The sequence below is a fragment of the Gymnoscopelus microlampas genome (genome assembly GCF_963454915.1).
Source record: "Gymnoscopelus microlampas genome assembly, chromosome: 10".
NCBI lineage: Eukaryota > Metazoa > Chordata > Actinopteri > Myctophiformes > Myctophidae > Gymnoscopelus > Gymnoscopelus microlampas.
In genome coordinates this window covers 44,794,128-44,930,584 of record NC_139947.1, presented here as the reverse complement: position 1 = coordinate 44,930,584, position 136,457 = coordinate 44,794,128, and the positions used below count along the sequence as shown (strand labels likewise).

Sequence of the window (136,457 nt, the reverse complement as noted above, 5' to 3'; positions counted from 1 at the left end):
TTTTCATGCCAAGGACCCCTAAATTGATATACATTTGGCCGCGGACCCCCATTTGAAAATGTTTTGTGCCAGGGACCCCCAGAAGCAAAGATATCAGTCAATTTTTGCTAAAAAAAATTACAAATATTCAAAGATATGCACACTTTTTCAAAGGTTTTTCAAAAATATCAGATCTACAAGCTCATAGCGCGGAGCTTTGTATATCTGATATTTTTGAATAGCCAAAGCTAAGTGGTTAAAAATGTCTGTGACGCTATTAACTCATTTTGCTGGGGACCCCCTGGTACTCCCTCAAGGACCACTGGTTGAAAACCACTGCTTTACATCACCCCATGGAGCCTTGAATTATGGACCGGTAGGCAGCGGTTCCGGTAGGGGACACAAAGGAGACTCTTTGTGTCTCCTACCGGAAACCGCTGCCGGTCATCAAATTATTGGTTTAGGAATGAGACGAAAACAAAAACATATCCATGAATTCAAGTTTCCATAGGAAAAGTGTCTTAAACTATCCCTTTAAGACAGGGATCTTCAACGTTTTCAGGCCAAGGACCCCCTAGCTGAGAGAGAGATGAAGCAGGGACCCCCTCTATACTGTATAAAATTGTGTTTGAGATAAACTTTTGCTGCTCTTTTTTCCCTCTACACCTATAACTCTTTGCTAAAAAAATAGCCGATCTACAAGCTCACAGCTCACAACGCCTCGTGCTGCGAGGCGTTGTGAGCTTGTAGATCTGCTATTTTTTCTCCTCAGCAAAGGGATGCTAGGGTTCAAGTGGTTAATGTAAAAAAAGATTTGGCGGACCCCCTGTAGTAACTCTGGGTCCCAGACCCCCTGTTGAAGACCCCTGCTTTAAGAACATTTTCGCAAATTCTTCATTTGCTTTACATTTTGGGAGAAAAATTGCCAGAAGAGGTGCCGTCTATTCCTGTATCAAACACCATGTTCAAGTAAAGTCTACAATGCTTATCATTTCATCAAGTTTCAGAAACAACTAAAGACAGTGGCTCTCAAACGTTTTCATATCAAGGACCCCCAAATGAATATTCATTTGGCCAAGGATTGGGCCTCTTCCTTACTTCCTTCACGTTACCACGTTACCAATGATACTAATGAAGGCTCTGTTCTATTTAGTGTAGCACAGTGGTTCTCAAAGGACAGCCATAACTCTGAGAGTACAAATGGAACCAAATGGACCTGTAATTTGTTTCCATCTGTACACTCAAGAGTTACACACCCGTAAGGGTCCGTTTGGAACAGAGCCTTCATTAGCATCATCGTAACACCTGTGAAGGGAAGTGAGGAAGAGGCCTGATTTATTTCCAATATGGCCGCTGATTCCAAAACTCCAGTTTGTGCCTCCTACCTCCAGCATGGTGGTGTTGTGTTACAGTGAAATTGGTGACCTTCAGAAAACATGCGACCATCTCGTGGACTTCACAAACACTATCACCATGTCCAAATGTAAATAACAATTTGTTTATGAACAGAGCAACTCCGTTCATAAACTAACAGCAGTGATTTACTTTGGATGTTTGACATGTGATGGACACATCTTTTGACAGGTCACCAATTTCTCCATAACACTGGAGGAGGCAGAATGTTGAGGGTTGGGATTCGTCTTGAAAATAAAACCACAGACGTCTTGGTTCAGCTCTCAGCCGCTAGACCAGTGGCTCTCATAGCAGTCATCAGTTATCATGAGTATAAACCCTAGGATTTATACTAGACCAGTGGCTCTCAAAGTGATGTCTGATATCAGCCATCAGTTACCATGAGTATAAACCCTAGGGCAGTGGTTCTCAAACTTTTTCATGTCAAGGACCCCCAAATTAACACTTATTAGCCCGCGGACCCCCATTTGAAAAGATAAGCCAGGGACCCCCATAAGAGAAGATTTTTACAGCCCTATAGCAGTGATTCTCACCATTTTAATTTCAAGGACCCCCAGTTTGACATGCATTAAGGCTACGGACCCCCATTTAATGGCATTTCTATCTCTGGGACCCCAATTTATTTTGTAAAATCAATGTTAATTTATAACTCAGAGTGTACAAATTTGTACACTCTCAGAGTTACAGACCCATAAGGGTCCATTTGGTTCCTATCCATCATTTAGCTGGGGACCCCCTGGAACCCCCTCAAGTACCCCTGGGGGTCCCCGGACCCCACTTTGAGAACCAATGCCCTAGGGTTTATACTAGACCTGTCACAATTATTACGTAATAGCCTAATTGCAATTATTTGAATTTGCAATTGTGTTTTGCATAATCGTCATAATCATTACCATGTTAAAAATGTTCATATATTTTCAAACATTTTGTGGAAATAGCAGATCTACCAGCTCAAAACATGTTGCGATGCGACACGTTTTGAGCTTGTAGATTGGCTATTTCCACTCTGCTAATCCCACTATGAATGTATTTTTTGTAATTAAATGATGTATATTATTTGTCATATCTACCTTGTGCAACTTTTGTTTACGAAGCCCTAAAAGCCAAAAATAAATTACATTTGTATTCATAATGTTCCCATGCTCAACGTCAAACACAATTAAATCTTTGATCACAATCAATCATGTGACAATGCATCGTCAACTTCCATTTTGTAATGGTGACACAGCCCTAGTTTATAATGGCCAGCAGTGGTGGAAGAAAATACTGATTTGTTTTTACTTAAGTAAAAGTATCACTACTGCAATGTAGAAATACTCTGTTACAAGTCCAGAATTAAAAATTCACTTGAGTAAAAGTACAAAGGTACTGGTATCAAAATGTATTTGAAGTACCAAAAATAAAAAGTACTCATTATGTAGAATATCCCGTTTCTCAAGTTTTCAAAATATATTAAAATCTTTTGAAAATAGCCGATCTACAAGCTCACAATGTGTCGCATCGCATTGTGAGCTTGTAGATCGGCTAATTTCAAATGGCCAAAATGTATAGGGCTGAAGTGGTTAATACATGTTTTGTAATTAGTCAAAATCTACAAAGTAACTAAAATAAAGTTTTCAAATAAATGTAGTGAAGTAAAAAGTACAATATTTGGATCCGAAATGTAGTGGAGTAAAAGTATTGAAATTTGGAAATACTCAAGTAAAGACAAATCCCTTGAAATTGTACTTTATACAGTACTCAAGTAAATGCACCTAGCTACTTTCCACCACTGCTGGCTAGGTGTGATCCAGGTTACAGGTACGTACCGTGTGGGGTCTCCCGCCGCTCGGTTGAAGATAGCTGGTATTAATAGAGCCGCGTAGGTTGTATGGCACCACGTCCCGAGCACCGTACGCCTTGTATCTCCAACGGAGAGCGTTCGTTGGCACCGTTATACGTTTCAGCTCTCAGGGCTCGTTGCTGCGTCGAAGTTCCATCTTCCTGCCCCTTGTCCTGAGTTACAGACACTCTATTACCAGCTATCTCCTGATGACTCCATCCATCCTTTGAACCTTCCATGAAGCATTCATACAGCGAGTCAAACGCTGAGTCATAGCTAGAAGCCATGACTCAGCGTTTTTAACTCACTGTATGAAGTAGATTTAGTCCACTCTGCAGAAGGTCACCACATGATTAACCTGCAAGACACAGATATACACCAATATTACATTTAATATATTGTAGAATAGAATATTAAGATTGTAAAACAAAAAATACATATATTCCTAGGGTAAGGTAGGGTAAGTTATATGTTTTGGTATTTTTTTAAAAGGTTAAAGTATTATATTCTGATATAATCATTGCTACAGAGTGTTTGTTCGGTCACAGGGGTCTCTCCAGCTCTTTAACCCTTGAAGCCCTGAAGAAGCATCTGTGTCACTTTTTGATTTGAGCTAAAAAGCATTATTTTACACTTTGGCTATTCAAAAATAGCAGATCTACAAGCTCATAGCGCGGCACCGAGAGCTTGTAGATCTGCTATTTTAGAAATATCGTTATTTTTTTGCAAATCTTGAGATTTGAGTTTCAAAGCGAACATTTGTAACTCAAATCTTTGCTTCTGGGGGATTTAACAGTTTTTTGAAAAAACTTATGTCGCCAAAATATCAGTGGTTCTTTTTTCCATGTCAAGTACCCATAAAAATGACATGTATTTAGCCACGGACCCCCATCTAAAAATATATGTTTCAGGGACCCCCGGAAGCAAAGATTCGAGTTAAAATGTTTCGCTTTAAAACAATATATATGTGTATATATATATATATATATATATATATATGTGTATATGTGTGTATATGTGTATATATATATACATATACACACATACACACATACATACACACATACAAAGATTTGCACACATTTTCATGATTTTTCAAAAATAGCAGATCTACAAGCTCGTAGCGCGGCACTCGGTGCCGCGCTATGAGCTTGTAGATCTGCTATTTTTGAATAGCCAAAGTGTAAAATAATGCTTGTTAGCTCAAATCAAAAAGTGACACAGATGCTTCTTCAGGGCTTCAAGGGTTAATAAACACAATATAGTACATGTTCAGGTAGGTGACACAATGTAAGCCAATCAGGAGAGGGCACTGAAAATGCATGTTCTGTTTTAATAAAGAGCTGGAGAGACATGGGAGACTCCTTTTACTGAACAAACACTCTATAGCAATGAGTACTATCACAATTTAACACTTATTTTAGGCTAGTGTTAAGCATACGTTCGAAACTGTCGGGCAAAAATCTCTCATCCTACTTGATCTATGCTACAGCGTCGCATAAAGCATCAACAGTAGCAGATCTACAAGTTCGAAACGTGTCGCTTCGCGCCACGTTTCGAACTTGTAGATCTGCTACTTTTGCCATTTTTTAATCCTGAAAAGGTTTTGGACATAATGAGGTTTCCTCCCAATGGAGACGAGATTATAGTTTCACCTTGGCCTTGGATCAAGACTCATCATTACTGTTATCGATTTTGATATCGATATTTTAGATTAATCTAAATTTAAATAGTAAATAGAGTTTTTAATCTCCTGTTACAATGTAGCGCCGTTATCTCTCCTATCTTAGGCTTTAACATTTGTTTTGTTCTAGATATTTTATGAAAAGTATGAAATGTGAAGGTGCTGTACAAATAAGGTTTTATTATTATGATCAGTCGGTTAGTTCTCTCTAACGCTCTGCCAGGCGCTCTGCTCTGCTTATAGACAAGGAATTCCACTGCCCTGCGAGGGCTCCAACTGTAGCCTGGGCATTATTCCTTTTCGGGTATATGATCCGGTCGGAAAAAAAAAGAAAAGCGACCGGATCGCGACAAACCGGAAAGACGTCTCACCCCAAAATAGGTCCGTCCCCAAAATCCTTGATACGGCGTAGTTTAGCTTATTTTTTAAATATAAATGTGAGTGTACTTTCCAGAGACTATTTAGCGTCTGTATTATCCATATTATCCCACGGGGAAATTCTATTCCATTTAAATAGGGATTGGGGAACCAAAACAAAGCGGCACCGCAAAACCGGATCGCGACAAAACCGGAAAGAGGATGCTTTTTTTTTTTTTTTTTTCAGTAGGCGTGGTCTAGACCGGATCATATGGGCCTTCAGTAACGAATACCAGGCTTTCCTCCGAGGTGGAAAGACTGGTGATGCGAGGTTACTCCAACTGTAGTACAAATAAACAGAACCACTTCGCTACTCACTAAAACAAAGGTTATTTTGTGTTGTTGAAAGTCTATTCTCCAGGGTGGGAAGCCTCTCAGCACCCCACCTTCTCTGTAAAATACACTTTTTGGCCAGAAAAGAAAATATTTCTCCGGAAGAAAAAAAAACGTTTTTGGTTGCTCTACTGCGCCCTCTACAGATCTGGTCAATGGCATTTTTCTATTGACCAGATTTTTGCATTCCGGTGAAATATTTTCTTTTCTGATCAAAAAGTGTATTTTACAGAGAAGGTGGGGTGCTGAGAGGCTTCCCACCTCCGAGAATAGACTTTCAACACGTTTTTGGAGTGTTCTTGAACACTCCAAAAAATAGTGTTTGTATAGTTCCATGTTAAAGTCTCAAACATCTTGATAAATGTATATTACTCTAAATATAAAGTGTTTGTCCCAAAGCTACAGATGTTATCCCACCATATGGACCCTTTGTGTTCAGCAATATTCCGTATTATTCAATTAATAAATGCTTTAATCTGGTCTGTCAGAACATCACTGTATATCATTCAATGGGTGTAAGTAGCGCTGATGCAGCAGGTGAACGCCGGTATTACACCCCATGTAATCCAGGAAATACAATGATGTTCATCCACAGACGGGATTAAAACACTTCTTTATTAAACTATACTGAATATCAAGAGAACACCAAGACCCCGTATGTACGGATAACATCTGTGGCTTTAAGATAATAACTATATTTACAATGAATACAGACATGTAGACGCACGAGCCTTAAACACAGAAAACCACACTTTTTGGGAAAGTGGCGCAGCAGGTGACCGCAGGTATTACACTCCAAGTGAATGTGGAAATAGAACGGCGTTCAGACACACGCGTGATTAAAACACGTCTGTATTCAACGTTAAGTAATATTACGGAACAAACCTGACCCGTATGGATGGGTAACGTCCGTGTCTTTGGGTTTAAACGCTTTATGTGTTGGATTGGGCTCATTTATGGGGATTTACGAGCCGTTTAAAACTACCAACAAACATCAGACTCGATCACCATAAATAAAATCCCTGACCAGTCTGGATCCAAGGCCTAAATAGATTATAAACCCACATGAATGTAATGTTTGTATGGTGGGGTTAAATCTACAAACCCCCACACAGTGAGTGTGGTTTAAGCCAGGTTTAAACTTTAGGTGACATTTAGTTGTGATCATTTGGAACAAATGTTTGTCCTTGAATCAAGACTATTATAGTTGTATTTTCTCAATTTTGATTATTTGCATATCAATGAGGTTAAAATCTGACTGATCAAAATGACTAGTTTGATGCATTTTCTCCCTCGGTTATAAAACACAATATTTCATATATATGTCCATTTTGGTGTCATAATAATTCACAGTCCTAGCACACCTCGAATGCCTAAATAATAATGGTGTTAAATATTGGTGGATAAAAACGTGTCATGTTGATATAAATCAAACATCAGTTTTACCTTCGACAGAGCAGCACTACGTTACAAACAAAACTGTGAGAACCAGCCGCGGTGCACCTGGGTCCAATTTAAACCCGTATTCACATCCGGTCTAGAGCCCCGCCTACTGGATCCGGTATGTTGAACGCGTACGTGGACACATCATTTCCGTTTCCGTTTTCCAACCGGATCTTCTTCCTGCAGAGTGAATTTATCCCCAGACTGCTTTCAAGTAATCAACGCTAAATCATCTACTGCTGTGTGGAGGATGCACTGCAGTGGTGTAAAGTAACTAAGTAAATTTACTCAAGTACTGTACTTAAGTACAATTTTGAGGTGTTTGTGCTTTACTTGAGTATTTCCAATTTCAAATACTTTTACTATTACTCCACTACATCTCAGAGTCAAATATTGTACTTTTACTCCACTACAATTATTTGAAAACATTAGTTATAGTTACTTTGTAAATTTTTATTATTATTACAAAACATACATTAACCACTGCAGCCCTATGAAAATAGCAGATCTACAAGCTCACAACGAGTAGCAAAGCGATGCGTTGTGAGCTTGTAGATCTGCTATTTTCAAAGCATTCATACATTTTTGAAACTTGTGAAATGGAACATTCTGCAAAATGTAAATACTTAATTACTTTAAGTACTTAAGTATATTTTAATACTAATACTTTTGTACTGTACTACTGGTAAATGTTGAATTCCGCACTTACAGAGTATTTCTACATTGCAGTATTGATACTTAATAAGTAAAAAATGTGAGTACTTTTTCAACCACTGCTGGTATGGAGTCAAAAAGCCACAAACGCGCACACACGCACGCACGCATGCATGCACAAACGCAAACAGGCACACCCACACAAGTCACACGCACACGCACACGCACACGCACACACACACACACACACACACACACACACACACACACACTTTATCCATATTAAATATCAGATATACAAGCTCACAGCGCGCCACTGATATTTTAGAAATGTTTTGAAGAATCTGGAAAATGTGTGGGAAACGTTTAAAAATGTTTAATTTCTTAACATAAATCTTCTCTTATGGGGGTCCCTGGGGGGTCCCTGGCACAACATAATTTCAGATGGGGGTCCGTGGCCAAATGCACACATTAATTTGGGGGTCCTTGACATGAAAAGGTGTGAGAGGTGGTTTATAGCAGCCAGTCAGACACATGTAGTGTCTGATGATGGACACTAGATGGCGTCTGAACAGCAGTTTTGCCAAGTGCTGCTGGAAAAGGCATCTTATCTCCATTAAGATGGTCAACGTAGGAAAAAAAACTACATTTAGATTCACATGTATGAAATATTACCCAAACTATTCTCTGACAGTGGTGGAAGAAGTACTCAGATATTTTACTTAAAAGTGGCAATACCACAATATAAAAATGCTCTGTTATAAGTAAAAGGCCTGTGTTCAAAATGTTACTTGAGTAAAAGTACAAAGGTGTTGGCATCAAAATGTACATAAAGTACCAAAAGTAAAAGTACTAAAATGTTTGAAAATAGCAGATCTACAAGCTCACAACATGTTGCATCGCGACGCGTTGTGAGCTTGTAGATCTGCTATTTTCAAATAGCCTAGGTATAAAATAGGGCTGACGTGGTTAATGTATATGTTTTACAATGCAATATATTTATATCTGCAAAGTAACTAGTAACTAATGTTTTCAAATAATTGTAGTGGAGTAAAAGTACAATATTTGCCTCTGAGATGTAGTGGAGTAGAAGTAAAAGTACTGAAAATGGGAAATAGGCTACTCCAGCAAAGTAAAAAAATCCTCAAAAGTGTACTTAAGTACAGTACTTGAGTAAATGTACTTAGTTACTTTACACCACTGCCCAAACTATTATCTGACTATGGCGACGACGAAGATGATGATGATGATGATGATGATTTAATGCCAGGGACCCCCATACAAGGATGTGTGTTTTATTTTTTATTGCAAACTTTTTCCAATTTTCCAATTTTTCCAAACAGAGGTCAGGGTGTTGATATTGTGCATGTTGGCTCACTGGAAACACTCTGCTACACTACAAATCCACCGTGCACTAACATATATGACCTGCTGCACCAAGTGGCTCTAAGATGTGGGTCCAGGGACCCTCATGGTTCCTTTAGGGGTTTCCAAATGGCCCCTTACGAGTGTGTAACTCTGAGAGTGTACAAATGTTCCATTTGTACACTCTCAGAGTTATGGGGGTCGTGGAAATTGAAAAATCTGAGAACCACTGTGCTACACTAAATGGAACAGAGCCTTAGTATCTTTGGTAACACCTGTGAATGTATTCACAATATGGCTGCTGTCCATAGAGCCTATTCCCCCCAGAGTATAGAAAATACTCTTTAGTCTAGCGGTTAAGATGTTGGCTTCCCACGTGGGAGACCGAGGTTCAAATCCCGGCTACAACATATTTAGGATAAAAGTAGTCAAGTTGATCTTGACGCTGAAATAACTCATTTAGATGGGGACCCCCTGGAACCCCCTCAAGGACCCCTGGGGGTCCCCGGACACCACTTTGAGAACCATGATTTAGACAATTTAGCATCAACATACACACTCACGCACTTGCACATGCGCACACACGCACGCACACGCACGCATACATACACACACACAGAGACAGTAAAAAGTCCAGCCTTTCAACCCTTGTAAGTGGTTGTAGCAAGATTTTTATTTTTCATATAACTTACAGTACAATCAATTAAATGAAATCTACCATTCGTTTTTGGATACGATGTGGCGAAAAGGGTAAACAGCGGACCCTTTGCGACCGTTCAACCGATTCTGTGAGACCTCGGCATGGGACCTCATCTCGGAGCTGTATAGCGGAGTGAGCATTATATTATACTTCTATGGGAGTGAAAGGTTCTTAATGTGACCCAATACAACAGCACTACAACACACCACTGGTTTAACAGTCTTGTCTGCACTTAATTTCACCAATACAACAGAACGGACGCACAACAAATTATTTCATTGCACAATTTGTCTGTTGTTTAAATAGCTGAAATCTCCAACACATCATAGAATCTCTCCTAGACGGCTATACATGGAGATACCTAGCTCTGACATGAGAGAACCCTTCCTGGAACTCCATATATGGAGATAACCGAAACGTCCAGGACCAACATCATAGTCCTAATGGAGTTCATCAGGACTGACATCATGGCTAAGGGAGTTCATCAGTGAGCCCGAGCGACATTAACTCTTAGATAAGTATCAGACAACTCATCAGCTTAGTTTGTTTTCACAGCCTAAGCCTTACATGTCGGTTTTACTTACTTCTCATAGCGGCTCTCGGATCTGGTCAAAGAATCAGCCGATTATCAATTCAACAGAAAGGATTTTTTTTCTTCAATATTTAAAATTGTATATATTTGTTTTTATTAACGCGAGAACAATGGTTTCCATTATAGCGTGCTAACAGGAATAGAAAGCCTGTAGTTTTCTATTATCTTGGATTCCCCATCAATGATGTCACTGGTAGACAGGTTTCTGAACTGTCCACAGCCCTCCTCTGAGACAGATTGAGTTGACAAAAATGGTGCCATACTATCATGAGCATTATTGAGGAACAATTATATGAAGACATAGCTTTGTAATCAAATGGTTTGCCTATTCAACAAATAGCCTTTTCTTTAACCAGCTGTCTATACATTTAACTGTAATTCATAATATTAAAACAAATTTTAGATCAGAATTTCAGAGCCTTGTTAATTCTGGTCCGTTTCATGCTCTCGATTGCCATCTGCTGGTAAAACAAGATGTTAATGGCAGTGGTGGAAAGTACTACCAAGTACATTTGATTTACTCAAATACTGTACTTAAGTAAAAGTTTGAGTTACTTCAACTTTAATTTATTACATATATATTGTATGGTCACCACCTTGACCGTCAGCCCTCGTTTGGGGTTTATTTTGGTTATGCCATTATTTGGCTTGAAACCCCCGGTCACCTACATAAAAACGGCACAACATATCCACGTCAACCATAACAATTGCTTGTGTCATTAACTAATCCTGTGCAATATATTATGCTTTACTGTGTACAACATGGTTCTGTGCGAATATACTTTGCCAATAAAGAACATCTAAGGAAATAATGGAGACTACAGAGAGGACCTCTGTAACAAGGTCTACAAAAAACAATTAATTTTATTAAAGGTCCACTCATGAATTTTAAACAAAGGCTGAATAATATCTAGCCTGGAAAGTGTGAACATTTTAACCTGGTAGTCCTCGCATAACATTGTGTCTAACTTGTCTAACGAAATACAGTACAAGATCAGTGAGATTACAAAGTTCCAATGCATACAACCCACCCATCTCTCATACACACAGTACATTTAGCAAAAACAGAATCTCTTACTGTATGAGACAGTGTCACAGTGACATATTAACCATCTTAATGAAATATATTTAGGAGCAATCCTATACCCTTATCTGGGCCACTGTAAAAAAAATATATACAAAAAATAAGGCATGGCTTCGCTCTTTTCTCCTCTACCACCTAAAACCAATAATCTGTAATGGAGCGCCCCTCTCAAACGAAAGAGATTATCTCTGACCACTGGTGCTGGCTTGGGTGTTGCTGGTGGCCTCTCTGTATGGCTGACTCCAGCACTTAGGATCCTGGTCATGGATCTAAAAAGTAATCGCACATTTTTGGTTAGGCACAATAAATGAAATTATTTGTTTCAATGACATTCTCTGGCATTTTCTCCATTTGCAGTAGACAGAGTCCTTAATGATGGCTTTTAGACCATGTAGCAGCAGCACTTGAAATTAGTTACTTGGGCAGTCAGCTCTTGTAGACACTGTGGTGGGGCCACCTTGACTATTTAAGGACAGAAATACACCGTAGTAGTACAATAATAGAAGGTTTCAGCAGCCCAAGGAATTCCCTGGCAAACATCTGTAGTATACGCAGATGTTGGCTCACCTAGTAATACACGAGCAGACAGTATAGATTCTATATTGTTTGCTTGCACAGTACTAGGAGAGGAGAGGAGTTTTTGGAGGTGCATCTGTGTGTACACAACATGGCACAAACCTTTATACACAGCTTACCTGACCCATGAACTCCAGGATTTTGATTTTTGACACTTCCAATTCTGCACGTTGACCCCAGTGGAACTCATGCTCAATTGGCTCCGTGTGAGGAATTCGTACATATTCCAGGTACCTTGATGTGCACAAAAATACACAAATGCATAAATAATGCTGAATAATAAGTGTACCGGTATGCTTCATTGAACATGCCTGTGAAAATTAAAAGGATAACAAGAGATCTCACGAGATGCACAAACACTATGAAATATACTGTATATAGTACATAGCACTGGGATGTTTTTGTCTTTCTTGAAATGTTTACTTTTTGCAGGTATATTTTGTGATAATACTAAAACATTAAATACAACGGACAATAGTAATAGTGTATGGAAGGTAAGTGTCGGTCCAGCAGCCACTGTGCAGGTACTGGCCTGGCATTCTTCCTGCTTCTCTGTGGTGTGGTATAAACCAGAGACTATGATCTGTAGAAACTGGCTCTGAACACACCAGTACAATACATTGCACACCCTCATATGCTCTAGAAACGTATTGTTGCCGTTGGGCAAGGTTGTAATTGTTGCCGTTGGGCAGAAACCTTTTTGTTTTTTGTAAACTAATGTCCTACTTCAGCATACAAGAGTGTCACACAAAAGTCATTGAAATAGCTCAGTTGTGAGCTTGTAGATTATCTATTTTTGCTCCGTCTATTTTTGCTCTTTTCTTTAAAAAAAAATCCCACCCTGTGTGAAGAGAGTGGTGCCTTTGATGAGCCCCGTATTGATGTTGTCATCAATGTTTGTTTATTGGACATACATACACCCGGACGCACAGACAAAGTCAGATATAGGAGTGGTTGGCACCACTCAAAAAGAAGGAACGGTTTTGCACATGCAAGATTTCCATCGACAGCGACAATATTCAACAAATGAGTCCACTAAGCTATCAAGTTGACTGTGTTACCGACATGAAATAACCTAAATGTTTTGGTTTTTTTTGCTATCATGTCCTTTATGCAAATGTTCAATATGCTATGTTAACATTTTTACCCCTCCTCTCTCCGTTTATCCTATAAGTGCTACAGAAGCTTTTTTGAACAGGTAAAAGGAGATCAACAGTTCATTTTGTATCAGCCTATATAATATCAAGTGTATTGTTTAGTGAAATTTAGCCAGAGAAAACAATTGAGCCAGATTCTCACCTTTGACGAACAAATTCATCTGTGACCACCTTCTTGACATCACCAAACTCTTCATGCTTCTCTCTGGAGAGCATCACAACAAAAACATTATATATATGTTGAATAATGTAACACTAACTTTCAGATGTATGTAAATTACCTTATATTCTCTACTTATCAAAATAAATAAAAGGTAAAAATAAAAACTAGAAAATGCATTATTCCCAGGCCCAGTTAAAAAACGTTTCCATTCATGGTTGAGAACAAACCAAGAGAACACACACAAACAAGAAACAAGAAAGAATCCTTGTCTTACCCCTGGTCAACACGCAATTTCCTCAGTGTGTTCCAGATCAGAGCTGAAACACACGCACACCATGACCAGAGATGTTATTTCTAGTGTAGCATGATGTACCACCGCTTAACATGTGCTAATTAGCTGAAGCCTGTTATCAGAACAACTTTGTGAAGAAACGTAATGACTTGGACAAATGAACGGACAGTGAGAATCCAGAAAGCTAGCACATACATTCTTTGACTGCTCCTCCTTTCATGAAAATAACGCTTAGGATCACAAAGAGCAGACCCATCTTTGGGCTTGTAGGCCTTCAATAAAGAGGGAAAATAAGATTAGTTCAAATACCAACATAAATGCACACAGGTTTACTCCAGCTGACATGTAAATAATGGCCATTGATAGAAAATGATGTGAATAATCTATGTTGATATATTAGCTTTGATATCCCTGTTGCAGAGAATGAACTACATCGAATGGGATTATTCATACAAAACAAGACACTCACGTGTCTAGTGACGGTCCCTCAGCCGTCTCGAGCTTATTAATCAGCATGTAGATGTGATTTTTGGGATCGATTTCAACCAGTTTAAGACCAAAGACCTGCAAGGTAGAGGATAGACAGATGTAATCCAGAGGTCATGTCGGTATGCTTGTATTCAAAGCATGTGAGGTGGAAGTTCAAAACATGTACAGCCCCAGTCTGGCTGTGAGAGAAAAATCAAACTCATTGACCTTGAGCAGCATGCGGGAGTTATTCTGTTATACTAGTTGTTCTGTCCTGTCTTTTTAGACAGAATCTGCCAAGACGGATTCATGTCTTGTGCAGTCTTTCTTCATGATAATCATTCATTTTAGACGTTGGTTGATATTAAGATTGTGAGTTGTGTGTTTCTGGTTTGTTATCACATCCTTACACTGAAACCAACGGGCAAAAAAAGCAGGGGAGCCCAGAAACCTGTAGCTCAGTACACACCTGCTCAAAGGTATGCGATGCTCTCTTCAAGATCTCAGGGTAGACGTTTCTGTACTCCTTCACCACCACATGTTTCACAAGGTCTAGAAGAGAAAGAGAAAAAGAAGAGGAATGGTGCATCAGATTAAGACTTAAATAAATTCAACCTGAGGGGTTTGTGTGAGAGAGATACCTGATCGACGTATGGGAAGCTTTTTCTGATCCTTCACCAGGAAGTACTGCACCACCTCTGCAGCCTAATGGAAAGAAAGACCATGTGTGTGATAAAAAATAAAAGGTATGTGTACTTTTTTTCCCCACGGACACCATGTGTGCATTACCTTTTGGTCAACCTGGGCCGGTGTGAGCTTCTCCAGTCCTCTCAGGACCTGTGATGTGCTCGGCTGAGTGAATGACATCTCATCATCCTCTCCTTCACCCACCAAGGTTTCTGGGGCTGCACTCTAAAACACATCACACAAAACCCAGGGATCAGCAATAACAACTGCCTGATCGGCCAACAGGGTCGATGACAAGTAGAAGAATGAATGATGTTTGCTGAGCTCATTTGGGGCTCTGCTTGCCTTTGACCCAATGCAAGAGAGCAGTAATGCCTTGGCAGAGAATAAGAACGATAAAGGAGGGGTGGGTATTGTTGAGACTTGTCACTTCATTGGCAACGTGCCATATTTACCAAGTTAGCTTAAGTGTAAGTACAGTAACAACATTATCTTGACTTACCCGTTTTCCTCTTCCTCTGCCCTGACTCTGAGGCTGGCTCTGTCCCCTCGACCTCCTCTGTGACATGGTGGCCCCCTTTAATCTGATGACAAAATAATTGTAAAAGTAATTCAGATTGTTAAATCGTTAAGCAATAAGTAATTTCCCTCAAACTTAGCGTTGGGAGGCTGGATGGATGACAGGAGGGAGGAGATGCTTTATCAATGAACTCGTTTGCGCGCGTGAGACCGTCTTAAACACATAATACATTAACAGGGATGTGATGTGTATCTAGTGTCATCCCACTGAAATTCACAAGTTCACAACCGGACTACACAACAGCTATGGGCCTCATTTAAAGAAGTAAATAGACTAAACACTCACTTGTCACTTGCTCACTGGTTTGGAGAACACAATAACATTTCCTCTTCCGCAAAACAAACTCCCTCTTTTTTTATTCTTCTTTCAGTTTATTTACAGTTGGCAAACCAGCTTTGAGTGGTGCGTTACCGCCACCACCTGGACAGGAGTCAGAAGTGTGGAACAGGACATTATGCTGAAAATATACAAACTAAATAAAAACAATAACCTAGATTATTGGATGGTGGCAACAAAGTCCCATACTGGACTACTGTACTATAAAGCAGAGCCGAACAAGTGGGGTTTGACTTAGACTTGTATGTGTAGTGTGTTTGAACGACGAGTTTGAGGATCCAATGGAGTTGGGAGGTTTAGTCAGAGGCGCTTTTTAATACAGTTCACCTGTTCTTAAAACATCTTCCATGTTCATTATTTTGTGAGTCACTTTCAACATAAGTGGCCCAGTGGGTCACAATTTCTACATAAAGAGCCAGTGTTATAAAAGTAGTGCGTGCACCACCATGACCAGTGTCCCCTCTTAAAAATCTTTCCTCCAGGATTTGTCTCTAAAAAGCCTCAGTGGGGTTCACCATCAAAACCTTAAGTTGCTATAACATGATGTGTTCTTGTAACTCTTCATTTTTTGCCTTTCAAACTTTATGGAATAGATAAAGACAAATGGGACTTGATCAAGCAATATGAGACATGTTATGAGGTCAGTGGATCACTCTAGCTGTTGTCATTTTTAGGGGACTTTTTTCAGTATTTGGTCTGCTTGTCATAATTGAGAGGGCGACAAAAAACTCTTATCACTATAAATAGACCAATTATTTGTTTACCAACATAGAGACTGGACGCACAGGTGATTGTTTCATGCAATCAATTCTCAACCTGTTGTTTCGGGGTGCCCAACCTCCTCTTGTGTGTTGGCTAGTGCTGCGCGCCCTAGCGGACCTGACAGAATGGGTTTCATTTGCAACCAGTATGACGCTTGCAACCAGTGTGACGTCGTCTGTTAAGGGGTCTATTAGACATGGTCTATAAAGTGGTCAATAGGGGGAAGTGGGGCACTATTATATAACACTTAAATCTGCATGTTCGCTGCCTGTTTGCCCTCCTCTGTAAACCCCTCGTTAATGCAGAACATATGTCCTAGACTTGGACTGTCTGGGGAATGTGAGGAATTCTGACTTTGGTCTGACTGTACAATCTAGGACCACCTCAACGCCATTCAACATAAAAAGGTTGTTTAAACATCTGTGAGGCATGAAGGATTTATTTGGGACTGTTAAGTTGTCAGACTCATACATCTCTGACTAGTTTGTGCATCATAGGCTACTGCAATGGAAACTACTGTGCCATGTTTATTAAGTCATAATGAACATGATTAGGCATACACTAGGCTTTGATTTGAACACGATTAAAAACATACAATTAAGAATTAACAACATAAGACTTGAATAGATAATAACTTACAATACCTCGCCTATAAAGCTGTGAGGTCCAAACAACAAAAAAGGCTATGGACCAGATATGGACAAAATTAAGAGACCACTGAAAAATTATTAGTTTCTCTAATTGACCTATTTATAGGTAGCGTTTGAGTAAAATGAAAATGTTTCTGTTATACTATAAACTACTGACATTACAAATACAAATATTGTCACTTAGAACATTTACTTGCAGAAAATGTCAACTGGTAAAAATAACAAAATAAAAAGTGGTCTCAAATCTTGAATAAAGTCAAGTTCATATTCATTTTTAAACAACACACTACTAATGTTTTAACTTGAGAAGAGCTCAGAAATCAATATATGGTGGAATAACCATGATTTATTTAACTACTATAGCACTGTTTTTGCTATCCAGCTGGTTCCAATGCAAGATGATAGTGATGACCACAGTGTTTTGGTTGAAGTGATCACAGTACCTCAGGGTAGGGAAACAAGACAAGGGACATCATCAGATATTTACATACAGTTACTTTTTAATCATATGGAAATGTCTTAAAATGAGAAAGGTTTTCCATAACTATTGAAAAAGCGTCTGGGTATGAACATATCATGACATGAGTGGAGGAAGTTGCTAGCTGTACATTGAGTATTGACTGTGCTTGGTAGCCTACTATAGGCCTAATATATTGGCCTATCTATCTATATCTATATCTATATACATTTCTAAACCCAAAACCCCCCCAAAAAAACTGCCACTGTGTGGGACTAAACACAAAAACAACATATCAATGTCACTAACAAGACACGCCACAACGTGCAGAATTACTACGCGCAGTCTGTAGGCCACTTCATACTGCTCAGCACACATCTGCCCCCTCGCAGCATAATTAATTGCGGCCAACACAAACTCACAACATTACAGTCGGCCATGTTGTTCCTTAGCGTCATCGCCGACCACCGCCCAACGAGACCCAAGTGAGGTCAGACAACACACTCCATATTTGGGCATAGCTCCATTGGGAACATCTCCTATTATGGCTTTATATAACCGCCCAACGAGACCCAAGTGAGGTCAGACAACACACTCCATATTTGGGCATAGCTCCATTGGGAACATCTCCTATTATGGCTTTATATATTATAGAGACCAACAAACACAAAGCACCGCGCAGCGCCCCGACCCTCTAGTAAATGTACATTGTAAATGTCTAGCCTTAAATATCAGCTACATTTGCAATGCTATGGAACTATTTCTACTGTTAAATATGAAATTAAATATATTAGGCCGATACTAGGCCTGTTGGGAACATATGAGCCTCTGGTTATGCAATACCTGTTGTATCTCTAGAGTACCCGTTGTCAGAGTACCGAGTGCAGTTCCCGTTATCATAGTATTTGGAAGCCAGTGTATGATGTTGTCATATTGATGGCATCCCTTTTTATACCCATATGGGTATAAAAAGGGACACAGACAGACATACAGAGATCTCCATATTTGGGCAGAAAAGGGACTCGGACAGAAAGACAGATAACTATGTACATAGATCTTTGGATCTTCAGTTCTGGACAACCGTTGGTCCGACCAACTTCCCACTCGGCACATCACACCCTCGGGTCCTCTGCGATACACAAGTGATAGGTCAGATGTTCACGAGATATGCGTGGGACAGATTTCACATTTATAGAGAGATGATATAACTATCATTGTATCATTTGTTTATACTGACTTTGAGTGAGATTACCAGGGTGGACTTCTTCCAGACCTAACATCACAAATCTACTCAACTGTATGATTTCTGAACGTTGAGGATGGTTCATTTGTTTGAATAGATTTAGCTGTTCAAACAAATGCCAAGAAAATGCCAAGTTATAACACAGGTTTTTCACATTATTTGAATATTGGAGTTACAGTATTTGTTGCCCTGGCCTATATCTTTAAATCACAGAATGACGGCCAGCAAGCCTGTCCATACAACGGACGAATTGCAATGGCACATGAGCAAATCTGTGTTTTTATTTATACATGGCTCCGGTTTGTGTTGTGAGTGACGTCAGACAAAAGCTCTGGTCAGCCTATGTAAGGTGGTGATGTTATGACTCTACCATATTGAAGACAAGTATGCGCCTCATATTTAAATGCATATTGGTATCAGGCTCAGCAGAGCAGTGTTCCGACTGAGTGTGGTTGCTCAGGTTACCAAGGCAACGATGGCTGAAATCCACAGAAGTTCTGTCTCCACCTCTTTCTCCCGGGTCAAGGGCGGAGCCACCACGGCAGCCATCCTCATCATCGGAGACGAGATTCTAAAGGGTCACACAGTAGACAACAACAGTGTGTTTCTTTGTCATGCACTGAGAAAGCTGGGTGTGCGCGTTGAGCGCATTACGGTAATCCCTGATGTGCCAGAGGTGATTGCCAAGGAGGTGGCACTCCTCTCCCCCAAGTACACCCACCTCCTCACCTCGGGAGGCATTGGCCCCACCCATGACGACGTCACCTTTGAGAGCGTTGCCATGGCATTCCAGGAGGAGCTACACCCCCACCCGGAGCTGTCCCGGCTGGTAGAGGAGTCTTTCGGGGCGGTGGAGAAAGACAGCGCTGCTATGAAACTAGCCATGGTACCGCGCTCCGCTAAACTCAACTTCAGCAAGGACCCCCAGACTGGACAACCCCTACGATACCCCCTAGTAAGTGTCCGTAATGTGTACATATTTCCTGGCATTCCCTCCCAGTTGCAGAGAGTCTTCAACAGTGTGGAACATCTGTTCGCTGGTTCAGGAACCACATTTCACACCAGAGAGGTATTTGTGGATGCAGATGAGGTAGACATCGCCCCAGCTCTGACGCAGTTCCAGGCAAGCTTGGGGAAGAGGGTATGCCTGGGGTCATACCCAGACTGGCTGAGCAACTACTGCCGTGTCAAGCTGGTCCTGGATTCTGACAGCCCAGAGGAGGTGGAGCGCGCCCGAGTAGAGCTGCTGGAACAGCTGCCTAAAGGCAGTGTGGTTCCTCTGGTCACTGACCCGGTGTCCATCGCTCCAGCAGAGGTCGACAGATTGGCTAACAGCGGTTGTCCGCTGGGAGACAAAGTGTCTTCAGCTCTGAGGACAATAGAGGAGGCGTTGGACCTTTACCCCTCTGAGGATGTGTGTGTTGGATTCAATGGAGGAAAGGACTGTACTGCTCTGCTACACCTCTACTACGCTGCTCTGAAACGGAGGTGTCCTGATTGTAAAGACAAGCTGAAAGCTCTCTACATTCGTACTGTCTCTGCGTTTCCAGAAATGGAACACTTTATCCAGGACAGCATCAAGAGATACGACCTGGAGCTGATCTCAATGGAGGGCAGTATTCGTCAGGCTCTCTGTGAAGTTAAGGAGAGGAGACCAGAACTCAGAGCAGTGCTGATGGGAACCAGGAGAGCTGACCCTTACTCACACACACTCACACGCATGTGTCCTACTGACCCTGGCTGGCCCGATTACATGAGAGTCAACCCTCTACTGGACTGGACTTATCATGACATCTGGTCTTTCCTCAGGACACTCTATGTCCCCTACTGTGTCCTCTATGATAAAGGGTACACCTCGGTGGGCAGTATGGACAACACCTGCCGAAACCCTGCCCTACAGACAGTGGATTGGAGGGGCGTGACCCGCTACAGGCCTGCCCACCAGCTGGAGAACGAGGAAGATGAACGCAACTCTCGTACCTAATGATGAGGATGATGTCATGACCACCAACACAAAATCATATGCTGCCAATTGGTTGCAATGTTCCCACAGCAATGGGAAACAAACTAGCAAGAAACTAGTCTCGCGTAGCCAGACCCCACAGAAAATGAAAAACAGCGACCTCTGTTTTCTGATATTGTCTGTGGGGTCTGGCGGGAGGAAAATGGAAGACCAGTGCGCAGGGAAACTCCGGTTTCATGTCTGCCTTCAGCGCATCACTTCCGGTTGGTGCGACTACGTTTTCATTCCCACTAACAATATTTCTACACGGAACACTAACACCACTTCTCCCAGAGAACATGGATGGTTTTGGTTATAAGCCCACTTGTTTCTATGATGAAAGAGTAAGTTAAAATGTGAATATCTTTCCGTGGTTTTGTCCGCTCCGAGGACGCTATTGTTAAATTAGTTTCGGCTAGTTTCGAGGGAGGAACGGTGGATGGACACGTGAATCCCGCCCACTACATTTGATTGGGTAAAGCGCGGCCCGCTTCCTGATCTGAAGGCACGCCCACTTGTAGCCAATGCGCACTCGTTATGACGAACCCCTCCGACAGATTCCACCGCAGGGCAGAATCTGTTCTTGAGAGATTAGCAAGAAACACATACAGCCTTCATAACTTAATGCCATTCTGTCATCCAATATTGTTGCAAATAACGAAAACAAAATGAAAAAAATGAAATGAGTTTCAGTTTCTCCACTAAGCTATGTTATAATTGTATTGTGTCATGTGCGAAAATTATATATCAAATGTAACAGTCACTTCTTCCTTATTTATTTGCCTGCTAATCTTCTGTCTGTCTGGTTAAGGAACTAAATGTAGTTCCCGAACTCTGCAGTTGAACAGGTGCAGTGTAGTTTGACCTTTCAAAATTGCTCAAGGTCAAATGAGGCCAGACCATATGACTCCTATTTATTGATAATATTAAACATACTTTACATAAAAATACTCAATTTTCACTGATGACCTTGACCCAAAAACGTTTAACCCTATCGATCTCATAGAATTATAGTTCAGACACACAAAGAGCATACTGTTCTTAGTTTGTAAATATCAATATTTGAAGTTATGGTGGTAATACTAACTTTTTGTGACCTATGACCTTGACCCAAATCTAGATAGATTGTTAACCATTGCCCACTTTTTCACGTCAATCTTTGCAAAAATGTTGCTGCACAATTGCTGACAGAAAGCAACTGGATGATAACAGAAACAAACGAGACAAATTTGTGAAACGTGTGGCATATGTTGTTGTATTGTTATATTGTTGAACCATGCAATGAGTGTGAGAGTACACACTCCTATTCAAAGTAATGTTCTCAATTAACAACAATAATGTGCTATGTATTTATTTCAGTTGTCCGCACTGAAGTAACAGTCCGACCAAAATACCAATTTCTCCCAGAGAATTGTTAATGTCGAGCCTAGCCCTATGCTATTTCATTGTGACTTCCTTGGAGATAGAAATGTCTTTGGGGTTTAATGGAAAGGCAGCAGCAACTAATAAAAGCAAGAGTTCTTGAGGTGGGTTGTCCCTTTTCATTAAGCCCACCTTTTTAGTCAGTCAACGCCAGCTGTACAGATTCCTCTGCTGTGTGTGTTCACTTCAAAACCCCTCAATTGAACTGATCAAAGAGGCCAAAATGTAATTTGGTGTGTGCATATTCTCACATTGTCAGATCTCACATGAGAGGTTGGGAGCCCAATAGTTTTAGCTTGACCTGTGGTCAGTCAATTTCAAGCCAATTGGCATACAGTTGAGCAGGAGGACAGGCGTGGGGCAGCATCATTTTCCTACCTTATCAAGGATGTTGTGCAAATGAGGAGGCGAATCATTGGCACCCTGTCTGAGAATTTACATTTTTCTGAGGAGATCAACCCTGTCTGGTGTGACCCATGTTGATGTTGACAAATGGTCGGCTTTACCTATTTTGTCTTGAAGTATGATCAACATGTTTTATGGAGGTGGCAGACACAATTAATGGTACAATATACAACCTACCCTATAATGCTATACCATCAATACTTGATATTTCTGTGCTGGTGTATTGTTCACTGGTTGGCTGCTCCACTGATAAAAGTGTTCGCAGTGAGCACAACTCTGCTTAACTTGTAGAAGTGTCCCAATGACTGTTCTCTGAATTATGCAGCTTCTGGAGCAAACTGGACATCTTTTGAAGAGTTCCATTATACTGTCTTCATAGACGATGTACGTGGTCATTGAATGAGCCAGCACTTCATTTGTAGTACTGTGAAGAAAAGAAAAGAAAGACGGTACAGTATTGACATGTGTCCCTATAAGAGAAAATCTGATCCTCCTATTACCAGGAATCCAGCTGAAAGTAATACAATTAACTGTGTCCAAAGAAAGAGTTTTTGATTACAATCTATACTGGATGAGAAAACACAACATTTCTGTCCCATTCTGAACAGGCAGCTTTGCTGTCTGCAATACGAATAATTCACTGCCAACTAAGGCTTGGTTCTGTAGCAGTTCTCAAGCCATTGTCGATATTAGCCAAATAAAATGTAGAGGTTTATTCTCTTGGAAAACCCTAAAGCCCTAATTTTTCATTAAGTTTAATTTAATCTAATTTCAGGCACTAGACAAGAACTGAAGCATGAATGGAAAATGTATTTAATTAGCTGTTGCTATCAAATCCTATATAATGTCAGTACTATTGATAGGCAAGTATGGCTTTGAAAAGTACAGCACTGTTACTGTAGACATATCATTAAAAGTCTATGAGGTATAACATGTCAAAATTGAATATACAGTACATATACTTGTAAAAGTCGACTTGCCATGAATCACAAGTACTGTCCTGATAAAAGGCCTTGAATCGTTAATCACACATAATGTCCTGTTGAAGCCCTTGAATCATGAATCACATAAACTGTCCTGTTAAAGCCCTTGAATCATTCATCCCACATACTTTCCTATTAAATCGGCCTTACTGAATAGATATGACTAACAGTTGAGTGCAGCAGAGCAAGATGCAAAATTGAATGAAGCAACAGTACACAGCAACTAACATGATCTGAAACTGTAAACCACAACATAATAGACAAGGGACATAACACAAAAGAGGAGTAATATATTGTGAACTACATAATTTACCTTGTACCGTTCATGGTGCTCTCTGTAACATCAGACCGGCAGCTAGAGTCATCTGCTGACACCTCGCATCTTGTCCTTTTGACTGGGACAAAGCTTGTCCTTGGAACCTCAGCCTTTTCCAGAACCTCAGGATTGGCCACTAAAGAATCCGTGTCACAGTAAACACTCCTGTTTGGAGCTCGGGCTTGTATAGCTGTGCATGAAGAAAGGGGTCAACTTTTACATTTCTTTCGAATAATGATAATGCTTTTGTAGAGTAATAAGAAATGATCAGAGGGATAACTAACCCGGATTTGTGTAACAGCTCCGCCAGTTTTGTGTATAGTGTGGTCACTGTCAGGTCACTGAGCCTGTGCTTTTGTGTGACGTGGTCTCCTGACTCAACGTTAACGGATGCCTATCATGCTGTTAAGAAACGGGTAAAGAATGGTTGTATATCATGTAAAAAGAAACGTTATATAATTACATGTTACTCATGTTTTGATTTAAGTATTGCAAGAGGGCACAGCCTTGATGACTCTACTGTGTTACAAGTGAATAGAGCCAACCCCCATTATAATGCAGTGCCCTATTGCATGTGTGTAATACATTGTCATTGTGGTTGAAAGGGGTCCCCTACTCTATACTAGGTCAGCTCTTTTTAGCCTCATCTCTTCACCAAAAACAGACAATCTATTAATATCTTTACCTATTTCTTGATATTATGAGCAACCACTTAAAAGTTGTGTGAAATCACTGTTGAGGTAGGAGACCACATTAGGATCAGGACCAGATTACACAAAAACAAAATGATGACGCTGAATTGTTTTGGCTGCACTGGCTGTTACACAGATTCATGTCACCTGGTTCTCTTTTTGTTATTATTTGTTTCTTCTCTTGTCCTATTTGTTTCTTCTCTTCTAAAATGTGAAGAATAGTGAAAATGGCCGATCTACAAGCTCACAACATGTCGCAATATTATCATCACAATATCGATATCAAAATATTTGGTAAAAATATATTGTCATCTTTTATTTTGTCCATATCGCCCAGCCCTAGTCTGAGGTAGGGGGACCCAATCTGACTCCACCTTCTGGACTTATGGTCCTGGGAGTTGTGACTGCTGTAACCTTGGGAATTTGAGACCCAATTTCAACGTGTAAATAACGTTAATGAATGCAAATAAACCCAATTTCAGCTTGTAGTGGGTTAAATGTAGACTGTATATCTAGGCCGGCTTATTCTTTGTAAAGTCAGACCTCATTTATGATCATGTTAAATGGTAACTTGCTACATGATGGATAATAATGTAACTCACCTTTGCTTCTTATGTTAGGCTTTACATTAGCTTGTACAAAAGCATGTTTTGTGCTGACTGGTTCTGTCTGGCATCCAATATCTCTGGTCTTGTTTGGCTGAAAATGGTAAATAATATAACTTTATTTTCATCGAGTTTACAAAGTTACAAACATGACATTGTTTGCTGCCAGACATGTAGAACGCACACTTCACTAAAGCGCATCCAAATGAATGCACATTTCATCACTTTACTAACCTTTCAATTAAACTGAGAGAGCTAATATTGGTGTATAATAAACTATACCAATTTCTACAGTATAATATTCATGCATATTGCTATTTATTTAGCATAGTGTACATTGATTGTAGCTATTTCTGTTTACCTTTCTACCTTGATATCATTGCGTAAACTTTATATTTTGGAGTAAACAGTTTAAATATTAGTATTATATAATATTATTATTCCTAGCAATAAAAAGAGTTCTTATTCAGCAATGAGTGAATTACATATACTTTATATACATTATATCATATACTCTGAGAGTGTACAATTTGAGTGAATTTGCACTCTCACTCAGAGTTATCCTATCACTGAGGATTTAACCGTGTCTTTAGATATCTGACCCAACTCTATGATCTGACCTGATATTGACATGTCAGTATCATGCCAGTATCATGGTCATGATACTGACTATAATAAAATGAATTGAATTGAATTGATACTGACATGATGCTGACATAATACTGACCATGTATTACTGACCATGATAATGACATGATACTGACCCAGCCTTGGATCAAGAAAGACTATCATAGATGTATTTTATCGAGTCTGACTTGTACTTACTTTAAGTAGAAGTCAGACTCGATAAAATACATCTATGATAGTCTTGATCCAAGGCTAATACTGACCATGATACTGACATCATGATACCGACCATACTATCAAGCTGTGGTGAACCTAGCTCTGGTCCATAGCGTTAGAAGGAGTTCTCTCTTCTAACGCTATGGACCAGAGCAATGGTGAACCTATGTCACAGCCATATACAACGTTTGCTTGTTTTACGTGACAGCGTAGTACATATGTTTTGGTTTCATACACACTGACTCACCACAATGTGTCTGAGCGGTCTGGTGGAGGAGGTTGCTGGTTCCTTCAGGTCCGGTGTGGTTACTGGTGGTACTGGGTTGGGGACAGCGTCACTGTTCAGCTGCAGAACCTTGGCATATCCCATGTCCACCTCCATGTGATTTGAGAAACACTGCTTTTCAAAATGGACAGTACATACTCCATATCTGCACAGCAGGTCAGTGTCCAGCGACAGGCCCAGTGCACTCAGCCACCGGCGTCTCATCTCTGGGTCTGACGGGAAGCTGTGGAGCCCGGAGGTGTTTTTGCAGCCGGGAAAACGACATTTTCTACCCATCCGGATAACGACCGCTAACTACTTATATCTCTATGGCTTCTTACAACTTATTTCTCTACTCTAGTTTTGTGTGTTTATGTTTACACTTTGCCGGAAGTAATGTGCGCGGTGCGCATTAACTTCCGGTTTAGAGCTGACCAAATTTCTACGGTGGCTCACAAGGTTCAGGCTGCAGCACCAGCAGTGTTGCCAGATTTTCCCACGGCTATTAAAAAGACAACAATTATCTTGAAAAAACAGAAGAGATCAATTTTTTTACATTTTTGAAACTTTTTAACAACACAAATCTTGTATGGGGGTTCCTGGCACAAAATATTTTCAGATGGGGAGCATCCTGCAAACTGCAACTACCAGTATTTACAAGCAACTTGATAGAAAAACAAGCCCAAAGTCGCTTATAATAAACAAGCACCAGTAGTTCTCAAATGTCTCACAAATTGTGACAATGTGAATGTGTCATATAGTGACGCTTTGTGAGCTTGTAGACCTGCTACTTTCGAATATTAAAAGTATATATAGCAGCGTTAAAGTGGTTAAAATAGTATATAGGGTTTGGGTTAGCGATATAATATTAATTAAATTAGCTGGGGACCCCTGGAGCCCCTCAAGCAAGGACCCATGGGGGTCCCCTCCCAGACCTCACTTTGGGAACGACTGTACTACACTGTTAATATAGATAAGCACACTACCTTTACCTTGGCAGTATTGAAGTTAATGCTGCCCTGCACTCCCATAAGCTACAGATAAAGTAAACTAATCATACAGCACAGTATGTGGGGCTGAGGAAGATTCTGCAGGTATGGTGGCTCAGCAAAAGACGGACAGCAACTCTGTTCAGAATGCCTTGCTGAAGCAGTATCAGTAAAATGAATCACTTGTCAGATCTGTACATCACATCACAACCACATCATAGATGGTAAGATCTGAAAGTATTCCTGAGTCTGACATCTCTGACGTCTAATTAAATGTGAAAACCAAACAAAGATGTTCTTGTCAGTTAACCTGAAACATGAAACTGATATTGTAGTTCTGTGGCTTTTTATGACTTTTCATAATTAATATTTTCATGTTGTTGCTGTTTTTGTTGTTTACTGGCATTTGTTATATACACAAGTAGGCTAAATAGCACACAATATTAACCGACTGTCACTGTAGTTATGTTTTCTCATGCTCTCTTGCATTCTGTCACTGTCTGTGACTGTGACAGAATGTTAATGTTATTAATGTTAAGCTGTTATTGTAATTGTGTACATGACACAAGTTGATGTTTTTACTTTTTAGCAGTGTTCTCACAGTCACAAATGAGGAAATTATTTCATCAGTTTGAGGTAGGCCTACCAAAAAAGATGATAGACTGATAGACTAACTAAGGAGGTGGATTTGTGAATGCCGTAAGTATTCTTTTTTTATCTTCACCTATTTTTTATTGTAGAGTAGTAATGTCTCTTTAAAAGAAAATGTATATCCCTTTGTAAATTTCTGAAATTCAATTTGTATTAAACATGTTTTAACAGAACTGTGTATGTGCCAAATTAGGTATCCAACATAGTCTTTGCACCATACCACCCACAGACTAATGGGTTTGAATGAACCAAACCAATTTGTTCCCAGTTGTTGGCTGACTAGAGCTCATCCCATTTACTCCCATCCCTGTCTCTCCTGGGTCTGTGTTTGAATTGCTGCAAAGATTTTGCAGTATGTTGTTTGATGCTTGTAAACAGTAATTATTTTGCACTTATCTCTACTGAATTTGGCAATAAGACATATATTAATAGCCAATTGGATTAGATATAGCTTAAATGCTTTTGGGGAGTTAAAATCACAAGCTTTAGATTTGCAACTTGACCAATGAAGAACCACACTATCCTCTGCTGCTGAAGGGAAAATAACATTGATGATTTAAAAAAAAAAGCAGAGCCATTGAAGCCACTGACAGCCATTGAAACCATGTAGTCAACCTGTAGTGTATTCTTACTAAACATACACAATAACAATAAAATAAATGTACAAAAGCCTGTATCCCTCCACCAGTGAGAATAAACAACACAGCGAGTCACACAGACTTTGTCAAAGTTATTATTGTAGAATACTTTGATAGTTTTTTTCTTTCATACAGACAAAAGGTGTTGGACTTATTCCCATTAAATTCTCTTAGATTTCCATACAGTTTTAGTCTACAGTATACAGGTGTGTTCTTCCTCATATATATATATATTTATATATATATTTATATATATTTATTTGCTTAAATAACAGGCAGGTAACTCTTTTAATATATTCAATGGTGGTAAGATTTTTTTCTTTTTTCTTTTTTTCCATTTCAGCACAGTTAAAACCCGATTTATGCCTCGTCTTACGACGGTAGATCTACAAACTCAAAACACGACTCGTGTGCTTGTAGATTGGCTATTTTCTGTGCACGACGCTGTCATACGATGAAGTATAATTCGGGCTTGAGCCTGCATTTTCTGTCTGCGGAACAGCACTGCAAGGTGCAAGAGGGGGGACCATTCCACACAGAATATTTACAACTGTATATTTAATGGAGACCTTAACACCATCACATGTTTTCTGCCATTACAGGATGGCAGTAATACTTCGGAGCAGATCTACAAGGACAGCCTAATCAAATGCCTGTGACCAATGCATTGCACTCTAGCTCTGCATTACCTTCCAGGGTTCTTATTGTCCTTACCAGGTCCCCTCTTGTGTCGTGGTTGATCTAATGAGGTACATGTACTGTATCTCCTGGTCTTACACAATGGTGCGTGAAGAGACAAAGCATCTCTGCACACCTCAGGGAGCTTGTTCAGTGGACAGAAAATGCAGTCCTGAGAGTAGGCTACGCTCGGGAGAAATGTGCAACTGTCCCTTTTCCATCAGTGGGAGCACCGGTGGATGAAATCAAGATAAACATAATAACATAATAATAATAATAATAATAATAATATACAAGCGCTTCCATTTTGTTGTTCCCCCCTTTACAAAAAGCAATAGAATGAAAAGAAATAAAAGAACAAAAAAATTAGTTATTACAGGAACCAAAACCTGTAAATGAAAGATGCACATGTGCGCATTTGGGGGCGATATGTACAGTAGTGGTGGAGTTGTACAATAATTTATAACTTTCATAGTAAATATATTCTAACATATTATTTTCACGAGTTTTTTCCCTCCTGTGAATTTATCTCACAACATCATGAAGAAACGTGGCAGGATGGAGGGACAGAGATGGCTGGAACTGGACTGTGGGATTTACACCATTACAGATTCTCTGCGTGTGTGTGTGTGTGTGTGTGTGTGTGTGTGTGTGTGTGTGTGTGTGTGTGTGTGTGTGTGTGTGTGTGTGTGTGTGTGTGTGTGTGTGTGTGTGTGTGTGTGTGTGTGTGTGTGTGTGTGTGTGTGTGTGTGTGTGTGTGTGTGTTGTGTATTGCAGACACAATTGTAGAGCCTTGCTAGACGGTGCTGAAATAGACCAGGTTAGACATGGCCAGAATATGGTGTTTGTTTGTATGTATGTGTGTGTGTGTGTGTGTGAGAGCATGACAAGAGACGTGGAGATTGAAGCACACAGACTATCTAGCCTAAATTATATAACAAGACATAAAGAGTGACTTTAATGATACCAATGCATGCTTCAAAAAGACCAACACAACTGCCACAGCCAGCCATTTCATTGGCCGGTCAAGGGTGGTGACCACGATGACGGGCATTCTAGGAGATGAGAGTTCTATACAGGTGAGGGTGTTTCTCAGAGAGCCCTGTGTGCAACTAGAAGTAGCGCTAGTAGGACAGACATGTTCTCTCTTCTCGTTTGCATGTAGACATTTCTGCTTTATACATTATGCATTTCTAATTCTATGTCCAACTGCACTTGCTGACGCGGCAGTCTGTTGCATATTGTTTGCCCCTGCCTTGTCTGGTGGTGATAGCAGTAGATCATTGAAGGATATCGGGATCATGGCAAGATATGGGAGGTGGAGGAGAAGGAGGGTTGGGGGTTGGGGAGGGGTCCAGGGCTGTAATTGCATTGTAGTCACACTCAGAGGCAACATAACATCAGCGATTCACCCACACCTAGTGCAACATGGGATACAAGAGGGGCACTCTCACACTTTAAGTCTGGAATGTGATGACATCATTGGAATGTTTTTTTTTTTAATGTACCATGGAATGTTAGGGTCGACGGAAGGCTCTAGAGATGAAGGTGGAATGTGATGTTAGTATGAGTGCTCCACCACGTGTTGTTGTGGGGAATGCATTTTGTGGATATGTTTTGTGTTGGCTTTGTTTGTGTAATGTGTTACAGTGTGATTATTTTGGACAGGTACAAGTAATATAATTCCCACTAAAGTACTGCACTTGGTGATGACGGGATGCGGACAGTTTTTGCCATAGTAACAAAATGTGGATATGACAAGTGAGCTCTCTTTGGTCAAATTATAGACCTGGACAGGATGTACAGTAGGAGCAAACACTGGTAACTAAGGCGGATTTGTGATATAATCATACAAGGACCTGATAGCGGGAATGGTGAGTGCTTGTACTTCAGTAGTACAGTGGTTTCTTAGCATATTTCACCCAGTATGTAACAGAATCTTTGCATACATCCACAGTTGTGTTTCATGCGCAGATGAGAAGAGAACATTGAGTAACCAACGGCAGTGGAGCAGAAGCAGGTGGATGTCTGAGTGACCGAATGTAAGGTTTTAAAGGGCCATCAAATGTGCGTTGTGTGGTTGATGGCATTTAAAGGGTTAATGCTCCCAAAGCATTCAGCTTTAAAACCAACTCAAATATTAAATGCCCATACGCTGACAACAAGAGGCCAAACAGTGAGACCTTGAGACAAATGGACTAGTGTCCAACATCTAACCATACATATTGGGTGGGGATGGGAGAGTGCAAGTTAAAAGTTTTTACTGCATGGAGCAAAAGAGTATATTTTATAGGCGTATGCCACAGTCTATGAATCCAGGTAATTCCATGCTCTTTGCCACCATACCAGAATAGAGTGGGCCCATGATGGGACTATGTATGTGGAGGCTTTCAAGGGTTGGCCAGTCAGGTTGGAGAAGCAATGGCGACCATGAGACAAGCTCTCTGCTCTCTGTCATCGCTGCTCAGACTTTGACACATTATTATGCAGACATTCTCTTATGTAATTACTATTAGGTTTAAATGAACAGTATCCATTGTTGTAAGTTCTGTTTTTGCTGTTTTTTGTTAGTTTTCTTTTTTTTTTCCTTCAGAAGAGACAAGACAATACACATACAAACATAGAGAAAGAGAGAGAAAGAGAGGAAGGAAAGCTAATAAATGAAATAAATACATTATTTATTTTATAATAAAATAAAATAAATAAAAATGAGCCGATAAAGTAAAATCCTGCACAAGCTTGAAAAGAAAAAAGAACAAATGAACGTAATGAGAAATAACTGAAGAAGTACGAAATATGAATGAAACCAACCAACCACTCAACCAAATAAATGAGACTGTGGTTAAAGCATGTACAAAGCATCACTTGTATCGCAAGCAACATAGTGTTTAAAAAATAGCTTTAGAAAATAACCAGAGGAATTGTGATGAGAATGGTGGTGGGTAGGCAGACGAGAACCCCAGTTGGGAAACAGAAACAGAATGAGTCTGCCCCCTTTTGGCCCCCAATGCCTCGTGGGATGTGTAGTAGAGTTGCAGATTCATCCGTGTCCATCCCCGCCCCCCTGTGCATGGAGGTGTCTATGTGGTGGGAGGAATTACAGGAGGGTAAAGGGGGTGGGTGGAGGTATTTGGAGGGGAGGGGCGGGTCAGGCTTTGGGGTCTGGAGGGTGTCAGATGGAAGGAAACAAGGAGCCTCCAAGGGGAAGTCTTCAATTCAATTGTCCACCCCGTCCCTCACTCCTTCCTTGCTTTGAACTCTGATGAAACAGACTTTTCTCTGTCCTCAGCCTTCACCCCCACTCCACCCATACAACCCCCCACACACCTCTCCCCTGTTGACCACCACTCTCCTCTTTAGTCTCAGTTATAAGGAGGTCTCTACGCAATAGAGGCTGGGGACCAGGTAAGGGAAAGAGGGCACAGGGTTGGTTAGCCTGTCCCTGTCATGATAATGATGATGATGAAGATGATGATGGTAATGGGGCGGGTGGTGGGAGTTGTGGGGGTGATGGTGGTGGTGGTGGAAGGGATGGTAAGGGCTCCGGTCACTCTGACTTGGTACGCCATCGTTGGTTCTGTTGCCACGGGTGGCCGTTGAACTGCCGCCACCGCTGCTGTTACTGCTGCTGCTGTTGTTGTTGTTGTTCCTGTTGCACGGGGTCACCGGGAGGCTGTGTTGGCGGTAGGGGCGCGTGGGGCGGGTGCGAGTTGGGGGCGGGTGCTGGGCAGGTGGGGGTGGCGGCTTGCGGAGGGCCGGGTGCAGGTTCTGGTATCTGCTGAGCTCCGACTCGTCGTCCACGTCCGTGTCGTCGATCAGTGGGATGTTGTGGATGAGGTCGTTGATGAGGAACTCTGGGTGGGCCATGAAGTTGTGGATGGAGTTCCGGGACTCGGGCTTCTCCCGGCCCTCGTACAGCGAACTACGGAACGCTTTCACCACTCGCATCTGTGCCAGGGGAGAAAAGAAAGGACAAAAAGGGGTTGCGAGAAAGAGAAAGGAGAGTGAGAAGGTGGGAAGGGAAAGACGACGGTGTGGGGATCAGGGAAACCCCAGAGAGACAGACAGACAGACAAACAGAAACGTCCTCCAGCAGACAAAACAGACTGTCTGACAGGTGGATGCTCAGAACCAGGTGGCAACAACCCATGTTTTCTCTGAAGGTATCTGCACAGCCACAGCACAATCCTCAGTCTTATTTTAACTTCCTTGTAGGTCCATTTGGTTATATTTGTACACTCTCAAGGCCCTGACAAAACAAAACAGCTTAACGTGTCATTCATAGTTTGGTTCTATTTTCGAGTGTCGTTACGAGGTAGAGACTACTAAAATACTATGTGTATAATGGCAGCCAGGCATTGACAAGTTCAAACTTGTGTTGCAGTGTGTACAGTATAGGCCTATGCATGTTTGCGTTTTTAAGTGCACTTTTTAAACTAAATAAGCGAAGGTCTGCACAGATCCTGGAAAATAATAGATTTGTCTGTGAAACTACAGTAGTCCGGTCCTCCTTTGCACATACGTATTAGCTGGCCTGGAGAACTGGTACAAAAGTGCCTTGTTCTATATGACTGTAAACTAACCAAATATAAAGATAGAGACACTTTGACGCCTCAAGTTATCCCACCTTTGATGTGAACAAGTGGCCTCACGTGACGTGCATCATTGACGCAGCTTTCTATTTGTCAGAGCCTTCAGAGTCACAAATGGATAAATGAACTTTTCGCTGTTTTTTTTTGTCAGGTTACATTGCATTGCTGGCCGGTCTCTAATGTGGCAGTGAGACAGCTGTGTACTCCTAAAGTATTTTTTTCCATCTTAAAGAGGAACAACACCCTGTCAGTAAACTAGAGTTGTACTAGGTTGCACTATTGGCCACACCCCATTCTTGACGTAATAGTTCCTGCCTTACCATTGAAACTGGTACTATTACATCACGATTAATGCGTGGTCAGCAGTGTAATCTAGTTGAACATTTCAAACTGTAGAGGCCAGTGCCTTTTTTACAATGTGACTTCCGGTGTATTTACTCTTTACAGCTGATGGTCGCAAAATCATTTCAGCCCTGACGCTGAAAATAAAGATGGGAATATGCAAACTAATTCAACATTTTGCAAAGTGTCCACCTGAACCTGCGCACCTCAAAACAAAACAAAAAAATATAAACTATAGATTCCAAAATGAGTTAATGGACACATGTTGTCAGTTCAGACACATCCACCAGACCAAAGCATTCAGGAGCCACAATCACAAACACCACAAAAGCTGCACAACATTCATATCATACACGCATACAGTCTGCGTGTGAGTGAGTGAGTGAGTGGTGTGTGTGTTTGTGTGTGTGTGTGTGTGTGTGTGTGTGTGTGGTTGGAAGGGGATGGTGGAGTCGGCACACGCACACGCACACGCACACGCACACGCACACGCACACGCACACGCACACGCACACAGATAAGGATGTTTTATTAAAACAGATTGAGGAAGGAATGGCGAATGCGTTAGATGAAAATTGAAATGGAATGAACTTAGAGCAATGACCGCACGCACGCACACACGCACGCACGCACGTACACACGCACACACACATACACATACAACAGTAGCAGCTGGCAACTGAAAGCAAACCAGTGGATTTTGTTTGTGTGACTTGAAGTTGATGTCCACATGCAAGCTGCCAGTCATGGTGCTGATTATACAACAAAGCGAGTACATATGCAAGCACACGCACGCAGACACGCACACACGCACACACATACACACACACAGGCACACGCGCGCACCCACGCATGAGCGTGCACCCACACAGACACACACACACACACACACACACACACACACACACACACACACACACACACACACACACACACACACACACACACACACACACACACAGCAAGACCACAGACACAGACACACACACACACACACACACACACACACACACACACACACACACACACACACACACACACACACACACACACACACACACACACACACACATGTGCGTGCGTGCAAAATGTACATGCAGCAGTGATGACAGAGAGGAAGACGAGGATGATTGATGATGATCATGTTGGCAATGATGATGATGATGATGTTGAAGCTGCTTTTGGGAAAATAAATAAATAGAACAAAATATCTTGGCAAAAAGAACAATGACATCACAGGTTAAACCACGGGTTAAGACCATTGTGTGATTGGTTAGCTCGTTAGAAAACCGCATGTGCTTTTGCTGAATGGTTGGAGCGCAGCTTGTCACACATAGAGAGGAAGTTAGGGGACATGCTGAATCACACCATTCTCAGTCGAGCACACACACACACACACACACACACACACGCGCGCACACGCACGCACGCACGCACACACACTCATACATACATCACAGTGAGGTTTATGTGTGCATTTCAAGGCGCTATATGCAGTGTTTGTGTGCGTAATAATCACATTCTGTTGTCATGGTAGCATGTCGGTCCATGCACCCGTTTCCCCCCAAAGCTCAAACAAAGGAGAAGAAGCGTTGTTGTGAGGTCAAAAGAGAAAACAGAAACGTCCAAATGCAAACCAACAGACAGACGGGCACACACACGCTGGCAGAGCCATTGATAGAGACAGTTTGGCCAAGATGGTCATTTTGTGATGACAGCGATAAGACAACCAACTAGAATCCAAAGTAAGTGTGGATAATGAATGGATGAATGAAACACAGTATATAGTCAGGCAGCAGGATGAGAAGCCCAATACTGCAGTTGGCCAAACTAGGAGTATGGTCTCTATATATGGCTCTGGCATACATCATGACAGACAGACAGACAGACAGATACGACAGACAGACAGATACGACAGACAGACAGATACGACAGACAGACGGTCAAGCAGTAGGTTCAGTGCTTATCTGTTTTTCCAAAGAGCCTGTCAGATGATAGAAAAACACCTCATGCAGACTGCAGAAAGTTCCAGAATGATACTTGCTCACTTTGTTTTCACGTTTGGTTCGTTTTCATTTTGTCTCCATGGAAACGGTAAACATTCGAGTATATGACGCCCACGGTGTGACCAGAGAGACCTGTAGGCCAGGGCACTGCCGAGTTTGTTTTTATTTCTCTTTCTCTCTCATTTATTTCTCTTTCTCTTTCGCTCTCACACACTCTCTTTTCTCTCTCTCTCTCCCTGTCTGTCTTTCTCACGCACTATCTTTTCTCTCTCTCTCTCTCTCTCTCTCTCTCTCTCTCTCTCTCTCTCTCTCTCTCTCTCTCTCTCTCTCTCTCTCTCTCTCTCTCTCTCTCTCTCTCTCTCTCTCTCTCCCCCTCTCTCTCCCTGTTGGCTGTTTTCAACAGTGCATGATGGAATATTTTGAAGGTTAAATTATGAGAAGGATAAAGAAGGCGTTCAAAGAAGTAGGAGGCTGCTGTGTGCAAAACACAGGCTGATGAGAATTAACAGCAACACAACCGCGCATAGAAAGAAGCTGTGAGGTAGATGACTGATTCATCATAACTCCTGTTCCCCCACCGCCCCTTCCTCCCTAGCTTTACGTTTAATTAATACTCCATCGCTCGCCCAAAACAGCCGATATACAAGCTCACAACGCGTCACATTGTGAGCTTCAATTTTCAGCGAGCGGCGTGGTCATACCACAAAGTATAATTCAGGCTTTAAAATTGCTATTGAAGCTTTGAAGATCCTATGTAGCATCTCAATGATCTGTCCTCAGTTGCCATACCCTGGCCAAGCCTCCTGTTTCACATACAAAACACTGAGGGAGAAAAAGACAAAGCTCTCACACTTTAACATGGAGGACTGTAAGCAAAGGGTTGAGGAACAGGGGAAAGGTTTTATACTCAACCCATAGCCTTTTCTGTCTCAAATCTAGAGCATAGATTCGAGTAAGTGTGAAATGAAAACAAACTGGATCCATAGATCAGTCAAATGATCCAGAAGAAAAGTTATACTTTGTCGTGTGACGTTGTTGAAAATAACTGATCTTGAACAGTATGTACGTTTTTCTATTTTTGAAAATCAGTTATTTTTGGCGAGGGGCACCTAAATTTGGTTTAGGGCACAGCACAGCTCAGGTGGAGAAAGCAAATGCCAGAGAGGCATTTACTGACACTTTCTATGGGATAGGACATACTGTATATTTTGTAAAATACATGTGTTATCTCTCATTTTCTCCCTTACCCACCAGTGATAAGCAGAGAAATTAAGTGTCTGTGTCGATCTGTGCACACCAGACTGCAACAGGGCACAGTGCCAAGTCTGAGAGCCGCATCTGTTTTGCAATGAACTCTGGGTATGCAGTCCAGTAGCAACGTTGAGGCTCTCTGAAGCCAAGTAACAGGGGAGTGGAAGAGGTCAGTTTACCTGAACATTTCCTCCAAATTATAGGACAGTGCAAGCACCAGTAAGGGGACGATCACACTGAGACGCTATACAGGCACAGACGCTTCAGAAACACCTTGGCAGACAGGAGCTGTGTCCACAGAAAGCGTTTTTTTGTCTGGCAGTGCTACCACTGACTGAACTCGTCACTCTTGGTTAAAAGTGCTGGGACAAGTGGTGCGATCCCGCCCCTTTGCACTGAAAATAATTTAACAAGAGAGGAGTGCACACAAAGTTTTCTGGGAGCTGATGGCATTACCATAAGAAAACAATGGTTTTCTAGACATGTGTGTCTTGGTGTGATACCCTAAGTTTAGATAATCACAGAAAATGTGAGATGCCTCTATGCAGTTCAACGGTACTTAGAAAGGTACTGGGAACATCCTACTTGATTGGTGGGAGCCTCAGTGCGGGAGGGCTCAGTGCGTTTGTGTTTGGAACAAAATGGATGTTATGAAAGAAACTCACTTTTCTTTAGACGGAAAAGGATGGACCTCTTTTGCATAAACTTAAAGTTTGCTGTAAAACGTTAAAAAAATATGTCTAGGATGTCACTATGAATATCATCATGTTGCTTTTTGTGCTCATGAAATCACAGTACTAATACCTCGGAGCTATGAAAAAGTCCAGACTTCTTGACCAGAGATTACAATTCTGAGGATTCATGTGGATTTTTCCTACTCGGAAGAAGGAATTGTCCCAGGTCCCACTTCACAAGATGCCTTAACCTACTGGAACGTAGCTCAATTCCTGGATGTCGATTAGCTCAGCCATCCATCTTTAAGTACCTTTTGAGAGACAGATCTCAAATGTGATTGATATCAAGGAATTGAGCTAAGCTTAATAAGCTTACCATTCCACATACATTCAAATTGCACACAGAGACATAAAAAAACATCCATGAGTTTGTCTGACTGTGGATAAGTACACTGTAACATTGTGTTAATTTCTCCAAAGAGTGTACAAATGGAACCAAATGGATTTGTATATTAGCATTAAGGATCTAATCAGGGTTTTTCCTGCAGCGAGGAATTCTTAGCGCCCTCCAAAAAAGGTTTTCACCACCCCAAAGTAAAATCGGCAGCATCAAAATGATATGAGTTGAGAATAAAATATGTATCCTTGGTGCCCAAGTAAGACAAACTGTTATTTGCCTAACAAATTAATCACTATAGGCTTGTAGCCCATCATCTGCCTCTTTGAATAGTTTATGCAATGGCATTCCACTCCACTCGTAAATCCTGATTGCCTAACTCTGGCCTGACTTGAATCATGACTTGAATGTTAATTGAAGGATCTAATTCAGGGCACATTTAATTCCAAATTAAATGCTTGTGCTCTGCCATTACCACTTAGTTTTTTCCAAATCCTTTGCTTACTCACCATCAGAAATTAAGTCACAAGAGGGCGACTTAGGGTCTAAATGAAAACATGTCGCACTCAACAGTTGAGTAATATATTTGTACACAACAATCCCTTTAGAGGAAAACTAGAAAAATGTGCTCCTCGGAGCACAGGTCTCCGCCAGGCCAGGTAGTATAAGTCAATCTTAGCCAATCAGGATGAAATATGAAAAATCGGACAGGTCCATCATAATAACATGTCTGACAAAATCTGAGGAGTAATAGAATTTTTGTTTGTGCAAAAATCAGCCTCCTGGTGGCGCTATAACAGGGGTTCATGATTTGAGGTATTTTGTTCAAAACGGACCACTCCTGCAAACTTTAGATGCCAATCTTAGCCAATCAGGATGGAATATGACTATAGACATAATGTGTACCAATTTGTGTGATGTGTGGACAAAATCTGTAGGAGTAAAATAGTTTTGCGCCTCCTGGTGGCGCTATAACAGGCCATTGTGAAAAATGTGGGGCAGAGGTTCTGTCTGCTTTGGCTTCCAGGGAGTTTGTGTGCATAGTTTCACGTCGATCGAGCCATTAAATACTTTGTTGATCCCTTCGTCCCTCCCTCATAAGTGCTAGGACTGGAGTCGCTAATAAAGAGCTTGGGCTCTGGACGGTGTATATGAACTCTATGAACTGTATAGCCTACGTGAAGGAGAGTCAAAAACCCATCGATAGTGTCCACAGAGAAGGGAAACAGAGAATAGCATGGTGTCAGCAGTGCCCACGTGAATCTGTCTGCATCTACTACACCTACCGATGATGAAGCAAAGTGAGCTATATCTATTACACCTGCTGATGATGAAGCAAAGTGAGCTGCAACTACTACACCTACCGATGATGAAGCAAAGTGAGCTGCAGCTACTACACCTACCGATGATGAAGCAAAGTGAGCTGCAACTACTACACCTACCGATGATGAAGCAAAGTGAGCTACATCTCCTACACCTATTGATGATGAAGCATAGTGAGAAGCAGGGGAGGGGGTGGGGGAGGGGAGCAGGGGTAAGTAAGGAGAAGCAACTCAGGAGGCGCCGTGAGTATACAGATGAGACAAGTAAATGAAGAGACAGCTCAAACACACACAGACGCATATACAAACACACAAATACAGGTTCACACATTCACACACGGACAGAGAAACATGAAACACACAGGGACCAGTCTCATCTGCGGCTCTCGTCACATCAGCTTTGCCATGCGCACACACACCCGCAAGCATACAAACACCTATATACAGACACACGCAGAACTGACATAAAACTAAAATAGTAAAAATGGACAGAAAATGAAGGATGGTTTGACACTGTCCTACTAAGGAAGTGAAAGGATGTAGTTGAAAGAAGTATGAGGGAACGGAATGAAAAAGGCACATATTTAAAGAATTTAAAAAAAGAAAATTTCACTAAAAGGAATCTTATCAATTTGCTACGCAAGAGCCTGTATTTAGATCTGGTCAAATCTAAACACTTTCAGAATGTCTACAAAACAACATCTCTACTCAGGATTAACATATTACAACACAGTTCACACGTCTCTGTTGCCTTCAAGCCAACTGGGAACCTGCAACATCTCCCGAAAACAGAGGACAGAGGAGAAAGTGATAACTGTGATGGAAAGACAGAGAGAGAAATAAACAGAGAGGACAGGGAGAAAGAGGGTTTGGAGACATCGGGGAGAGGTGAGAGCCAAACTTGTGACGTCAGAGCTGTAGAATGCTGTTACGGGAGAGCAAAACAACAATTGACAACAATGGCGGCACCAAACTAAAAAGAGAGGCATAGGCAGAAGAATTGCAGAAGGCCAGTGCGACAGAGGACACTTCACAGGTGACAATCTCAGAAACAGCAGCGTATCACTGGGCTTTTATACTCGAAGGTTTACAGTTTAACGGAGCATTGCATAAGCCATGTAGAAAGCCATTTGTGTTGCCATGAGTATGCATTCTACAGCACAGTGAAAATCTAATTATTGGCTGTTTTTTTCAAAATAAGAGATGTTAATTAATTACTTCTATAACATTACTATAATCACACACATCAATCACACCACTTAAGGTAATTGTGTACAACAGTAGCCAACCATAGTAACCATGCTTGACCTCATAAACAGACAGGAAGTTACATATGGTGCAGGAAGGAGGTGCCATTCTTCTCTCTGATCTTTGGACCGATGTCGACTTTTAGCTGACCATCCCATTTTGGTTATACACTTCTCAATGTTCTGTCCCTCATTTGAATATTTTTTTTCTTTAACTTTGTTAACAGGTAGTTTCAGGTAACAGCAGAGGGCGCCGTTTTATGATGATGGGTTCCCAGATTGTTTCAGGTATAATTGAAAACCTTTCCACCTCGGGAAACCATCACGGCCTCTTAGACAGAAAGAGAATGACAAGTTCTCCCCCGACCCCCCAACACCATTTAACATAGAACAAAACTCCAGGCTGGGAACGGACTAGGACCAGACCAGACCAGACCAGACCAGACCAGACCAGACCAGACCAGACTAGACTAGTCCAGACCAGACAAGTAAAGACCAGGACAGATCCGTCCGGGACTGGGTGCTGTTTGATAAGGAGAGTAGAGAGGAGAGGAGAGGAGACAACACACACACACACACACACACACACATACGAGCAGCGAGCCACAACCATAAAGTATTACTGCAGTCCACGTGCCGTGCAGAAGTGTCTGTTTGTGTGCGTGTGCGTGTGCGTGTGCGTGTGCGTGCGTGCGTGCGTGCGTGCGTGCGTGCGTGCGTGCGTGTGTGTGTGGGTGTGGGTGTGTGTGTGCATGTGTGTGTGTGTGTCCAAGAGAAGGAAAATGAATGCATGCATGTACAGTATATGTTTTGCGTGTATGTATGTCCTTCATGGTGGTCATTGTCCGTGCGTATGCAACTATGTCAACGGTATTCATGTGTACGTGCGTTCGGCTGACTCACTCCCAGGAGCGGGGCTGGTATTGGCTGTGGCGGTGGAGAGAGCTACATGAGAGGGGGTAGAGAGTGTGTTTACGTCGTGGAGTTGACTGAGCACGGAGGAGCGCCGTCTCGCAGCACCCTGAAACGAACCGCTTCGTTTGAACGTGCGTGCTACCTCCATCTGCAGGGCAGAGACAAAACAGCAACACTCAGCGAAGGGGGTTGGAAAAGTAGGTCTGTGTGTGTGCGTTTGTGCATGTAGGTGTAGCATATATACATTGTACATGTATATATATATATATATATATATATATATATATATATATACATTCAGGAATGTGTGTGTGTGTGCGTGCGTGCGTGCGTGCGTGCGTGCGTGCGTGCGTGCGTGCGTGCGTGCGTGTTTGTTCACACTCTCAGACCAAACCCTCCCGATGAAGATTTTTGAAAATTACCCAAACAAGAGGCTCTTTTACTGGCATGTAGAACAGTGTGAGAATCAAGCAGTCAGGACTCAGGAGGCTGTGTATTCATTCTATCTCATAGGCTATACAAACACAGGCATGTGCTCAAAGACACCCACAACCATAGACACTTTCAAGCAAGTAGGATTTATTTGTCCCTCTCTTTTAATGAATGTCTAAAAAGTCAGTTGTACAGTGGAGTTAGAGACTTGAGACGTTGAGCTGAACAGAACAGTTAGCTGTGTTTGGAGAGAAGTGGAATCATTACATTTGGCACAAGTCAATAAAACAGAAAGAAAGGAGAGAGAGATTCTGGGTTTTGAAAGACAGAGGAATAATTATGCAAAAACACATCTGGTTATGCTTATCTATCAAACACAAATCCAAATGAAAGGCTTGTAACATTTGCAAGATTATCTAGTACGGCTAAAAAGCATCACAACAGATTTAGAAAGGTTGTTATTATTATTATTATTATTATTATTATTATTATAAAAGTCCCAATTGTCCACTGCTATGAGCAGTAAAACATTTGACCTGTGTTAACAATTTGCTTGTGTACCACATGGCCATTTGAAGCATGCCACTTCTCATTAACAACCTAAAGTTTACGTAATAGTAAGACATTTCAACAGGAAGAGTGACTGAGTTCTCAGGGTGATCTCTGATAACAGTACCTGGGTCTGGATGCGATTGAGGCCTCTGAACCAGAGGATCTGTCCGCGGCGCAACTCTCGTTCGGCACAGTCAATCTCCTCTTCATCATCTGCCATCTCCTCATCTTCCTCCCCCGCGGGCTCCAGGCCTAGCCCCGCCTCTTTCAGGCATGGCAATCGATCAGTCGGCACCGTGCAGATCAGCTGTTGACCGGGTGATACACAGGAATAGTTTTCAGGTGACAAATAGACAATGTGCAACCTAACTGCATAATTCTGCAACCTTAGCAGATACAATATACTGAATAGAATAGAATAGAATAGAATACAACAATACAATAGAATACAACAATACAATAGAATACAATGATAGATGTAATTGTGTGTGACAGTATAGAATGCTCCCCTTAGCTTTGCCTGAGGAGAGGGGAAAAAAGTGTCTGTTTACTGTAAACAGACTATGCTGGATCAGCATGTGCAGTTTGTCTCTACAGCTTGAAGTACAGTACTTACCTGCCCCCAGAGCAGCTCTCCAACTCCCACAAACAGACACCAGAGCCACTGCTCTACATTAAGAGGGGCACAGCTGAAGGGCTTCCCTCCCCACTGCACTATCACGATCTGCAGTAGAAACACAGAGAGAGACATCATTTCTGTTATGCCTGCACCTGTACCACAGCTGTAAAGTAAGACACATAGCTAGGAAGCATCTTCAGTGAACGCTTCTCCTCATTATTACCATGACCACTTGCAGTGGACAATACGCCTGCTAAAACCTTGTACACACAACACACACACACGCACGCACGCACGCACGCATGCACGCACACACACACACACACACACACACACACACACACACACACACACACACACACACACACGCAAAATGCAATCACTGTACCATCATTTTTGTATAAATCACAAGATATAATGTACAACAATATTATTGCTCCACTACACAGCAATCAAAAGTGGAAAAAGTATATAATCACTGCAACAGCAAATGCTGATATTGCGTCTATCCCAAACAACGGTCGATGCACAGGAAGACATTTTTACAGTTGCACTTCACCCCAAATTATCTATCATCCTCTTTAAGTAAGGTGTATATATGCAGCCGCCAGCCAAGGCCGCTAGCCTTTCTTTATGGCCCTTAGCAGTGCCAAGTAATCCATTCTCACCATTTTACTGTCTATAGACAGTGGAGATATAAAAAATATTTTAGTAGCCATAGTGTTTACATCATGCTTGCATGCAAACAGAAGTATTAGGTTTGGTTTTTTTTCAAGGTCAATTATGACCACTTCTGCACAGGAAATATAGTACAAAGAAGTATCATTCTTACTGTTGACTGTGATTATAACACTACCTGTATTTATGCATGTTACACAGTGAGCAGGGAAATGTACTTAAATAGTCAACGTTGAGGCCCCACTTCAGTTACATACAGGTCATTTCAACACCTTCTGCTCAGACACAAAAAGACAATCTAATTTACATCCAGGACAAGTGCCTTGAGTGAATGGTTTGATTTATTGGACAATTTCACACTCAAGAAAGAACAGGGGCAGTTTTGCTATAACTGTACCATTAAACAGGTCACGCTGATAGCTGGCTAGGCCGCCAGGACATTAACCACATAATCGCAATGTACCTGGTTCGATTCCAGCTCAAGACCTGTGTTGCATGTATTCTCCCCTCACCCAAACTCCTGTCTCTCTAGACTCTACACTGTCTGGTATAAATAACAGCAAACATCTACCTTAAATAAATTCTCCTAATGAAAACCCCCTGCACCATCAAATCAAAGGTCAGGATAACTCAGTATAGTCATTAACCACTTAAGCCCTACTTTATAATATGACGTACAATGGATTTCCGCCGTAGTATACAACGTGGTCATCAGTTTCCACGGGACACTCAAACTACTCTACTTGAAGTGGCTGTTGTTGGGGACAACATTTTTAATGCGATCATTTACAGCAGGAAATAAACAAGGCTTATCTGAGTGACAGTGTCACCACAACATCAATACAGCGCAGTCATAACTTTATACACAATGTATCACATATCGTAATTCTATCCTTCTCTCTCTCTCTCTCTCTCTCTCTCTCTCTCTCTCTCTCTCTCTCTCTCTCTCTCTCTCTCTCTCTCTCTCTCTCTCTCTCTCTCTCTCCATTTATTCTCTGTCCTTCTTTTTCTCCACATCATCTGCATGCATGGCAAAGGTCTCTGGTGCCATGGGAACAGGCTGGAGCTAATCACAGATTAACTAAAAGGACAACCACACACTTCTTTCCTTTCTCTGTAAATGAAGACTCCAACAACCCCACGCACGCACGCACGCACGCACGCACGCACGCACGCACGCACGCACGCACGCACGCACGCACGCACGCACGCACACACAAACCACTCCTCCCAGTGTGACTTACCTGAATAAGGAAGGTCCCAAGTACAATGGAGCAGAAGATGGGGTTGCGGAAAATGCCATCGAAGACGTTGCGCTCGCCGTGTATCTTGCGCGCGTTGATCTCGTTGAAGAGCTGCATGAGCACGAAGGTGTTGAATATGATGGTGTAGTGCTCGGACGGCGGGGAGTGGAGCGGTGCGTGGCGGCCGCAGTCGATGTTGAAGATGTGCTCGCCTGGCAGGGAGAGGAGTGGAGGGACATGTTCTTTCATCAGTAGTGTTCTAGGGGGTGGGGGAACTGACTGTATGCGTGTTATTATTCGTCTGTATGTTCGGGTGTGTTTCTGTATGTGTCTGTTTGCGTGTACAGTACCTACGAACAGCAGGGTAAAGATGATGACCAGTTGGTACACTCCATGCCCCAGGATGTTCTTCATCATGGTCAGGGAGATGAGGGGGTTGTTGCGGCCGTACGGCTTCCTCATCAGCAGGGCTTCAGTGGGAGGCTCGGTGGCCAGGGCCAGAGATGCAAGCGTATCCATGATCAGATTGACCCACAGCATTTGTACTGCCTTCAGAGGGGAATCCTAGAGAGAGATAATGAGGGAGAGAGGGAGGGCAACATTGCGATGGTGAGTGATATTTCTGGGTGCAACTGGAACATCTATGTCAGGCAGGGTGGGAAACCTACACAGTAAAATACTTAGTGTTAATGTAACTGTTAATGGACCTGTGAGGTTTAAATGAACACTGGGGATATTACTTTGTAAAGGGCTTTTCAATGAGAGGTGAGCGGCAGGTAAGACGTAGGCAATCTGACAGACAGAGCGACAAGTGGGCGCACTGCAGTGAAAGTGTTCATGTTTGTTTCATGCATACACCCGCCCGCAACAAGAACTTCTATCTATCTATCTGCAAGCAGGACAATGATCTGACAAGGCTGAAGCAAGCGTACTGTAGATCATGTGGCGTTTACTCACGGAATGATTGTCTGTCTGTGTATTCACAGGAGAAGCACGGTGTGACTGTGAGTCTGTGACCAATGATCCAAGTTAGAACGCAGACGTTGTGTCACTCCCCATCTGAAAAGCCCTTAACATTGTTCACCAGCCAAATGCTGGTATATTCTGACCATGGCTGGTAAGTTTGTCTGTACACAAACAGACATTTGGGCAGGTGTCCAACATCCAAAGATTCTATTTACACAAATCTTCTTTGACTTATAAAATAGTGCAAGTGACCCATACATTTTTGAGTCTGCAAGCAACTGTTGTCGGTGAATAAAAAAACGTACATTCTTCCCTGGTGTCAGGGTCCATGTACAATAGAGCCATGTTTATCTAAAACCTCACTCAGTCGCTATGCCAACACAGACAATTGCACACGTTCAACACGTCTCTAATCCACCCGAAATGCACGTCATTGACACCTGGGAGCAAACACCTGGAACAACCACTGAGCCACGACGCTGCTCTGCACATAATTATGTTGGTCGGTATGTTTGTCAACAATCCCCACCTTGAGCGGCAGTGTACCTGAGTGATGCATGCCCCAGTGAAGGCCACGATAACGGCTACTACGTTGACGGTCAGCTGAAACTGGAGAAACTTGGAGATGCTGTCGTAGACGTTGCGTCCCCACATCACTGCTTTGACAATGCTGCTGAAGTTGTCGTCGGTCAAGATGATGTCTGACGCTTCCTTGGCCACGTCTGTCCCTGCAATACCCTGAGAGACGGAGGGGGGGGGGGGAGTTAAAACATGCAGGGAGAATGTATCAGAGAGGAAGGATGTGTTGATTTGGGGCTCATGTATAGCAGTGGTTCTCAAACATTTCCATGTCAAGGACCCCCACATTGATATGCATTTGGCCAAGGACCCTAATCTGAAAATATTCTGTGCCAGGGACCCCTATAAGAGAATTTAAAAATTATTCCAAGTTTTTCAAGCTTTTCCCAGATTTTTGTCTCCGCCAGGCCGAAAGGCATGGCGAGAGAGTATGTTTTCCACCCCGTCCGTCCGTCCGTGTGTCCGTCCGTGTGTCCGTGTGTCCGTCCGTCCGTCTGTGACCAGCTAATCTCGGGCACCGTTGTCTTGATCGCAGCGAAACTGTGCACACACCCTCCCTGGATGCCAATTCAGAACCTTTGCCCCAAATTCTTCTCATGGGCCTTTTATAGCGCCACCAGGAGGCCGATTTGTGCAAAATAAATTTTTTGACAGTACTCCTACATATTTTGTCCAAAAGTCACGCAAATCGGTACACAGTATCTCTATAGTCATTAAACGAAACGGGTCTTTCAGATTTCTCATATTCCATTCTGATTGGCTAAAAATGTCTTCCAAAGTTTGCAGGAGTGCTCCGTTTTGAACAAAATGCCTCAAATCATGAACAGAGCATGCAATTTCCGTGAAAATTTGCACGCACATTCCCATTAGGCCGAGGAAGAACTACCAGTTGAATTTTGTCAAATCAGCCTCATGGTGGCGCTATAACAGGCCGATTTGTGTTTTTACCTATAACTGCACCGATCTGTGTAAAACTTTGTATGCACACTCCCTAGAGGTCAAGGAAAAATCTTTGCCCTGCCTTTTTCACATCTGCCTTTTATAGCGCCACCAGGAGGCCGACTTATGTAAAACACATTATTTTATACTACTCCTTCCAATTTTATCCAAATTTCACGCAAATCGGTACACATGATCTCTATAGTCATGTGATCACGACGGGTGTGTTTGATTTTTCATATTCCATACTGATTGGCTAAGATTGACATCTAACGTTTGCATTATTGCCTTGTTTTCAACAAAATTCCGCAAATCATGAACGCACCGTCCGATTGTGGTCAGACTTTGCACACACATTCACACTATGTTGAGGAACAAATGCCACCCTTTTAACATTGGCCTGTTATAGCGCCACCAGCAGGTCTAATTTAGCGAAACAAATGTTTTAAACAAAATGCCTCAAATCATGAATGCAGTCAGTGTCCGATTGTCGTGCAAGGCCTAACAAGAAATGGCACCCTTTTCACGTTGGCCTATTATAGCGCCACCAGGAGGCCACAATAGCCTACCTGACCTGGCGTAGACCTGTGCTCCGAGGAGCACTTTTTCTAGTTTCAGATGTTTTGGATCTACAAGCTCACAACGAGTTGCCATCGAGGCGAGCTTGAAAATCTACAATTTACGAATAGCCAAAGTCTAACATAAGGTTAAAGTGGTTAAACTGATTGTTAAAGTGATTTTAAATCAACTCATTTTACTGGGGACCCCCTGGAACCCCCTCAAGAACTCCTGGGGGTCCCGGGCCCGTCTTTGAGAACCACTGCAGTGGAGTAGATAAAGGATAAAGGTTCATGCAGCGGAAAAACTGGGATATCCTCACACTTCATTACAGTTATATACTTTTATTATACTGTACTAAGTACTTACTTTAATATTGACTAAAACAAAGCAATGCTTCAACCCGACATGGTCTTCATCAGGCAAATCCATTGTTTTTCTTTAGTAAGAGATTTAAATAAATAAGTAAAAGCATACATTTAAAAACAGAAAGTTACCATGGCAAAGCCCACATCAGCCTTTTTCAGTGCTGGCCCGTCATTGGTTCCATCCCCTGTTACCGCGACGACCTGCCTCTGCTCTAAGACGGTGCTGTCAATGATACCTGAACGAAATTGTGGAAAATTAGGTGGTAAACTGCATGTGCGTGTGTGTGTGTGTGTGTGTGTGTGTGTGTGTGTGTGTGTGTGTGTGTGTGTGTGTGTGTGTGTGTGTGTGTGTGTGTGTGTGTGTGTGTGTGCGTGCGCGCGTGTGCGTGCGCGTGCGCGTGCGTGTGTGTGTGTGTATGAGAGTGTGTCTGTATGTATGTGTATCAGAGGTAGGTCTTTGGGTTTGAACACAAATACATGTGGATACAGTATATGCATAAACACAGGCATGTCCTCGGATTAATGACTCACTCAAGCTCACGCTCATGACTCTGGCATTTTGGCTCATGGGCTACAGGGATTTTCACTGCCATCATAATTAGAGGCCTGCTAAGGCAACTTGCCATAAATGCTTTTCACTGTGAATAGATTGTATATTCCTCATTTTACTCAATGTAGATTTACGGTCCCTATTTATGATGCTGTACAGATATATAGGCCATATACCACTTAGGCTAAATAATGTAAATTTCTTACCGGATAAAGATTTTATATTGCTCATTATCCACTGTGGACTGACTGTATGTATACATATACAGTATATTACCCATACTACTGGGGATAGATTGTCCATGTACACTTTAACTACATTTACATTTATGCCTGTTAATAGCTCATACAACATCCTCTGTGGTCCAAATGCAGAGGGCCAAGCAAGACCCTAATCCCAGTACGTTACTACCTGTTAAATCTTATTTGTTGAAGATGCCAAGTTTGTTTTGGCATCTGTCCTGTGTTTCATACTACAGTACTGCTATGATAAATACATTTCCCTTGTGGGATCAATAAAGGTATCTATGTGCGCTTCGCTTTGGAAATGTCAAAACCTGCAGCTCACCTTTGACCAGTGTGTGTTTGTCAGTTGGTGAGGAGCGAGCCAGCACACGGAGTCTAGGCCAGACCTTGTCAATTCGTTCCTGTTCAATCTGTCAGTTAGAAGGAGAGGGCGGGGTGTAGGGTGTGACAATGGTAAATAATGATCATCAGAGACCTACAGTAGATTGTCCTCTGTACTTTCAGCCGATGTCACAGTTCGGACTAATGGCTTATCTAAAGTATAGAAAAGATAATCTCCTGTGCAGACAGAAGCAAAACAGAGTGTACTCTTGATTAGAGTATGCTTAAATGCATAGGAATGCTGTGTCACGGCACCAAATAACTAATGTGACAGCGACCCTAGGCACATATTTTTTACAGCGCATTATGCACCACCTAAAGTGGACCCATGTGTATACTCTGATGAAAGGCCACAGATTGAATATTTTATTGGATATTATTTTCAATTATGAAAATAAAAACTGTGGTCTGACATTTTTAGTTTCCAGGACAGATCCTGCACTGTAGCTTTGAGAGAATGCCATTGAATCAGTGAATTCCTATTTAGAAGCCTTGCTTGGATATTAGCTTAAAAGGAGGACATTGAATTTGATCCATAGGTTTATTTCTAAGTGGACTACCAATACATGTATAAAGACCATGTTTTTACGGCACGGCAGAAGGCAGAGCCATCTGCAACAGGACTTATCTGTGTGTATATACAGTATTTACTATATGTCTGTATGACTGTATGACTGTATGAAAGGGAAACTGAGAGCAGAGAGGGAGAATGTCATCAGGCAGAATCAAACCGAGGTCGTTGCAATTGCTTAGTCGACACACTGTCCGATCAGCTATTTTGTAGCACCACAAATTCAAACTCATTTTCTTTGCAAATAACCTTTCCCAATGGAAGTGACTTTGACTCGTTGCTAGTGCATGTTCACACATCCCACTCACCTCTCCTTTCTCATTCCTGATTCGTCGGTTGAATTCTTTGCCTTCTATGCAGAGAAAGTCGTCCCCAGGTTGAATGATGCCACACTTGACAGCTATGGCCCTGGCTGTGTTGAGGTTGTCACCAGTCACCATCCGCACAGTGATGCCTGCCTTCTGGCATTGAAGAATGGCATTCGGCACCTTAGAGAGAGAATGTTGCTTTAACAAAACTTTAAACTGTGTTTGTTGTAACGCAATTAATCTGATTGACAAAAAACAAAACAAATTAAACTCTGCTAAGATATTTATAATGTAACTTGCCCACTGGTTGAGAATCACTGCTATACTACAGTACACACACACACACACACACACACACACACACACACACACACACACACACACACACACACACACACACACACACACACACACACACACACACACACACACACACACACGCTACCTCAGGTCGTACAGGGTCCTCTATCCCCACCACAGTGATGCAGGTCAGCTCAGCCAGTATATCTGCCTCGTTCTCCCAATCTGGCTCCGGACTACCCGTCAGCTCACGGTATGCAACACAGATGGTCCTCAAGCCCTCACATGCCATTGGCTCAATCACCTGCCAATCAATCAATAAAACGTGTTCAGGAAGCAGTTTACCATCCTATGAGCCATGACGCATCAGTTACTGTATTTAAGCCTACTTGTATCTCTCTTTTTTTTCTTTTTTCTTTTTTCTAAACTTACTTTACTTGGGACTAACCCTATAAAAAAAATTGTTCACATTCAAAACATAAATCATTGAAGTGCAGAAGCTGGAGAAAGCAAAATGTTATTCTAACAGCTCACCTGTTTGATCATATCTTCTCTGTCGCGTGGCCGGAAAATGCGAGCATCACCGTTGTTATCCAGGATTTTGGAACACCTGGAGAGAGATTACAATTACAATTTCAACGTATAATTTAGACATCTTATCCAGAGAGATTTACAGTGCAAGTGTGAAATCAGAGTAAATGGCATGAACCGTATAGTCAACAAACGACCCTGGTCAATAAACGACAATGATCACGTAAGTAGAGTGCAAAGAAAAAAAAATTGTAAGAAACTAGGATACAGGTAAACATCAAACCTGGCATTTGTCTAAAACATGCTACTGTATAACATTCTTAGAATTTGTGGTCAAGCAAACAGTATGTTTTCTATCTACTGTAAATACAATATAACATATTTGAACAATTAACCAACATACTCTATCTGAATAGAAATAACTAGCATCTATCAAAATAGACATCAAGAAGGGATACAAGGAAAGAGAAAAAAACTCTAGCGGGTCAGGTGGTTAAAATTCTAATCGGGTGCAGAGGGGTGGTCTAGAGTCTAGACCTTTTTACAACCCGATCAAAAGGACATTTCGTCCATGTATACACCTTAACCTGATTAGTATCTGATTCTGTTCTTTCTGCGCATGCTTCCTGGCCATTTATTGGGGCACTTTTTTATTTTTGCAACTATACATTTGTGATGTTTCACTACATTATTTATTTTATATAGGCAATTTTTCTATTATATATAGGCAATTGTGCGAGTCCCATGACTCCCGTCTCGATTGAGAACCGTCCGGCCGAACAACTAGAAACGCAGGATGCATAATTGCTGAGGACCCAACCCAGCTGACACGCGACGTCAGTACAACGTTGTCCCAACGTTGTACTCCAACGTTGGATGACCGTTGGATTTTGGTTGTAAATGAAAGTTTGTCTGACGTCATAACCCAACGTTGGTTAGACGTCATAACCCAACGTTGGTTAGACGTCATAACCCAAAGTTGTTTAGACGTCATAACCTGACGTTGGTTTGACATCCTAAACTAACATTGATGTAACGTCAATCTCTGATGTTATGTAGACGTTGATTAAAGGTTGGACTCCCAACGTTGGATACCAGTTGTATTTTTGTTGTAAATGAAAGTTTGTCTGACGTCATAACCTGACGTTGGTTTAACGTCAATCTCTGATGTTATGTAGACGTTGATTAAAGGTTAGACTCCCAACGTTGGATACAAGTTGTATTTTAGTTGTAAATGAAAGTTTGTCTGACGTCATAACCTAACGTTTGTCTGACGTCATAAACTGACGTTGGTTTGACATCTTAAACTAACGTTGATTTAACGTCAATCTCTGATGTTATGTAGACGTTGATTAAAGGTTAGACTCCCAACGTTGGATACAAGTTGTATTTTAGTTGCAAATGAAAGTTTGTCTGACGTCATAACCTAACGTTTGTCTGACGTCATAAACTGACGTTGGTTTGACATCTTAAACTAACGTTGATTTAACGTCAATCTCTGATGTTATGTAGACGTTGATTAAAGGTTAAGACTCCCAACGTTGGATACAAGTTGTATTTTAGTTGTAAATGAAAGTTTGTCTGACGTCATAACCTAACGTTTGTCTGACGTCATAAACTGACAAGTTGTATTTTAGCTGAAAATTTATATCGGGTTGACGTCATAGTACAACATTGGCTCAACGTTAGAGTACAATCAAAATATGACATATTTCTAACGTTGTAATCACGTTGTATTTTAGTTGAGAATAAAATGTCAATCCAACATTAGCAGGACGTCAACCTCCAGAGTTACCTTGTCACAACAAGATATCAACGTTAAAATAACGTCTCCTGTGCCCACTGAGTGGGCGGTGGGAACAGGACATCTTCCAGACGTCATTTTGACGTCGATATCTCATCATCACGACGTCAGACAAACAACAACAAATTACATCTTGTTTCAGTGTCAAGTTTTACCAAGGTGAAAATACAATATCAGACAATATTATTTGACAAAGTTTAATAAAACAACATTATTATATATTTTTTAAACTTGTATTTGGCACATTTGAATAGGTAGTATAAACAAACAGAAATTACAAGTCCTATTGTTGTCCAAACAGTTACAGGTTTGGTGAATAGGTTCAGAGCCCAAAGTGCCTTTGTAGGAAAATGATTCCATTTGTGAAACTTTAAAATAACTAAACAGTACAAATCAATAAAAACAATGAAGTGCATTCTTTGAGGCATGTCTATAACATATGCACCAAGGGAAAAAACGTTAAAAAGAGAGAGAAATAACACTGAGCTCCCGTAAATCACTTGGAGAGTCTTCTCTGCATCATTCTGTTTAATTTGTTGAGGGTTGCATTCTTCTTTAGTTCCCCTAAAGATAAATGACAGGAATAAGCTATTTTAATAACTCTAACTTGATTTTTACATTATGAAACATCTTTATTGACTGACAGATATCTGTTCAAAAGTTTGGAATCAGTGAGAAATTATGATTTTGAAATTAACTGAGTTTGCAGATATGAGTACTGTCTCTGATGGAAGGGCCATCACAATTGCTTGATCTAAATCCTATGTTGGGAACAGCTATACCGTAAGGTTCATGAGAAGTTTTATACAAACCAGTCTCAAAGTACGGCAAATTCTACTGAAAATATTTGACCTGGATTTGACCTGGATATCTAGAGAATATGACATCTAGAATGCCTAAGGTCTTTAAAGATATTGCTGCACTTGGTGGATTATTTAATGAACAGAAATGTTGAAGAATATAAGTTATTATTATTATTATTATTACCCTTATTATTATTACTATTACCATTATTATTATTATTATTATTATTATTATTATTACCCTTATTATTATTATTATTATTATTATTATTATTATTACATTTATCATTATCATCAGTGTCTTGGCTGTACTTACTTAATTTTCACAGTGATTCCAAACTCTTGAACTTAGGCATAACTGCCAACGTATATAAAAATAATCAACATTTTGTAGCACTCCTTTTTGAATTTGAAAGATAACGGAAAGGTCAAGTTACATCGGGCAATTAAAATGTTTAACTTACCATATGCAACGTCAAAAAGACACAGGCCCCGGGGACTTATTCTTGCCATGATGTCAACAAAGGTTGTACTGGAGTGTCAATTCATGTGACATGAGGAACGGCATCATTCTTCTGGGTGCATCATCCAATGAATTACCTCCTGTGTCTCCAACCATGACAACCTGAGAGTATGGTAAAAGTCACAGGAAGGAAAATGCCATATTAAGTGGACAGCTAAGATATTATTCTATCGTTACACCTCTTAAGGTCTTTAAACACCAGGGACATGACGAATAAATTATACAAATACTTCTTTAGAATATATTGATGCTATCGCATCAAAACTATTCATATACTGTATATGATGCCTCATTTTTATAGCCGTTAACCTGATGCCTTTAATAGCGGTGAAAAATCAAACTTGTTTTAAATCAAAATTATGTTGCTTTATTGTCAAATAATAGTGAAGTTCAGTGTGGAGGTACTTACCCGATGTATTCTACTTGAGAGGACCTTCCACCTCTTGATGTACCACATCTAGCATGAAAATAAGAAATACACAACACATTATGAATGAAAAATATACTTGACGCAAGATAGAGACTTCTCACAATGGCCTCATGCCGTGGCACAACTACTTCAGAGAAAACCCAAGAAGAAATTGTATTGTGAACCCAGTATGGTGAATTATATCGAATCGTTGGTTGAGTGAAACTTCACATCCCTACCCTTTCAATATTAACGCTATAAGACTGCTTTTACATTACACTGCTGACTGTAGACTAATGTTTACTAGTTTATCTGTGCCTGTTATGTTTAACTGTGTCAAAAAACTATCATCAGGGTGCCCAAAGCCCTGTGGGAATTTATAACTCAATTCAAAATGTTCCAGGAAAGTCACTACCGTGGGAAACCTGAATCATCTAATTCAATATATATTTTTAAATTACAACCGATTTAAAGCATATTACCCCTCAAATTAACGCCCTGATATTATACTTACTTCGGACTTGGTGGAGGCTCACCAAGTCTTGATCACAGGTGTTTGGAAGCTGAAGTAGCACACGCACACGCACACACACACACACACACACACACACACACACACAAAAAAACAGATTAGATAGGCTACCTCTGCCTTCCGAAACATCTGTGGAAATTTAAATTCAATATGGGCTGGAACAGCGTCGAAAACGACAGCTATCAAACCTACAGTACACCTACTTCATTATCAGCTACTGTATATCAAGTATCGGTTATGGCAAAATACTAACTGTTCTTCACTCTGTTTGGGCCATTCAACTGTACAGGACTTACTTCAATATTTCAACTTAAGATGGCTTACCAATAGATCTTCAATATAGTGTTTACATTCCTCAGAAATGAAAAAAACTTTGAGAAAACGTTGTATTATAGTTGCTTAACAGCACAAATTAAAACCAACAAAATATCAACGTCTAATGGCGTTAGAATTTAACGTTGTGTAGACGTTAACGTCATAACGTTAAGAAGACATTGGGCTTTGGTCTCAATACCCGACAACAGAATGTCGGTATTCTTTGTCAATTTGACGTTAGCATGATACGTTGAACAGATGTTGGGCATTGGTTACTTACCAACACAACTTAAAACCAACAAAAATCAACATTTAATGATGTTAGAACTTAACATTGTGTGGACGTTAGCATAACGACGTTAAGCAGATGTTGGGTTTTGGTTACAATACCCGACAACAGCATGTCAGTATTCTATGTTAATATGACGTTAGCATGATATGTTGAACAGACGTTGGGTATTGGTTACTTACCAACACAACTTAAATCCAACAAAAAAACAACGCTTAATGATGTTAGAATTTGACATTGTGTGAACGTCAGCATAATGACGTTAAGCAGACGTTGGTTTTTGGTTACAATACCTGACAACAGCATGTCAGTATTCTGTCAATGTCAATATGACGTCAGCATGATACATTGAACAGACGTTGGGGATTGGTTACTTACCAATCAATCTTCAACATAGTGTTTACATTCCTCTATTATGTTTATTTTTTTTAGGTGGGCTTTACTGTTAGGCTTGGCCAATATTAGACTGAAAATAATGTCTTACAAGCTAATATAATCAAAACTATGATAAAGGCTACACAAGGCTATTCAAATGCAACCAACCCTTATGCCTGATTTTTAGTTACACAGCACTGTCTCACACAAAAATCAGGCTGTGAGGCATGTGAGCTTTTACCCTTCAATAACACACATTCCCAACTGAAAACATGAATCATGCATGAACAACAGAACTTCACCTAAAATAAGACATTAGCTTTAAAAGCTGCAATTCAAATGTTTAACTCAGCAGCACCAAGCCACCAACACAAAGCAATGGGGATCAGTCCATCTAGTTAATGCAGTATAGCCTCTTTCTAGTTCCCACTGTTTTGCCACAAAAGGCAGGTACTGTAGCCATTTTGGGCAAAGGATTTACTCAAACAATGCTGCCAGTTTCAAAAACATGCAAAGAAAAGGAAAAGAAAAAGAAAACAACAAAGCATGACTGATTTGCAATATGAAGAAATCACCTCACTCGGTCATAAACAGAATGTAGAACTTTATTTTAAAAACAAACAGTCAAATATTTCATTTCAAGTTAGAAGGAAATTAATTATGAACTCACCTGTGCAAAAGATTGTGATTCTAGAAGTCCTGGGATGGTCAAAAAAACATCTCCATGCACAAACAAGTATCTCTTCCTGTCTTCTCTCCCTCCAAATTCAAACTGCAGGCTCCTGCAGCAGTTACTGTTGCCCCGCCCAGTCTGGTGTTATACAACTGTGGTCCCACCCACAAGTCCAATGATTCGTCCAATGAAAGAGCAGAACGTTGCTATACTGCTCAGTGATTTGAGGAGACATTTGACAATCCAGTTTGAAATGTATTATTATGACAACATCCATACAACGTTGCAGTCTAACATCATTAGACGTAGATATTTGGTTGGTTTTAGGTTGTGTTGGTAACTAATCAATAACCAACGTCTGTTCAACGTATTATCCCAACGTCAGGTTGACGTCAAATACTGACATGCTGTTGTCGGATATTTGACCAAACCTCAATGTCTGCCCAATGTTATTATGTTAAATGTCAGTTTACATTGTATGTGTCATATGGCATTATGCTGTAGGCCTAATGCAAAAAGTGAAATATTTCCCTCAATCATTTATTTGATTAGCAATTAATATAATGCAAAAATAAAGAACTGCAACAGCTATGAAACATGAACAATGGTGAAAATCAGTACATTTACTCAAGTACTGTACTTAGCATTGTATTTTTTAAATTCACTTGTGTGTTTCTATCTTTTGATACTTTATTATTTTACTCCACTACATATCAGGGCAAACAATTATTTTACTTTTTGTGATTGATTGATTACTTTATTAGTCAGAAATGTAAACAGCATGAGGTACAGTCATGCATTTAGGCTGAAAGGGTAACAAAAAAAGTGTCTGTCTGTCTGTCTGTCTGTCTGTCTGTCTGTCTGTCCATCTGTCCGCCCTTCCGTCCACCCAGTAGTACATACATAGTGGTGTGGATGATAAACGGTGTCACAGTCACACACTCTTGCTCCATATGTCACAACTAAGGAAGACCCTGGTTTTGAGGTAGGCCGGTGTCTATGCATTGTAATGTATTGATGCATTTCTTTTCATATGGGTTTATTATTTAGGGCAGCATAGGTTACTGGTTAGATAATCAGAAGGTCCCCGGTTTGCCTCAAAGGCCCTGGACGGGGCGAAGTGTCCTGAGCAAGTGTCCTGAGCAAGACACTGTAGGGGTGGACCCTACAGTCCACCCACCCCAAGCGCTCAACATAAAACATTTGAGCAGCCATAAGCTGAAACTGAATTTGCCCTCTGGAACTAAGGAAGGTCTCCTGAAGCAAACTAAGGGCAAATTATTGACGATAAAGAGTTGACATGGCTGTCTACCTACCTCACTGTCGGTCGCATTCCTTTAAGATGCAGCTGGCTGATCACCGACAACTAACATCTGCTAAAGCGGAAGGGAAAAGGTATAACTGGCCTTAACCATGTTGCCTTGGCTCTAAATCCACACTGGCAAAGAAACCTGTAGCTAATCAGTCTCATATACAGCCACAGGTTCACTATAGGTGGGATGCTGGCATGTGCCCCAGGAGCAACTTGATGGTATTTGTCTGAAAGTCAAATTCAGTTATCTGGAAAAGGCTGAGGGTTATAGAACTGCACAAACACCTTTCTGGGCCATGGGGTGGCCCTGTAGCTCATCTGGAAGAATATAGTTGAACCACAGATGAAACAGCTACCAATTGCTCTGGTTGGACTATTGCAGGTTAAACAGATGCTAGATCATTATGTCAGAACCTTCAGTACTTATTGTCCATATTCTACAGCCAGACTATGTTGGATTTTGTTTAAGTAACAGCCACATTAACCCAGCAAAATATCTACATCTAATGAGGTTTGAATGTTGAGGAGATCTTTTCATTATGAAGTTTAGCAGACATTGGGTTTTGGTCACAATACCCGACAATAGCATGTCAGTATTCTACATCAACACGACGTTGGCATAATACGTTGAATAGACGTTGATTATTGGTCAGTTACCAACACAACCTAAAACCAACCAAATATCAACGTCTAATGATGTTAGACTGCAACGTTGTGTGGACGTTGTCATAATAACGTTGGGCAGACACTGAGGTTTGGTCAAAAATCTGACAAAAGCATGTCAGTATTCGACGTCAACCTGACGTTGGGATAATACGTTGAACAAACGTTAGTTAATGGTTAGTTACCAACACAACCTAAAACCAACCAAATATCTACGTCTGATGATGTTGGACTGCAACGTTGTGTGGATGTTATCATAATAACATTGGGCAGACATTGAGGTTTGGTCAAATATCCGACAACAGCATGTCAGTATTCAACGTCAAACTGACGTTGAGATAATACGTTGGACAGACGTTGGTTATTGGTTAGTTACCAACACAACCTAAAACCAACCAAATATCAACGTCTGATGATGTTAGACTGCAACGTTGTGTGGACGTTCTCATAATAACGTTGGGCAGACATTTAGGTTTGGTCAAGAATCCGACAACAGCATGTCAGTATTCGACGTCAACATGACGTTGGGATAATACGTTGAACAGACGTTGGTTATTAGTTAGTTACCAACACAACCTAAAAGCAACCAAATATCAACGTCTGATGATGTTAGACTGCAACATTGTGTGGACGTTGTCATAATAACGTTGGGCAGACATTGAGGTTTGGTCAAGAATCCGACAACAGCATGTCAGTATTCGACGTCAACATGACGTTGGGATATTACGTTGAATAGACGTTGGTTATTGGTCAGTTACAAACACAACCTAAAACCAACCAAATATCAACGTCTGATGATGTTAGACTGCAACGTTGTGTGGACGTTGTCATAATAACGTTGGGCAGACATTGAGGTTTGGTCAAGAATCCGACAACAGCATGTCAGTATTCGACGTCAACATGACGTTGGGATATTACGTTGAAAAGACGTTGGTTATTGGTCAGTTACCAACACAACCTAAAACCAACCAAATATCAACGTCTAATGATGTTAGACTGCAACGTTGTGTGGACGTTGTCATAAAAACGTTGGGCAGACATTGAGGTTTGGTCAAGAATCCGACAACAGCATGTCAGTATTCGACGTCAACATGACGTTGGGATATTACGTTGAATAGACGTTGGTTATTGGTCAGTTACCAACACAACCTAAAACCAACCAAATATCAACGTCTAATGATGTTAGACTGCAACGTTGTGTGGACGTTGTCATAATAACGTTGGGCAGACACTGAGGTTTAGTCAAGAATCCGACAACAGCATGTCAGTATTCGACGTCAACATGACGTTGGGATATTACGTTGAATAGACGTTGGTTATTGGTCAGTTACCAACACAACCTAAAACCAACCAAATATCAACGTCTGATGATGTTAGATTGCAACGTTGTGTGGACGTTTGTCATAATAACGTTGGGCAGACATTGAGGTTTGGTCAAGAATCCGACAACAGCATGTCAGTATTCGACGTCAACATGACGTTGGGATATTACGTTGAATAGACGTTGGTTATTGGTCAGTTACCAACACAACCTAAAACCAACCAAATATCAACGTCTAATGATGTTAGACTGCAACGTTGTGTGGACGTTGTCATAATAACGTTGGGCAGACACTGAGGTTTGGTCAAGAATCCGACAACAGCATGTCAGTATTCGACGTCAACATGACGTTGGGATATTACGTTGAATAGACGTTGGTTATTGGTCAGTTACCAACACAACCTAAAACCAACCAAATATCAACGTCTGATGATGTTAGACTGCAACGTTGTGTGGACGTTGTCATAATAACGTTGGGCAGACATTGAGGTTTGGTCAAGAATCCGACAACAGCATGTCAGTATTCGACGTCAACATGACGTTGGGATATTACGTTGAATAGACGTTGGTTATTGGTCAGTTACCAACACAACCTAAAACCAACCAAATATCAACGTCAATTGACGTCAAATTAATACGTTGATACAACGTTGGAAGTTGACGTTGGTCCAACGTTGGATTTTGGTTAGCTGACGTCACAACCTAAATCCAACCAAAAATCAACGTCAACGGACGTCGCGTGCCAGCTGGGAAGGGAGACATGTTTTAATTGTTTTTACTTCATGGAATACATGGGCATAGATTCTATCAGTCAAATGATTTGTGGGATAAAATGCACTGCCTTGATTCTGATGCCTCCTCTTCGTTTTAATAGCATCTACAGTATATCAGATATTTGTTGATTGGCCCCTGCTTTTGTTAATGCTGCATGGATTGGAGACAAGGCAATATTCCGGAGTCTGACGTCTGTATACAATAATAATCGCGAGTCGCAACACACATAATTGGAGCTTTGACTTGACTTGATCTGGAGCCATAAATCCCTCAACCAGTCCACATCACTTTGGGAATGATTGCAACCTCATGCAAAGGTTTTGCTTCCAAGATCATTAATTTCCAAAAGCACAACTTTATCGCATTTATGCAAAATAAATATGTGACATTATTCATATAATGTCAAAAAGTCCGGGACATCCTCGGGAACATTCCCGTAGTGCGTTCACGCTCACCAGGTTAGGCACACAACAAGATCAAGCGCGCGGTCGCCATGCAAACCTGTTGTTATTAATCAGAGGAGAGAGAGAGAGAGAGAGAGAGAGAGAGAGAGGTGTGCGGGTGCGATACGATTCTACCGTGTCCGCGACTGGACTTGGCATTACCCTGTCTTGTCTATACTTTCCTGCAGTGGTGGAAAAAGTACTCAAATTGTTTACTTAAGTAAAAGTATCAATAGTGCAATGCAGAAATAAATATAAATAAATATACTTAACATACCAAAAGTAAAAGTACTAGTTATGCAGTCTAAAATGTGTAAAAGTCTTTTAAAAATAGCAGATCTACAAGCTCACAACCCGTTGCATCGATGCGTTGTGAGCTTGTAGAAACTTTGGTCAAATAACCAAAGTTTAAATAGGGCTGAAGTGATAAATGTATCTTTTGTAATAATAATCAAAATCTACAAAGTAACTATAACTAAAGTTTTCAAATAATTGTAGTGGAGTAAAAGTACAATTTGCCTATCAGATGTAGTGGAGTAGAAGTAAAAGTATAGAAAAATGGAAATACTCCAGTAAAGTAAAGATTCCTCAGATTTGTACTTGAGTACTTGAGTAAATGTACTTAGTTACTTTACACCACTGCTTTCCCGTGCGTCTTTGACCAACCATCCACAGTACCACACACACACACACACCCTGGGTAAGAAACCACCAGCACAATATCCTATATAGTTCATGAGCCAGAGCCCCAAAATTGACAAATGATTACCGAAAGAGTGGGCAAAACCAAACCTATATAAAATTGTTCATAGGGTCAGTACGAGTAAATAAATATATGATAACCTCTCCACAGGAGCAGCTTTTTCATGGTTATCACACATTTTTTGATTTTCCCCATACGTACTGTACATGACAGGTAAAAAAATGTCAAAATTTGAAAAAGAGTTATCATAATGAAACTTCCTGAGTTGATTACTTACATAAAGACAATGATTTTTCGTATTACAAGTTTTCTGAAACTGTATATTTAAATATGCAAATTAGGCATTAGGAAAATATGACCACATTTGCATAACTTTCCAGAATCAATATTGGAACATTGGACAAAGCCAGAGTCAACATACTTATTTCATTTTGTTAAGATGTCGGAGTCAAAGGTTTTTAACAAGGGAATATTCAATATCTGGCTCAATTTTGGGGCTCTGGCTCATGGACTAAATGCATAATTTGCATATTTAAATATAGAGTTTCAGAAAACTTGTAATACGAAAAATCATTGTCTTCATGTAAGTAATCAACTCAGGAAGTTTCATTATGATAACTCTTTTTTAAATTTTGTCATTTATTTCACCTGTCATGTACGTATGGGGAAAATCACAAAATGTGTGATAACCATGAAAAAGCTGCTCCTGTGGAGAGGTTATCATATATTTATTTACTCGTACTGACTCTATGAACAATTGTATATAGGTTTGGTTTTGGTTTTGCCCACTCTTTCGGTAATGAAATCTTGTCTGGCTCATGGACTAATATCCTTCTTCAGATAATCTATGGGACTGGGGTATGGGAATATAAGAAAATAGGCCATTTTAGAAGTAGCCTAAATATTAGTTAACTTTTTTTTATTATCTAGCTCCTAACCTCTCACTCCGCTATACAGCTCCGAGATGAGGTTCTATGTCGAGGTCTCCCAGAATCGGTTGAACGGCCACAAAGGCTCCGCTGTTTACCCTTTTATCTACATCGTATCCAAAAACTAATTCCAAAGCACATGGATGTTTAAGGTTTGGTCGGGCACAAAATATTTTAGGTCGGGGACGAAACTACCCGTTTAAATCGCTTATTTAGTCAGCCTGTAGCCATGTTAAAATATTTTGTGCCCGACCAAACCTTAAACATCTGTGCGCTCTGGAATCTACCATTAGTTTTTGGATACGATGTAGATAAAAGGGTGAACAACGGAGCCTTTGCGGCCGTCAACCGATTCTGGGAGACCTCGACATAGAACCTCATCTCGGAGCTGTATAGCGGAGTGAGAGGTTCTTAATGGAGCTAGTTATTATCGTGAATGCACTTGTCCATTGGCGCGAATATGTATTGTTAATAGGCTAGGGCTGGCTATGTGCATTTGTATTATATATAATATATATTATATATATTATAATTATTATTATTAGTATTATTATTATAATATATTGTTACTAATGGATACAGGGAAATGCAATGTATTTCATAATTTGCGTCACAGCTGATCCGATTGAAAACAGGTGCATGTATACACCAGATCGGATTAGATCACATCTCATGTAAACACTTGATCCAAAACCTTCAATCGGGTTTATTTTAATCAGATTGGAAGAAAAGTGTCCATGTAAACGTGGCTAGTGTCAACATTTTGTGTCTCTACAGCACCAGTTACACCTGGCATTAACTTGTGTCGCATATCCGAATTGTGTCAATACAATACACCTGCATGGTATAAACATGAAGCTTGGTGTATTGAAAGAAGTTAACTCTATTGTGTTACTGTCTGTCATCTGGGTAATTTCTTGTAAATACATTGTTTTTAAATATTCCCTGCTTGTTTAAACTACAAACCAAGTTGCCTATCACTTGTTCACCTTTTCCAGATCACCGAATCAGATTTGCAGTCTTACATGTGAATGTTATGAATTGTATCACTATCCGATTCATTTCTAATTTGTAATTATGACCTTGATGGTGACCTTTGTCCTTAAATGTAATCAACTCTTTTGGGCAGTCTAGTTCACTGCCACCAAGTTTCATGAAGAACTTATTGAGTTATTTTGTTCACAGACAGAGAGACAGACAGACAGACAGACAGACAGACAGACAGACAGACAGACAGACAGACAGACAGACAGACAGACAGAAACACACACACACACACACACACACACACACACACACACACACACACACACACACACACACACACACACACACACACACACACACACACACACACACACACACACACACACACTGAGGACTCATGTCAATACCCTGCCACACGTGGTAGAAAACATGTTGATGGTGAAATCATCTATTCACCAGACAATCTCTTCCATTTTATTTCCCCCTTCTGCCTCCCCATGCACTCCCTAAACTCCACCAATCCCTCTCCCTGACACTCACTTCCTGAGCAGGACCTCAGAAGCTCCTTTGCTGTAGATACGGAAGGAGCCATCAGGCAGCTTGATCACTGTACTCATGGACTTACGCGTTGAGTTGAATGTATACACCTAAGAAAGAGAGAGAGAGAAAGAGAGAGAGAGAGAGAGAGAGAGAGAGAGAGAGAGAGAGAGAGAGAGAGAGAGAGAGAGAGAATAAAGGGTCAACCACAACCCCACCCCTGGCCCCTTAAGATTCCCGACCATTGCAAGATTTTGGCCATCTTATACAGTATGTTTACGTTCTATGCAGACACTAGGCTGGGTCTGAATCAACACATTATTCTTCTTAACTTTTAGCAAGGTTACTTTTAACATATAATGTTCATAAAATACAAGCAATCAGGGCCAATATACGACACTGTCACTAAACAAAATAGTGACACACTCCAGCCTCAATGCAAACATAATTGAGGCTACTGCTCACTTTTTTAATGAAGACATATACTGTAAAGTCAAAATAAATATTCTTGCATTGAGGCTGGAGAGGGTTTTCCTTGAGTTTACACTTTACAGTATGAGCCCACATAGCCCTTATTCTTTTGGTAAAGGCACCAGTTTCTATTAACCCCACTAATGGTGGGGCTCTAAGGGTGGCAATGTCTGTCTGTCTGTCTGTCTGTCTGTCTGTCTGTCTGTCTGTCTGTCTGTCTGTCTGTCTGTCTGTCTGTCTGTCTGTCTGTCTGTCTGTCTGTCTGTCTGTCTGTTAAACACTTTGGTTGTAAATAGGACATCTCAGAAAGTACTGGATGGATTACCACATACATTTCTGTGCATCTTCATTCTCCTGGGAGGATGAACAGTACTGTTTTGGTGACCACATACTGCCTATATCACCACCCATAGGCAATACTGTCCAATCACAAACAACATATCTCAAAATTGAACTGTCAGATTACCATGAAACTTGCGGGATGCATTCGTACTCCCCAGAAGTTGAACCGTAACCATTTGAGTGTCCCTGTGATTGTTTGTCTAGCGCCACCGTCTGGCCAAAATGTACATTTTGCACACAAGATATCTTGTGAACTGCCATGAAATTGTCCGTCCAACATTTTGGCCCCAAAACAATATATCTTCAATGCTACTATCTTTGGTGTAAGGAGCAGAGTAGCACAACCTCTATTCACCTTCTTCCTAGGCTTTTCACTTCCTGTGTGTGTTCCACTTCCTGTCGATTTGATCCAATGAAATCCAATGAAACTGGTCAGATGACTAATGATATCCGAAAGGAAGTGGAAAACACACAGCCTAGGAAACAGGTGAATAGGGGCAGCTAGCAGGGCTTCTACCTTCTTAGTACAGTACCTGTTATAATGGTCTCATGTCATGGTACAAGCCACACTACACAAATATGGCCCAAACATTATGACACAGTCAGAACATTGCCAGAGCCTATGATGCTGTGGATCGACGTCCTTGACCCTGTCACAGTGAACAACCCAAGATGCTCACACCAAACTGTTTTGCCACAATGTATGGACATTTCATTTGGGATGCCTCTAAGACGTTAATATTACACACTTCCAATAACTCTAACCTGGGTCTGTACTCTACTACTGCTCACACTATTAGAAAACATTTATTTTCTTTGTATGGAAACCTGCACAATTTCCCTATTTATTGCATGTTTTCTGTATATATTCCTTGTGAAGCAAGTTGAGCTTCTCTGTGTATGACATGTGCTAAACAAATACAGTTAGACCCCATGCACCTGACTCATTTCCAGCTCATTGAATGATTTTAAGTGACAAGATTACTTGCAGTTTGAATGTAAATTATGAGTGATGAAATCAAGGAAGACTGGGTGTGAATAGTTCCCTACCTTGTAGAGCCTCTCCTCAGGGATCTGCTCTCTGACTGGAGCGTAGTCCTGATGCAGGTCCAATACAAAGCCCAGAAGACCACACTCTGTCTTGTTGCCCACCTGCTTCGGCAGACCCCCTTCCGAATCAGGTGGCTAAGAGAGAGAAAGAGAGAGAGAGAGACAAAGAGAGAGAGAGATAGAGAGAGAAAAATGAAAGAGCGGAAGAAGAAAAGAGCGGTATGTTAGGGATGGCGGCGGAAGTTGTCAGGTTTGGAAGATAAATGAAGACAGAGGAGAAGTTTGGAGAGGAAAAGACAGAGGGGGGAGAGAGTGGGGAGTGAGGGGTGAAAGGAAGGATGAATGAGGACAAAGAGAAAGAGGGAATTATAAGAATAAAGAAATGTATTGTGAAATGGTGAAATCATTTAAAAATGTAAACCCAAACAATGAACCAGAAAACCAGCAATGATGATAGGCAAGACAATATTTCATGCACTTCTACATAAATACATTAAATGACAATGATACAGACATACATTTTATGTCTGTATCACTGTCACAGCCCCTTGGCCTGGCCTGTCCTGTCAAAGTCTGTGTGTGCGTGCTCACACGCGCGCGTGTGTGTGTGTGTGTGTGTGTGTGTGTGTGTGTGTGTGTGTGTGTGTGTGTGTGTGTGTGTGTGTGTGTGTGTGTGTGTGTGTGTGTGTGTGTGTGTGTTTGCGGATTCCCCTGTCTGTCTCTGTCTTCCCACAGGTCCTGCAAGCTGGGCAATTTCGGGATTCCAATCAGGTGCATTGGGTGCCCTATAAAATGCTGGGTAATTATAATGTCTCTCTACTGTACTTCCCACGATTGCAGCAGTGTTTGATTCTCTTTGGTTAAGTTTGCACCATTCAACATCCCACACTACATGTACCACACAGTGCTGACACCACTGATTTGACTGATTAACGCACCATATTGTTATGTGTGGTATCATTAAGTTATTGTTTAGTTTGTAAATAAATGATTACTTAATGCACTTCTAAAACCTGTGTCTTCCTCCTTTTTGTTATGGCCTCACAAGCCAAGTCGTAACAATCACTCACCAAGATCTTGGAGGTGTAGGCGCTGTTGATAGCGATGGCGTTGACTATTAGATCCAAAGTCTTGGGGTTGACTTGCCCCGGGTCTGGGATCTCCCGGTGATGGACGTCACCTGGGTCACATCAAGTATAACTTAAATCACATTGGCAGTAACAACATGTCTTCTTCTTCCTCTTCATCTCATCATTTATCAAATGCGCGGGGGGGGGGGAGAGATTTTGTCAATTATCAACGCCGTTAGTGTGACAAAAATTACATGAAACTATTTTGGCCCACATTGGAGAGAGAAGCGGTGTCAAGACAACAAACCCAGAGCAAAGTTTAACATTTAACTGGTATTAATTCACACATGCAAGGATAAGTGGGAACAGGGCATGTAGTATAATAACCACAAGCAAGAACGTTTAAGTGACATACTGTATAAAGACTGTAAATCTGACAAGATGGAGTATGGGAATGTCTTTTCATATGTGTGGGTTAATATTTCCAAGTCGGCCATCGGCATGACCCAAAATTGCGCATTATAAAACAAAATGCCAGACGCCAGAGTATTTAAAGGACGTTTTTCTGTCATGCTTAGCTCATCGATGATAACCCCAATGTATACTTGACATTACTGCCAGTGCTGACCACTTTCCAAAGCATACCATGGTTTGCTTGATTTCCATGGAAGCCCCTGGATTCCGTTCAGTACGATATGACAATCAACTTGCAGAGATTGAAACTTGAGATAGGTAATGCAATACTTATTGTTATTTTTCGTCAAAGTTGCAATACTATTGCGTTTCAAGGCATTTTAAAGAGCGGATTGATCTGAAAAGTCCAGCTGAAAATTGTTCTTGGAGAAAAAATGATTTACGATTGAAATTCTGTGACTTAACCAACGTTTACTCCATTATTCAGGTATGATTAGCAACTTGGCTTTTTGGCCTTTATTATTTTTTTAAAGATATGTTTTTGGCAGGATTGGGATTCGAACCCGCGACAAGCTGTCGCCTAGGTGCCCAGACCACTACGGCAGCCGTCCGGGCCTTTTTGGCCTTTATTGACAGTATATAGTAGAGCGAGACAGGAAACAGCGACGGGGAATGACACACAGCAAAGGTTGTCGGGATTGGGATTCAAACCCGCAACACGCTGTTTGCTTTAAAGCCCATATGTGATATGCGCTGGACCGCTTGGCCAGCAGACACCCCAATTAGCAACCTTTTAAGGACTATGGACAAAATAAACAAACAAAAAGTTGTAAATAAACAAAAAGTCTAAAAATAATACCATTAACAGGAAAATGGTCTACATGTTCATGTATGCCATACGGCCGAAGCTGTGAATAGACAATGGCATGTATTGAAATAGTCCTTTATTAAGTCTGAAAAAGTTAAAGTCAGGTTTAAGTCAAATGAGTTGCACCAACCAATGAAAGTCTGCACTACAGTCATACGGTTGGTGGTGAGGGTCCCTGTCTTGTCCGAGCAGATGGCTGTGGCGTTCCCCATGGTCTCACACGCGTCCAGGTGGCGCACAAGGTTGTTATCCTTCATCATTTTCTACACGGGAGACAGTGATAGAGAGCAGGTGGTGTTTGGGTGAATGGGACATAGGCACAGAGAGAAGAAGAATAGGAGAGATGGATTGAAGAAAGCAAGGAGTGAGGGAGGGTGGGGTTGCGGTCATTATTGTTCATTTGACATGCACAAGTTTAATGAGACGGAGCAACGGTAGTAACTCGGTTGTAACTTGTGTGCCATGTTGTGCTCATACCTGATCTGCTGCTACACAACTGGTGTGCAACCAAGTAAATCACATGTCACATGATCAGAGGAGGGACACTCTCTTTTCTCTCTCTCTGACATGCTCACACAGACACAAGATCTGGGTCAAACCATATTTGAAGGTAATTCTTAGCATTTCTAACCTACTTGGAGCACCAGATGGTGGCTGCATCATCGGATGAAATTAATTGACTTAAACTTTGTGTCAGCCTAAACTTTGTGGCACTAATTTCACTGCGTTGTCAGTGTATTATTACTACTTCTGCTAGGAGAAAAATAACGAATTGAGAATTATTAACACTATTTAACCCAGGTCTGAAACACACACACACACACACACACACACACACACACACACACACACACACACACACACACACACACACACACACACACACACACACACACACACACACACACACACACACACACACACACACAGTATGGGCATACCTTAACAGAATAAGCCAGAGAGATAGTGACAGCAAGTGGGAGGCCCTCGGGCACAGCGACTACCAGCACGGTGACTCCGATGATGAAGAACTTGACAAAGTATTGTACATAGACCGGAGTGCACTGTGACATCCACACATGACCTGTAGCAACACAAACACAACACAAATCAATCCAACTCTACCACCAAATTGACTACAACTCATTCAGTGCCATTGATGTGTACACGTCCAATTTTTTGCAAAGTCCAGAGTGCCAAAGATGTGTACACGTCCAAACTGTGTTTTCAGTGGTTTTCCACCAGATGGCGCTGTTCTCTATCACACAAGTGATTTTCTTCATCATCTAGTCACTTTGAGTCATACAGGAGATCACGTGATCACAAGATTTTCTAATCCATCCACATCCTGTTTAGTGTATTTGGGGGAAAAGCTGTATCTTGAGTTTTAAACAGCTTGTACTACAACTTGTAACGATGTGTTATTACTCTTAATTATAAACATTTGACAGTACAGTAAAAAAAATATGTTTCCATGTACTGACAGGGCAAGCTTAAGGGTGTGTGTGTGTGTGTGTGTGTGTGTGTGTGTGTGTGTGTGTGTGTGTGTGTGTGTGTGTGTGGTGTGTGGTGTGTGGTGTGTGTGTGTGTGTGTGTGTGTGTGTGTGTGTGTGTGTGTCTGTGTGTGTGTGTGTGTGTGTGTGTGTGTGTGTGTGTGTGTGTGTGTGTCACATTCAAATGGAAATACCTTCTATGACAAACGTCTCGATGACAAAGTAAAGAACCAAGATGATCACTGTGATTGCTGACATCACCAGGCCTGTTTGGAGATATTCAGAGAGGATTGGTCAGTCACAATCTTGCCCATTCTCTCTTGCTATTGGCTGATATCCTGTACTTTTCACTTATTTCTTTTGTCGAAGCATTTTCTTCCCAGTTGTTCTGGCACACCTCTTTCTTGCTGTTCAATACCGGTGGGTGTAAATTTGGGCCCTTTAGTGAGTCACAGACATAACTCCATTCTAAATAGTAGCCTACATTTTATTCTTATCGGTTAATGGTTAATTAACCATTAACGAGTTTCGGTTAACAGTTATGAAAAACATTGAAAATGAACATCCAGTAAACCAACCATCACATAATATTTGTGTTACATTCATTTATTTATTTGGGTTTTATGCCTTTTATTGATAGGATAGTAGTCTGACAGGAAATGGGGAGTCAGGCTACTTTGAAGCCTAGTGTTACATTTATTTTTACATAGAATAAGGAATGTGTTCCATTGGCAACAAAAAAGCTCCCCAAGGGCCCAATTTGGCCCACGGGATGCCAGTTGAATATCACTGCTCTAGGGGCTATCAGGGATTTTAGACTCTCAATTCAAGTAATGATCTAAAAAGCAGTGGTTCTCAGCTGGTTGGTTGTGACACAAAAGTGGGTCAAGACTCATGACGTGTTCTCACAGTTCACAACGTACAGTATACGGGCAACGGGTGTGAAACTTTGTGTCTAATATTTTGGATGATTTCATTAACAGGAAACTGTGACCCACATAAAAAACTGCTGAGAACCAATGATCTACGTGGGATGAAATGTCGCATTTTTTGGCATTCATTATGGTGATTTAAAAGCTGTTTCCAGCTAGTAAACGTTTGTGGCTTGCAGTTGTTCAGAAATTAGCGTGTGATCGGCTGCAGTTGCCAATATTAATTTATCACACTTGTTTTTTTATCATCTCTCTTGACTTGACAGTCATTGATGTTGATGTTGTTTCTTTCCAGCATTTTCACCGTCAATTAAAACAAAAAAAACTTTTACTATACACAGTAAAATCTTCAATGTTCATTTAAAGCTATAATCCATAAAAAGTATGTCCTGAACCCGGGCCTCCTGCGCGAGCACAGAAACCTTTACTGCTGAGGGAAAGCACATTTTGACAGGGGTGATATTACGCATTGAGCTTCATGCAATACCTCTTGTCAACCAGTAATGGGCATACCCAACCACAGGATTTAAATATCTCAAAAGAAGAACAGAGAGACTACCTACAATCACTGCTGTTGTATTATTTAGAAATGTTTCTAACCTCAGCTCCGAAGAAGGCAGCTTTGCTGCCAAAATGTTTTTTTTGTTCCTTATGTCCTAATCATTTAATCACTTTTTTTAATATTCTTATTTTGTTGGCTGGCACTTCAATACTATACAGGTGTGCATTGTATCTCTGTATACTTTGCAGTTATATTGTATTGACATACTGTACTCTATCCTCCAGATTGGTTCAATAAAATTGTTGTCACTAATAGAATTTTCCGGTTCAGACAGGCTTTCCAAACTATTGTTCGGAGAGTCAGGACATCTGGAGGTGCACGAGTTCAGAGAAAAAGTTCTGAGACAAAGTTCTGAGACCGCCCATCAGAAGTTCGGAATGACGTCAATGTGTAGTTATATCACTACTATTCTCGAATAAATGTTTGGACGTCGGCAGGAGCATGTACTGGGTTTATCTCTGAGTGAACAAATGAACCACTGGTCCTCTGTCCTAATGCCACTCCTGAAGCACTTTGCAATTAACTGAGTTCTGCATACGACAGAGCTGCTACACAAATCAAGACGATATTACAATATCAAAGTTTATTTACAAAATAAAGTTTAGTTTTTAGCATGGTTAGAGGTAGACTCACCGGCTTTGCCAATCTGAACAGCCAGTTTGGTGAGTTTGCCCTGAAGGACACTCTTCTCTTTCTTGGGAACATTGGTCTTCTTCTTCTCAGGCTCCACTTCTCCTCCCTCTGCACTCTTCAGAGGCTGCATCTCCATGGCAACACCCCCATCTTGCTTCTTGGCTGAAACAGGCACGCAAGCATGTACAGACGGGTACAGACATGCGGACAAACAGATGTGTGCTGCACACGTGCGTGTGTGCACACACGTGTGCACACACACACACACACACACACACACACACACACACACACACACACACACACACACACACACACAGACACACACACACGTGCACACACACGAGCACACACACGCACAAGTACACGGACACATGCACACACACGTGCACACACACACACACAAATACACATGCACACACACGTGCATGCGCGCACACACGCGCACACACACACACACACACACACACACACACACACACACACACACACACACACACACACACACACACACACACACACACACACACACAGACGCAATACCTCATGACATCCCTTAACTGTCATGGCACACAAGTCATGAGCTACGGTACCTTTGTTCTGATTATTCTCCACAGCTCCATCAGGTTGTTTTCCTGAGAGAGAGAGAGAGAGAGAGAGAGAGAGAGAGAGAGAGAGAGAGAGAGAGAGAGAGAGAGAGAGAGAGAGGAGAGAAAGAGAAATTGTGGGGTAAGGGCATTGAAAGGCATAGGTGTACATACTGTGATCCTAGATAATTGAATTGTATTTCTGATCTTAGGACACTTTCATACCCAACTTCCAAAAATAAAACAACAGCCCAATTCACAACAAGGGACACAGGTAACGGGGTCAAAAGCAAAAGACGGACATACATTGTGTTGTTTATGTAGGGATTCGGTTTGGTCAATGGCACTGCACGGTTCACTGGGGTTTCACTCATTGGCTTAGGAGTGTGAAAACGCAGGACATATAGCTGGATAATCTAACATACCATTGGTCACTGTGCTGTGCCATCTGTAGCACTGAGAAACTCAGACTTGTCCTCTGTGGGATGGGCGGGGTGGTAGAGAACGTGTGAAAAAGGAGGGGTTCGGGAGTTTATGTGAGAAGATAGAAGTAAGCGTGAAAGACTCAAATGTTTGAATTTTGTAGGGCGACTACATTAAAGGAAACATTTATAGCAGCAGATTTCCTCCATTTTTAATAGAGAGACTGATCAAAGGGGCAACAATATCACACAGTCCTGTAGGAAAGCTCCTCTACATGAAGGAGAACTAAGAAGTTATGACATTTCTAGAGAGCCTATGAATTATGGAACGTCTCCAGTAAATGAGTGTCTGAACAGTCCCGTCCTCCGAGGCTGCTGTGCAGAGTGCGCCGCAAACACTTTTCCACCATTAATTAATTATTGTTTATTATTACAGGGACAGCCCACTATTAAAAGTAATTGCACCAGAGTTAGTTAGCAGCTAATTTGCCTCTTGTCCCAGGGCAGGGAGACAAAAAACACCACAAAACACCAAATACACACACACAAAAAACCACACACAATACGTAACAGTCCATCAGTGTGAGATAAAATAAATAATCAATATGACAAATACGGAATATCAATATCAATCAGGATCAATGTCAAAAGAGGCAGATCGTTTTCCTTTTTCAGCATCTCAGCATCTTTCTGTATGTGTAGATATTGTATGTGTATCTGTGGGTGTGCGTGTGGGCGTGCGTGGGTTTGAAGGAGGGTGGGTCACTTGCCAACCTTTCCTCTATTTCTGAATGCCAATGCATTCCCCTGCACGTGGGCAACAAGTGCTGCGGTATAGGTATGGATGGGAGTGAGTGCACCAGTAATGGCATCAACCTTTAAGTGCCTTTTATAACAACAACCACCACCACTACTGCTTGCTGATGCTGGTCTGCATCTCCACTCTGGCCATGATGACTTCCAAAACAAAGGCTAATGCCTCGTCCGTGAACCAACCTCTTCCCTGAATCTCTCTCTCTCTCGCGCACACACACACACACACACACACACACACACACACACACACACACACACACACACACACACGCTCACTCTCACTCTCTCTCTCTCTTGCTCACTCGCTCTCTCTCTCTTGCACATTCAAAACATTTATTCAATTTGCAGCCTCATTAGGGGGTTGCAGCATAGATCGGAAAGCAGAAGAGAGGAAACAAGATGAAGAGAGTGATAGAGGAAGAGGGGTATAAAATCATTTGTGTTGCATTGAGAGAGAGAAAAAGTGAGAGAGAGAAACAGACAGAGAGGGTAAGGGGGTGAGAGAGAGAGCAGGCAGAGAGGGCGGGACAGAGAAAGTGTGAAACAGGGACAGAGGGTGTGTGTGTGTGTGTGTGTGAGCGTGTGCGTGTGCGTGTGCGTGTGCGTGTGCGTGTGCGTGTGCGTGTATTAATTAACCATGATGTTAAACTGGTGTGTTTGTTGAAGCTCTTATTTGAAATCAGTCAGGCATGTGCACATACACTCTCTTTCTCTCTGTCTCGCACGCACACACGCACGCACGCACACACGTACGCATGCGCGCACACCGTTTGTGTGTGTGTAAGTGCGTGTCTACTGACTAGGACATTTGGGAGACCAGTGCAGTATTCATGGGAGGATGGTGGAGACATGTGAGGAGAGAGTCAGTATCTAAATGTCAGCTCTCTGTCGGCACCTTGTGCACATTCAGATAAGGCCTCTTAGTCAGTTCTCCTTCCGTCTGTCCCACTTGGAGAACACAGCCATTTATCCTAGCGATGCATTACCAAATGTAAAATCTATACAACAACGTGAAACGCAGGCAGATTGAAAACGATCGCTGGAGACAAGCTACCCGGAACTCTTCAATGCAAAAGATGTCTCTCCCTTCTGGCTCGCTCACTCACGTTTTCAATTCAGTATGCAGTATGAATGATGGATGAACCATTTTGTCATAGCACACACAAAAATACCACCCATTCTACAGAATACAAATAATCTAGATGCACAGTAAAGTCCTGAGAGTTCATTACATTATTTATTAATTATGTTTAACACCCCTTAAATGAAAAGATTTGACTGTGTATTATCAAAAATAAATGTGTGGTATTGGAGAGTATTACCCAGATTTCCTGTCTTTCTCACCTTTCTTTTCTTTCTTTTCTTCCTCCTCTGGCTCTCCGGCACCCAGCAGTGTGAAGATGATGCCCGTCTGAGAGTTGACTCCCACAGCGGTCACCAGCATCCTCCCCGAGCCCTCCATCACATGGGTACCTAAACACATACGCGTATACGCTCAGGTTTATTCATACCAGCTCAGTAAGAGTGTCCGCCCTACGATTGGGAGGTCGGGGTCGGAGGTCAATCCCCAGGGCCGGGTCATACCAAAGACAATACAAATGGGACCCAATGTCTCCCTGTGGCCCTCAGCATTAAGGGTTTGATTGGGGGAAAGTCCCTGCGACATACTAGTGTCATTGTCAGGGGGTGTACTTGTACATCATGGCTGGGGGAATCGGGGATGGACTTCCTTTTTTGGGTCAATGCGTGGAGTGAACGGAGCGAAAATCTCTTTAATATTTAGTCCCATATAGGGAACGTATCAGATATTAAACTGATAAGAACAGATACTACACTTGATCTTAGCCAAAAGGCCGAGAAGCGATGGGGGGATACACTTCTACACCAAGCCGCCACGCTACAGAAACAGGAGGCTACTGACCTATGGGCCATATGGCTCGGGAACCGTTGGTTGGTTCCCAAGGTTACTTACTTAGACTCAGGTTGGGTTAACTTGGCCAACTTTGGTTAACCACTTTCAACCTATTTTGGGCATGTCATTATAGGTGAACTTTTTCAGAAATCTTCAAAGATTTTAAAAAGATTTCACCATTTAAAAACAAGTTAGAAAATGTTGAAATGTTGACTAAACCGAAGTGGGAAGGAGGTGTCACATCCGCTTTATAGCTTGATCATTTTCAGAGCTTCCGTGCTCCAGAATGTATGACGGAAGCATTTGAAATTTGTGGGAGGCAACAGTTTGGCTTGCGAGGCTATATATGATGAACTAATAATATATGGCTAAAGGGGGAAATGAAGCATAGCGTTAGTTCATGCAGGACACGGAAGTCGTGCACGCCAAAGCTGTAACCAGCGGTCAGTCAGCTGATGTGAACATCAGCATTCTATTTCCCATTCACAGCTCAGTAGTCATTACGTCACACACTCATTATCCAATCACAGCTCACATATGAGCAAAGAGGATCCTTTAAATACAGCTTCTATTCTCTAGGTCTTTCTTGGTTGCTGAACCAATGCATTTTGCTAGCTCCTCCTCCACCCCAGCCTCCACCTTTTGATTAGAGTCTGGCTTAGGCTCAAATACTTGTGGTTATCATGTATATCTGCTTGTTTAGAGTCTTGCATATACTGTAGGCTCAAATACTTGTGTATCATGTATATCTGCTAATTCTAACATGTCAATGTACTGCTATTGTTGACATTGTATCCCTATGGGGATTTGCTTAAGCATTCTCTGAATATATGCTTAGCAGGCTGCTTCGACAAAATTCAGTGAATATTCTCCCAAGAGCGGAGCTTTAACGCCAAGCTTAACTGTATTCCATTTGTGGCAATAAATGGTTCTTTATCTACTAAGACGAGAGTGTTTCTGATTGAAGTTAGGTTTGGTTATGTTGGGTTCGGTCAGGCTAAGTAAAATTTTAATGTATACTGTGACAGACCCTAAACACAGTTTATACAAGGCACTTCCTGACACCAAATACTATTATCACCTGTAATATCAAGCAACAAAATAATTGTGGAAAATGATTGATTGGAAAACCCAAATCATTGACGGGAGAACCAACCTGAGAGGAGCATGGGGTCCTTGTCTGCAGACTTTTTGACGTGGTCAGACTCTCCGGTGAGGGAGCTCTCATCTATCTGCAGATCGTTGCCCTGGACCAAGACACCATCGGCTGGCAACAGGTCCCCTGGAAAAAGATGGTGAGATCAGAGTAAGATTATCATTTGATCTTAACCAGTTAAAATAAATCCTATATACTGCATTGATCAGGGTCCCCCAGGGGTCTATTCTTGGTCCTCTCCCGTTTTCCCTCTACACCAAAAATCGTGTTGCCGAAAATAGCCCACAGTCGATTTTAGCCGAACGTCCACCCCTAGGATAAGGTACGCTCATGTGGTTAAAATGGTGGCTTGGGTAACCCACTCATTATTAATAGTAGTATTAGTAAAAATACTATTGGTATTTTTTATATTTTATATATAGTTGAGGGGGCATACACTGTAGCTGCACAGGTGACAGGGCATGTATGGGTGTCTCTTATGGACATAATATATGCAGATGGTATGCATGCAGGTGCCTGTGAGGTAACACAGAAATGTTTAGCCTGGATACCTTATCTTATATAAGTACCATTATAGGCAACACTTCAAGGTGGACCTTAATCAGGTCTGACAGGTCCTGACCTGGTGAACATCCATCTCTAGAATGTATTTCTGTAGTACAAGGGTTCCCAAACTTTTCAGGCTGCGACCCCCCCCAAAATAATATTTTTTGAACTGGGGACCTCCCACCCATCAAGCACTTAGAATTGTAGGAGCTGAGGCATTACATTTAGTTCGACTCTGTTCCACAGATACATATTGTGAAAACAAACTCACAACGACTCGCACTGTGAGGTGTTGTGAGCTTGCAGATCGGCTATTTTCACAGTGTAATATTTGAGAATTTGGCCAATTTTAAATTAAAAGTCTTAAAAGCTCATTGAATTGTCACATTAGAAATGTAAAGACACCCTGTGTAAAAAATACTGTGTGTTGGTTTGTTTACTTTTGAGTGAGAAAACAATGTTGCACATTAAGATAATCATCTGGGGACCCCCCAAAATAATTTAGGGACCCCCATGTTTGGGGAAACACTGCTAGAGTAAACAGAACATCTGCTGGTCATCCAGTTCCACTTCCTACCGTATTTGACTTGGGCCATATCTCCCACCACCAGGTCAGCCACGGGGATCTGAATGACGTTTCCTTTGCGTACCACAGCAAACTTCTGCTCCTGCTCAATCCGGCTCTGCAGACCCCGGAACTGCTTCTCCTTGGACCAGTCGTTGAATGCCGTGACCAACACTACACACACCACCGAGAGCAAGATGGCCGCACCCTCAATCCAACCGGCCTCCGCCTCGCCCTCGTCCTCCGCACCCCCTTCCACGTTCCCACACCCTGGGGAGACAGACAGATGGATGCGGACGGACAGACAGACAGACAGACAGACAGACAGACAGACAGACAGACAGACAGACAGACAGACAGACAGACAGACAGACAGACAGACAGTTGATTTCACATCTAGACAGATAGAGGCTGCTTGAGATTATATCAGCATTCTGCTTCTGTATTATTTCCACACAGCACTCTTCTTATGGTAGAATGAATACCAGAAAAGTACTTCCAAAAGCAAGTAAAAAAATAATAATTTTAGTTGTCTTTTTGGCAACACCTCTTGTATAGCTCTGTTGTCATTACAGCATTTGTCTAGCCTGGTTCCAGACCATAGACCCCGCCCACTCTCTGAGTGAGCTCCTCTTGGTCTGGTGTCATAACGTGAGCCTATGGCTTTTCACGATCGAAGAAAAACCTGTCAAATCAGAATCGGAGGTGGGGGTGGTCTAACGACAAGCCAATCAGCGAATATCTGCTAAAACAAGCTGTGCGATGATGTCAGATGTAGGCGGATCCGTAGATCTCTTGTGATTGGTTTAGGGCAATTTGAATCCCCTCCCCCTGGTAATCGCGGACATCGCAGCCAATTTCAGACTGAAGCTCCACGCAGCTTCAGGCTGATAATCAGGCTAGCATTTGTCTATATGGAAGTACCACTCAAATCACCCAAGATTATTTTGGAATGCAACAACAAGTTGTCATAAACAGTACTATTTATTAACTGTAAAATACATTAGTAAATACATTTCCAGTACATTTCTGGTGTTATTTAAATTGTGTTAAAGAAGTTGTCAAAAACATTTATATGGAATGGTTATTGTGGAAAATTGACCAGTGAAAGATTATATAAAAATAGCTTAAATAGTTTAATTGAAAAAGTTACTCTGTATGACTTTAAATAATGTTTGGAAATTCTATGAAATTGTTTAGTTTAGAATATTAAAATAATAATAATAACAATTATATAAAACATTTTATTTTTGAGAATTTGCCCAACATAGGGGTGCAAGGGTTAAAAGTAGCGTAAGTGATGTTTCTTTGTTAAAATAAGCTTTAAATAGCTCTATTCTAATTCTGTTATCATTAATACAGAGTTTTTGTTCAGTCCTAATGTTATCCAATCAGGAGAGAGAACTTATACATGATGGATAAACAAGTGAAATTGGAAGCAATGACAGACATGAGCAGACAACATTTAAACTGAAACTATAAAATTCAAGCTCTGGCAACCCACCTTATCAAAGAGCTTATTAAAAAGTTGGAGAGATGGAGAGACCCCTGTTACTGAACAAACACTCTATAGATTGCTATCAGAATATAGAGCTTTAACCTTTTCATACACACACACACACACACACACGTTTTGTTTTAAACAAAAAATATCACTTAAAATATATTGAGGCGTTGGGAGCTTGTAGATCTGCTATTTTCACCTTGAATTTGTATGCAATGTTGGTCATTCTGTCAGTCCAACACTTTGGTCCCAAGCAAGATAGATTGAAACCTAGTGGCTGGATTGCTATGGAATTTACGATGCACCTTCATGCTCCCAAGAGGATGAACCCTACAGATTTTGATGAGCCCCACCCATAGGACAGTATTTCCACTTGCACAAAAGAAATATCAAAATGTAATGCGTGGATTGGCATGAAACACATTCATGCTCCTTGAAGATGAACCTTAAATAGTCAGTGAATATTTCTAGCGCCCTCTTGCACTCTTGCCAAAGTGTAAACTTTGCACACAAAATATCTCATAATCTAATTGCAGATTGCAGGATGCATCCTACTGATTTTGGTGAATCTATGGCCTTTCCTCTAGTGTCACCCTTCAGCAGAAGTAGCTGTTTGGGTGTAAGGAGCAGCACGGCCTCAAAGGCATTTAGACTTTCCATTCACTTGTTTGTGAATGGAAAGCTGGTATCCAACCTCCTCCCCAAGGATTTCCCTCCTGCTCCTCCATCCATCCGTGGCTCCCTCTTTCTCTCACCCTCACTCTCTTCCCCAGGAGGCTGGTAGAAAGAGAGGCCCAGGGAGACGATGGCAGCGATCTCCAGGATGATGAGCGTGACATCCTGCAGGGCCTCCCACACCAGCTCCAGGAACGTCTTGGGCTGCTTTGGTGGAATGAAGTTCTGGCCAAACGCCTGGACCCTTCGTTCGAGGTCTGCTGGGTCCCCACTCAGACCTGGGACGAACAGACAGACAGACAGACAGACAGACAGACAGACAGACAGACAGACAGACAGACAGACAGACAGACAGACAGACAGACAGATCAGTAGTTGATAGATAGATAGATAGATAGATAGATAGATAGATAGATAGATAGATAGATAGATAGATAGATAGATAGATAGATAGATAGATAGTTTTTACAGTACAATTGCCAATGTATACTGTATGCCAGAAGATACACATTGTTTATGATATTATCATACACACAGAGAAACACACTGACTCACTCACAGACTTACCAAAGGCAGGCCAAAGCTCTTACAAGCTCAATATAGATGAAAATGTAAGTTTACCAACATGAAGAAAATAAACCTCCCTCACACCCAGCTCTTAGTTCACTCTCACGTCTCTCCTCAACTCAAGACCCCTCACCTTATCTCCTTCCGTCTTTACCCTCACTCCCCCTTACCACCTCACCCCTGCGCTGAGTCAGTTTCCATGGAGATGACAATATCAGGTCCTGGGCTTCCTTCCTGCCCCTGGGAGATTCTGCCCAGCAACAGGTGATGTCACTCCTCCACAGCTCTGGACTTTGGAGCTGGACTAATTTGCGATTGGCTGTCGGCGAGGAGGAATGGCAATTCACAGGCCATGGTTGGCCAAATTCAGTGGCAGTCAGTGGCAGTCTCAGCATGCGTGCGTGCGTGCGTGCGTGCGTGTGTGTGTGTGTGTGTACTCTGAGACATCATCCTAGGATGACTCCATGCTTGACTGCATGGAGTCATCTGCCATTGCCAGTGTTTCTGGGGACTTTGTGTAATATGACAGCTTTGACAGGCTTCAGAAAGTGGAGAGAGTCACGGAGAGAGAGATAGAAAGAAAGAGAACAAGTGACCCTATGTTAAGTAATCCAAGCTCGCCGCATCCCACCTTCAGTACACTCCATCTCTCCGTTCCTCTCCCTCGGTTTCCCTTCATCTGTCCCTCCATGCTCGCCTTGCTCCTTTTTCCACTATCTCTCACATTTTGCACCCCCCCGCTCTCCATCTCTCTTTCTCTCTCGTTCTCCCTCTCTCAATCTCCCCTTGATGTGTCCTTGACAATGCGGCAAGCTGTTCTAGCTTTTCCTCACCCCCCTCGCCCCTCCACCACCACCACCACCACCACCACCACCACCACTCTCTCTCATCATCATTTCTCCTCCTCCTTTCTATCTATCTTGAATGTGTGTATAATGGTCTTATACTGCAGTGCTGGGGTATCCATATCGGTGAACATGTGCGCGAGCGTGTGTGGGATCTCGTTCTCCGTATTGGTGTAGCCGATTGATTGTCCACTCCGTTCCGCGTATCATATTTCTGTTGTTCAGTGTGAGCCATGTTTACGCGAGTCAGGACTGTGTGTCGCACCCCACTGTATACAGTGTGTAGCTCTGTGTGGTGTTTTGAATTGATGTGTATACACTGGAATAGAGTGTAACAATTGTCAATTTTTCACTTAGTTAAAGCTGTGCTACGGTATGTAACTTTTTGGAGTGAATACAATGTAATTTCTTCCTATCTGTGTGATAAAGTATGTTCATACAATATAACTTATCTGTAGAATACTTCGCTTGTATCGAATACTTCGATCTGCTATTTTCTTTTTTAACGTGAACATTTGTGCAAATCTTTGAATATATATATTTTTGGAGCGAACATTTTTAACACAAATCTTTGCTTATTGGGGGTCCCTTGAACAAAATATTTTGTGATGGGGGGGGGTCGGCGGTCAAATACATATCATTTTGGGGGTCCTTGACATGAAAAAGTTTGAGCAACCCTGATATACTGTAGCAGCATACGTATTTTCAGAAGACATTTGACATTTGTAGAATCGGCCTCAAGTCTTAATGGGTTAAATCCTGTGTCTGGTTTGACACGACTGGTTGACTGGCTGAAGGTAAAAATGACATTTCTCCCCAGAGCAAGCAGGCAGGCTCTATTAGCTCAGATGTAACATTTCTACACTTGTGCAGGAGACCTGGGTTCGAATCGGGAGTAGAACATGAAAATTCTACCCCCCACAAAAGCTGATCTACAAGCTCACAACATGTTGCAATGGGACACGTTGTGAGCTTGTAGATCAGCTATTTTTTGCTAATGTTTGCCGATGCTAGGGTTCATGTGGTGAATTGGTTGATAAACTGGCTTACATGCAAGAACTTTGAATGAGTAATTTCATTGACGAAGAATTCCCACAGCCTATCGCAAGCTGGTCCATTTGGTTACAGGTCTATTTGGTTCTATCTGTACAGTCTTTGTAGTTAAATTAACACTGGGATTTGGCTGTGTAGCCTACTGAATCTGCACAGTATATGTGGTTTATTTACCTGGGTGCGTGTGCCTGTGTCTGTGCATGCGCACTCGCCTGTGGGTGTGCGTGCTTGGTCTGTGGAGGTCTGTATCAAATTAGCAACACTCAACACAGACTTGCTGTAACCATACACCAATCAACTCTGCCTCTCAGTCTACCACCTCCCTCTCTGTCCCCCTCACACACACAGACACCGACTATAACCTACAAATGCACAAATATCTCATACGGTATATACATATATGGTCAAGAAGTATCGACACATTCATACACACCTTTTTCCCCCATTTCATATACATACATACAGTATCTGTCATCAGTTCATTCTCTCTCACTCTCGCTCTCTCCCCCCCCCCCAGCCAACATCTTTCTTAGCTGTAGTGTTGGCGTGTTGCTAGGTTACACATTAGTTGACAAAGTGTGGTGAGTGATTACCACACCTGTGTGTGTGTGTGTGTGTGTGTGTGTGTGTGTGTGTGTGTGTGTGTGTGTGTGTGTGTGTGTGTGTGTGTGTGCGTGCGTGCGTGCGTGCGTGCGTGCGTGCGTGCGTGCGTGCGTAAATGCGTAAATGCGTGTGTGCTTGCATTTGGTGTAAATACAATGGTGCACAATAGAATTTGATGATATGATATAAAGTGTGTAACTTAAATGATGTTTATCGACCAAATACATATTCAGTACCATGTCCATATTGTCATGTTATTTCTAAACACGCTAGCATGAAATAGGCCTCCACGATGTTAGATGTTAGACCTCCACGATGTTAGAAATTACACATCTGTACAATGTTTATATTAAAAGGTATCGTATCAGATAGATATGAGAGATAGATAGTTCACCTTGGCAAACAAGATAAAAACTTAAAAATTGTCAAACAAATGCCACTCTACATGGAGGGAGAGGATAACTATCTAGCTGGAAAGGTGCGCTCAGTAGAACAAATCATGAACATGCACAGTACATCATTATCAGACCTAAATGTACCCTTCAACTTATTGTTTATGAAATAATGACTGGGTATCCATGGGTTTTGTACCAATTGTTGAAATATTAGGCCTTAAATGTTAATATTCAAGCAAGTTCAAATCAACATTATTTCAGACCATTTTCCAAAGCATACATTTATTTATTTATTTTTTACATTTTGCAATTACTGTGCAATTTAAGAGGTACCCAGACATCTCAGGTGCCCACTCTTCTGGTTACCGTTCATTTAATGGCAGCTTGCACCAGCTAACTTGCATGTCTGATAGACTCATAGCCTTGAGGGAAGCTTATCCCATAGTCTGGATGTATAATTACTCTGTAATTATAAATTCAAAAAGTTGACATAGCTGTCGTGACCGATTTTAAGAATATATTCGAGATAATTGAGGTCCTTGGCCTGCTGTCAGCATGCCCAAGAAATACGCTGATTGGCCAAGTAGTATGTGAGATTAGCTGCGGACAAACAGACACACACGCACACGCACGCACACACACACACACACACACACACACACACACACACACACACACACACACACACACACACACACACACACACACACACACACACACACACACACACACACACACACACACACACACACACACACACACACACACACACACACACACACACACTCATACACACAGAGCTGAATGTATGAGAGAAAATATGTATGGAGAAAACCAGGTCAGAAACTCAGGCACACATTAGTCAGTCCACCTTTCCCTGCACATCAGCATGTGAAGCACAGTTTGATTCTGCCGAAACAGTTAGCATGGCTGATAACATCAAATCCAATATCAACCTGTCCATCTACTCTACTAAACAGATTCATGTAACTCTGCGAACCTTTGAAGAAAGGTTTGTCATGGGGCAAGGACGAACTGATTAACTTTTCATGCTGATTGGCCAAAAGGGGTCATGGTGGTGTACGTGGCCTGTCACAAGACTGTGCATAACTTCTGAATTGCATTTGTTTGGCAGTCGGCCCAATTACTTAGGGTCGATTTGTTGGAATGTCAACCTGATAGTCAACCGGCAATGACTAGTCGGTTGACTATTAGGGCGACCCACACGGGAGTATACACTTTTCACATATAGTAAATTTATAAATACAAATACTCTAATACAGTATACAACTTGGTATTTTAAACCATGATGAAATATTTTCTAAAAGGGGATATGGTATGGATGCATGGCACGGCTTGGCGGAGGTCTGCACTCTGCTGAACACAGTTTAATTATGCACTCAGACCCATATAAAGTCATAGTTAAAAAATGTCAAGTCCAAAGTCACAGATAATCAATTCCAAATAAGCCACACCCACCGAACACTTTTCCATCCCTTTCCGAAGAAAACAGATTGTACATTTTCTTCACTGCCTCCATTTGTTCATTCATTTCTCATCCATCCATCCATTTGTCTGTCCATTCATCCATCATTCTACTTTACCAACCTTCCCATCCGCCAATCCGCCAATCCCATCCCATCCATGTGTCCAACCACCCACCTACCCATCCATTCATCCATGTGCACACCCACCCATCCATTTATTTACAACATCCACCAGTGTCTACTCACCTTCAGTGGTATTGGACTGTATTCTCTGGCAGAGGCCCTCCGTGTCGCCATAGTTCTCCTGGATGGTCTGAATGGCCTCCGGCCCACGCAGCTCCATCAGCTCACGTAGGTCCGTCACCGTGACCCCGAACTCTCCCCCTGTGGGATTCCCATCCGCCCGCCCTCCACCTCCCCTTTTCCCCTTGGGATAGAACTCCACCGCACTGTTCGCCATCTCCCCCATAGTGGCTGTCGTCGACATGCTGACGGGCTCTCCTGTCCACTCCTCCTCTCTAGTTGTAGTCCTATCAAAGTCACTCCCCCTGTGGTTTGGCTGGTGAAGGGCTGCTTGTGTATCTCATCTGTCAAACGCACAGCCCACACTCTCTCTCACTCGCTCACTTGCATGCACACACTCACGCACGCACACACGCACACCCACACCCACACACACACACACACACACACACACACACACACACACACACACACACACACACAAACTCTCTGACTTTCTCACTCTTTTCACTCAAAAGTGAAGTGTGTGAGGTATTGGGTGAACACTTTCTTCTCTGTAGTTGGGGGCGGAGGTCTGGTCTTAATGTGTTTGCGTTCTTGTTCCTCTATTCGTCTCCTCTTCTCCTCTCTGCCTTGATTGAGTCGCCTCTAGATCTCCATCGGAGGAGGAGGGTGAGGGGGATGAAGGATAATGATCAGGAGTGGTTCGGAATGCTGCCGTCTGGATGGATCCAGCTTTTTTTTTTCTGTTTCAGTTTTTCCTCTGAGTTCTCGGCGTCTCCTTTGCCTCCTTTTGTTCGCCCTCCACTCCGGAGTCACGGCCGGTCCATGGACAGACGGAAGGACAACGGATGGATGGACCGACTAGCACAAGGAGTGACGAAGGGACAGAGGGGAGAGGGAGGGAGGGAGGGGCAGCTGCTGAAACATCAGAGACGGCTGATGGCTGGGCCAGGTCAGGGGTCACGTCTGCTGTACCACAGGAAGCTGGAGAAAGAAGAAGACACAAAAGACAGAAGGTCAGCAGCAGGAAACATTATTTCTTTCTTTTTTGGCCTTAAAGGTAGGGCAAGTGATATTTTGTTGTTAAAATAAGTGTTAAATGGCTCCATATTCTGATAGTACTCAATGATATAGAATGTCTCTCCAGCTCTTTCGTAAGCAAAACATGCATTTTCAGGTCGGGATACCTATTTTATCCAATCGGGAGAGAGAGCGAAATTGGTAGTGATTACACAAAGAAATGAGCAGACAAAATTGGAACTGGAACACTATAGAATTTAAGTTGATAAATGGGTACTCTTTCCCTATTCTAAAGCTTTTAACGAAACATTTTAACGTACCTTTAAGCCTAGTTTATACTTCGACTTATGATAAATTTGCAATTTATTGCAATTTGATGACTACACACTGACCTATGAACAGCACATCCAACACTGAAAGACAACTCATTGTAATTTGGAGCCAATACTGATGGCCAGTAATTCAGAAACTATAGTGATTAATCATGAGGAGTTAGAAAAAGGAGCAAAGAAACAGATTTTGAACCTGCCAGTGACAACAATAAATAGAAAAAAATTGCTGGTTGGTATTGATTAATCATTTTAAATGTGAATAGTTTTACTTTTACTTTAATTTACTTTCACAATCCAATGCTAATACAGTATGTAGCCATATGCGTATGTCAAACCTACTAAAAATGGTCAGTTATTCATATCTAAATCAGGGTTTCTCAAAGTGGACCTGTGACACCAGTCCAAGGTGTGCTACGGAATACTTTTCTAATATTTGGAATTTCCCAAAATTTTCTTCTCAATTTTGTAGAAGTCCTGGAACAATTTGATGTCTTCTTCAAACAGAAACTTAGATATTTAATACAATAATGATAAGGTCCAATGAAAATATGTGTTTGTGTGTGTTTACAGTACTTGTGGAAAGCACTTTGGGTCAGCTGCTGTTGTTTTTAAATGTGCTTTATAAATGAAGATGACTTGACTTGACTTACGTGTGTGTGTGTGTGTGTGTGTGTGTGTGTGTGTGTGTGTGTGTGTGTGTGTGTGTGTGTGTGTGTGTGTGTGTGTGTGTGTGTGTGTGTGTGTGTGTGTGTGTGATTGTGTGTGTGAGAGAGAGAGAGAGAGAGAGAGAGAGAGAGAGAGAGAGAGAGAGAGAGAGAGAGAGAGAGAGAGAGAGAGAGTACACTTCTGGAGTAGCCTGGCTCCAGCTCCTGAATCGCTAGCCACGCCATTTAAAAGAATATTCTGGCCACTCAGGGGTCTTAAAGGCGGGGTTTTCTCGGTTGAAAGTCTATCCGGCCCAATGGAGATGATCCAGTGTGAACCAATCGCCAAAGCGACACCCCATCTCAGAAAACGGCTTCACTGAGAGTAGCCTGGGATCAATACCATTTTCTGGTTTCTGATCCGGTCGGGAGCACCCGGAACCACAGGGTTTTTACCCGTTTTTGTTTCAGTAGGCGTGGCCTAGACCGGATCACACGGGCCATTTAATAACGAATACCAGCTTTCCTCCGAGGTGGAAAGTCTGGTGACGGGAGGTTACACTGAGAGGGCTTTCAGACTGAATAGTGGAGTGAAACGAAATGAAAATGGACTTCTGGAGTCCATTCTATTCAAATAAACATGACACCGAGTTGTATGCTGTGGTGTAACAGACTGGCTCCCTTTCATTCGACCACGTTAAGACAATGATTCATTCCAAATGCGTAATTAGAGATGACTGTACTGTAACTCGACATTGTCACCACAATCTAGGCCTACAGCACAGCATGCAGAATCCATCCACTCTGGCATTTTATGGCAATGAAATAAAAAACAAAAACCCATCACAACTAATCGTTATATCATCAAGTATTCACATGTCCCTCGTCTCCCTCTTTTGCTCTTACCAGTCATCTCCTGTCTTTCTTCTCTGTCCTTATTGTTTCAGTGCTGATGTTGATATTTAATGGAATGGAATCAAGAACCCCCCCCCCACACACACACACACACACACACACACACACACACACACACACACACACACACACACACACACTATTGTTTTTGCTGTACTGCTGTACTGTTTTCAAGCTGCTAATAAAGTATTCAATCAATCAATGGCATCCATCTTTACAAGAAATCCTGAGTGTTCATTTAAAGGGCAAGACCACTTTGGTAGAGGTTTGGGTTGTGTAGTTACCTTGCCATGATGTAACTCCAAAGGTGGGCAAGAAATAAAAAATTATTGCTCCATTGATTAGAAATTGATCATATTGTCTGAATCAGCTATGTTTGGGTTCATTTATGTGCTAAAAGAGTGACTTTGAGAGCTGTTTTACCGTACAATGTAAGTCAATGAGGAGCATATTTTGAATTATCAATTTCTAATCAATGGAGCAATTATTTTTGATTTCTTGCCCACCTTTGGAGTTACATCATGGCAAGGTAACTACACAACCCAAACCTCTACCAAAGTGGTCTTACCCTTTAACTCTGATAGTGTACAAATGTAACCAAATGCCAGTGTACTGACTGTGTTAGATGAAGAATGAGTCACCCTTACTGTGATTTTGTGTAATCATGTCAATGTAAACCTTCAATAAAGAGAAAGTATTAAAAAAAAGAATGAGTCACCCTGCATTGCCTATTACCCCCCCCCCTCTCTCTTTCCTACATATCTGTCTGTTATGGAATGCATAATACGTATGTATAGGTATATACAGTATGTAGCCTACAGTATGTATGTGTGTCTATATAGGCCTATTCCAAAGGTGGATAGTTAACCTCTGTTAAGGATATACCGATCAAGCAGAGAATCACAACGCTCAGAAAGTGGGCACGGAATTCTCCCAGTTTCAAGAGTTTGATGCTCGATCATAAGGTGTGGGTGTTACACAAGATATGTGAGTGTATAGTCTCTGTCTATAGAAAAAATAATAATTACTTATACAAAATATACATGTAACTTTAATCTCCCCATTCCATATACTGTGTGTGTGTGTGTGTGTGTGTGTGTGTGTGTGTGTGTGTGTGTGTGTGTGTGTGTGTGTGTGTGTGTGTGTGTGTGTGTGTGTGTGTGTGTGTGTGTTAATACATCTACAAAATACAAATACATACAAATAGGCCTAGACAAAAACATAAAGGGCAATATCCTATATTAAAATTGGCTAATGGGAGGGCGGGCCGGGCGGCCGGCGGACCTCTGGCCGGCGGATGGACCTCTGATGGCTGAGTCATTCTGACTCAGCCATAAACAAACCAGGGCCACGTCACTATGACAACATAACCATAAACAAGCGACGAGTCAGCTCCATATTATGGGCACAAAATAGGGCATGTCCATATGGGCATTAACTGATGACTTCAGGAATCTCCATATCTGGGCATAAAAGGGACAAGGACTGACAGGTACAGAGATCTCCTTATATGGGCATATCACCATGCCCATCTATGGCATATACTGATGACATCATGGATCTCCATATACAGTATGGGCATAAAAGGGACAAGGACTGACAGATACAGATGTCTCCATATATGGGCATAAAAGGGACACAGGTAGACAGACAGAAACAGACTTCTCCATATATGGGCATAAAACAGACACAGACAGACGGGTACAACGGTTACTCTGATGAAGACCCGACACTATGACTCTGACATATTGGTCTGATCGGCAGTGCGACGTAGGTGTTAGGGCTGTGTAGCGGCTCGAAACCTTTAGTACTGTAAATGGGAGATAGAAATGAACATCAAATAACTAATGTGTCATGGTCAGTAACTCTGCCTCTCCTATTCCCTCTGCCATTCCACTCCCCTATTCCTTGATTATCCTAATTCTCAGATCATGCTTTGTATTCTGTCATTGCTGGATTTTAGTTAGTCTCGCATTATTTCTAAGTAACACTTTTCAGTTTGTATGAGAGTGTTTGTATTCGAGTTGTTTGTATTGTATGAGTGTTGTGTTCTCCGATGTAATGTGTACTTGTAGTTTTACGTGTGTCAACTAAAGTCTTCGCCGAGTGTTATGAATGTCTCCTGAGTTTGTTGTTCAAGTCTACGAATTGAGGTCCTGACAGTATGCTACAGGAATAGCAACTGACTCGAAAGAATATTTTACGTAAATTAACAGATGGAGAAAATTGTTTACCAGACGTCAAATAGCCTACTGTAACTGTCAGACTAACAGTTCACAGGAGACATGGCGATGATCAATATGCAAATGTATAAACGAAAGGCTTTAGTTAATAGCCATGGTGACTATTAACTCAATTATTTATCTCAAATTACACCAGAAGCAGTGTGACCTAAGCCACTGGTTCTCAAAGGGTCGCAGGAGGTCCCCAAATTAGGAATAGTTTAAACAACTTCATTTGGGGGTCCTTGACATAACAATGTTTAACAACTGACCTAAACGACTGATACTACTTCATCTGAACTCCATAGGCTTTAGGGTGGACTTTCTGACTATATCAATCCAAGTCTGTGTCTCTATCTCTTGTCTGTTTCCCTCTTTGCTGTGTCTACATGGCTTAACCTTCAATGCATTCTTGGTTGCTTTTGTTTTTTCTCTCACTCTCTCCTGAGTAACTCATTTTGACTAAAGTCCTTTCTCTCTCTGTCTCACTCTGTGCCACATGTCTGCTTCCTGCTACTGCAATAATTTATTTACTCAGCCATTCGTGCATTTTCTGCTCCACCCTGGTCTCTCACTGACTGCCTCTGTCTGATTTTATAACGCTCAACCAGAACACATTCTCCAGTCCACTTCAGTTCAGCCAGGGTTATACTTTGACGTACCACAGTGTCATGTGGCGAAAATAATCGATCTACAAGCTCACAACACAGTGCAGACGCAACGTGTTGTGAGCTTGTAGATCTTCTATTGTCCGTCGTACGACAGAGTATATTTGTGCTGCTATCATTCTACCCAGTTCCCAAGTATTGCAACTACCTTCTGGCATCACCCGATTTTTCTCTCACTCTCTCGGTTTCCTCAGGGCTTATTGGGCGTAAAATGCTGTGCGTTTGCCTGTGTGTGTGTGTGTGTGTGTGTGTGTGTGTGTGTGTGTGTGTGTGTGTGTGTGTGTGTGTGTGTGTGTGTGTGTGTGTGTGTGTGTGTGTGTGTGTGTGTGTGCGTGTGTGTGCGTGCGTGTGTGTGTCTGCAGCATTACATAAACTACAAAACATGCCCACGGTTTCTTTTGCTCACACATTCTATCACACACACATGCTCTCAATCCTCATTCGCTCATTCACTTTTGTCACGACGCGTAGGCATGCATGCATGCATCACAATGAGGATACATGATGCAAATTTGAACATTCTATCCCTGCCATCAGCTTCACACATGCACACAAGCAGGAATGCACGTACGCAGGAATGCACGCAGGAATACACACACGCGCGCCTGCACGCCATGGCACACATGCATGCATGCACGCACACACACACAAACATGCACAGAAAACGCACATGAAAAAAAGTGTCAGACAGACAAAAGGTCACAAATATCCTCAGTGGACTGAGTTTTTCTCAGTTCTCAGTGTTTCTCAGCATGTCATCCTTGAGAGGGTCAGAAAAATTTGAGCCTTTTAAAAGGAGAGTGAGCAGTCCACTCTCTCAGGTCATTTCTATCCTTTTAAAAGGAGAGTGAGCAGTCCACTCTCTCAGGTCATTTCTATCCACAGAGGCAGCATGAAGGATGAGACGGCAGCAGAGGAACGGAGACAGACCGAGCAGAGGAGATTCTCATAGGATTTGATCCCAGATTAGCAGGGGTAGTGTACATGTGGTTACAGACAGGTGAGTGTGTGTGCGTGCGCGCGTGCGTGTGCGAGCGTGTGCATACGTGTGTGTGCGTGTGTGTGTGTGTGTGTGTGTGTGTGTGTGTGTGTGTGTGTTTGTTTGTGTGTGAGTGAGTGTGTGCATGCTTACATGAGTGCATGTGTATGTGAATATATGCTTATAGTATGTGAATAAATCTATGTACTGTATGTGCGTGTGTATCCATTGGGGCAGCACATGCCCGGCACGCTCCGGCAAATGTGACTGTGTGTGTGTGTGTGTGTGTGTGTGTGTGTGTGTGTGTGTGTGTGTGTGTGTGTGTGTGTGTGTGTGTGTGTGTGTGTGTGTGTGTGTGTGTGTGTGCACGCGCTCGCACCTATGTGTATGCATGTGCACACGTGTGTCGGTACGCTCCTTTGCCAATGCGTGTGTGCGTGACAGGTTTGTCTGCGGGCCACCTGTGCACCTGCAGTCCCACTTTCTGACAGACGTCTGAAGGGTCACCTCTGGTGGGGGCCTTGTATCTGGGCTGCTGCCTGCTCGTTCCCTGGCGCTGTGCCAATCACACTCTTCTGTAATGCCCAGCGGGAATAGCACACTTAGAATTCTACACAGTCAGTGGGCAGGGCCATTAGAGTTGGGCCGTCTACAAGGCCCACATAACTGCAGTAGCCTACTCAATAGGCCCTACAGTACTGCACTTGAAGTACATACAGTACTGTAGGCAGTTGACTGACAACGATGGTACGTGTGTGTGTGTGTGTGTGTGTGTGTGTGTGTGTGTGTGTGTGTGTGTGTGTGTGTGTGTGTGTGTGTGTGTGTGTGTGTGTGTGTTGTGTGTGTGTGTGTGTGTGTGTGTGTGTGTGTGTGTGTGTGTGTGTGTGTGTGTGTGTGTGTGTGTGTGTGCGTGTGTGTGTGTGTGTGTGCATGTGCGTGCATGTACGGCCAAAGGTGAGGTGATGCTTTAAAAGAAAGGTTTGTGAGGCATGTGAGGTGAGGCTTTAAAAGAAACATCATACTCACACACAGGCACGCACGCACGCACGCACGCGCGCACACACACACACACACACACACACACACACACACACACACACACACACACACACACACACACACACACACACACACACACACACACACACACACACACACACACACACACACACACACACACACACATATCAAGCCACTGAACTCCAGGCCTAGTAGTACAAAATGCAGACACTCACATGTGTAGTTCCCATAGCAGTGTGCATCCATGCAAGAGCAGACAGAGAGCAACAGTGCCTTTTCAACACAAAACGACCTTTCCTGGTCACCTTCAGACGTGCCTGAGCTTCATCCCTCCTCCTCATCCCTACCACATGCACGCACGCACCCACGCACACACAAACGAAAGAAGATTGAGCTATGCAACAGTGGGCTACTTGTACTACAGTGACGTGCACGGGAGAGAGAGGGGGAGAGAGAGAGAGAGAGAGAGAGAGAGAGAGAGAGAGCGTGCGCCACTTCCTTCCCCTCTGTTCCTCCGCAAGGTTACTGGCCCGGCCACCACGGGCCTGCTGTACCCGCCTCACACCCTCCCTGAGTCCGACTGTCTCACAGGACCCCCGGGCAAAGTTCTTCACCAGATAGGCCTAAAACGATCTAATATAGGTTAGCCTATATCCCCCCTGGCTCAATGCTGCCTGCAGGCACTGCTTACCGTATTCTTATAGAGCGATAGGCTATACAACGCAAATCATACCCACTAGGTGGGCTAGTAGGAGGCTTCATACCGGTTCCCAGGAAAGCCACGCAACAACTGGGGTAATATGTTGCTCACTGAAAACGTTGGACTGCAGTCCCATGAATGGACGTCTCCCAGTAGCCACAGGACACCATGGATGCATGGGTGGAAATATAAATGAACCAATTAATGGATGGATGGATGATGGACAGCCTATAGCCTAATGCAATATGCAATCATTAGCTTTTCACTCTCTCGCTCGCACGCACGCACGCGCACGCACACGCACACACGCACACGCACACGCATGCACACAATCCTAATGTATGGCAGTTTGCTAGGCTATACCTGCATTATGAAAACTATCTGATTAAGGCCTGTCAATAATATATTCTATTATATCTCACTGATAGTGTCGTTTATTATGTATCCAAACTAAAGCTACCATCCTGATAAAATAAAAAAACGGCACACGGGGTAAATAGCAGTCACGCACGCGGACACGCACCAACTCACCGATTCACCATACAGGCCGAGCTCAAGGACATAAGCGCGCCGGGGAGGCAGAATCCCGTTAATCTGCGTGCATGATGCCCACAGACCGACTGGCAGATGAGAGCTTTGATTGGCGTCCAGTCAGTGTTAGAGTCGTGAAAGATGGACCGCGATGTTGCTGGTGAATATTCCGCTCCGCGGTCACCTGATGGCTGCCTGCCTGCCTGGCGGAATTCTGACTGCAGCGGTGAGGAGAGAGAGCGAGGATGCGCCGGCGTTTAAACACCTCCAAGGCGGCGGGACAGGCTGATGCCTGCTGGTGATGGCGGGCGGTCAGTGAGAGCAGTTTAATTTGACCGAACTCTCTCTACTAGGGTTGGGGAAAAGAAACGCCGCTGCTGCGCGAGGAGAGGCTCATGCGACATATATTTTTTTAAAACCTTTTTTTTTAAAGGGGGATGGGGGGTGGGGGGGCGCGTTGAGCCGCTGCGAGAGCCCGAGCGCACACAGGAGCTCGGGTCGCAGCATCCGCGATGAGAGGAACCAAGCGCGGATACAGAAAGAGGAGAGCGGTTTGGGGGGGGGGGGGGGGGGGGGGCACCGCTGCTCCATCCATCATCAAACCCCTCCTCCTCCTCTCCTCCACTCGGCTGCGTGATGACGTAGCAGGCACAGTCAGTGCGGAATGGAGAACCGAAAGCTTTGTGAAAGCGGGAAGTTCTTGTTCTTTTCCCAAGTGAAATCACAACAACCCGCGGTGACGGGCTATTCTCTGGGCTCTGCATATACAGGGCGGCCGCTAGTGACGTTATTTAACTCCTAGCTCGAGGTGAAACCCAGTGTCAACTAAGGGCACACAAGCAGCTGCCAGCTGGCTGATTATGGACGGAACAGCAGAGGCCCAGGGCGCTGGCCATGGTCCTGAAAGTAGCTACTACACTGTCCATGGCCCTGAACCTACACTGTCTGTGGTCCTGAACCTACACTGTCCATGGTTCTGAACCTACACTGTCTGTGGTCCTGAACCTACACTGTCCATGGTTCTGAACCTACACTGTCTGTCTGTGGTCCTGAACCTACACTGTCTGTCTCTGGTCCTGAACCTACATTGTCTGTGGTCCTGAACCTATACTGTCCATGGTCCTGAAAATATAAGCTAGCTCTTTTCTCTTTTAGCTGGGAGTAGTCTAGGACCTGGCTAAGATATGTATGCACTTAATTTAGGAGAGAATATCTCAACTGTTCTTGGCTAATATATGACCCCAGGGAACAATTTAGAAATTTTGACAAATTCTCTATCCAGGACGAAATACCAGAAAATGACCACGCCCTTTTTAAAATAACCACAACCGGTGCACTATTTCCAACATGGTAAACCGTTGGAGCTACAGATTTACTGAGTTGCTCAAAATGTTCAGAATACTTATGTTTAGGGAAACATAGTAAAGTGTAATATTTCTAATTTGATATTTTATGACAGAACAGCCAGGGTTTACAGTCTGGATTACAGTCCAGGGGCATAGGGATTTTTTTGTGCTAACCCTAACCCTTAAAGCACTACATTTGTCCCAGATGTAACCCAGGGCATGCTCTAATGATTTAGCAAGGGTGCCTGAGCCAGCGACCTTCAGGGCCATCATAGTGGCCAAATCCAATATGGCCGCCACCTGCCAAAGTCTATGGCTATAACGTTTGAACCACATGAGCTACGAATGCAAACTTGGTGTCTAAATCATGTTTTTTGACAATTAGAAACATGTTTGAATGCTTATCTTTATGATTTAATCTATCTAGAGGACACTAATTTGATTATCACAAATATGGCCACTATGTTATGAAACAACCAATGTATCTTACAATGTAACTTTATTGAAACAATAGAATATAAGAGTAGAACTCATTCCTAATGATACAGCTACAGAGTACAGCATGTGCAACAATGCTCAGCATAAAATGTAATACTATATAGTATTACTATATACTGACCATCTTAATCCGGCCCGCCAAGTCCTCAAAGAAAAACGAAATGCCCCCCACCCCATCCATCCATCAGCATTCCTCCATCCGTATGTACTCAAATGTTTTATGTTTATAATGTAACAGTGAAACAGTCAACCTTGAGTCCATATTTATAACATTCCTGAGAGCGTGTTTGATGGGTGGAAGTATTTGGTTTTAACAGTGATGAAATACATGTTGGTGATTTATTTAAAAGTGCTTTATAAATATATATGTACCAATGATGTGTCTCGTCTCATGGAGAGAGAAGGCCATCCAACTGTAGTATATAAAGTGCAATGATGTGTGTTGTATGGATCACCTGTGATGAACCTGAGAGCAGAGTGGTAGATGGCATCTAGGGGCTTAAGGGTGGTGGTAGCAGCATATCTTTAAATTATGTCCCCATAATCTAGGACTGAGAGTAGGACAGCCTGTATGATTCCTTTTCTGCAAAATAAAGGGAAACAACATTTATTTCTGTATAGTAAACATAGTTTTGCCCGCAATGATTTGACCAGGTTATCAATATGAAATTTGAAGGTGAATTTCTCATCAATCCATATGCCCAGATACTTGTAATGTTGGACTCTTTCAAGAGGTATACCAGATGAAGTGCAAATTTGTAGGTTTGTAAAATCAATCGATTTTCATGCAGACACACACACACACACACACACACACACACACACACACACACACACACACACACACACACACAGAGAGAGAGAGAGAGAGAGAGAGAGAAAGAGAGCGAAATACTTTGTTGCTGGTTAAAGCATTTTCTGGAAAAATCAGACACTAAAAAATCAGAAATATGTCTGTTCTGATTTAATTAATTAGCTTCGTTAGAGGAAAACTTAAATGAGGGCTTAAGAAAAAATGCTAAAGGAGTACTTCACCCATTCAATCATATTCATTCAACCTTCATTTAAGATTCTCGGAGAGATCATTGAGGGAGACCCTCATTTACAATGATGCCGAGATTACACACATATAAATAACATAAGAACAACATGTTGATTTATTCATGTTGATCTTCTGTTTGTCCTACATCTGGACACTTAAGTGGGTGTGTATGCACTATGTCTCCCTATAGCGAATGTATCTTACCTCTCCCTATAATCTCCCTGGTTATGGAGATTACATCTGGACAAGCATGTGCTTGTATGTGGGCTATTCTCATGTTGTTTTACACGTAAAACACCCAGAACAAACACAAATGCAAGTGATATAATCTGTGAATAGCCTATAAGAGTATCTCCCCAGGTGAACTCCTCCATGGAGGATTTCTTTCAGCTTGGTGTGATAATAACATCTTGGAATGCTTGGGATTTTAATGCTGTCAAATGCAGTTCTAATGCAGTAACGTGTATATATTCAGGGCAGCAACCTGACAGTGATGCATAGGGTTTTTGATGTTTCTCTGCAAACCTTCAATTATTAGTCTCTCTCTCTCTCTCTCTCTCATGGTTTCTTTCACACCATCCAATGGACACCCCGCACGACCCCCAAACAAACACATAATAGACTATGACTCTTTCCCTCCCAACACGTCTGCTCCTGTGTTCGTGTGTATTAGGCACAAGAGCATTTACGAACACCTGGTTCACATCTAATAGCTCCCAGGCAGTGGGGCTCCACATGCTTTTATCTGTCCAAGGGCACTCAGCTCAACCACTGAGGACCTGATACAGCATTTTATCATTTCAATGTCAACACGACATACGCACTCTCTCCCTCTCCCTCTTCACTCACACACACACACACACACACACACACACACACGCACGCACAGACAGACAGACAGTAGTGTATTATTTTGTGAAGTCTCATGGCTTCCTCTTGACGCACAGAGTTAAGTGGTTGCAAAGCTGTGTGTAAGCAGATGAAAGGCATGCAGTGAAGAGATGATCACAGCGGGACAGAGTGCTGAAGTGTTGAGGGCTAATCAATCTTCATCGTACAAACCGCGTCGCTCACTGAAAACAACAGATTTTCAACTGAAAGGCGTCACACACAATCTGTTTGGAGAGAACCATCTTTCTCCCTCCCTGTGCGTCTTTGCTCCTAATCCCACTTTTGTCCGGCCCAAACTCCAACCCCCCCAAATCCATCCATCTCACTTCTTCCCTCCCTCTCTGACTTCTTCTCTGCCTACCTTCCCATCTGCTGGTTTATTCATGGAGTCTGGCTGAACATGCACCTTCTTCATTATTAATATAACATTAGGGAGACAGAGAATGAGGGAGGAGTGAGAGAGAGGAGAGGTAGGCAGGTAGGAGGGGAGAGACGCAGCCCAGTGGAGGTAGAGAAGAGAGGAGGGAGTGACAATGGGGAGAGGAGAGGGAGACAGGACAACGCAAAGAAAGGGAAGTAAAAGGGATAGAAAGTAGGAATGGATGAAGCAATCCACTGGACTGTTGTTAGTTTTTTAGTAGTGTTTGGACTGTATCGAATACTGTAGCGAAGGTTGTCAATTTCTTAGATATTTATGTTTTTATTAGAAGTCTCTTCTTTGTCTGTATTTCTGATGAGCTGCTTTAATGCATTAACTTTCCCTTGGGGATGAATAAAGTACCTGCCTAAGCAGATGGTGAGAGAAGAGTGAAGGATGCAAATTAGAGAACAGGAAAGGAGAGGATAAAGCAGAGCAAGAAGTAGAGAAGAACGAAGAGAAAGAATTAGAGTGAATAAATTGGAGTTAAAAGTAGGCTAGAGAGAGACAGAGAGCTGACAGGCGCTGGGGGGGGGGGGGGGGGGGGGAGAGTAGGAAGAGTGACAGATGACACAGGGAAGGATGTGACAGAGAGAATAATACTGTATGACATGTTGGTACAGGAATGCAAGCAATGTCGCTGATCTCACGAACAGAGTAAGATGGATGGATATAGACAGTGGGAATTAGACACATACAGTATGTAGCACACCAAAAATGTCCAGTGTTAGTTTACCCACTTTAACCTCAGCGTCCCTATTTTGACCACATTTTCAAAGAAAGACGAAAATAGTGGAGAAAAAAAGCAGATCTACAAGCTCTCAATGCATTGTGATGCGACATGTTGTGATGGTGTAGAATCTATACCGTACACTGGATTGACTATTTCTATCAGTATTGTATATAGAACATGCAAACATACATACAATTTAACCCTTTTTAATGTATTTATTTTTACCATAAAAAAAAGAAGCAAACCACATAAAAAAGGCACAAAAAAGAAAAACTAAAGCTTTCAAAAAACACATCCTCAAAAAGAAGGAATATGTTTTCAATTTTCTGTATCTGGGATGAGTAATGGCACTGATAGTTGTGTTTATATTTAATAACAAAATCATTACACAGCTTGGGTTACACACACACATACACACAAAACTGTAAAACATGTTTCCATCTGTTTTAAGACCTTTACCTACAGAATATTGACATTATGATTAATAGTGTGGAATTTCAAATGGTAAAAAAATCATCACTTGAACCTTGCAAGTGAACAGTGGGAAACAATTACCTCTGTCTAATGTATAACACTAACACTGATCATACAGCATTTCACAAAACATCACCACACAGGGCTGGGCAGATTCAGTAAAATGTCTCCTCAGGGTGGAGAGAAATGGTACTGCCGTAACAGCTCACTGACTTGAGCCTTATTTATACTGAGTTGCGACACCGATGCGCAACTAAGTATAACTCAGGCTTTACTGGGGCAACATCACTCTCTCACAAACGTATACATGTATGCAGGCATACATATGCATGCTGCACACAAATACACAGGCATGTCCATATGACATATGTGTGCACAGACAGCACACTTGAGCATAAATACACGTGCATGCACACCATTAGACACACAGTAGAGTCACACTGACGGTAATGAACTAAATCCCATTGGTCCCCTGTGGGCTGGTGTAATAGGTATGTCCTTCAGATACACTTGGCCTCCATGTCGTAGAGCCGGAGAAGGTCTGAGATCACAGCATCGATGTCTGCTTTAGTCATATCCTCACACAGCACCTGCACATACACAACAAGATGCAAATCTTGCTCATGTTTGTAACCAATACCCTGTCATAATTTACCTGTTATCAACCTTTAACCGATAAGCTTATGAATGGGATGCCAGGTAAAAAGAATAGTATTTTAGCGTATAAAATTAAAAAACGTAGTGCGTGGAAGGAGCACGTTATTCCAACCAGTTCCTTTCCCCTCCATCAGGCGCCCGGCTGACCAGTGGGAGGCAGTATAGAGACCAGGATTACTGCATGTTTTTTGTGAGGGTACCTACCCTAGGCGACACGGGGAGAACATGCAAACTCCACACAGAAAGGCCCTATCGCCAACCCCACCTAGGGTATGGGCACTAATGACGCGGAGGAGAGAACACGCCCCCAGCGCCGACAGCGTCCCCGAAAGGAATCGAACACAGGACCTTCTAGCTGTGAGGCAACAGGGCTACCGACTGCGCCACCGTGCCCCTTAAAAAAAAATGTTGTCAAACTGTTAGGTTGATTGTCTTCTGGTTCATATTATACAATTTGTCTCCACCTCAAAAATATTTTGGACAGACACTTTGTATGTGAAAATCTAATCAAATATGTCATGTTTAATAGCAGAAATATATTTGATTGACTATTATCTTATACTCAAATGCCCATGCTTACCAACCCCCCCCCCCCCCCCCCCCCCAATGCAAGCACACACACACACACACACACACACACACACACACACACACACACACACACACACACACACACACACACACACACACACACACACACACACACACACACACACACACACACACACACACACACACACACTACCTGCCACCACTCCTTCTCCCCTACAGGCAGCTCCACCCCGTAGCTGTTCAGAGCTAGGTACAGCGTTGCTATGGCGATGTGTTGGGGTGCATGGTTGATGCACATGGGACCGTGATAACAGTCTCTCAGCAACGCCCAGGCAGTCTCCGCAACAGGGGTTCGAGACCAGGCATGGCGATTCACCAGTGACCACACGGATGACAAGTAGTGTAGTAGATACTGCAGAGACATAACATTATACATGTACATTATATTATATGATTACACAAGCTTGTAAGTAGAATTTATATAACTTTAATTTGTTAAGTGGGCTGTTTCAAGTCATCAGGGTAAGCCATATGATTTCTCTGATGCTGTTGAGGCAGACAATGTCAGCAATCAGGGTAGACTGACTACATTGAAAGTGTCATTGTGGCTATGGAGAAGCCTTTTCTGGGATGCCATTTACAGTTGAGCAGTTGTGATAGTCTCATTGTATGACGCAAAGAGCATGCTTGATAACTCAACTGCTACACACACACACACTTTTTCCAAAGCCATGTCTCACAACATCATCCTGAAAAGGTTTGGTTTGGGGCGCCCGATAGCCAAGAGGTTAGGGCGCATGCCACACAGGCTCTAATGCCTGACAAGCGAGTCCCTGGTTCAATTCCCAGGCTCGTCAGACCATTTGCTGCATGTCATTCCCTGACTCTCTCTCCTTGTTTCTTGTCTCTCCACTGCACTATCATATAAAGGCAAGAGAAGCCCCCAAAATCTAATGCATCACACACCACCGGTAGTCTGCAAATTTAAACGAATGCCAATAAAAACTGTTTACAAACACAGAAAGCACACATACAGGCAGCAATAGAGAAAACATTATGTACACACACACACACACCTTGTGCGGGTGTTGAAAGGCGACATGAAAGTTGAGTTGCCGGAGGATGAGCAGCTCACACTGTACCACACTGTCCTTTAGCTCCCAGAAGTCCTTGTCACATTCCAGTGGAGAACTACCACTATTGAAATACCTAGGAGGTGAGACGAGACAAAGTGAGAGGGTGGGAGAGAAAGAGACACCGATTGAGTGAGCGGGTTATGGAAGGAAGGGGAAAAAAAGAGGACGGTACAGGTAGTAGTAAAAGGGACAGGGAGACTATGTCAGGCGATGCAATATATGACAAAACCAAACACATGAGGCAGCAGTATGTTCGCCTCCAACAAAACATGTGAAACTTTAAAGTGTTGATTTTGACAGCAAAGCTCACAACGCGTCGCAGCGCGACACGTTGTGAGCTTGTAGATCTGCTATTTTCAGAGCACAACACCCGAGCGCAACCAAACATAAGATGACTTGTCTTTTAGTTCTACTGGATCTCCTCTACACTAGTTCCTCACTAACATTTTAGTCTATTTTGTCGACGAAATTGTCAATATATTTAGTCTTAGTTCTAGTCATCGTACCTTAGTATTTATTTAGTTTTCGTCAGTGAAAAAAGGTAGTCGACGAACATTTTTCGTCATAGTTTCAGTCGACGAAATCAACACTGCTTGTTACCTGTGGCTGACGTTGATGATGTCTCGTGCCCTGAGGTGCTGCTCCTCCACCTTGCCGGCCAGGTAGACACAGCTCATGGCCACCAGGTACGGCTCATACACCTGCACGCTCACATGCTGGAAGAAACGGTGGTACAATACACACGCCGTGGCCACAGGGACCGAACTCATACCCAACCTCACTCCTAGAAGAGGGGAGAGAGGGCGAAGTGAGAGCATGATGATGATCAGGGTCCCCACACATTTTTAGCAATGAATTTCCAAAACTTTTCCAAAACTTTTCCAGAATATTTAGCCCAATTTCCAGGCCTATATAACAATCATTCAGCGCAATAATGTGTCTCTTACTCCTATGTACAATGCCCAAAGATAGGCAGTGTAGCAAAATAAATAAATAAAAAACAATAAAAAGTGTTTGGGGGTGGGGCACAGCCGCGAAACCTCGCTCAAATAGAGCCTGCGAGCGAAAATAGGAGGGGTGGACGACGTCGTTGCACGGTTCGTTGTCGCTTGCGGTAGGTCAGGACGGTCTCATTCAAAAACATGTATTTTAATGAGATTTAATCGCCCACTCGCGTCGCGTCACGTCGCATCGCTGGCAGTGCGGATGGGGTGTTACACAGCCTGTTCGGCGAAAAACTACTTATGTTACATATTTCGTGTAATGTTATACATGTTTATGAAAAGGTTTTGTATTAAAAATAATCAATAGCCAAAAACAATGCATAGCCAAATATTTTTCCAGGACCCTTGATAAATTCCAGGACCTTTGATGAAGTTTGATCAATTCCAAACCTTTTCCAGTACTGGATTATTATTTTTTTAATTTCAAAATATTTCCAGGAATTTCATGACCGTGGGGACCCTTGGCTTTTTGTTACCTGAAATGTTCGCCTGTACTCTATTAGCAGAGATTCATGACCGGTACACAGTAAAATCCTGTATTGATTTGTCCATTTGTAACTCAAGAGAGTGTACAAACGGAACCAAATGGACCCATTCCATTTGGTGCAATAAGTGATATTATTTTGTAAAAATAAATGTTAAATAATTCTACAGTCTGATAGTAATCATTGGTATAGTGTTTGAGCAGAAACCTTGTCATCTCTCCAGCTCTTTCTTTAGCAAACATACATCTAGAGGGTGGGATACCAATTTTATCCAATCAGTTAAGAGAACTCATACAGGATACAGGATAAACAGGTGAAATTGGAAGTGATGACACAAAGAAATGAGCATACACATTTGGAACTGTAACACTACAAAATGTAAGCCAATAAATGGGCATTCTTCCCTGATTGGATGAAATTGGCAACCCACCTGAAAATGTATTTTCTGTTCATTATTAGGTTGGAGAGGTGGAGAGAGAGGCCCTACTATCAGAATAATGTAGTTAACCCTTAAACAAAAAACGTGTTGTTATAATAAAAAAATATCGCAAAATAATCATATTTGAACTGGGGACCCCAACCCTGACAAGCACTTGGCATTGAAGGAGTCGAGGCATTACATTTTGTTTGACTCGGTTCCACAGATACATATTGTGAAAATAGCAGCTACTTTCACAATTTTTTACTTCTTTCTTATATTATTTGACAATTTGACCAATGTTTGACTAGTTTTAATAGTATACTTTGTTGATTACTTTTGATGCAGTAATGGTCTTTCTTCATTGTAGTTTTTTTTGTAGGCATTAAACATGTCTTAAAAGTCCTTAAATTGTCACTTCACTGTCATCCGTCACCCCCCCAAGATCATGTGGGGAGTGGGTGGGACCCCCCTGGGGGTCCCGACCCACTGGTTGAGAACCACTTACTAAGACTACCTTTACATTATCAGGGGATTTGTGTATTAAAGGCAAGTTACCTTACCTGTCTCCATGATGAACCGACACACGCGAAAGTGCGTCTTGGTGTCTCTGGAGAGGTCGGTCTCTGCTTCCCCGGCGGACCCCCTCCTGTCCGGGGGGCGAGAGGATGACGATGGCCCCTCCATGGTTCGCGGAAGGTGGAACCGAACTGTATTCACTATACTACACGCTTTTGTGAAGATGCTCCCAGACGACTTGGAAGAATCTAAGAAGAATGGAGCTAGAGACTGGGGACGTGTAGGTGTCTCATCTGCACCATGCTGCACACAAACCTCCAGGACATCCCACCTGTACCACTGTACACCACGCTGCTCTCTAAAGTTTCTCTGAAAATGTAGATTATGGGCCAAAGAATATACAATAAAAAAACCAGGTAGGCGTTAGCAAACTATTTATGTTTACCAAGATGCAGTGACTCTTTTGATAACAATGTGCCTCAGTTTCCTCCAACCTATGATTTGTTCCGTTGTTTGTTGTGACTTTTGCAGACGTACATTGACCAGTGTTGCCATATATTGTGAGAGAAATAAGCAACTACCAGGTCTGTGAAAACAAGCCCAGAAGAAGCGACACTGATCTACAAGCTCGAAACGCATTGCGATGCGACACGTTGTGAGCTTGTAGATCTGCTATTTGAAAAACAAATGTTGAAATAAAATGTGGAATATTTTTGAAACATTCTAACACAATAGGCTACATATTAATTTGGGGGTCCATGGCATGAAAATATTTGAGAAACACTGGTTTAAATAATAATTACAAAAATTAGGAAACAATCCCAAATAAGCAACTACACGTTAGAAACAAGTCCAAAAAAACGCAACCACCATTTTTTTACAAGCAACTTTACAGAAAAAGAAGCCCACAGTCGCTTATAATAAGCCGACATGGCAACGCTGGCACTTACTTACTTACTTCCGCCAACACATTCTTCCTTTGGCCGGGCTGCCCGCCCTGCAGCTTCAAGTACCTGATAACCATGTACTGCCATCTAGCGTCTCCCCGATATACAGATTCTATTAAAATAAAATCAAAATGTGATATCTATATGCTCACTTCTTACTAATCCAACGCCCCCACAATTCAATTTACATTGGAAACTTCTTAAGCCATGCCAACTTAAAGCTGAGCTTTTATCTGTTTTTAATTTTAAAACTAACTCACTTGAGCATTGGGAGTTTCTGTTGTTGCTATGCAACGAATCAACATAACAGACAAGGCAGCCGATTTTAGGGTGACCGACAGACATAACAGATAGTAGGTGCACGTCATGCAGAGATAATCGCCAAGATGTCATCCAGTTACTCAGCAAACCAGGTAAATATTTGAAAAATAATCTTAAAAACAAAACAAAAATAGCACCTATCATTACTGTTGTAGCTCAGCCACTTGTTCCCACTTTTTATATTCACAGTACGAAAGTGCCTTCAGCTCGCAGAAGCTGCAGAATTGGTGTGTGTCTAAACAACTCAAAGAGGTATAGTTGAGCTGCAGAATTGGTGTGAGTGCATGTGTTTAAACTTGATTGATTGATTGAATACTTTATTAGCAGTTTTGAAAAAACATTGGGGTCCTTTGTACTAAACACAAGAGGTATTGTTGAAGTTAAATCAGCATTAATGTTGTAAATGTCTCCTTTTTTAATGTCTGTCTGTGTCTGTGTGTGTGTGTGTGTGTGTGTGTGTGTGTGTGTGTGTGTGTGTGTGTGTGTGTGTGTGTGTGTGTGTGTGTGTGTGTGTGTGTGTGTGTGTGTGTGCGTGTGCGTGTGCGTGTGCGCATGCACGTGCAGAGGCCTAATGCAGTAGAGGGCCGAACCACGTTTATTGCCAATGATAGAGGACATCTGCTCCCAGAAATGACCAAGGTGAATGCACATCACAAATATCCTCTCTATCTCTCAGTGTCTGCAATTGTTATGACTGAAAGTGCTCTCTCTCTCTCTCTCTCTCTCTCTCTCTCTCTCTCTCTCTCTCTCTCTCTCTCTCTCTCTCTCTCTCTCTCTCTCTCTCTCTCTCTCTCTCTCTCTCTCTCTCTCTCTCTGTGTGTGTGTGTGTGTGTGTGTGTGTGTGTGTGTGTGTGTGTGTGTGTGTGTGTGTGTGTGTGTGTGTGTGTGTGTGTGTGTGTGTGTGTGTGTGTGTGTGTGTGTGTGTGTGTGTGTGTGTGTGTGTGTGTGTGTGTGTGCGTGCGCGCGCGTGTGTGTGTGTGTGTGTTTTGCGGGACAGAAGGGCAGTGCATGGCCAGAGTTCAAGGGGACCTGGGACCTGCCAGCTCGCCTCCCTGCATGCAGCATCAACCCCACCAGCCGATCTACAGAGGGCTGTAGAAGACTTGGGGCCTGGGGCCTGGACCCACAGCGCACATCCAGCTCACAGCCACACAGAGGCAGCAAAAACACAGCCAGACTGCAGGCTATCAACAAACAGGTTTGTTATCTGAAATTTGACAGTGAGATGACATGGAATTCACTTTCCAGGTACATACACCCACACACAAACACATACATTTGTGTACCCTCATACCATACCACACGTTTTAATACTGGAAAACTAGCATTCAACTATATGTGTCCCCACATGCTTCATAAAGGGTGATTTATACTTAGGGACCAGTCGAAATTTACAGAAGGGGTTCCCTGGAGGAAAATAGGGGAGGGTCATGCCTTTGTAATTTTAGTCCAAGGGAGGGTCAGCTAATTTTTCTTTGAATCCAAGGGAGGGTCATGCAATTTTTAATTGATAAAATAGTCAGTTTTTTATATACCTTTTTAGTACAGCAGAACAGTGGTCAATGACCCCTCTCTATTTCAAAGGAGGGATTCAAATCAAGTAACACCTTGGTCTATTTTGTTGTAAACTACTGGCAGAGCCGACCCAGCCAATAGGCAGAGTAGGAAATTGCCTAGGGCGCCATTAGGCTGGGGGCGCCCACCAAGCCAAGATTTAATTTTTTTTTTTATAATAGAAAAATATACATATTTGGGCCTGATTCACTAAGTTGTTCGTAAATAGTGCCTAAATAAAGTGACTAAAAGGGTTTAGAACTTAATATATATTTATATGAACTTAAATAGACTTTAACGCATGTGTGCGGGCAAGGGTGATGGCCTCCATAAGATGAATTTGAGGGCGGAACACACACGTGTTGCATGATGAACTACATGTAAAAACGTCAGAGGCTTGATATGTTTGACATTTCAAATCCGTTTCAATATGCAAATAACTCGACCTGTATTGTTAGGAATCATTACAGATAATTTAAGGAGTGCTGCATACATCCCTGGGTATGTGCAGAAACCGGTTTATAATTTTATGGTACAGAAAGTACATGACGTGAACATGTGTGCAAAATAAAATGCATATGCAACGGCCACGTGAATGACGTGCCGTACAGCACGTTAAGTTACATTTCTTTAATAAGACTTTCAGAGGTTCTCTCTCTCTCTCTCTCTCTCTCTCTCTCTCTCTCTCTCTCTCTCTCTCAACCTTTTTATAATAGAAAAATATACATTTGGGCCTGATTCACTAAGTTTTTCGTAAATAGGGCCTAAATAAAGTGACTAAAAGGGTGCGTATTTTCGATAAGCACAAGCGGACGTGCGTGTCAACCATGTGTAAATCTCTTATATGTGTGTATCGCCGGTCTTCCTCATTTTTGTCTGACAGTCAGATGCACGCTCACGTGGAGAATCATTTGCATTGCTCCATGTCCCATTTAAGACCATAAAAGGCAACCGGAAACTGACGGAATAACCACTCTTCAAAAGGGACAGATCTACAAGCTGACAAAGAGGCGTGACACACTGCATGACAAATTGTAGATCAGCTCAAGCGAGTCCCTCACACGATTAAACGTTTATAAAGTAAATAGCCGACTCTCACGTGTAATGAAGAGAATAAGAATTTTGTTTACAGACAGATAGACACTATAATATAACAAATATAATATAATATAACACTGCATGACTATAAATTCCACAAACCTCATATTCTTGTCATCTGGACTTTACCCACCATGTGCAGCCTAGTTATTTCCAACAGCTCAAAAAAATCTATAATATCAGATACGGTATAATACCATGTAAACCATCTTAGATTAGATGTAGGCCTATTTGAGAGTGCAGAGGCATAGTTGCTTTGATGCGTGTCACATTAACGAGTGTCAACGAGCATCAGCTGACACACAACACCTCCTCTCTGCAGGGCTTTAAACTGAAAGTGACTGGAGTCTGTTTCATTTCTCTCCAAAATACCTTGAATATGATGGAAGACATGATTAATAATTACTGTGATTATGATAAGCTTTACATTTCATATCATACACCATACAGTAAGAATTCCTATAACTTTCACGGCAAAAAAACATTTTTTTAATTAAAAAAATAATTTAAAAAAATATTACGATACAGTATGACATCATGACAATACCTATAGTCACATTTTAATACCATGATAGGCTATATCGTGGGACAATATATCATGACACTCCTAGGCGGGGAGGGTTCATCTTTTTTTTTTAATCACTTGGGGAGGTTGATTTTTTTTTAGTCAAAGGGAGGGTCATGGCATTTTAGATCAGGGCACATACATTTTCTCCAGGGGTACCCTTCTTTAAAAATCGACCTGTCCCTTAGTGACCAAAAATAGCAGATCTACAAGCTCACAACTCGTCGCAGTGCACATTGTGTTTGCAGATCAGCTATTTTGGTGCGCGGCACCAAGTATAACTCAGGCTTCAATGTCCAACGTGTGAATCATTTTGTCTCCACTCTTCTCTCAGGTCAATGAGGACTTGCAGCAAGACGGTGCTGCACCGTCATCCCGACCACCAAGCAGACACACACCCGCTCTTACTGCAGCACCACCAGGAACGCAAAACCACGCTCCTACCGAAGGACAGGGACCTAGCAGCCAAAGTCAGCTCTCCCAGGCAGCTGAAGAAGGACCGGTCACTCAACCCATGGAAGAGAAGCCAGCCCCTCTGGCTATGGGAGACGAAAGGCCAGTGACACACTGCTTCCAGGTGGGAGGTGAGCATTCGGGTGACAGGCCAGCTACTAGACCTGCTACTGCCGAGGAGACCCCAGTAACTGGTTTGGCAAGACCAATGAGCCAGGTGCCAGGGAGATCCATGGCAAGCCCACGTGCACCCTCCTGCAACCCAAGACAAAGGAGCGCCCAGTTGGACAACTGAGAGCTTTTGTTCTTTCTTTATCTACAACTCAAACATATATGCACACGCACGCATGCACGTGTGTGTGTAAGGAATAATCTATAACTTCCTTTCACTCATGGTATCACATTGATCTCTGAAGAAAATCATACTTAATTGTGAGCTGTATACGTTTTTATAGAATGTGTAGGGGCGAAAACGAGCACACAAGCATAATGGCCCGGGCCGTATAAAATACACAAATAGTAGCAGAGAAAAGGGGAGCTTGAAACTGAGTGATTACAACACCAGATGTTAATCAAAACAGCATGGGGCCAGAGGAAGGGCAGTTTGAAAATGTCTTGATTCAACAGATAGTAATCAAGGAAAACAATTGGGGGAACTTAAGGATAGCCAGAGATAACATAAGAGGTGTAGAGGCAACCAAAGACGCACTTTTGGTCTAAATAACCCTGCCATAGAGAACCAGTGAGGGGACCGTGGGACAGAGATAAGAGTATTTAGCCAACAATAGGTAAGGACAGGTTAGGGTCACACAGAGCCTTCTATTAGAGAGTTGTGCCAATGAGGGGTCAGAAATAGCGTCGGTCACGTGGTTCATGTAGCTGGACATAGTGACAAGGAGCCGTCGACTTTAATGCATTCCATGAACTTCCGGTTTAGGGATTTGTCACTATTCGCCAATGTATGTGTATGTAGAAGACCTGGCCCGAAGAAGTGAACGGAGTTGGCGTAACTCTCTAATAGATGGCACTGGGGTCACATTGACATGATTACGGAAAGGAATTGGGCAGGCGAACACAGTTTGTGGTCTCCTCTGGGTCCTTGGGGACGTCAGAAGCATTGTGGCAAGAGGAGACCACAACAACTTAATCATAAGTAGATGCGTGAGAAATCACAAACACATACGTGAGAAATCACAAACACATACGTAAGAGATGAGATAAGGGAAAATAACTAAGGAGGAGGGGGCGACCACGAAAGATATATATGGTTAGGGGAGAGTAAAGAGACTTCAGAGAGATTACAGCGTCGACATCGTTTGCTGTAATGCTTATGCAGGCTGACTTGCTATAATAAACCATTTCTGATATAACCTACTTCAAAGTTTAGTTGTGCTTCATTCTACCAGTTCATTCTAAAGCTAAAGAACCAAGGACCCCTCTAATTTCCCCACAAATACTTGCATCATTAAATGTCATTAAAAGAATGAGCGGTACTTTCTCCTGAATGTTTATTCACAATTCTTATATAATAAATCAGGAGTTTATACGGTCTTTCTACAATCCCAGAAAGAGTGAACACATATCTATTTAAACATATCTATTTATCATTATTTAAACAAAACAACTTTATCTTTATGACATTGGATTTCATAGAGTAATCAGCCGCCCTTGATCAACATTGCTCAACCCTTGACCACACTATGCGTTTCCCAGGCAGCTTTTGTTACTGTATTTACAGTCTCGATGCTAATCTCCCTAACGTTTCTGACTTTATCATTGCTTATGTAAGAAAATATAAGCCTCAACCTTTCCCAAAAACTATGCTGAACCTGAAAAACCTGAAGAATCAGTTTTGATCACTCTTGTTCTTGTTCTGCTCCAATCATCCTATCGTCCTTACTAGGCTTACTAGGAACAATCCTGCAGGGGAAGGACCTTCCAGGGATGAAGGGAAGCTCAGTCTTGTCTGTGCTGAGTTTGAGGTGGTGGGAAGCCATCCACTGACTGTGTCAAATGTTGCATATTAAGGTTAAGAAAGATGAGGGCTGAGGAGTAGGAGGCAGCCTGGGCATCATGGAGTGCCTCTGTGACTACAAGAAGAGCTGTTTCAGTGGAATGGGCTCGCTTGAATCTGTCAATGACTGTCAATCAAGAGATGGAGAGAGAGCTGGTTATAAAACAACTCATTCAAGAGTTTTGGAAAGAAAGCAAAGGAGTGATACCGGTCTGTTGTTCTTGACGTCTGAGGGGTCACGAGTCAGTTTCTTGAGGAGTGGAGTAACTGCTGACTTAAAGGCAGATGGAATCCTGAAGTTATGGATGTATTTATGGGAGATGGAGGAGGGGAAGGGGTCTAGAGCAGGGGTTCTGAAGACCCTAATGATGAAAAATGTTTTGCTCAGTAGTAATACATGTTTTAATTGCAGTTTAAAACGTAGAGTGCACATGTAGTGAACAATTACAACTCATCTGTCTCACTTTAGACTATAGGGACTCTAACACCTCTATTACAATTGTTACGACCTGGCTCATAGGCCATAACAAAAAGGAGTAAGACACAGCTTTTAAAAGTGCACAAAGCAATATTTATTTACAATATAAACAATAACTGAAAGTTACTACAGAACAAAATAAGCTACCATAGTTATGTAGACGATACACACATCTACATAACAATTATCATTTAGACAGAGGACTATGGTCCGCGCACACACTGGGAACGCATCGGTCCCCTTCGGTTCTAAAATGCCCTCTGCGTCCCTGCCCAACAGTCTCATTTTGGGCATGAGATCTATTTAGCGACTGCCTTGAAATTTCAGTTCCTTAGTTCATTTATTTTTCTCAGTTCTGCTGGAAATGTCTATAGTCAAATGTTTTTTCCATGTTCCCTTTCTTCACTTCACATTACTAGATCTCAGTGCTGCATTTGACACGGCCGACCACAATATAGTAGCCTACTAGACAGATTGAAAAACTGGGTGGGACTTTCCAGCACAGTACTAAACTGGTTTGAATCATATTTAGAGAACAAAGACTATTATGTATCTATCGCTAACAACACATCTGTGTGGACAAAAATCACATGCAGCGTTCCGCAAGGATCCATTCTAGGGACCCTACTGTTCAATATCTAAATGCTCCCACTAGCTCAGATTATGGAAAACAACAAAATAAGCTACCATAGTTATGTAGACGATGACGATACACACATCTACATAACCATTATCATCAGAGGACTATGGTCCAATACAAACACTGAGTAAATGCATTGAACAAATCAACGATTGGATGTGCCATAATTTTCTTCCAATCAGTAATGTTAAAAACCTCTTGGTGTATGTAAGGTACACAAATACACATGGCTGAGATTTCAGTTCCTTATTTTTTTTTCTCAGTTCTGTTTGCTGGAAAGGTCTAGTCAAATAATTTGTTTCAAGAGGTGTGGTTTCCGTTATGGTGAACAAGTATTCGATGAGAAAGTCTTAGACAATGCATAGGTGTGATGTAAGGTATGCCAGTGGAATGATGGAAAAATAGTAAGTACACTTGTGAGTGTGGTATCGTTTCAAACATGGCAACATGATATAACCACAATATTCCATCTAAATGGGTAAACACTGGGAGTTCTACAGTTGTTTGTGCCATCTGGGGGGATGTGATCATCAATTTGCATTCCCAAGCACTTTAAAAGTTCTTGGCCATTGTTTAAGTTTCGAAGCCCAGGTGAGTGGGGGTCTGGGCAGGAAGAGATTTGAAGTCTGATTAAAGCAGTCACACCCTGAGGATCCTGGTCTTTGTTCTGCAACAGCAGAACCCAGCTTTGAGTGTGAACTCAAAACAAGTCATAGAGCCAAGTTCTTTTGTTAATCAGGAGGTTGATTTCAGGGCTATTATCCTTATGCAAGGGTGATGGTCAAAGGGGAACATCTGTTAATTCCCTCTGTCTCTAGGACATGGGACAGAGATGAAGTTGGAGTCAGATTGTTATTTCTTGGTAAAAGCTTATTTTGTAGTAAGTAACACAGTGTGAAAACATATGCTATAGTTGAAATGAATAAAGTTGAATAACTATGACGTGTTGTTAACCAAGAGAAATGTCATCTGAGGAAAAGATTCAGTCTGGGGTAAATGCTGCCTTTATTGATGTATTCTTTCTAAACTATTGTTTGCAACCAGGAAATATAAAATGTGTGGAATCATTTTAAAGCTGAAGAGATGTTGGACAAGAATTACTATACCAGACTTTGTGTAAGAGTAAAGTTTGATAATTAGAAATAAGACAGATTGTTACACTGTAATAACTGCTAAATGTGTGAGGTAGGCGGGGACTCGGCCCGACAACAACTGTGTTAGAATGCATGTATGTGTGTGATTGGTGAACAGGGATCAGGGGTTGGGCTTAAACTACCTGACCCCTCCCCTTGTTGACAGGAGGTGAACAGTGTATAAAATGTTGTGCTTTGTATGTGACTGGGCGCGCTGCTTATCAGGAACCCACATGGCAGACGTCCCAGTCAGGCTGAAATAAACTATGCTTGACCTGAAATCCTTGGACTTTGGACTCCTATACTTTGAAGCTTCTTTTCCAGGAAACTGGTATTAATAGCCCGCTCTTGGGATAGAAAATATACGACATTAATGGCGTTTGTCGGCAGTCGTCTTAATATTCTTTCCTTCTTTTATGGAGGACGGGGTATGCGAGAAGAACCTGATTTTTTGTGGTTTTATTTTTGATTTTAAGGGCGATGGGCTGGTTTTCTGGAGAAGGGGTTTTTGGGGGGGATAGATCCAGGGCCCAAGGTAAGTGTGCTTTGTGGCACAAAAATGCTTCTTGAGCCGGTAAAGGCCTTGGAGCTGAAATTGTTCTAAATTATACCTTATAGCGATATATAGGCCTTCATTTTCCCAGAATCGTTTGACTGGTGAGCAAGAGTAGGAGAGCTTCTTTCGAATTGATTTTGGAAAAAACAATATTAGTGTGTGTGGAGGTTTTGGCGCCCCTTGAAGTGTTTCAGATTCGAATAACCTGGGAATGAAAGACAATGGCTTATTTATCTTGATTTTCTTGAAGTCTTCAGTCAATTGCAAGTCAGTTAATAGTAAATATATTCTGATATATTTGCAAGATGTTAAGTACAAGAAATTGACTGAATATTTGCAGAGGGGGAGATGATTAGCCTGGTCAGAAAGCTCATTTTACTCGTCTTTGGGACCTTTCACAGGAGTGTTAAATGCTTACATATTTTATATAGGAATCCATTCATATTACAGAACCGTTTGATCAGTGAGCTAAAAGGCAGTGAAGTCAAAAAGAAGTTTATTTCAACTCGGTTCAGTACTCAACGATAATAGGTTGCATTATAATACAATGACATTTAGAACAATATCGATTCGCCTTCCAAAATCGACGAGCTGTGAGGGGAAGGAGAGCTTGCAATGGTCGTTTTTGAGAGTTGAATGCACTGTAAATACGTTTGAACTACAGGACTTTGAATAATGTACATAGGAACGTGAACGCACGCACGCACGCACGCACGCACGTAAGAAGTTTTTGGGACTCAGTTACTTTGGTAAGGGGTCCAGGACAGGCTCAGACGCTCATGCGTGGAGGTGTTCTATTTTTGTAAAGGCATTGTTTTTGGGACTCAGTTACTTTGGTAAGGGGTCCAGGGCAGGCTCAGACGCTCTTGCGTGGAGGTGTTCTATTTTTTGTAACGTGATGATATGTGTATAAGAAGATGATGAGTAAGCCTTGTAGATATCTTGGGAACATTGCAAAATACTTGTAATTATGAAAATTACTATCGGCATAAGTCTAACAATTAGTCGAATCAAATCGTTGAGTAGTATAGCAGAATATGGTTTCTTCCTATGAGTATGTATTTTGTAGTGTTCTACCGTGTAGGGAGAAAAGAGATACATTTAGGTACAAGGCATTGTTTATTTTGTGATCGCATGGGAGTTTTTTTTTTTTGGGGTTGAATTTTTTATGTGTTACGTTCGTAATGCGACTTTCTTTGTGACCGTTTTGCTAGCGGCTACTTCCAGGTTTATGGATGGACTTAATTATGTAGGCTTTTCGGTCTGCTTGGAGATGAAAACGTCTTTGTGGGGTCATGGCTTTTCGGCTGTGTAATGATATCTTAATTATCACATTCGTGGTAAGGTTGCTTGTTGGTCTTGTTAAAGTATGTGATGAGTCTTTGTTGTAGGGGCGAGTGACATGTTTGTGAGTATGTGTGTTGGAGGTACAAGGAGGAGATTTAGATGATCAGAGGCTGCGCGCGCTGGACGCAAGGAGCGTGTGATCACTCTTACTTTGAGGTTACTTGGTGGCTTTTCGGCTGCGTACCACTTTCGTGGTGATGCTATTTTTTTCTTGGACTGGACAATGAAGATGTGAGTGTGATTCTGTGTCTGTGTTTGTCTCTTGCGTGAATCTTTGACGTTGTATGACTGGTCTTTTGTGTGGGTGTGTGTGTGTGTGTGCGCATATGTGTTGGCGAGCGGCGCATTTTGCGTCTTGTGGAGGAAGTTTTATTTTTATTTTTTTTTGGACTGGATGTTGAGAGTTTTTTGGTGCTTGGAGTAACTTGGATCCGGTGTTGTTTTTGAGATAGATTGGTGGATTTCATTTTTGTACAACATATCTTTTGCAAAGAGTGTTGTAGAGGGGTGAGATGAAATGATTGTTTCAATATTTAACTGATATAACGATTTAGTCTAAATGATAGCGAAAATAATCTTTGAACTGTTAAAGTAATCTACAAGAGAGGACAGTAAAAAGTGTATTTAGAAAAAAGGAAAAATTGGAATGTTACAGTAAAGAAATAATAAGAGCAAAGGTTAAAATTTGATCAACAATAGATTTGTAGATGTTCGTGTGAAGATATTTAAATATTGAGAGCTAAGGTTTTATTATATAGGATTGATTCGATTTGATTTGTGCTTCATTTATGACGGCTTAATTATTTAACTGGTCTAATATGTTGTTATGAGTGTGTTGTCCTTTTGTGTCGAATCAGGGTTGTCTTTGGAGAGAATGCAAACCGGGGAATGCATGCCTTTGGAAGATCCTGTTATCTGGCCAGAAACAGGGTTGCTTGTGTTCTTTCCGAGAACACCAAGGCTTGAACACGGAGTGGAAAAGCATAACATGGTCACATTAGGATTTGTTGGTGTTACTTTAAATATTGAGGGACATGTGATATAGCTAGCATGTGTGCTTCGACTAAAAAGATACACTTTATTTAATTGACTCAGCCGTGAATAAGTACATAGACAGTGTTGATTTAAAATTATGGTTTGGATATAATGGAAGGTTAAAATGGAGAAACCGTAAAGTATAAGTTTCACTGGCTTTCTGATTGCAGGGGTTTGGGGGTTCATTCCAAAAAACACCTGAACTATACTGAAACAGGGAGATATTTGTGATTCTTATTTTGCTAAAGTGAATTAGATTTTAGTTTATTAAATAGGAGATCTCAGGACAGAGTCATTGTTGGCCTTCTGATGGCCAAGAGATGAAGGAGGTACACTTTTTCGTTCAGGTTTTTAAAAGGACATAGACCTTTCTCTTTGGTGCTAAAATGTAAACTGTAAATTTGCCTTAAATTGAGTGACAGCTTATAAACAGTTCCCGGTCTGGATCACTATTCTTTTTCATATCACGAATCGACTAATATAATAGAGTTTCGATAGTGGACTTAAATACTTAATTCAGTGGTTCAGTACTGGTGCTAAAAATAGGCTGAAATTCGTTTATCTAAAGGTGACAGAACAATATACAAAATCCAAGCATTTAATAGGAGATGTGTCTGCTTTGAAATTACCACATTTTGTTTGTTTGTTTGTTTTGTTAGGAACCAGGGAAAGAAAGAGAATTTGACCGCAGTTTCAAGGTAAGTGTTGGTTGATGTGAGTTACCAGGGGTGGACAGTCTTTTTCTGGTACAGACCTAAGTAATTAGTATAGTTTTGGCAGAACCTTGAGGGTCACAAATAGGTGGCTGGAGGGGAGTTTATCCTCATGCTCGAGACGCCATGATAGGAATAAGGTAGACAGATTAGATAGAAATTGACAGATAGTTAGGGGGGTCTTAGTTCCATTTGTTTAAACGGCTTTGCACCCTGGTGGCAAAACATCACCAACACTGATCTGTATTTAAGTAAAATAGATTTATTAGGCTTTAAGGAGAGTACACATTTTGAAAATATTGAGAGTAAAAGTTCTGTTATTACTAAATTTAGGACCAAGAGGGGATGTTTGTACAGAGAGTACTGTAGTATAAATTTTGAATTAGTGTTCTGAAAAACATACAAAGGAGGGAAAAATTGAAAAAGTTTGATTGTAATGAAAAATTGAGATAGAGTAATTTATGTAGGAATCAATAGGCTAAGACCTAGTTAAAATGTATTATCTGTTTGGAAACATGTTTGATTTATTAGGAAAAGTCTAGGGAAAGTTTTTGCCGAGTATTTTCCTGTCAGGAATGGAGTTGGAGAAGCTGGAGGAACTTGGAGACACAGATGGCTGATAATCCAGAGGGGATCATGGCTGAGTGGATGGTGTCCAGGGCTGCAAGATGGAGTCGGTGGGATGTCAAATGGAGCCAAAGTCAAAGAAATCGATACACCAGGAAAGCTGTGCTGGTCCGAGGCCCTTCAACCTGAAGTCATCTCAACCCTAGTGTCACGGCATCAGCGGAGAAAGGAGCATCGATCGCCAGGCCGTCGGTCTACTCATCAGCATTGGCTCATCTAACGCATCGCTACAGGACAGCAGGAGAACAGACAGGTCCCGGATGACAGCAGATTTCAAGGAAACTAGGAGCAGCTCAACCAACCAGGAGCCGGTGTGAATCTTCAACCAGATGGCTGCTAACTACTCTTCGAACTACAACACTACAGGACGGCAGAAGGATAGAGCCACAGACGTCAAGCGGACGGCTAGATGGTCCAGAATCCAGATCTGCAGGCCTTGGAGATTCAACCAAGTTGCTGTGTCCAGGTGAAAGTCGTATGCTCTCTCACAGAGAGTTAATCCCTGGAAGCCCGTGTATGTTTGATATGCCTTTTCATCGATGCCACTATAGAGAGGCCGCACAAGTTGCCAACTACTACGCCACCTCCCCATATCAATTCCGTACCACACTTTCCTCTGACTCATGCCCCATCAGGTGTCATTGGAAAATGACACTACACCCTCACCCTTCATCATTTCCACAAAACCCCATTCTTTCCCCTGTCTCAAGCTGTGAACAGTTTCTGATTCAATGAACTGAGGATTTGCCAGGTGCAAACATGGACATTCAAAGAAGAACAATCCAGCAATTGCGTTGTTAGCTTAGGCGAAAAAAGAAAAACAGAAAATCATTTCTGCGCGCGTGGACACTAAAGGACACTTTTGTTACAGGATGCTATACGATGTGTTTTGATCAGTAACCAAATGACGATTGTTTTACAGGTCCAGTGGCATATATAGGCAGGTTGTTAAGTGTTGATTCTTCTTAGGTTGGACAGATGGCTGGAGGAGACTTTAACCCGGAGTTGTATTATTTCACAGGTTTGAAAGTTCCTTTGTGGGAGACGTTGTGAAGTCTCCCAAGAGGGGAATGTGGTATCGTTTCAAACATGGCAACATGATATAACCACAATATTCCATCTAAATGGGTAAACACTGGGAGTTCTACAGTTGTTTGTGCCATCTGGGGGGATGTGATCATCAATTTGCATTCCCAAGCACTTTAAAAGTTCTTGGCCATTGTTTAAGTTTCGAAGCCCAGGTGAGTGGGGGTCTGGGCAGGAAGAGATTTGAAGTCTGATTAAAGCAGTCACACCCTGAGGATCCTGGTCTTTGTTCTGCAACAGCAGAACCCAGCTTTGAGTGTGAACTCAAAACAAGTCATAGAGCCAAGTTCTTTTGTTAATCAGGAGGTTGATTTCAGGGCTATTATCCTTATGCAAGGGTGATGGTCAAAGGGGAACATCTGTTAATTCCCTCTGTCTCTAGGACATGGGACAGAGATGAAGTTGGAGTCAGATTGTTATTTCTTGGTAAAAGCTTATTTTGTAGTAAGTAACACAGTGTGAAAACATATGCTATAGTTGAAATGAATAAAGTTGAATAACTATGACGTGTTGTTAACCAAGAGAAATGTCATCTGAGGAAAAGATTCAGTCTGGGGTAAATGCTGCCTTTATTGATGTATTCTTTCTAAACTATTGTTTGCAACCAGGAAATATAAAATGTGTGGAATCATTTTAAAGCTGAAGAGATGTTGGACAAGAATTACTATACCAGACTTTGTGTAAGAGTAAAGTTTGATAATTAGAAATAAGACAGATTGTTACACTGTAATAACTGCTAAATGTGTGAGGTAGGCGGGGACTCGGCCCGACAACAACTGTGTTAGAATGCATGTATGTGTGTGATTGGTGAACAGGGATCAGGGGTTGGGCTTAAACTACCTGACCCCTCCCCTTGTTGACAGGAGGTGAACAGTGTATAAAATGTTGTGCTTTGTATGTGACTGGGCGCGCTGCTTATCAGGAACCCACATGGCAGACGTCCCAGTCAGGCTGAAATAAACTATGCTTGACCTGAAATCCTTGGACTTTGGACTCCTATACTTTGAAGCTTCTTTTCCAGGAAACGGTATTAAATGCCCGCTCTTGTGATCGAAAATATACTACATGAGTCAAAACAGATACGTATGATGAGTTATCAATGAAGGGCATGACAGGATTTAAAGGGATGCAGTTTCACAACTAGTGAGCCCTAGTTGTAAACACACAATCTTTTCACTTAATTTTTATCAGAGGTGAGCAAACCTTTATGTTGGAGGTCTGATGGATTGCAGACCCCTACGCTGCAGATCGAGGGTATAATATGAGAATAATATGAGATGTGTTAATCAGTGTCAGTAGTGTTAGCAAATGTATGGATGTGGTGTAAATGTAGTGTGGGCTGTTGAATGGTGCAAACAAACAAAGACTAAACTAAACCAAGTGTTGCTGCAATCAGGGAAAGAGAGTGACACTGAGTGCGCCACACCCAGCTTTTTATAGGGCATACTGGGACCGCTGGCCAGATGCTCCCAATGCACCTGATTGGCTCCCCAATTTCCAAACCTACAGGCCCTGTGACAGACACAGGCAAGAGTACACAAGACACAACACAGGCCCTGATAGGCCAGGCTACAGGGGCTGTGACACAATTATAAGTCATTACAACCATATATATAAATGCAAATCCTTGCAATACTGGCAACTAAGAACATGAACCCCTGTTTCTAAATGTTTTTTGACAATTAGAAACATGTTGGAATGCTTATCTTTATGACTGGGTGTGGCTGGACCTCTATTTTACATATTTCAAATAAATATTAGTTTTGAAAAATTGTTTTACTTACCTTAATCTTTGTCATTTTTGGCAAACTTGGTGTCTACTTTATGCTTTTTGAGCATTAGAAACACATTGGAATGCTCATATTTATGATTGAATCCATCTAGATCACTCTGACTTGCTTATTACAAATATGGCCACTATACCAAACATGTTATGTAACATAAAGTTTCATCCAGATTGAGTGTATACAGTAGTTGTAGGAATGAGATCAAATTAAGATCAAACTGGAGAAAACAATGTAATTTTATTGAAACAATATAATATGACAATAGAACCCAAAGTATACAGCAACAGCCAGTACACTATGTAATGTATTGTATAATAGTCAAAGGTGGAATTTGAACAATATGTTTAAATTAGAATCAGAAAAGTTAATTGCTAAACAGCAAATGGTTGCTAGGAATTTGTCTTGGTGTTACTACAACAACAGAACAGCTCTGCAATAACTGATACATACAGTACAGCACCACACACACACACACACACACACACACACACACACACACACACACACACACACACACACACACACACACAAGACCACACCAAGACCACAATGTGATATAAACATATTGTAAACAATTCTATACACCTTTGACTAGTATGATATCATACAGGGGTGGGCAAGATTTATTTCCAGGGGTTCATACTGACTTCGATAAAGTGAGTGGAGTGCCACACATTGTACAATTGAATTGAAATGTGAAACACATGGTGCTGAATTATGTTAAAACTAGAGTTTCGGGGGGCTACGCCCCCCTCAACCCCAGCCGCGCACGGGGCCCAGCGTGGCCGCGTGTATATTGGGGGACCCAAATCGCCGGAGTAAAACTGTGGAAAAGTTTTTTTGAAAAAGGAAAAAATTAGAAGAAATAATATTTTTTATGTTTCAGGGGGTCCACAGGGGGTCCGCGGACCCCCTGCTGGTCCACTGACCCCCTGTGGAGTGTTGGGACGCGCGGGGACACCCCTGGAACATTGCGGACCCCTACGGTGGGTTTTTTTTTGTCATGAAGGTGGTTGCTTGTTTCTGGCGCTTGTTTTTAGAGAACCTGGCATGCCTGGCAACCCGACTGACATCACTGACGTATCCTTGGTATTTGTACTTCCGGGTTGCATAATGATGACATCACTGTCGAGTCCTTTGGTGTCATGAACCTAGAACGGTTTGTTTACCACATTAGCCTGGGCAACGTGCTGTGCTGTGGCCGTCGCTGTTTGTTTGTGTGTTTGGGATGAACATGGCACGTGAAGGACGGACATATTGTGATCGAGACATGAGTGAAGTGAAAGTAACGGCCTGGGTGGAACAAAGGAGGTACGTAAGAAGGGGGGGGGGTTGAAGCAAAGGAGCTGCGTGTGTGGTGTTGTGGAGGAGATGGGCAGAGTGCAATGGCGGCCGCTCGTGTTGTTTCGGCGAAACCCGTCGGCGTTCGGTGTCGGTGGTGTGCACGGTAAACGGTACGAAAGTGATTCACCTTCCGTTTTGTCCGACATTTGGTGAGTAGAATTAATTATGTTGCGCGGTGGAAAAGGTGTAGTGAGCAATGAGATGTCCCCTACGCGACGCGTAAATTCAGCGCGGCCGCCGTGGCGAGTCAGTTGGCGACATGTGGTCTGGCGGTGCGTTGTTTATTCCATAACAGAGCTGTGGGGTGTCCTCACCGAGGGTGCGGAAGTCGGTCGCCATTTATATAGTTAGATTGCATGAATTTGGTAGACAGCCTACCTTACTACAATAAGGTACTTGTCTTCACAACAATAATGTTCCGTTTCTTTCTTTTTTTTTTTTTTTTACAGCTGTACTGTATCACTCTGGTGTACTCTGGCCTTACAATAAAAAGATTACTTGCATAAAACAATCCACGTCAATGCCGTATCAACTTTTAAATGAGCCTGTAAATTTAGACAGTATCTTATCTTGTCTGATATGCATATGCACCACTACATAGGTCACTGATCAAACACATTGCATTATGTTATAAATATGGACTCAAGGTTGACTGTTTCACTGTTACATTATAAACATAAAACATTTGAGTTCATACAGATGGAGAAATGCTGATGGATGGATGGGGGGGGGGGGGGGCATTTTGTTTTTGTTTGAGGACTTGGCGGGCCGGATTAAGATGGTCAGTTTATAGTAATACTATATAGTATTACATTTTATGCTGAGCATTGTTGCACATACTGTACTAGCTGTAGCTGTATCATTAGGAATGAGTTCTACTCTTAAATCATTCTATTATTTCAATAAAGTTGTAAGATTGTAAGATATTGGTTGTTTCATAACATAGTGGCCATATTTGTGATAATCAAATTAGTGTCCTCTAGATAGATTAAATCATAAAGATAAGCATTCAAACATGTTTCTAATTGTCAAAAAACATGATTTAGACACCATTCGTAGCTCATGTGGTTCAAACGTTATAGCCATAGACTTTGCCAGCCCTGGCTGTTCTGTAGAAATATTACACTTACACTACTATGTTTCCCTAAACATAAGTATTCTGAACATTTTGAGCAACTCAGTAAATCTGTAGCTCCAACCGTTTACCATGTTGGAAATAGTCATTTTATGGTTATGGTCATTTTAAAAAGGGCGTGGTCATTTTCGGGTATTTCGTCCTGGAAAGAGAATTAGTCAAAGTTCCAAAATTGTTCCCTGGGTCATATTAGCCAAGAACAGTTGAGATATTCTCTCCTAAATTAAGTGCATACATATTTTAGCCAGGTCCTAAGAGGACTTAGCAGTGGATAATGAGAGGGAGAAGACAAGGCAAGTTTATTTGTATTGCACAAGGCAATTCAAAGGCAGTTCAAAGTGTTTTATACAAAACATTATGAGCATTAAGACACATTATAAAATCCTTAAGACATCAAGACACTGAGCAAAATAAACATATTATAAAAGGACATATTATGAAAAGAAGTAAAAAATTAAATTAAATTATAGTACAGAAGAATGTTTAAATAATCTCAATGAAAGGCAACAATAAATAGAAAGGTGTTCGGCTTTGATTTAAAATAACTATTAGAGTTGTAGCAGACCTGCCGTTTTTGGGGAGTTTGTTCCAGATATGTGGTGCATAAAGACTGACACTCCATGTTCACGCAAGTCAGCAAGTCAGCCACTGTAGCTGACTATCAATGCAGCATGGTCCAAGTCTATTCTGTGTTTGGGATTTCAATAATTAATTGGGTCTTCACTCTTCAGTGCAGTCTGTGCTTTCATCGCACATTACATGAACAACATAAGGTTAAAATGGGAAAGAAAATGTTTAGATTTGTATCTATTTTTTAATCAAAGATTTACCACAGACATGGACAAGTCTAGCTACGGACACATTTGTGACCCCTGCCCTATAATATACTCTCTCAGCACTCCTCTTCCTGTCTCTCTTCACTGTACATTCTATGGCAGAAACAGGCACAACTATTATTTAAAAAAAAAACGTGCAAGATAAATGACCAGTCTGGTTTGAATTCAAATGTAACCTTGAAGTTCCTGATGTTGAGGCAATTCTTTAGGTTGTCACCCTGATTTTCTGGATCACAACCCAGTCATTCTGATCAGCTGTGACTTGTATCCTCAGGCAGGAGGATGCAGAGCTGTGCTGCTTCTCCACATCCTGCGTGACAAACCGCCCTTTCTCCATGGACCCCAACAGGTGGAACCTTTTACAACTTTTCTCTCCATTCTCTGTGGTGACCGGCTCGCGGCCCAGCTCCACCACTGCTGAATGCAGCAGGTCTTTCCCTGAGGACCCTGTTTGCACTAAAACTCCTTTCAGCACAACAGGGTCTTTAAAGACCACTGCCAGGTAATTTCCTTTGATTGGGGAACGGCCCCAGAAGAATCCAGTTCCGGGATTCCAGGCCTCTCTGGGGAAGTGGTTCACATAGACGGACATGTCAGAGTAGACATCTGCTGAGGGATTAGAGTAGGGCTCCTCGTCAAAGTCCTTATCCTTTAACCTGTTGTAGTTGCCCTTAAAGGAGGAGAACATCCCCATGTGCTGGAATAGCGAGGGCTTCAAGCGGATAGGCTCGTTCTGGGTCATCAACTTGTGGAAGTGAGTAAGCAGCCAATCGCAGGGCATTTCCTGGTAGAAGAGGAAGAGTAAACGTGCCAACTGAGGGATTTCGGCAGAACGGTAGAGTTTTCCAATGTAGCCCAGTGCAGAGAACTCCAGCGTCGCCCACGTGACGCCCTGTGCGTTTCGCTCCTGGACATGTCTGCCGATGGTAGACAGGAAGTTGCGCGCTGCGGCCACGTCGTCCTCCAGCTGGAGGTAGTACTGGCTGAGACCAGCGCTGTAGTGAAGCAGGAAGGAGTAGTCTATGTTCTGCTTGGAGCGGAAAGACACCCGGTCTGGAGGATCCTTAAAGTTCCTCTTCAGTCCTGGACACGTGCGCACACACACACACACACACACACACACACACACACACACACACACACACACACACACACACACACACACACACACACACACACACACAGTGGGGGATTATAGAAATCATCATGAAAAAAATCAGGTAATCATAAAAAAAACATCATAACGAATGAGACAGAATGAGAAAATACGAGAGCGAGAGAGGGAGACAGAGAGAATTACTGAGACCAAGGAAGAGAGGGGGAGAGTTAGACACAATGGGAGAGAGAACAAGAGAATGGGAATTTAGCACGCTTAAAGATCAGTTCAAACGCACACAAACCATGATGAAAATCTGGTAACATAAACATGCACACATGGTACCTGTGAGAGGGGGGTAATACTGCTGAGGAACATGTATCACTAGCAACTGGCCCTGCTCAAGCTCTGAGGTGAATGCAGCTCTGATTTCCCGCACCGTGCCATCTCTCCAGACGGCATCGAAATCTGCCAGCAGTAACACCACCACCATGGCGGAGCGCTCTTCCTGAGACGACTGGGAGAATATGGAGCGCAAGGTGTCGTGAAGATAGCTGCCCTTCAGCCTTTTCACTGATGCTAAACCAATAGCTAGGAAACCTGAAAAGGATACAGAAAGTAGGTGAGTCACTATTGTACAGGTATTGCGTGGTCACACACATATACAGCGTGTGTATTAGGATACACCGTTTTGTTTTACAGCATGGCACCAAAGGAGCCAGCCCAGGCGTCTGAATTGGTCATTGTAGGTGTGTGTGTGTGTGTGTGTGTGTGTGTGTGTGTGTGTGTGTGTGTGTGTGTGTGTGTATGTGTCTGTCTGTCTGTCTGTCTGTCTGTCTGTCTGTCTGTACTGTATGCGTGCGTGTGTGCGTGTGTGCGTGCGTGCGTGTATGTATGTATGTCCTCTGACATCATTTATGTACCAATTTATGTACCATCTTTATGTACCAACAAAAGTAGACCAACTACACACAGCTCAGCTGATGCTGCAATGCCAATCAAGGCTAGCACTCAGCTGATGCTGCTCAGCATCATTACCACACAATGCCTACACATCATTGGTGGTATAGTATGCGGTATTCGCAAACCTTTACTACTATTATTTGTACTCTGTTGCTATTTATTTCCATTTGTCCTGTTGCTATGTCATGTCAAAGAGCCATATACTTGTATATAAGATGTGACAAATAAAATATTGAATCTTTAATAAAGGTGGGGGTAAAGATTAAAAAGGTCCATTACATAGAATTGTTTAAAAATAATTGATACATTTTTGTAATCAATTCCAGAACAGTTTGTGTGTGCAACAGGATGCTGCAGATGTTCTACCAGTCTGTATTGGCCAATGTCCTCTTCTCTCCACTGCTGGGAGAGTTACTGTACATTGACACAAGGGACAGTAACAGACTAAACAAGCTTGTGAAGAAGGCAGGCTCTGTCGTTGGTGATGAGAGGTGATGGCGGAGGTGAAAACAAGGAAGAAGTGTTTTTTTATCTGTCCTGTTTTTTATGACTGCTGTAACTGCCTGAATTTCCCTCATGGGATCAACAAAGGTCTGTCTGTCTGTCTTGACGTCATTTACAGTAAGGTAACTATCATGGGACCTTTGCTGTATGTCTCCCCCCCATCTCTCTCCCCATTTCCTGTCAGCCTACTGTCCTGTCAAATAAAAGCATATATCTTTTTTTTTTAAAGACGGGGTGCCGTGATTTTCAGTGATCCCCCCCCCCCCCCCCACTAAAACATAATCATCAGGTATTATGGTTATACTAGGAGGAAGATTTTTTTCAAAAAAGTGTACAGAAAGTGTTAAAATTATGTTTTTAAGTATACCTGGTTCTCACCTTAGCACCTCCTCCACCACCTTAGCACCGCCCACCTATCCTAGTCCCTCCTCCTCCTCATGCCCACAACCATAGATATAGAAACCTAGATACCTCATTGGCCTCTGCAGTTCATTGCAGCGACTGGTATCTCAATACAAGGCTCTTCCGCAGGGCTGTTTGACTACTGATCAATCACATTGCTTTAACTACTGGCCAATCACAGCGTGTCTAACTGACTAGTTGCTGTGCGACTGCCTCTTAAGAAAAGACCGGCCCCACCTGCCTTTGATTGGCCTACCGAACGCCCCCTTCTGTGACGCACACGGAAGTTTCCAGCTTGCCCAAGCCTTATATGGGATAGCCCTGCGGAACAAGGAAGCGTGCCCGAGATACGAATGCTTCAGAGCCGAAGGAGGCGTCTACCTTTATATGTCTATGCCCACAACTGTTGTGTTATGATAATGAGGGGGAGGGTATATTTTTGCTGTGTCATTAAAGTGCTGTTTTTCTATTGGCACGTTTGACCCTCAAGGTTTCAGCCTCCAGGAAGAACCTCAAAATAGTCAAAGAAGACACAAAACACCATAAAAACACCACCAGGGGGCTTATTGAAGTTCTATCAACCTCATAGACACATGAAAAACAGAAAAGGTGCAAAACCATGGCACCACCTCTTTAACATGGCACTATTGTGACATTCTAAGATACAGTGAAGGCATCTCTGTGGTCACTTTCACAGCATCGTCTAGTATTCATGCACACGCCTGAATGAGTATATGAACACATGCACACACTAATTTCCTTGACACATATCCACAGTTAGCTGACATACAGTTAGGAAACATAGAAAAGATCAATGGAGCCTAATTTCTGTCTCTGATTTGGTTGATAAAGCCTCTTTGATAGAGATTGATTATACAATATTGTTTCCAATGAGAATGCTCCCATTAATGTTCTCTCGCACAATCACTGCTGAAAGACATGATAATGTAATTCACTCTGTGAAATTAATTTCTAATTAATGTCGAATTAGATTAGATAGATTTTAGAAATGGTTAGTACAATGTGCGTTTCTTACTCACTGTGTTTGCTAGCTGGCACTCCAGCGAGGAGCTGATAAGATATGTTGAAAGGCATGTAACCTCCCTGTTCGATCCAAGAGTCCTTGCTGCTCAACCTCATGGTGGACAGCCATGTCAAATCTGGCAATGCATTTGCCAAGTCCTGTCACGCACGCACACATGTGAACATGCACACACACACACACACACACACACACACACACACACACACACACACGCACACGCACACGCACACGCACACGCACACGTGCACACACAAACACACACACACACACACACACACACACACACACACACACACACACACACACACACACACACACACACACACACACACACACACACACACACGTGCACACGTGCACACACAACACACACACACACACACACACACACACACACACACACACACACACACACACACACACACACACACACACACACACACACACACACATTTAAGGAAAACATGTAATTTTTAAGTTATAATATTACGGTACAATAGGATATAATTTTTTTCTGCTTGCTTAGCATTGCAGAGGTTATCACAAAAAGAGAAATGGCCAGTCTATATGGGCATATCTGCACGCCCGCCAGACAGACAGACATGCAACTAGAACTTTCACCATCCAAGGATATGTAGTTGCACTCACCAACAGACAAAAAAAGGACAGTGCCTCAATTTCACTAATTTATTTTGTAAATGCTGTACTGGGAGAGCAATCAATATATCAACAAAACTCTTCTTAAATTGACTAATATGATCTAATCACAGACAAAATTACACAAAAGTGAAAAAGCAATACTACAATTTCTGAAGTAATGTCAAGATAACATTTAGAGAGTAAAAAATATATAATTGGAGAAAAACATAACAACAGAACACCAAAACAATATTGGTACTGATATTAGCAGCACATAGAAGAAAGTAGCATTTCTGAGGAGCCAAGTAACAATCTAAAAACACACATTCAATGGTTGTCAGCAGCAAGTCTAAATTGTATTATCACAAAAATATAATTTCTGAGTCTATATGGTAATGTACTCTTGAAAGACTCAAGATAATCAAAAATCAAACGTTTTGATTATTAGTTAATCTTATACATTTAGAAGAAACATTTTAAACTAAAGTCATCATTCGACCCAAATGGATCACTGTATTTAGGGTGTAAATCCAAAACATTTCTCTTTGAGAGAGTAGTTTGGCAGTACCACCTCTGACTGAAGTGGTGACATGTTTGCTGTGCATATGGCTGTTTTGTTCTCCCTTTGCTTTAGACAGCGTTTTATTTGGCCTACATAAGGTTTTCCACAATGGCAGGTTAGATTGTACACCACAGAGGTGGTGCTACCGTTGATGAACTGTTTAATATAAAACTGTTTTCCAGTGAGTGGGTGTGTGAAGTACTTCTCGATGATGATTTAAATTCATCAAAGCTTCATCGGAAACAACAATTAAGCAATGACATTTGGCTTCATGGGGACCTATTTTCCCAGACTAGGCCTATGTCGTCTATTTTCCATTCATGTAGGCTATAGGTTTATGCAAGATTGCACGTCTAGATTTTGGGTCACAATGCGTGTGTGGGTTTGTGAGTGCTTACAAGTCTAGAAGAAGGGACCTGGTTGAGAATAGCTAATGCCACAAGAAACAAAACTCCCACAGCAACTGTTTGCTTCAAATGACACCGCATTTCCTTTACAAGCACCTACGAGAGAGAGAGAGAGAGAGAGACAGAGAGAGAGAGAGAGAGAGAGAGAGAGAGAGAGAGAGAGAGAGAGAGAGAGAGAGAGAGAGAGAGAGAGAGAGAGAGAGAGAGAGAGAGAGAGAGAGAGAGAGAGAGGGGGGGGGGGGGGGGCACAAAGAGAGAATAGGCCTTTCATTTTGTCATTGTGTAACTCAGTCAGCACAGTAGTAAATAATTCAACAAAACAGCTAAATGTTTCAGGGTAACAATCTACTCTACTACACTGTGTGTGTGTGTGTGTGTGTGTGTGTGTGTGTGTGTGTGTGTGTGTGTGTGTGTGTGTGTGTGTGTGTGTGTGTGTGTGTGTGTGTGTGTGTGTGTGTGTGTGTGTGTGTGTGTGTGTGTGTGTGTGTCCTAACCAAAGTGCTAAAATATCATCAGCTAGAGCAGACCATCTCTCAGCTAGGCTACAGATATAGTCTAGGACACATGCACAAGTTGGTTGTGAGGGGTCTGCAAATGGCCGGACTCTCCAAAAGGAGGGCTAAACAATTAGCAAGGTACTGCTCAATATCAGCTATTATAGGAAGCCGCTCAATTTACACACAAAGAATTTCACTTGCTTTTACTTGTAACTGACACTGCCTTTTACTTGTAACTGACTTTGTGACAATAAACCTGATTCTGATTCTGAATTTAAAGGAGGCGTTGTTTCCTTTACCCATGATTGTTGTCCGCTGTGTTCGACAAGTATGCCATTTTTTGTTTTGTATGTAACAATGCTCTGCTTTACATGCACTTTGTAACTGGCTGTTTTCCCTTTATCTGACTGCACTGGCAGTGTTCATGTCCTTTGTACATCCTGTACTTCTTATTATGTGGACATGAATACATATTTCAAATGTGTGTGTCTGTGTGTGTGTGTGTGTGTGTGTGTGTGTGTGTGTGTGTGTGTGTGTGTGTGTGTGTGTGTGTGTGCGCGCGCGCGCGCGCATGCATGCATGCATGCGTGCGTGCGTGTGTATTTGTGAGGAATACCCTGGTCTGCCTTTCAACAATAATGGTTTGATTGGGATTTGTGCGTGCGTGCGTGCGTGCGTGCGTGCGTGCGTGCGTGCGTGTGTGTGTGGACATTGTAACTGACCCCCTCATCCAGGTCAGGGCAACAGTCACCTATGCTGGTCACAGTCACCTGCTAAGAGCTACAGGTGCCAGGTGAGCCCTCATGGATCTACACCAACATCGACACTGGAATGTACTAAAACTCCAGGGGAAACTTGTATGTATTCCCTTTACTGATCACTCTATCTCACACTCATTCCTTAAGAACACTGCGCTCAATGAGGACATCATCACATTCACTGTAAAAGTCAGACTACAAGTCCTTCCCACCAGACTCAATCTTTCCATCTGGTTCCCCACCACTCAGGTCCCTCATTGCTTGCACCACAGCACAGAACAGATCACTGAAACACTGTCACACATCTTGAATGGCTATTATGCATACACAGGGTTATGCATATCATGAAAATATATGCCATGATTGTGTGAATGTAGCCTTAAAGGAGTAGTTCACCCCAAAAAAAACGTATTTTCTATCAATTACGCAATTGTGTAATTGATAGAAAACTAGAAAAAGTGCTCCTTGGAGCACAGGTCTCCACCAGGTCAGGTACGTTATTGTGGCCTCCTGGTGGCGCTATAATAGGCCAATGTGAAAAGGGTGCCATTTATTCTTAGGTCGTTCACTGCAATCGGACACTGCATTCATGATTTGAGGCATTTTGTTCCAAAAATGTGTTTTGCTAAATTAGACCTGCTGGTGGCGCTATAACAGGCCAATGTGAAAAAGGGTGGCATTTCTTCCTTGGCCTAGTGGGAATGTGTTTGTGAAATTTCACAAAAATCGCAAGCTGCGTTCATGATTTGAGGCATTTTGTTCAAAACGGACCAATCCTGCAAATTTTGGAAGCAAACCTTAGCCAATGAGGATGGAATATGGGGAATCGGACAGATCCGTGTTGATCACATGACTATAGAGATACTGTGTACCGATTTGCATGACGTTTGGATAAAATCTGTAGGAGTAATGTAAAAAAAAAGGGTTTTGCACAAATCGGCCTCCAGGTGGCGCTATAACAGGCCCATGTGAAAAATTTGAGCCAGAGGTTCTGAATTGGCATCCAGGGAGTGTGTGTGCACAGTTTCGCAGTGACCGGGCCAACGGTGCCGGAGATTAGCTGCAAACACACAGACAGGACGGACACACAGACACACGGACAAACGGACGGACGGACGGAGGGTAAAACATACTCTCTCGCCAGGCCGAAAGACAATAAGTAATTTTTTTGGGTGAACTACTCCTTTAACTGTACCTTTAATATTTGTATGCTCTCCTTTATGTGGACATGAATACATTGTTAAAATGTGTGTGTGAAACAAATTAAGATTAATTAAGATTAAGATTGATTGAATTAACCCACAGGTCAGAAACTATACTAAAACACATTGTTAAAATAACATAATACATCCAAAAAGTGTTTTTGTTAAAAGTTAAAGCTCTATTTACTGATAGACTGCTCAGTAACAGGGGTATCCCTCCCTCCAGCTCTTTAATAAACAGAAAATACATTTTCAGGTGGGTTGCCAATTTCATCCAGTCAGGAAAGATCTCTCCTTCAATTTGATATGGTTCTGATTCCAACTTTGTGTGCTGATTTCTTTGCTTAATCTCTTCCAATTTCACATGTTCATGGTCTAGTCTGTATGAGTTGTCTCTTCTGATTGGATTAAATTGGTATCCCTACCTGAAAATCGTTATTACAAAAAATATTAGCCAACTTGCATGCAGACCCCTGCTCTTTAGCGATGAGATACACAGAAAAAAAAATCACTTACCCCTTTAAGACACAAAAGTTGAAAAAAAAGTTGAAAAAATAAAAAATAAATCCCTAATAGCCTAATTCAGGAGTAGGCAACTACACAAAAGTACAGGGTAGTCACTATAGAAAAGAGTACGTTATTGCTATAGATCACAGTTGACAAAATGCCTGTATCACGGCATCACAAGCGGTGCTGTAGCAGGTGCACCTACAGTATATCTGGTCTCAGCCAGGCCGGGCGGATCGTCGATTAAAAGGCAGACTGTATGTAGAACAGTGTTGAGACACGAGCTCCTCCAGCAGAGCAACGATAATAATGGGTTGGTCACTGGCCACGTTTCCACAGGACAGATGACTTCCTCATTATGTGCTGTAACAGGTAGTTACAGCAACATGTAGCCTGAAGGGCTAAAGATCATGTCTATTATTCATATCCATTGACCTGTTTTATTTGCATGGGGCTGCTGAGCTCAATTAGCTAATTTTGAGGTATTTTTTACATTTCTGGAGTATTTCCAATGTTCTACTCCACTACATCTCAGAGGCAAATATTATGCCTTTACTCCACTACAATTATTTGAAAATAATGTTTTACATATATTTGTTTATTATTATTGTATTATTACAAAACATACATTACCCACGTCAGGCCTATATACATTTTTGGCTAGTTATCGAAACATTTGAAAACTTGTGGGACATTCTGCATAATGAGTACTTTCTACTTACTTTAAGTACATTTTGATGCCAATACCTTTGTACTTTTACTCAAGTATATTTTGAATTCCGGACCCTTACTTGTAACAGAGTATTTCTACATTGCAGTATTGATACTTTTACTTAAGTAAAACAATTGTTCCCACCACTATATTTTAGTGTAAATGTTAGAACTTTGTACAAACTTATGTCCATGCAGAGAGAGAGTAGCCTATAGTCTACTTGCTGTGTATTTTTGAGAGGCCATGCTGCATGGCCTCTCAAAAATACACATGGCCCATGCAGGATTCGAAAGTGGTGTCTGTCATGCCATCGCAATTGGCCATGACGTGCAGCGTCATCACTATACACTACAGTATTATTATGATCTCAAGGGTGACGGAGACAGACGAACTGCGTAGTCATCATCAGTCAAAGTAGCCTAGGTACGTTCATGAGTCATCATGACACCTGTGATGTGATCACATAACAGCTTGCTTTCTTTTTTTCTTTTTTTTTTTACAGTTAAAGGTCTCTTTTGTTGTTAAAGCATAAAACAAAAGAGAGGAGGAGAGGAGAGGAGAGACCATCAAAAATACTGTAGCCATGCAGCAGCAAATTAGTAAAAAATACTTAAAAGTTGATAAAAAGAGTAAAAATACTTAACTCTGTTACAATTAAAAGTCTCGAATTAAAAATGTACTTGAGTAAAAGTACAAAAGTATTGGTATCAAAATGTACTTATAGGGACCAGTAGAAATTTACAGAAGGGGTTCCCTGGAGGAAAATAGGGGAGGGTCATGCCTTTCTAATTTTAGTCTAAGGGAGGGTCAGCTAATTTTACTTTGAATCCAAGGGAGGATCATGCAATTTTGAATTGATAAAATAGTCCGTTTTTTATATACCTTTTTACTACAACAGAACAGTGGTCAATGACCCCTCTCTATTTCAAAGGATACGAAGGATTCAAATCAAGTAACACTTTGGTCTATTTAGAATCAATGACGGTCGTTAACAAGCCATCAACGCACAGCGAATGTGAACGACCCAATCTATTCAGCGTCTTAATAGCCTAATTTGTTTTATATAATATATATATTTCCTACCCATCATACATCCAGCTAAACTAACTTATTATTTTATCTCTCTATACCTATCCCAAAATCTAATTCAAACAATCGCAAACTTGATATGTATTGTAATGTTTTCTATCCCAAGTAGACTGCACAGTTGATTTTAGTTCATCCATAATATGATAATCTTTACATCCAAAATTAGGGTAGCAACTCGGTTGGCAAGGATTGTTATGGATTGGCAGATGTCACCCTATGCCACCCCAAACAACTGCCCCTGCCCCTATGACCGTTCTGATTGCTAATGGAAAAGTCATAAAACAATAAGCATTTTTCCTGCTCCACAGCGACACACACACACACGCACACACGCACGCACGCACGCACGCACGCAGGCAGTTTCTCACATGTAGCAGCCCCAACTTTCACTCAAAAGTCCAGTACTTTTGCATGCTGGCTCTCAATTCTGAGCATAGCTGTTTGTCAGCCGTTAATTTTCCAATGTTGAGGGCAAGTGATGCTAGCTTTAAGGTTAGCTGAGCTCAAACCCAGCATTACTCAATGGCAAACCAGCAAAAAAGGCTCAGAGGGGATCTTTAAAAGGATCCATACATTTGACAAACTCAGTCAAACTAGAGGGATTATTTTCCCAATCCCAATCAAAACGTTATTGTTGAAAGGCAGACCAGGGTATTCCTCACAGATACATTCATATGGGTGA

General features: G+C 41.9%; 6 protein-coding genes across 9 annotated transcripts; 1 reads left to right on the top strand and 5 right to left on the bottom strand.

The window, feature by feature from the left end:
• Positions 1-11,248: 11,248 nt before the first annotated feature.
• Positions 11,249-15,764, bottom strand: LOC311053390 (non-structural maintenance of chromosomes element 3 homolog). 3 transcript variants are annotated; one of them, XM_084068893.1, is made up of 11 exons: positions 15,695-15,764; positions 15,332-15,413; positions 14,932-15,054; positions 14,784-14,847; positions 14,612-14,694; positions 14,144-14,238; positions 13,870-13,946; positions 13,657-13,699; positions 13,362-13,424; positions 12,182-12,296; positions 11,249-11,755 (listed from the first exon to the last, which is right to left on the bottom strand). In XM_084068893.1, exons 2-11 carry the CDS (start codon positions 15,395-15,397, stop codon positions 11,669-11,671), a joined length of 816 nt encoding a protein of 271 aa, XP_083925019.1. In that variant the 5' UTR covers positions 15,398-15,413; positions 15,695-15,764; the 3' UTR covers positions 11,249-11,668. The 3 variants fall into 3 exon arrangements, with proteins under 3 accessions (XP_083925019.1, XP_083925020.1, XP_083925018.1); XM_084068894.1 differs by having other exon boundaries at positions 15,702-15,757; XM_084068892.1 differs by lacking the exon at positions 15,695-15,764 and having other exon boundaries at positions 15,332-15,656.
• Positions 15,765-18,370: 2,606 nt separating this feature from the next.
• On the top strand, positions 18,371-20,995 carry LOC311053359 (FAD synthase-like). The gene has a single exon (XM_084068847.1). The coding sequence runs from the start codon at positions 19,261-19,263 to the stop codon at positions 20,839-20,841; it is 1,581 nt and encodes a 526-aa protein (XP_083924973.1). The 5' UTR covers positions 18,371-19,260; the 3' UTR covers positions 20,842-20,995.
• A 1,092-nt stretch (positions 20,996-22,087) lies between these two features.
• On the bottom strand, positions 22,088-26,767 carry LOC311053410 (uncharacterized protein). The gene is made up of 5 exons (XM_084068923.1): positions 26,373-26,767; positions 25,280-25,376; positions 24,270-24,387; positions 23,983-24,175; positions 22,088-23,110 (listed from the first exon to the last, which is right to left on the bottom strand). Exons 1-3 carry the CDS (start codon positions 26,685-26,687, stop codon positions 24,383-24,385), a joined length of 417 nt encoding a protein of 138 aa, XP_083925049.1. The 5' UTR covers positions 26,688-26,767; the 3' UTR covers positions 22,088-23,110; positions 23,983-24,175; positions 24,270-24,382.
• A 6,372-nt stretch (positions 26,768-33,139) lies between these two features.
• Positions 33,140-86,760, bottom strand: atp2b3b (ATPase plasma membrane Ca2+ transporting 3b; the record flags this gene model as incomplete). Its single annotated transcript, XM_084068822.1, has 25 exons — positions 33,140-33,294; positions 42,081-42,240; positions 43,201-43,383; positions 43,693-43,800; positions 45,618-45,829; positions 45,968-46,181; positions 47,130-47,321; positions 49,157-49,263; positions 50,145-50,232; positions 51,083-51,262; positions 51,528-51,686; positions 51,917-51,992; positions 65,309-65,415; positions 67,169-67,303; positions 68,239-68,348; positions 69,651-69,783; positions 70,462-70,604; positions 71,208-71,279; positions 73,141-73,302; positions 73,734-73,775; positions 76,310-76,438; positions 78,034-78,159; positions 79,157-79,414; positions 81,404-81,601; positions 86,520-86,760. 25 exons carry the CDS (start codon positions 86,758-86,760, stop codon positions 33,269-33,271), a joined length of 3,561 nt encoding a protein of 1,186 aa, XP_083924948.1. The 3' UTR covers positions 33,140-33,268.
• A 13,919-nt stretch (positions 86,761-100,679) lies between these two features.
• Positions 100,680-106,265, bottom strand: ccnq (cyclin Q). Its single transcript, XM_084068900.1, has 5 exons — positions 105,768-106,265; positions 103,898-104,081; positions 103,238-103,370; positions 102,355-102,573; positions 100,680-101,542 (listed from the first exon to the last, which is right to left on the bottom strand). The coding sequence occupies exons 1-5, from the start codon at positions 105,889-105,891 to the stop codon at positions 101,453-101,455; spliced, it is 750 nt and encodes a 249-aa protein (XP_083925026.1). The 5' UTR covers positions 105,892-106,265; the 3' UTR covers positions 100,680-101,452.
• Positions 106,266-125,468: 19,203 nt separating this feature from the next.
• Positions 125,469-134,088, bottom strand: LOC311053365 (alpha-1,3-mannosyl-glycoprotein 4-beta-N-acetylglucosaminyltransferase C). 2 transcript variants are annotated; one of them, XM_084068857.1, is made up of 5 exons: positions 133,984-134,088; positions 131,002-131,106; positions 129,398-129,539; positions 126,834-127,088; positions 125,469-126,475 (listed from the first exon to the last, which is right to left on the bottom strand). In XM_084068857.1, the coding sequence occupies exons 2-5, from the start codon at positions 131,089-131,091 to the stop codon at positions 125,598-125,600; spliced, it is 1,365 nt and encodes a 454-aa protein (XP_083924983.1). In that variant the 5' UTR covers positions 131,092-131,106; positions 133,984-134,088; the 3' UTR covers positions 125,469-125,597. The 2 variants fall into 2 exon arrangements, with proteins under 2 accessions (XP_083924983.1, XP_083924984.1); XM_084068858.1 differs by lacking the exons at positions 129,398-129,539; positions 131,002-131,106; positions 133,984-134,088 and adding an exon at positions 128,334-128,403.
• Between the last annotated feature and the right edge of the window lie 2,369 nt (positions 134,089-136,457).

Coding starts and splice junctions, on each gene's coding strand:
- ccnq (XM_084068900.1), bottom strand. CDS start 105,891: ATGGAGGGGCCATCGTCATCCTCTCGCCCCCCGGACAGGAGGGGGTCC. Junction 102,574..103,237: donor CCTTTCAACACCCGCACAAG/GTGTGTGTGTGT, acceptor ATGTCTCTGCAG/TATCTACTACACTACTTGTC. Junction 101,543..102,354: donor GGGAGAAGGAGTGGTGGCAG/GTAGTGTGTGTG, acceptor GTGTATGTGCAG/GTGCTGTGTGAGGATATGAC.
- LOC311053359 (XM_084068847.1), top strand. CDS start 19,261: ATGCATATTGGTATCAGGCTCAGCAGAGCAGTGTTCCGACTGAGTGTG.
- LOC311053390 (XM_084068893.1), bottom strand. CDS start 15,397: ATGTCACAGAGGAGGTCGAGGGGACAGAGCCAGCCTCAGAGTCAGGGC. Junction 13,700..13,869: donor AGGAGGAGCAGTCAAAGAAT/GTATGTGCTAGC, acceptor CGTGTGTTTCAG/CTCTGATCTGGAACACACTG. Junction 12,297..13,361: donor GATGAATTTGTTCGTCAAAG/GTGAGAATCTGG, acceptor GTGCACATCAAG/GTACCTGGAATATGTACGAA.
- LOC311053410 (XM_084068923.1), bottom strand. CDS start 26,687: ATGGGTAGAAAATGTCGTTTTCCCGGCTGCAAAAACACCTCCGGGCTC. Junction 25,377..26,372: donor GACCGCTCAGACACATTGTG/GTGAGTCAGTGT, acceptor TACCATTTTCAG/CCAAACAAGACCAGAGATAT.
- LOC311053365 (XM_084068857.1), bottom strand. CDS start 131,091: ATGCGGTGTCATTTGAAGCAAACAGTTGCTGTGGGAGTTTTGTTTCTT. Junction 129,540..131,001: donor AGGTCCCTTCTTCTAGACTT/GTAAGCACTCAC, acceptor CGTGCGTGACAG/GACTTGGCAAATGCATTGCC. Junction 126,476..126,833: donor GTATTACCCCCCTCTCACAG/GTACCATGTGTG, acceptor GCACGTGTCCAG/GACTGAAGAGGAACTTTAAG.